Source organism: Pinus tabuliformis, chromosome 9, assembly GCF_031772625.1.
Source record: "Pinus tabuliformis cultivar Carrire ecotype Pingquan chromosome 9, CPIR1, whole genome shotgun sequence".
NCBI classification, from domain to species: domain Eukaryota; kingdom Viridiplantae; phylum Streptophyta; class Pinopsida; order Pinales; family Pinaceae; genus Pinus; species Pinus tabuliformis.
Genome location: NC_142307.1, coordinates 963,308,881 through 963,453,059, shown reverse-complemented (window position 1 = coordinate 963,453,059; position 144,179 = coordinate 963,308,881). Strand labels below are relative to the sequence as shown.

At 35.9% G+C, this 144,179-nt stretch overlaps 3 protein-coding genes across 3 annotated transcripts in view; all 3 read left to right on the top strand.

Annotated features, from left to right (window-relative positions):
- Positions 1 to 19,368: 19,368 nt before the first annotated feature.
- Positions 19,369 to 21,620, top strand: LOC149151933 (uncharacterized). The gene is made up of 4 exons (XM_089443320.1): positions 19,369 to 19,679; positions 20,070 to 20,571; positions 20,737 to 21,091; positions 21,214 to 21,620. The coding sequence occupies exons 1-4, from the start codon at positions 19,369 to 19,371 to the stop codon at positions 21,618 to 21,620; spliced, it is 1,575 nt and encodes a 524-aa protein (XP_089299446.1).
- Positions 21,621 to 61,794: 40,174 nt separating this feature from the next.
- LOC149151932 (putative proline transporter 2) lies at positions 61,795 to 141,823 on the top strand. The gene is made up of 7 exons (XM_089443319.1): positions 61,795 to 62,053; positions 62,291 to 62,515; positions 137,933 to 138,027; positions 139,239 to 139,428; positions 139,626 to 139,750; positions 140,014 to 140,229; positions 141,443 to 141,823. Exons 1-7 carry the CDS (start codon positions 61,975 to 61,977, stop codon positions 141,821 to 141,823), a joined length of 1,311 nt encoding a protein of 436 aa, XP_089299445.1. The 5' UTR covers positions 61,795 to 61,974.
- A 2,306-nt stretch (positions 141,824 to 144,129) lies between these two features.
- The window catches only part of LOC149151931 (putative proline transporter 2), a 20,466-nt gene continuing 20,416 nt past the window's right edge, over positions 144,130 to 144,179 (top strand). Inside the window, exon 1 of the mRNA XM_089443318.1 lies at positions 144,130 to 144,179. This exon is cut by the window's right edge and continues 25 nt beyond it. Coding sequence (XP_089299444.1) covers positions 144,130 to 144,179 — 50 coding nt within the window.

Here is a 144,179-nt window from a genome sequence, read left to right as displayed (position 1 = left end):
TGAATGATTTTTTATCATGGTAAAGTATCTATAGTTTATTTATTCAATTCCAAAGTATGTTAAAAGTACATGTTTTCGATTTCCTTAAAAAGTGGTGGTTCATAGGTAGTGTCATAATAATGAAACTAACAAAGGTACTAAGATTTGGAAAATATATAAAATTGAGTGCTCTTGTTGGCGCCTTAGGTGATTAAAACAAGAAGAAAGGGAAGGGTGTTGATTTGAGATTAGTTTTAAGAAATGGTCATGGAAGAATATCAAAGATCACCATTAAAAAAAAAAAAATAAAAAAAATCAATGAGAATAAAAAATAGTCATAATTTAAACTACCCACTATGGATATTAAACAAGTAGTGTATTGCATTAATACAAGCCATGGGCATAATAATTACTAGGTTCATTGTTTAAAGTTATATAAGTAAGAAAGAAGGACTTGGGGACAACATTAATGATTTCATAACCTACATCAAAGAATTAGGAAAGTAGAAAAGCATATTTTTCGTTAGTGAGTTCCATGGTGAATTTGACATCTAAGTGCAAAGCTCATCCAAAGCATAAGGATAAATAAGTGAAAATGTCAATTGTAAAAATTCACAAGAAGGTAAACATTGTTGAGCCGTTACTTGGGAAAGTTAGCATTGTAGGGTAGTTGATTTCAATATACAATATGCTACATAGTTTCTTGAATTGAAATTTGACTATTACAAAAAGGTGAAGATATTAACCAATAATGTGAGAAGAGAGTCTAAGGCAATGGAGAAGAAACTATGTAAGTTTTCTATTATGTATTTATTGGATGTGGCCCATTTTGGATGGATTATATCAATTTCTTGTTGTGTTATGGTTTTCCATAGTAAGTTACATGGAAGCTAGTTATAGCTCATTTGTACATATCTTCTCAATCTAAATGTTTTATATTGTGCTTCAAGTTTAGCACAACAGGGAGAGGATATCATAAAGGTGACAATGTCCTAAAATGTCATGACCAAATATATGTTTCATAAATATGGAACACATGGAGTAATGAGAAACGTGGTAATTTTAATCATTTAAGATCTAGAAGTGTGATTTACAACTCAAATTTTGGCTTGCAAATTCGTCAACAAGTGTAGGAAGAATGATATGCCATTTGTAGTGGTCCATGTAGTGAGATGGTTCACAAAGAGGATCAAGTTGTCTTAGGTGCTCTATCTTCAAGATAAATTTGTATAATAATGCTTGGATGCACATGAACATGGTTATTATTTTCACTACAATTGGATTCTATTACTTTTGATATGATATAATGGGAAGTGTCAAAGGGGAAACCCTTAGACAAAAAATTCAAAGAATCATTCCCATTACCCAAATTCAATATATGGTTGTTCATCAAAGACAACTGACTTTAGGAATATATAAATTTTGCTTTTCAACATTGCATACTAGGACAATACATGACACTGTTGAATACTTTCAAATTCTATATAATATCTATAGAAAAATGAGATGATTTTATTTATTTTGAGATTGAAATGCATAATATTTATGTGAAAGCTCATACATATATCCATAATAACTAGCATATGTATTACCATTTTGTATTTCTAGGAATGATATTAAAAGTGTAGTTACAAGATGGCATAAGAACTTATGGTTTCAACTTGACCTAGAAATTGAGATCACACAAGTGAAGGAAACCCACAACAAGAAAAGATATATAATGGAAGCACATGAACAAGTAATTCTAATAAAATGTTTAAGAGTCTCCCCATATAACAAAGAAAAAATTAATATAGAAAGAAGGAACATGAGGAAAAAGCTAGACAAGAGGAAGGGGATGCAACATGCACAATAAGACTTACCAAAAAAAAGGAAAAATACATATAACTTCCATTTCATCATAATCAAATAGAACATCTAATCATGGAAGAGGAACTAATGCACAAATCCAATCAATTTCAAGAACTAGGGAGATTGTACAAAAACCAAGCCAACCCAAGTTACTAGTAAAAGAATAGTTGTTACCAAAATATTTAGCATATATCCCATAGTTGTAGCAACAAGAAAAATATAACAAGATTTGATTTGGAAATCACAACAATAGAAAGAAACAATAGACACCTTGGGAAAATCTCATGCTCCTAAGAAGGTATATAATATTGTTGACAATTTACATTCACACATAGAGCTTCAACAAATGATTCATAAAGACATTTCCCAACAATCAGATAATTTTGTGTTCATCTTGCTAACCAAAGAAACAATAAAGGAATTAGTTTCTCCTCTTTGAGAATAGAGTGGCATTGAATTAGGGACGGGGTAGCATATTTTTCACCAAGCCCTAGTAGAAAGATCATTTATATCCTAAGGGTTCAATGGAGGATGTTTCAAATACATCCTATGGCCCTTATGACCCAAGAGGCCTCTACATTTCATGAAAGCTCACAATGAATCGTACATTCAGAACTTAATATTTATACTATTTCTTCTAAAGATATATTTATTTATGTATCTCAAACGTTGAAAGAATTAAATGATCAACATTAAGGACTTGGAAATTATTATCGAGAACTCAATTGAAGGCATGAAAGAATGGTAGTTCAACATAAATGACCTAGTGCTACATTTGATGATGTATACTTAGTGCTTCGTACTACCCCTATTGAGGTAGCTCCACCTACTTCTATGCAAAAAAATATTATTTAGCTATACAATGCATTCCAAGTGTTGTGAGGTAAAAGTTTGTAACTTTAAGGGAAGCTTAAGGAAGTTCCCAATCCATAGGGATTAAGTTAGAGACACATATTGAAAAGTTGCAAATGAGTTGATTCAAATGGGGAAGGATGGGGAGGATAGGATTTTGGGCATAGTTAACTCTAGTTTTTATCTTTGGATATATTTTTGGAACATTGTCCTTGAGCCATGTGCTAAGGATGATGATATCATAAAATTAGAAGGACAAATTTCAAATGAAAAATAATCCATTCTTGAGTTACCAGTAATTGTTTGTAAAGAGATCATGGTTAAGGTATTTTCTCTAACTAAGTGGATTGTCACAACATGCACTATGCAATAGAAAATTATCAATAAATTTGCACAATTTCAAGAGCATTTACTAAGGAAAGAAGTATTCATGGTTAGCATATGTACACAAAATTTTTACAGTTATTTGAACATGTGGACAAATAAAGGTAGATAAAGGGAAAGAAATTGTAGAGCCTTTTGCTAAATTTGAATAGGAGGTGGAAATAAGACACGATTGTAATGGCTAGATTATTTGGAAAGCAAGAGCCTCTAAATATGGAATAATCTTCAAAAACCTAAGGATATTGTAGCTCCAAAGGAGAAGTTGATTAAAGAACATAGAGATGCATATGACCAAGTATGTCAAAAAGATACAAACATTAATAATGAAGAGAAAATGAAAGAAGAAGAGTGCCTTTCATTATGGCCCAACAACTTGGAAGATCGAAAAAAAATTTTGTTGAACATTGCTAGAGAGCTCGAAAGAGAATCTCAAGAGAAGTTTTTCATTGTAAAAAACACTAAGCAATGCATATGTTCTTAGTTAAATGCAATTTTGGAGAGGGCCATGATAGGGGAGAACAAGGCATAAGGGTCTAAGAAATAAAGGATAACAACATTTGGACTTCCACCATTGATACCTAAATCACAATTTTGGGATATCACTATCAAGGAAATTTTTATTATTGAGTTATTCTTGGAAATAAATTTTTGAGCCCAACTCAATAGGAGTTGTGTAATGTGATCAAGGATTATTACAATTAAGTTTTGAAATATTTTACAAAAAAAATGAAAGCAAAAGTGCACTAAGAGTTCATTTAATGAATATATGATATAACATGTGTATTTTTTTGAAGTATTAGATATTACTCCAAAATTCACTAGATATTTGTTTTTTAAAACTCTTTTTTTTAATTGAAATTAAAAAATATTATATTAAAATATTTATTGCAAAGATAATAGCCAATATACACAAGGAAATGATATAAATTTCTAATTAAAAAAGAAGAAAAATCACATTTCCCATAAATATTTATATTATTTATTTTTTAATTATTTTTAAGATAGTAATATGATATAATAATAATAATAATAATAATAATAATAATAATTATTATTATTATTATTATTATTATTATTTTAATTCATAGGAACTTGACAGCTCATCTGACATAGGGTTACTAATAAACCTCTGGATGTGTACGACTTGTATTCCTCTCCTTAAAGTGAATCACAACAAAAAATTTAAATATTAAATATATTTTTTATTAATTTTAAATAAATATATGATTAATATTTTTTATTTTTAACTTAATTTAATCTAAATACTTTTTTTTTTTCCGAAGAAAAATCGTAACTTTTTATTAAAAAGATAATGAAAAGTTACATCTGCTGAAACAATGAAGCATGCTGAGATCTGCCACAAGGGCTCGGGTGCTTACGCATCCCACGCAGCGTTAGAAGACTAACGTGCAAAAAAGAAATAAAGAAAAAGAGAAAATGGAAGAGAGAAAGAAAAGAGGCAAAAAGCTGAAAAATCCGGCAAGTTCAAGTTTTTCGCCCCTTTTTCTTTTCGACCTTACGCCACTCTCCTTGGGTGGCTTCGGTCGAAACAACGACTAACTGCGTTTCTGCATTCTGAGAGCCATTTTCTTTGTCTGAATCTAAAGTATCTGAGAGATGGTGTCGCTTGGTGCCCCCTGTACTGTGGTCCACGCTTGTCATCTCTGCCTTGTTTTCTGATGTGGTTCCTTTCTGTTTCTCCACTTCTTGAGCTGCCTCGGTCTTCTCTGCAGGGATTTCTTCCTCCTCTGCTTCTGATTCTTCGTCCTCTGAAACTGATGGTGAGAATTTCCATCCTTTCCTCTGCTTCTTTTTGCTCTTGTCTTCTGGGCATGCGCTTTGTAAATGTCCTGTCTGCCTGCAGAGTCTGCACCTGAAGGCGGTATTTTCATAATCTAGCACTTGCAGCCAGTTTTGTTGTTTGTAGATCAGCCTTATATTGTCCGGCAACCCTTTACTTAAATCTACTTCCACACAGATGCGTGCGAAAGTGTAGATCCTTTCGCCAATCCTTTCCAGATCTGTTTTGATATATTTTCCGATGCTGTTCCCGATGCCTTCCAGAACTCGTTCATTCCAAAAATGCAGAGGTAGATTATATAGTCTAACCCAGACCGACATTTTGGTTACAGTCATTTTGTTTGGGTCAAAATCTGGAAACCATGGGGTCATGAACAGCCCCGATGTTCCCCAAAACCATGGTCCTGTATTGATGATTGTATCTCTGACTTCCTTGGATGTAAATTTAACTATGAAAAAACCCTTTGAGCAGAGATGAATATCACATTCCATGGTCCAGCTGGTGAAGATCCAATGGAATAGATCCAAGGGTTTTGGCCAAAAACTATTGAAACGGCAGATGAGGGCTTGCGTTTCATAGGACTTTACAAAATCGTCCAGCCCAGAAGAATCTAAGTTTAAAGTTGGGGTTTGCTCTGCCTGATCTACTATGTATGGCCTGGGTATATGGCCACCTTGATCTGGAGAAGACCCCGAATCTTTGCTGCTCTGTAAAATATTTTTGTAGGATAACCCTCCCTTGGGTTGATGCTGGGGTACAGTTTTTTTCCCCTTGTCTCTGCTTTGCTGTCCCTTAGGTGGAGCCCCTCCTCTCAATCTGAGATTTAAAGAAATGGTTGACCCTGGTCCAATCTCGTAGCTTCCCATCGATCTACAGTCCTGTAGAGACCGCCTTCCACTGACCAGATGTTGGATCTGGACTGGGTATCCCATTTCTGCCCATATTTGTTGTTTCAGTTGCAGGGAGGTGCTTCCTGCATGAATCCATACTAACCGAGTTTTCCCTTGTGGGGGTTTAATCAGAATCTGAAAACAAAAGTTTGTTACCTGCTCTGGCTGAGGGCCGTACTCCAGATCTGGCCCTGACCTAATGGAGTTGTTGCTCATTTGCTTGTCAAAATCTTCGACCCCTCTGTTGTAAGGCTGCGTCGGTGTGGTAAGAGCCCGGATCTGTGCTGCAAAGAGCATTGGAGCCTCAGAACACCGCGAGACCAGTGCCCTGCTCCCACCCCATACCTGATCTACGACTTTGCCATTTATGATCCGCCCTGGATTGGCAAATTGTATCCACGGGGTGCCACAATGGGGCATGTAGGCTGGCAAAAACCTCTTTCTGCCATAGTCTCGAGCATATTTGCCATACCAGTGCCAAAAGGTCTCGTACGTTGGCGTAACATGACGAGGCAGGGTAATGACCATTTGTTTTTGGGTATAAAACTCCTGCCATAAGATTCCTGGTGCCGCCGTGGAAGGATCTCTCTGCACCCGGAAGGAGGAGAGGCGTGGTTTGCTCTGGTTCGCTTCGTAATATTCTTTTTCATCCGCTGAATCGATCCAGAACCCAGAAATGGCACCGTGCTCATAGTATCCGTCGACCAGGCATCTAGCCGATCCAAAAACGATCAGCTCTTTTGGAACAGCGGCGGCGCTGTGAAGATTTTCTGAAACCCTAGATCCAACATACGCCTCCATCGCTCTCGTCTCAGCGTTCGATTTCAGGTTAGCCCCAATCCATTTAATCTAAATACTTAATTATATTGATCTTTCTTATTAACTAATTATAGCCCATGCCATCACAATATTTACATTATTGTAATGTAATAAAAAGTAAACCCTACGTTTCACACCTATTATATTATAAACCACATATAGTGAATCTCCATGGAAGAGTAAGATGATCCATGATGGAGGACTGATCCATAAAAACATTGATAGTCACATAAAGTGAGTAATTCTCAATGGAAGAACAAGATTATCCAATGTGAAGAATTGGTCCATAACACATTGATAGCCATTATATAGTAGGCTACATACCCATTATTGTTTAGGCCACATATGGTAAATCCTTGTAGTCTAGGCTAGGCTACATACCCATTGTAAATCCTTATGGTCTAAACCACATGGTAAATCCTTATAGTCCAGGCTAAGCTACATACCTAATATAGTTTAGGCCACATACCCATGGAAGAGCGAGATGATCCAAAGTGGAGGATTGATCCTTAAAACAGTGAGTTTGTACACTATTAGTTATGATACAAAGAAGCCTAAGTACATGTCAAATCATCCATACAAGCATAGAGTCCAATGACATCTTGCCTCAGAGTTAGTGATGCATTTTGTTCTCAGTGAGAAACAAGTGTTAGGTTTATTTTATTCGAGAAGTCTTTGCAATCCACTAGGGTTGATATGAATACATGCTTTAGATTACATTGACAGTTTCTGATTAAGTTATTATTACTTTTGATGTTACCTAGCCCAATCTTCCACGTAACCTTGGCTTTCCACCTATTCGGGCTTTATGACATGTTGTGTTTGGTTTGTTGTTTTGGCAGTTGTATGCAATATGGATAACAGATATTTTGTTTGGAAACTAGGAATAATTTAATGTGTTAATAAATTCCCACCTACAGTCCTCGGGTCTGGTTCCCTCCATTTGGTCTTTGCCCAAAATGATTTTGCTAACCGGTCATTTGTAATGTCTCTGTTCTGTTGTGTGGCTCTGCAAGGGTTTATTTGTCACAACATATGGTTTTCGTTTCAGTGCATATAGCAATCTTTGGTTTTTCTTCTGGGTATGGTTGTAAGTGAATGTTCACCTTCCAAACTTGTTTGCACAGTTGTTAGTGGTTTTTCCCTATGGAACGAGTCTGTCTTTGATCTAGAGGTGTTCTTGCTCGAATTCCTTTCACACTATGAGCTATTTGTCTCGTTTTGTCATCCTTCTGTTATTTGGTTTCAGAATCTGGTCTCTCAGCCAATGATTATCATTTTCTATTGTTGATATTGTCCTTTGTCTCTGCTATGGTGTGTAAATCGGTTAACTTCTGGTGCCAATGATCTCAGGTGACAGCATGATGGTCTTCCGCGGCCAAAAACCAGGTAACTAGTTCCTTCCTTGATTTGGTTTGACCTTCTTCTGGTACAGTCATTGACCAAGCCTGCTCCTTCTGTCTCAGGCTTCTTCAGTTTTTCGGTGGCTCTGTTCTGCAAGCTCCTTGGTCCGGTTGCACCCAGGTACGTTATATTTTCCTTCTGCTTCTATTTGACTTCGGTTCAGGTCTCACTGTACAGGTATGCTAACTAGAATTTTTTTGGTTCGTACAGGTCAAAGGTTCGACCTGTATACGTGGATTTCTCATGGTTCGGTCTCCAAATGTGGAAACCCTCTACTAGTAGGCTCTGCCTCTTTAAGTCCGTCAATTTGCAGTTAGGGTCTTTGAGTCTCTGTAGGGTTTGTCACTCGCTGTCTTGTAGTTGTGTTAAGTGTGAATCGCTTTCACAAATGAAGCTTAAGTCTGGCTTCAAATTTTTTTTTGGTTGGCTGTCTATTTGGGTTAAGGGTGTTCCCTATTATCAAACCCTAGGCTAGGGTTTTTCCGTTATGTTGACGCTGGCACTTGTTTTTGTTTATGAACGAATGTAATATCTATGTGGTTTAAAACAACAACAATATCTACACAATTTATTGATCTCTGTTTGCTTATGAAAATATAAAGATTCGTCCGAAATTACCTTTTCTATGGTTTTTTTTTTCTTCGGCACTTTGTTTTCGGTATTATCTTCCCAGTGGTCTCGTCGTGCTTTACTGTTCTAGCTGTGGATTCAATTCATCTGTTCTTCACTCTGGTTATGGACGTATGTATGAATTCAATATTGTTTGTTGTTCAGTGAGGACAAAAGAAAACATGACCTACAGTGGTCGTCCTCTGTCTGCTAGCATTGTATCAACAGTTAAATGAATGAAATATAATGGCACAGTATGTAGGCAATGACACAATTGGACAGTTAGAAAAAAATACGTTCTATCTCTTTTTATTTCTTGATCCTGGAAAAAGTGCTGAACCTTTTCCCTGTTTTACATTGCTACATTTATACATATTTTGTTTACAGTTAATTGAAACTGTAATTGCTTTCAGTTAAACAGAAATAATATAGTTGTGTAACTACTAGCTCTCGGTTCGGTTTACTTGACAAGATTTCATTTGGACATTTTTGTCTTTTCCTCTTTAAGTTGACAGAACAATTTCTAACCCGTTATTTATTAAGGTCAGACAACTAACAACCCTAACCGACCCATAACTTTTGACTAACACAGCAATTAAAAGAAATCAAAACAAAATCCTACCTCATGTCCTAATAAGTTAAACATAAAAGACAATCCAAATGCTAAATCAACTTTCCAACCTAGCAGAGACTTCACCCAGTCATGGTGCCCTAGTTGGATGCCCCTGCATCAGGCTCCTAGGGCAAAAGATAAATCATGGCTCCGGTCGATGAGCTTCTTTACTGAAGAACCTGTTTGTTCAATCTGCCTGGCATCAAGCCACAAACTGTCCTCAATAGGACGGTTCTTCCACTTGACCAGGTATTGAAGATACTCCTTCCATCGAGTTTTTTTAGCCACCTGAGTGTCGAGAATGCTCTTGATCTCGAGAGGTTGAACGTAAGGCATCTGCCTCTTCCAAGCTTCTCCTCCATCTTGGGTATTCCATGTAGGCCACGTGGTTCCATATTCTTCCTTCTCTTCTAGGTCAGCCATGTAGGGGAACAGATCTGCTACGTTAAAGATAGGTGAAATGCCTATTCCGGGTGGCAACTGTATCTCGTAGGCATTCGCCGAAAATTTCTGAAGGACTTTGTAGGGTCCTATCTTCTTATACTTCAATTTATTGTACGTACCCTTATGGAAGTGTTCTTTGCACAAATGCGTGAGGACTTCATCCCCCACGTTAAACTGTACTTCCCTTCTCTTTAAATCTGCTTGTTGTTTATACTTTGGGCTGCTATCCTGCAATTTAATTTTTACCTGTTCATTCAAATCTCTCATCGCGTTAGCGAAATATTCTCCATCTGTGCTTCACCTTTCCTGCAGTCCAAGATCCTGCAATTCATGCACTCCACGAGGATGCATGTTGTACATGATCTAAAATGGGCTGAAACCTGTGCTGCAGTTAGGCGAGTTGTTATAAGTGAGCTCTGCTTGTGCAAGCACCCGATCCCACATCCGTGAATTCTCTCCAACCAGGCTTCGTAGCAGGTTTCCTAGACTCCTGTTTACAAATTTTGTTTGTCTGTCCATTTGTAGGTGATAAGAAAAACTATAACTTAGCTGTGTGTCCATTTTCTTCCATAAATTACACCAAAAGTGTTCCGTGAACTTCACATCCCTTTACGAAAGGATAGATTTAGGCAATCCATGTAACCTGACAATCTCAGTGAAAAACAAGTGGGCCACGTGGGTGGCATCACTGGTTTTTCTACAAGGAATAAAATGCGCCATTTTTTAGAATCTGTCCACTACTACCATTGTCGAGTCGTAACCCCGTTGTGTCTTAGGTGGACCTAAGACAAAGTCCAAGCTAACTGAGTCCCACGATCTACTTGGAATAGGTAACAGTGTGTATAGTCCCGTGTTTTGACTGTGAACCTTTGCTGACTAGCACACCTTACATCTGGCCACAAATCACTGCACATCCCTTCGCATCTTTGGCCAAAAGTAGAAATGATTGAGCTGCTCGAGTGTCTTGTCCATGCCAAAATGTCCGGCCAAACCTCCACTATGCTTCTCTCGAATAATATTCTCCCTCATCGAGCAGTCAGGTATGCACAGTTGTCCTCCCTTAAACAACAACTTCTCCTGTAGATTGTAGTCCAACCAAGGACTGTTATCTCTCACTAAGGGATTCTGACATGCCTCATAGGCCTCCTTAAAATCTGTATCAGTCTGGTATAAGTCTTGTAAGTGCTCAAAACCCAGCACCTGCACAGTGCTTTCCTATAGAAGTAGAGCTTTCCTACTTAGCACATCCACCACCTTGTTATATGCTTCAATACAAAGTTGAAACTTTGCAAATATTACACCCATTTGGTGTGTTTGTGGTTTAGCTTGTGCTATTGCATTACATACTGTAGTGCAGAATTATCTGAAAACAGCACAAATTCATTTCCCAATAGATAATGCCTCTAGTGTTTTAATGCCTATATAACAGCATAGAACTCCTTATCATACAATGAATATTTCTGTCGACTTTCATTCAGCTTCTCGCTGAAAAATGCTACAGGCTTATCCTCCTCGCTGAGTACAGCTCCAATTGCTGTCCCGCTAGCATCACAGCGAACCTGAAAAAGCTTCTTGAAATCTGGAAATCTCAGGATCGGCCTCTCTGTGATCTTTCTCTTTAACAACTGGAAACTTCTCTCAGATGCCTCTATCCATCAAAAAGGTTGGCTAGCCTTTTTAATGGTGTCCAACATACGTGCACAAATTTTGCTAAAATTATTTATGAATTTCCTGTAAAAACTCGCTAATCCGTGAAAGCTACGTACCTCCAATAAATTTTTTGGAGATAGCCAATTCACTATCACTACCACCTTCTCTGGATCCATCTTCAGTTTGTTATCTACTATTACAAAACCTAAATAAATCAATTCCTTCTACAGAAAGGTACATTTCTTATAATTTATTAGCAGTTTATTCTGTTGTAATTTCTACAGCACTTTCCGTACGTGTTTAAGGTGTTCTTTGCGTGCCCTACTAAAAATAAGTATGTCATCCAAGTACAATATCACAAATTTCCCAATGTACTCCTTCGTCATCTCATTCATTAACCTCATGAATGTATTAGGCGCATTGCTCAGCCCAAATGGCATGACCAACCATTCATACAACCCCTCATTTGTCCCCCTCTCATATCCGAATCTGATGGTAGCCGCTCTTCAAGTCTATCTTAGAGAAATATGTTGCCCCGCTTAAACAATCCATCATATCATCCATCCATGGCAATGGAAACCTATACTGGATGGTGATTTTGTTGATGGCCCTTGAGTCGGTGCACATCTGCCACTCTCCTCCCTTCTTGGGGACGAGAATCATTGGAACTGCACAAGGGCTTAAGCTTTCCCTTATCAATCCCTTGTCCAACATTTCTTGCACCTGCTTCCTAATCTCTTCATTGTCTTTGGGGCTCATTCGGTATTCCGCTTTGTTCGGCAAACTGGCTCTAGGTATGAAGTCAATATGATGACTTATGCTCCTTTTGGGGGGTAATTTGTCTGGAAAATCATCCACAACTATGTCCGTAAATTCCTGCAACATTTTTTGGATTTCTGTAGGTAAATCTGATACCTCTGTATGCAACAATATTGTCCTTGCCTTCTTTACAACTGCATAACCTATCTCACTGTCCTCAACTTGTTTCAGAAACTGTTTTCCGCTAACCAACAACGTTCTTGGTTCACTTGTCTTTGTTGTCCCTTCTTCCTTGATGGGCATAAGCGTATGCTTGATTCCATCCTTAACAAATTTATAACAGTTCGTCAATCCATCGTGTACCACTTTCCTGTCATATTGCCAAGGCCTGCCAAGCAGTATGTGACATACATCCATTGGCATGATGTCACAAACAACTTTATCCTTATATCTGCCTATTTGAAACTCCACCTCGCACTGTTCATCCACCAACAACTGGTGGCCTTTTTGCAGCCATGAAACTCTGTAAGGGTTGGGATGCTTCAAGCGCTTCAACTCCAATTTTTCTACCATCTCTGTGGACACTAAATTATTAGTACTACCACTGTCAATAATTAACTTACAACACTTACCTCGTGACTTACAAATTGTTCTAAACAAAGCCTTCCGCTGCGTCTGTTCGGTAACCTCCTTGACTGGTTTTAACAACACCTTGTGCAGCACCAGAGCTTCCCCTGTCTCTGGAGAATTTTCTGCTTCTTGGGGAGGTGTCGCTGCTTCCTCTGGTTGTGCCACATATGCACCCCGCTATCCAGCTTGATCTGCTTCTGGACATTCAAATGATTGGTGTCCCCATTTATGACACCTGTAACACTGATAACCAGCCCCTCTACCTCGGCCATTTCCCCTACCTCGCTAGGATGACCTACCGCCTCTCACGCTATCACCTATGTCTGTTGATCTGGAGGCTTTGGAACTGCTACCTTCATCATTGCTACTAGCAGTCCAACCTCTACCATATGACTAGCCTTTTCCCCTGCTAGCTCCTCATCCTCTCCGAGCATTCTGCCTTCTAGTAATTTTCTCTTCTACTTTCATCGCACTCTGATATGCTTCCTCAGTGTTCTTTGGAGACAAAATACTAATTTCATCTAAAATATCTAACCTTAAACCATTAACATACCTGGATGTTCTTTCCGGAGTATCCTCTGTATATCCGGCTCTTAAGTTCACTTGATAGAACTCCTCCGTGTACTCCCTTACCGTCAATCCCTTTTGTTTCAGATTCTACACCTGCCCATGCAGTTCAATTTGATAGTCTTTCGAAAAAAATCTACCCTTTAACTTGGCCACCATCCTTGACCAGGTTTTAATCAATAACTTGTTCAATCTTTTCCTCTCGTTCTGGACACTATCCCACCACAGGGCTACCTGTCCCTTCAATTTTGTCATAGCGAACCTAACTCTGCGGTCTTCACTAACTTCCTTGCACTCGAAATACTTATCCATCTCACTGATCCAATCCAATAAAACCTCGATAGACAAACAGTCGTCATAGGTTGGGAGTTCTAGCTTGGGTTTGCTCCTTTCCACTAAAATAGATCGCAACAATCTCACTTCTGGGCTCTCACCTTCTGGTCTAGCTGCTGTTGCTTCAGTTTCCCCTTCGTTTTCATCGCCCATCTCTGGGTCTCTTCTTCTCCATGCCTCTACTACCTCCAAACAGGCAATAAGAATTCTGATCTCCTCTCTCAGTCCTTCCTCCGCTAACCTTCCCGCACCTCTGCCACAACCCCGCCTTCCTCTCTCCATTCATCCAACTAAAATAAACCAGCCCAGCCCACACTTCCATGTAGCCTAGGCTTTCCACCTATTCGGGCTTTATGACGTGGTGTGTTTGGTTTGTTGTTTTGGCTGTTGTATGCAATATGGATAACAAATATTTTTTTTGGAAACTGGGAATAATTTAATGCGTTAATAAATGCCCACCTACAGTCCTCGGGTCTAGTTCCCTCCATTTTGTCTTTGCCCAAAATGCTTTTTCTACCCGGTCATTCGCAATGTCTCTGTTCTAATGTGCGGCTCTGCAAGGGTTTATTTGTCACAACATATGGTTTTCGTTCCAGCGCATATAGAAATCTCTGGTTTTTCTTCTAGGTATGTCTGTAAGTGAACGTTCGCCTTCCAAACTTGTTTGCATGGTTGTCAATGGTTTTTCTCTGTGGAATGAGTCTGTCTTGGCTCTGAAGGTGTACTCGCTCGAATTCCTTTCACACAATGATTTATTTGTCTTGTTTTGTCATCCTTCTGCTATTTGGTTTCAGAATCTGGTCTCTCGACCAATGATTATCGTTTGTTGTTGTCGATATTGTCCTTTGTCTCTGCTACGGTGTGTAAATCGGTTAACTTCTGGTGCCAGTGATCTCAGGTGACAGCATGATGGTCTTCCGCTACCACAAACCAGGTAACTAGTTCCTTCCTTGATTTGGTTTGACCTTCTTCTGGTACAGTCACTAACCAAGCATGCTCCTTCTGTCTCAAGCTTCTTCAGTTTGTCGGTGGTTCTATTCTGCAATCTCCTTGGTCCGGTCCCACCCAGGTACGTTATATTTTCCTTCTGCTTCTATTTGGCTTCATTTCAGGTCTCAATATACAGGTATGCTAACTAGAATTCGTTTGGTTCATGCATGTCAATGGTTCGACCTGGATACACGGATTTCTCACGGTTCAGTCTCCAAATGTGGAAACCCTCTGCCGGTAGGCTCTGGCTCTTTAAGTCCATCAATTTGCAGTTAGGTTCTTTGAGTCTTTGTAGGGTTTGTCACTCGTCGTCTTGTAGTTGTGTTCAGTCTGAATCACTTTCACAAATGAAGCTTAAGTCTGGCTTCAATTTCTATTTTGGTTGGCTGTCCGTTTGGGTTAAGGGTGTTCCCTGTTATCAAACCCTAGGCTAGGGTTTGTCCATTCTGTGGACGCTGGCACTTATTTTTGTTTATGAATGAATGTAATATCTATGTGGTTTGAAACAACAGCAATATGAACACAATTTATTGATCTCTGTTTTCTTATGAAAATATAAAGATTCGTCCAAAATTACCTTTGCTATGGTTTGTTTTCTCTGGCACTCTGTTTTCGGTATTATCTTCCCGGTGGTCTCGATGTGCTTTATTGTTCTGGCTGTGGATTCGATTCATCTGTTCTTTCCTCTGGTTATGGACGTATGTATGAATTCAATATTGTTTGTTGTTCAGTGAGGACAAAAGAAAACACAACCTACAGTGGTCGTCCTCTGTCTGCTAGCATTGTATCAACAGTTCAATGAATGAAATATAATGGCACAGTATGTAGGCAATGACACAGATGGACAGTTAGAAAAAAAATACGTTCTATCTCTTTTTATTTCTTGATCCTGGAAAAAATGCTAAACCTTTTCCCTGTTTTACATTGCTACATTTATACATCTTTTGTTTACAGTTAATTGAAATTGTAATTGCTTTTAGTTAAACAAAAATAATATAGTCGTGTAACTACTAGCTCTCGGTTCGGTTTACTTGACAAGATTTCATTTGGACATTTTTGTCTTTTCCTCTTTAAGTTGACGAACAATTTCTAACCCGTTGTTTATTAAGGTCAGACAACTAACAACCCTAACCGACCCATAACTTTTGACTAACACAGCAATTAAAAGAAAAACAAAACAAAATCCTACCTCATGTCCTGATAAGTTAAACATAAAAGACAATCCAAATGCTAAATCAACTTTCCAATCTGGCAGAGACTTCACCCAGTCATGGTGCCCTAGCTGGATGCTCCTGCATCAACTTTTAAGTAATAAATAACAATGTGCTTTTTAATTAATTATCAAATATGTTATAAGTAAAATTTGAAAACGAATAAAAAAATGCTGCGAGAGCTTGACCTAGCCCTCTGCTACTGGTTCGCTTTCTTGTCTGAGGCCGCAGGCCGACCCGGCCCTTTGGCTGCTCTGAAGGGCAACGATTACTCTATCTGCGGGCTGCTAGGTGTCCCTCTGTGCGCCCTCGTGGCTGCTGCGCCCCTGCGCACAACACTGAGGCGCCCTCACCATGGATTCAACAGGGGGCTTCTCCAATCCGCCTCCAGAGGTGATAGCATTTAGAGCAATGATCGAAGCAGCCCCGAAGCGAGCGCCATCGGCGACTCAATAGAAGTTCATCAAGAAGATGGAAAAGATCCCTTCAGTGGCCCTTCCTGAAGAAGAGACATGCAAGGCAGCTCTGAACTTGGCAGAGAGAGGCCTCATTGGGCAGTTCACGGGCCTCTGGCCTTCTCCTAAATCAGTAGAAGATTGGACTCAAAGAAACTAGAATCCTCTAATCAAAGAGGGTGTCAAAAGCTACTTTGTAGGCAAAGGATTCTTTGTCTTTGTGTTTGAAAGCTCGGAAGACAAAAGTTTAATTTCTAGAAATGGCCCATATTTCATGGGACCGCAGGGATTGTATCTGAAAAAATGGTCCCCAGACTTTAACCCTTCCCAAGATGTCCCATCTGCTGTTCCGATTTGGGTGAGACTCCCCCATCTACCTCTCCATTGCTGGAACCAAAAATCCTTAGAGAACATCAGAAACGCGCTAGGTAAATATATAGAAAAAACTGCAAGAAAAGATCAGTATTCTTGTGCTCGCATATGTGTTGAAGTTGACCTAGAGGAGGGGTTACTGGAAGCAATCAAGCTCACTGTCACTGGATGGATGCATATCCAGGAACTGGACTACGAACAGTTACCTTTCAAATGTAGACATTGTCATGGGCACGGACACTTCGCCAAGCACTGCAAGAAAAGGGCTGAAGAGCAACCAGACAAACAAAATGGGGATCAATGGACTCTAGTTCAGAAAACAACTTTTCCAAAAAAAGGCTCCGGCAAAGGAAACACAACAGGGATCCCAAGCAGTTCTAAGCCCATTCAGGAAGATGAAGCAAACACAAAAGGGACAACAAGCACTCAGATCGACCCTGCAGCCCCAGAGCAGGAAAATCGGGTGCAGGAAGAAAGCACCCCACCAAGCAAAGAAGGAGAGAAAGCAGTTCAGGTCGAAGTCACCCAAGGCAGCCCATCCAATCCCTCATATGTAGAAGTCACAAGGAAAAAAGCAATAGAAAGCTCAGGTTCATCGGAGGACGAAACCTATGAGCACCCCTTCAAAAGAGTTGGAAGGAAATCCCGAAAAGAAATGAGAGAAGAAGAGGCTGAGAGACTCAAAACTCAAGGAAGTCAGGCCACAATAGAAATGTCCATCGGACGAAATACCAGACCGAGACCTTCCAAGGGAGGTCCAAATCCTCCTCTCAGTAAATAATGAAGTTTGTCTCTTGGAACTGCAGAGGACTGGGGAACCCCTCTAAACTAGAAGCAGTCAAGGATCTACTCAAAACAGAACCCTCAGATATCCTCATGCTCCAAGAGACCAAGATTGAAGGGCAAGCCCTTCTAGATATCAGTAAGTCAAAGTGGAATAAAAATGTAGGCAAGGCAATTAGCGCCAGGGGCACTTCCGGAGGACTGGCTACTCTTTGGTCAGATTGCACCTTCCAGCTTCAAAATTTTAAAGAAACCCAGCACTGGATCTTCACAGATCTCAAGCATAAAGCTAGTAAGTTGAACATTTCCCTCTTCAATATGTATGTTCCTGTAAACTACTCTGAGAAAAGAGAATGTTGGAATTCGCTTTCAATTTTTCTAGAGCAACACTCCCCAAGTAACATTATCTTAGCGGGAGACCTTAACATAGTTTTGAAACCAAAAGAGAAAAGGGGTGGATCCGGCACTAGAGACCCCATGCTAGCATTTGTGGAGGAGCTCTCCCAGAGTTGGGACCTTCTAGACTTCAACCCAATCCACGGGTGGTTCACTTGGTCAAATAATCGAGTTGGGTCGGATCACATCGCTGCTCGTCTGGACAGGTTCCTGGTCCAAAGCACCCTTATGATGAACAAAAAGATCATCATTACAAAAATTTTGCCTAAATTAACCTCAGACCACAAACCAATTCAGCTCCTACTGGAAGATGAAGAAGATCTGGGGCCCATTCCCTTTCGCTTCAGCCCGCTTTGGTTTGAGAAAGAGGGATTCATGGAAACTGTGAAAGCTGCCTGGGCTAAACCCTTCTCAGGCTCCTCCAACTATATATGGGAACAAAAGTTGAAGGCCACAAAACAAGCACTGAAGGAATGGATCAAAAAGCCAGATCCCACCCCAACCAATCAAAGAAAAGAGGCAGTCCAGATGTTGCACTCCTTGCAAATAAATATGGAAAATAAAGACATTACAGCAGAACTATTGGATAAGGAAGTAAAAGCTCAACGTTCCACATATCAATCCTTCCGAGCTGAAGAAGAACACTGGAGGCTAAAATCCAGAAGCCTTTGGTTAAAGGCAGGGGACCGGAACACCTCTTTTTTCCATCGACAATACAAAGCTAGGTTGTCCCGGAACTATATAGCTGAAATCAAAACCACGGAGGGCCAATTTTGCAAAGGATTCAACCAGGTTAAAGACGCTGCTGAAAATCATTTCAAGAACTTATTCAATGATGGAACCCAAGGTAGCGATGAGGAAACAGCCGATTTCCTCTCCAATATCCCTCTTCTTGTTAACCCTGAAGATAACATAGCTCTCTGCAGACCCATCTCAGAGGAGGAGATTATCAATGTAATCTGGTCCATGGAAGCCGACAAGGCCCCTGGGCCTGATGGATTCACAATCCATTTTTATAAAGCATGCTAGGAAGTTATCAAAGTTGATCTCCTTAAAATGATAAGAGGCTTCATGAAAAAAGCTAAGATAGGAGGAGGAACCAACTCCACCTATTTAGCTCTAATCCCTAAAGAAACCAACCCTGACTCCTTTGCAAGATTTAGGCCTATTTCGCTGTGTAATGCATCTTACAAAATTATAGCCAAACTCTTAGCTAACCGAATCAAGCCTCTGCTCAAAAGATTGATCTCCAGTTCTCAAGGCGGATTCGTGGAAGGCAGGTACATTTTGGACAACGTTATTCAAGTGCAGGAGACCATCCATACAAGCAAACAGCGAGGGGAGAAAGGTATGTTGATTAAACTTGATATGGCAAACGCATTCGATAGAGTTAATCGCTTGTTCCTTTGCAAAGTTTTGTTGTCTTTTGGCTTCTCTCAGCAATTTGTACAACTCATAAAAGCATGTATTGACTCCCCATGGATCGCTCCCCTTATCAATGGTCGCCCAACTAATTTCTTCCAAGCTCGGAGAGGCATCAGGCAGGGATGCCCCCTCTCTCCCTCTGTACATCCTCATGGCAGACTCCCTTAGCAGAAAACTTGCAGCTGAAAGAAATGGTGGCTCCCTCCTGGGTCTCAAACCTTCCTACGGTTCAGCCCCCTTGAATCATGCACTCTTTGCGAATGACTCCCTTCTCCTTGGTGGTGCTTCCTCCATAATAGCGAAAACCTTTGACAAAGTCCTGAGAAGTTATTGCAGGGTATCTGGCGCTCTTGTCAATAAAAGTAAAAGTGAAATCTTCAGCTGGAATACAGAACAACAGGAGATCAACAACATCGCGAAGATCTTAGGGTTCAAAGGGCATGCACAATGGGACAGGTTCAGGTATCTTGGACTACCTATATCCTTAGGCGTGAATAAGAGGTCCCTCTAGATTGATATCATCAGTAAAATCAAAGCTTTGGGAGTTCACTGGTTAACAAAAGGTGGAAAAACCATTCTAATCAAATCTCAGCTGTCAGCCCTTCCTATTTATCAAGCAGCTTTCCTCTTGGCTCCCAAAAATGTTATGGAACAGATCTCTTCACTCCTCAAGGACTTCTTATGGCAAGGAGGGAAAGGCAACAAAAAATAAATGTATCTAGTAAATTGGGACTTGGTCAAGAGGTCGATCACTGAGGGCAGATTGCAAATACATGACCCTTCCCTAGTTAATATATTGTTGGGAGGCAAGCTTCTGTGGAAAATGATCCATGACCCTTCTCATCCTGTCAGCATCACTCTTCGGTCCAAATACGCAGACAACGCCGCCCTCAGGAAAATGCATTTAGACAGCACAGTTTCATGCACGCAAGTTTGGAGGCTCTGTTGCAAAAGTAGCAATTTTTTCAAGAATCACTTGTACAGAATCCCAGGAAATGGCAAGCGCATGCATCTGTGGAAAGACCGCATAATGGGGTGCGATCCTTTAGCTGAAAACAAAGAAATCGCAGAGCTCAGGGACTGGTTAGAAAGAACAGGCATAAACAGCGTTTATGACTTGTCAATTTGGGACAGTCGCGGTGAGTGGGCAGGCTGGGATCTCCACGGAGTCCCTGCGCATTTAACCGACCAACAGAATCAGCTTGAGGATCTGCTCGAAGAAGCCACGCCGGTCAACAGAAACATGAGAGACAGTTGGGGCTGGGGCCGGACAGGTATTTACACTTCAGCTGAGGGCTATAGAGCGCTTCAAGAATTGAAGAACAGTAATCATCCGCCTACATTTTGGAAACAGGTCTAGGAGCTGCTAGCTCTTCCAAAAATAATTTTTTTCTTCTGGACTTTGGCGCACAAAAAACTTTTAACAAGAGACAACCTCGTAAAGAGGAAGATCGAAGGGCCTCATAGATGCGTGCTATGGAGAAGTAATCCTGAAACTGCCCAACACCTTTTTTTGGAGTGCCCCTTCGTCAAAGAGGTGTGGGGTCTCATTCTGCAGGATTTTCAGATCTCTATACCTTCTCAGACCTCTGTCCCGAACCTATTTGCTACATGGAGTGCCTGCTACCCTCAGCGTATCCCTCCCAAGTCCTTTTGGCGCAAGGTATGGATAGCGATTCCAAAATTTGTTTGCTGGCAGCTTTGGCTGGCACGTAACCAGCAGATCTTCAAAGACATACAACATTCTCCGGTTCAAGTTGCAGTAAAAGCAAAGTCTCTACTCTTGGAAACGGCCCAACAACAGTACTACAAAGATGATCCTCTGCTCACTCCGGAAGAAAAGAGGTGGCTGGCCCTAGAGCCACATCCCGAAAGTATCTCCTACCCCCCCAGAAAGCTAAACCGGACTGGCGAAAAAGAGAACCAGATGACATCTTTCAGAAATGGTGGAGGGCCCAAAAATTAACTACCATATTCTTTGATGGGGCATCCAAAGGGAACCCCGGAGTTGCAGGTGCTGGTGGGGTCATCTATTCCACGGATGGGACTGAAAGAGATTCATTTGCATGGGGCCTTGGCCTGAAAACTAACAATCAAGCTGAGATCCTTGGGCTGCTCAAAGCTTGTCTTATTGCTAGAGAGAAAGGTGTTAAAGATCTCCAAGTCTTCGGAGACTCAGAAATTATAATAAAAAATTTAATCAAGGGTGAACTCTTCAACAACGTTGGTCTCAACAAAATTATGGGCAGATTGAAGAGAGTATTACAAGACTTCAACTCATGCAAGCTCTACCATATTCTCAGAAACTCCAACAGTGAAGCGGATCGGATGGCGAACATTGGATGCACTCTCATGAAAGGGAGTTTAACTGTAAATGGGGAAAGCTTCTTCCAAAAATTGTGAAATTGTAATATCTCAAAGGCTGCAAAAAAGGAAAACAGCCATGTAATAGGGGTCGCTACGACAAAGACCCACTATCCTTTTGCAATAAATAAAAATCACAACCGTTACAGTTAAAAAATAAAAATTAAAAAAAAAATTAAAAAAAAATGAAAACGGATAGGGAAGCTAATAGTTTCTCAATTATTTAAATTAATTCTAATTGACACACATGTATGTGAGAAAGAGATTGAGATATAATAATCCTCTAATAATTATAGAACTATCTAAATTCCATAGACCTATGTATATTTGTGTGTCTAGGGATTTAAATAATGTACTTATTGATATTAAATTAACCAAATGCCCAATAATATGCATAACACTTAATTGTGCTAAACCCCAAACAATATGTGCATTAATATTTCACAAGCTAGAACAATCCATTACTGGGATGAATCTTAGTTTGACTATAGGTCTTCTTAAATTAAAACTTTTTATTAATAGATTTAAATAAACCAACAACTAGTTGTACTCAACCCAAATGATATATATATATATATATATATATATATATATATATATATATATATATATATATATATATATATATATTTCACAAGTTAGAATATTTATTTGTCAATATGAATCTTGGTTTAAATATGAGACTTTTTAAAATAAAATTTACATATTATATAAATTTTTCATTTGGAATGAACTTTTAAGCTAAATTTTCGCACTGAAATTTTTGGAGGAAACTTTTTAGACTTTAATTTTGAAAGTAAATCTTTTGGGTTATTTTTTGGAGAAATTTTTTGGACTTAATTTTTAAAGTAAATTTTTTGGGCTAAATTTTTAAGTGATATTTTTTAGCTTAATTTTTAAATTCTTTTAGACTGAATTTTTTGAGGCTTTTTAGCTTAATTTTAAAGTCTTTTAGGCTGAATTTTGAAATTGAGATTTTTTAGCTTAACTTTTAAAGAAGTTTTTTGGGCTTAATTTTTAAAATAAGCCTTTTGGGCTAAATTTTTTAAGTGACTTTTTGCGTTAAACTTTTAAAGTGAGTTCTCTTAAAAGTAAACATTTTTGGTTGAAATTTTAAAGTGAGCTTTTTTGAAAGTAATCCTTTTGTGCTGAATTTTTAAAGTGAGCTTTTTGGTCTAAATTTTGAGCAGGATTTTGAAATTGGATTTTTTGGGTTAGATTTTAAAAATCTACATAGATTGAATTATCATTGGAAATCAAAGAAATTGCAAGATAAAATATGATCGAACAAAAGACATTGAAGTTCGTAGATAATACGAGAGAAACTATTACAAAAGAAAGAAGGAACACAAAAATATTGAAAGGGAAAATCAATCTCGACTAAAAGTTGAAGCATGTAAATATTATAAATGATGTTTAAAATTTAGCTAGTGTATTGTGAAATTTATTTTTTATTTGATGAACTAATTTGAAAAATATTTTGCAATGTAAACAAAGAGAGATATCCCTCATAGAATTGATGATGAGATTGAAAATGTTGAAAGGCAAAGTGAAAAATATAATTAACCAATGATTGATGATGTTGAAAGAAATTCAAATGAAGAATTTGAATCACCATCAAGTATGTATATATATATGTCATGTGTATTATTGAAATTATATATATTTATTAATTTCAATTTCACTCAAACTCTATTTTTTATTTTTATTATTTAATGAATATTTATACCCATTTACATTTAATTTTCATATGTAAAGATGAAATCAATATCTATGGTAAGATGTTAGAAAATGTTGACACTAACATATATGGAGATAAAAAAGTTGACCATATTATATGATATCGTGTTAAGGTCATTATTAAGAGGTTCTTCAAAGATGACAGTGTGACATTTCAAGCTCAAATTTTGAGAGGTCTCTTAACATCAAAGAAATTGAAAGATGCTACAACTCTATTGGGTATTCAAAAATCAACGAAAGATAAAAATGTGAAGGAAAATTTGATTCCAAATATAAATAGTGCTCTATAAAAAATTAGTAGATCTAGAAAGAAAAATGATGTAGCTTCATGTAGAGAAATACAAATGGTAGTGGTTTCATCAAGTACTAAAGAAAATTGTTTGGTAAAATCTATGACAAAAATATTAGGGACCTCATGAAAAACATTGCACAAACATAGAAAATTTCAATTACAAATAGATGTAAATGATGAGTTCGCTTGTTGGACAATTATTTGTAGGCAACCATACAAAGATAAACTTTAAGAAGATCTTAAAAAATAATATATGAATATTGGATGAAAAATTCACGTGTTTCACCAAAAGAAAGGGATGTGATGTGGCGAAGAATAGCATAGAATTAGTATGAAGAACATGCAAAACATATCTTGGACACCACTCAGATAGATTTGTTCAATAATTTCATAGAAGAGAGACGTGGAATTAATGTCTCAATCAGTGCTTTTTTACAACAAGAACCATGGTATGTTAAACCTATCACTGTACGTGACACTTGTTGTTGTCGTTATCATGTGGAATTTCAATTATATTATGACACCTTCCTTAATTTTGGTAAAACATATTGGAAAAATTCACTTCTTCCACTATCCATGGAAATTCTATTTGAAAGAGAAAGTGATGAATTATCTTACCAAAAGAAATGTGTTGATGGTAAAAAATGTGATCATTGTAGAAATTTGACTTTATTTCACAAAAAATATTCTATCGATATAAATGATCAATCATTGTCTAACCTAAAAGTAAAATAGAAGATATATGGATATATCCATACATCAATTAGTTCAAATAATAGTACAAGTGCTAAAACGATTAAATTACAAGAAGAAGAAATTCCCGTGATAGAGTTTTTGAAGAAATTTGAGACAGAAATTTATAAGTACACCAACCATTCACATAGAGATCAATGGCAGGACTTGCAATTCAAAAAATCCCGTGAAGTGTTTCCACCGAGGACCATTTTTGTCAATAGTTGATTTTGCAGAGAATTACACGTTTGTTGCACAAAATGAAATAGATAGTGAATATTATTATTCTGACCAAGTATTTATGCTTGTCCATATTCTATATAGACATTCTAAAAAAATGTTGATGATATAGAAAGTGTTAGCGCTTGAAATTTCACCTAGGCTGAGATAGACAAATCTCAAGGCTACATCAAACCATTCAGCCTCGTAGCTAGCCCTACGAGGCAGGAGAAGGCTCTCTCCGATCAAACTTGGTTGATCTTTCAATAGGATGAGCTGACCCAATTAGGAACACTGATATTAGGCTAGTAAACTGATAAGGAGGGTTGATTTAAAGTTTTTTGGGGTTTTTGGTGGCAATTGGAGGGAGTGCAATTCAGGGTGCGGGGATTGAGCTCAGTTTTTGCAGGTGGGTCTTTGGGGCAAGGTAGGAGTTTGTGCTGATGCCTTTAGCTGAGATGGATGATCAAGGAGGAAAGAAGATAAGCTAAAGAGGGCAAACAATGACTTTGAATCCTCTTTAGACAGTGAAAAACATAAACATTAAACAAATTTGAAAGCTGAGCATGACATGCATGAATTCAAACTTTATCACTTCATTTGTTTAATTAGCAGCAGTAAAGAAAGGGATGGAACACATAAACACACTTACAATTACAATAAGAGAACACACCATCAACACAAGAGTCCACAAGAATCCCAATGATGTCTGCAAAACCCTGGTCTTCCTTTTCCTCAAATTGCAGAGATACAAGTAAAATATACAATAGGAGCTTCTCCCTCAAGAGTCCAACCTTCCAACCATGAAAATGAGCAAGAGAAGGCATAATATAGATGATCTAACTCCTTTCCCCGCCTCTAGGGGTCGATCTCAGCTTCCTAGGAGCTGTTTCAACTAATTCTAAACTGAGCACTAGATAATAGGCAGTCAAAACAACTTGCCTCTAAAACTTAGGAAACCTATCCATGCATTAAATATTTACCATTTACATCAAAGAATCTTCTAGAAGTGATCAAGGAGAGTAAAAGTATCTAAGTGCCATGAAAATTACACAAAAATCCATCATTTACATGCCTCAAAAGTCAACCAAGATGAAAACAGTGTTTTGCTGGCCGAACTGGTCAAAACAGGCAAATTTCCCTGACAGGTCGCGCACATCACTCTGACAGGTCGTGCACATTCACAGCTCTGTTTGAGGGCCTTCCCGGTGTCCAAATCAGGTGAAAGATAGCTCGTTGGAAAGGTCTGCGAGTCTACTTTCCAACCCCACTGGAATTTTTGAATTTGGAGTTGATTTGACCCCTCAAAAGTCATTTCTCCCAAGACAGCTTTATGCAACTCAAAATAGGGGCAGAAAATCAAAATTTGCATGTATTTTGACCTTTTGGAGGCCCAAATCTCCATAAAATCTGAAACCCATCCATAGCCAAGTGTATTTTTGCATGAAAATTCCAAAAATGCAAAGTTTTCCCCGTTCTGAGTTGCCCCCATGTAGGGTCGCGCGCGGGGTGAGACCCGTCAAATGGCCAAAACCTGTAAAATTCCCAAAAATGCCAAAAATTCTTCAAAACTCTCAAAATTTCTTGGCTTTGCTGCTAGGAGGAGGCTAATGAGTATCATGGTGAGTGAGATAAGCCTTGGCCAAGATACGGAGTGGATCGGGCCTCTTTCTCCTTTTTTGTGCCTTGGCCAACGGCCTTGGATCCAGCGATTGTAATTTTGATATTTCTCTAAAACCATGACACCTGTGCAAAAAGTGAAGGAGTTTTTTCTTCTTTGGCATGTTGTGGACAAAAACCTCTCTCATTTTTCCAAAATTCATCTTTTATTTCTCTGGAACATCATTTGAGTGCGACTTGTCCCGATGTGTGAAACAAGGAATTTTGTCGAAATGGAGCGAAACGAAGGGGATAGGGGGCTTCTAAATTCTTGGGTAAATTTTTGGGAGTGGGTAGGGATGTTAGGAAGCAGGGGAAAGTGGAATCTCAGAGATTGAGTGAGGGGAAGGGGTCCAAAAGGGCAAAACATAGGCCCAACCTAGAAAATTGCCAGGTTGTAGCTAGAAACTAGGGTTTGTGCAAAAATGAGGAATTTGGCGGATCTAAGGGATGGGAAGTGTTTGATAAGGTACCTTAAGGATAGGGAAAGGTGTATGAACATCAGGAAACAAGTTTTGCCGGTGATTTGACCATCCAAGAGAAATTGCCTTCAAAACCCTAGGAGAGGGAAATGACCTTGCCTAGGCACAACTGAAGCATGAACAAGGTGTAAAATGACTCATTAGACACTGACATGATAATGAAAACCCTATGAATGATGATAGACTCAGCTGAATGATGACATGGATTGACATTTGGGCAAACCCTAGACCTAATGCCTAGTGACCAAATTTTGCTTGAAGACTCACTGAAATGACAAAATTTGACCTTGACACTCTGAGAACACTTTGTAAGAGCATATTTGATCACTGTAGGAAGGCTGAAAAGACTGACACTAACAGAAAGCACTAGTGAGAATCGACATGTTATTAAAGAATATCATTTTTATATCAGCGATGATTGTACACACGATACACATTTTGTACAACATTGTTTTGATAAGATTTATGACTCATTGAAAAGTCATCGAATAAAATTCAATGAACATTAGATATGGTTAGATGGATGCATAGGTCAATTCAAATCTTCACGGTCATTCTTTTGGTTGTGTCGTCTTCATAAGAAAACCCACATTAAACATCGTTGGAATTTCTTTGAGATTGGAGAACGTGATTGTGCAGGGGCATGTATAAAATGAGCACTTCGAAGATATCAAATGGACCACTCTACAAACAGACTTGTCTCAGCTAAACAAGTTGTTCAATAGTGCGACGTTGCACTAAGCCATCAGACTAACCCATCAAGGGAGGTATGAAGGTATGTACATATATATAAATTAACTTGTATATAGTTTTAATATATGATGTTTTTTATTAATTTTCTAATTTTAAACATTTATAAATTATATAGTTTAAATAGTATGAGGATGGTTATCTTCAACATATATAAATTGTATTTTAAATAACATATTTAAATTCTTGTTTGAATTTACTATATATTCTTTTGGCATATTGGAGTCGAAGATGTAGACAGATCAATTACATATGAAGCTGAAACCGTAAAAGGGACTCAAAAATTGTATTCAATTAAAACAAAGGATTACCAAAATGCATTTGCATTTGAAAAAGAAAATATTCGTGTTTTTGTCATGTTTGCAGAGAGGGCACACAATCCAATGATGTTTGTGAAAACAATATGTATGTAAAACCTTGGCAACATACAAAACTAAATAAAAAGGGGAAAATGTCGGTTGCAAGCTTCGAAAAGATGGAATCAGAGAAGACTATAGCATCATCTAAAGGTGATCGAGTTTTTAATCTTGTTAGAGAAGGTAACATTTCAATTGATTTCAATATATATATATATATATATATATATATATATATATATATATATCTTTTGAAATCAATTGAAATGTTATATATATGCTTTAAGTTTTGAAAATCAAGGCGTATAAGTATTTAGAGATAATAGTTATAATATAGAGATCTAGAAATAGATAATAAAATCAAGTCCATATTGATATTTAGTTAATTTCATGTTAATTATGATCTGAATTTACACTTTTTTTATTGTGCAAGAGATGTTTTTGTTATAGTTGTACCCATTAACAACATATAAAATATCAAGCATTATTTGATGTGGTGCACTGAATGAAAAATGAAGTTATTAGAAGAATATGATGATAAAGATTTTATATACGAAAGAGCGTTTATTATATTGAAATATTATTTTTTCTAAGAAACTCACCAAACTGAGAGTAATGTTTACTTTCAAGACTATCAACCTGATCTCATAAGTTGTCAATATAGTCACTTGGTGTGTGCAACATGCATAAAGAAAACAATTGAAAGTTAAAAAATGGAGAATGTCAAAATTTGACCGTGATCGGATCATTGAAGATGGCATTCCATTAGAATTTTTTTAATTGAACTGCCCAACAATTTCTTCTACTTGGATTCATCTTTGAGAACTTAGAGTTCAAGTACATTGTTAGCATTTCTTTTTGTGCACTCTTAAGTTGTACATTCTTAAGAATGTGATGATGTGAAAGTGATACTCACTGGGTCTTGTATTGAGTTACAAAGTTATATGTATATATATATATATATATATATATATATATATATATATATATATATATATATATATATATATATAGATATATATCTATATATATATATATATATATATATATATATATATATATATATATATATATATATATACTGCTTGTTATGTAGACTTGTATTGAGGATTTACTTCTTTGTTAATTTGTGATGTATATTGCGTTGTTATTGCTCTGTTAATTTGTGATTGTGGTTGGTTGAGTAGAGCATTGTTACTACTCTAGTAATTTTTTATTGTGGTTAGTTAAGCCATTTACTTAAAACCATTTACTAACATTATAAGAATGATTGAATGCAAAATGTACCAATTAAATGCAAATTTACTTTCATTTCTGCATATTCATGAACTTAAATTATATGTAAAACATTTAAAAGCATCAAACCATGCATGCGAGTGGTGCTCCCGGATGGCTCCGCTAGGGTTTGATCCAGGAACCCTAGGCCTAGGGCCTAGCTGAAGCAGATGGCGCAGAGAAGTCAGCGAGGGTACAGGCTATGGGCTAGCTGGCAGCTCCATCAAGGACGGACATGGCAGGTTTCGGTAGCTAGTGACAGCTGGGATCGGGTTGGAAAGCGGGTTAATCGACAGCGACAAACGGAGTTTTCTTTTTCCTGCAGGAGCTTTTTCGGGTTTCTGAACACGGCGGTTTGGTTACGGTTTCTTTCTCTCGTGAAGGCTTTCAACCTGTGGTTTCATCCTGAAACGGCACTCGGAGGCGGTTTTGTGCAGTTTCCCCTTCGGGCTTTGAGCGTAAGTCGGTTACAGTTTTTTACGGGGCGCTTTTAACCATGGTAATTACTAGTGATTCGGTTGACCTGGACCCGGCCCCTGAAGATATACTTACTGTTTGGGGCAAGGAAGTCACGGAGAAGAATATTAGTGAAATTGTCGGGCATTCGAACAGTTTCTCTGGTGCGTTTTTTCCGGGAGGAGTCTCGTGGCGTCATAATCCGGTTAAGGGGCTCTTGGAAGAGAGTTTGGAACTCTCGAGCAGCTGTGGGGGAGGAGGAAGGCTTCCGGAGTCTTTAAGCCCTCACCATCATCTCGGCCCGCCGAAGGACAAGTTTGGCCCTCCTCCGGTTGGTAAGTCTTTCTCTCCTGCAAAAAACTTTGTTTCATCGGGCGGTCTCGAGGACATAATCAATTTACCCCAAATTCATGGAGTATGGAGATCGGTGGGTGGCGTACAGGGTGTGGGGAAAGTTTCGGGAGAACAGTTTTCTCAGGAGAAGGTAAAAAGAAAGTTGCTTTCGAACGATCGGCTGCCGGGTCTCTTTGAAAGGGAAGAGGGTAATGCGGGTCTCTACAATACTTTGCCTGCGGGGGTCCTCTCAAACCCTCCGCAGCTCGAGAAATCTTTGCATGATGGACATTCAGCTCTAGGAGAGGCGGGCAGCCCTGTGGAGGGTCTGGTTGAATCCTCACTGGCCAATGAAAACCAAAACCCTAAGGGCGTTGGGAAAACCCTTGTGCGGGAGGAAGGCGGCCTACCTTCGTCTGTTGCGGGAAAGGTTCCGGAGCCGGCAACAGAGAAAGTAGAGGAAAAAAGAAAGAAGGCGAAAGCGTGGAAAAAGAAGCGGGTTTCAAATCTGGTTCTGGGCATGGATGTCCAGGTCGAAGAAGCATTGGAGGTTGCTGAATGCACTCTTGTTGGCAGAGCAAGAGGGAGGTACGTATCTGGTAAATTTTTAAGGCAGTGGGCTGAGAGTCAATGGCTGGAGACACCAGCAAAGTCCTTTAGAACTGATACGCTGCTTAAAGGATGGTTTAGGGTGAAATTCGACTCTAAGGAAGCCATGGAATGGGTTGAAGCTCGGAATTGGGCTTTCGGAAGCAGACCGGTTTTTTTCAAACGATGGACCCCCATGTTTGATGCAGCGAAGGAGAAAGTTGATGAAATTCCTGTTTGGGTTCGGGCCCCAAATCTTCCGCCGTACCTATGGGTGGACTCAGTCTTCAAATCGATAGGGAACCATTTAGGTACTTTCCTGGATGTGGATAGATCTTATCTGCATACCTTTGAAAGAGGGGTTGCAAGGATTCTGGTTAGGCTCAATCCATCTGAAGGACTTGTGGAATCGTTTCCTCTGCAATACAAGGAATATGTCTATGAACAAATGCTAGACTATGAACTCTTTCCCTTCAGATGTCATGTTTGCCATGAATACGGGCATTTAGCGAGGGACTGCCCATTGGGGAAAAGAAGAAGGGGGTTTCAGCAGAAGGTGGAGGATTGGGAGGACTTGTCGGGATCACCCAAATCTCAAAAGAAAGAGGAAGTCCCTGAGGAGGACCACCAGAACGGAGCCCCTTCCTCCCAAGTGGTCGAGGATGCGCAGCAGAAGGAGGAGAGCCCCGAACACCGATCGGATGATCAGTCAGGTCGAGAGGCCCCTGCGGCAGAGATGGCTGGTCCTTTGGAGGATCCAGCTCCCGGTATGCAGTCCTCTTCTTTTATGTTCCCTGTAAATTCTGTTTCGTGTAATGATGATAATGTGGCAATCTCTTCCAAGTTGCAAAATTCAGAGGAACTCTCTCATAACATAGAGTCTTTGTCGGAAGCCATCCCGTCTTTAAATCTGAACAGTGAGGTGTTTCCAAAGAATAACCTGGGAAAGGGTTGTCCTTCTGCCACCCGACACTATAACTTAAGGTCCCTCCATAAGCCCTCTGCACTCATCAATGATTTTCAGGAATCTGTGGGCGGTCTAAGTCCTGAGTCTTCTAGGGGTCCTTCTAAGAAAGGTAGAGGTAGGAAATCTTTATTATCAAAGACTCAAGTTAAGGCAAAGTTTGATGTGGCTGATGGGAAGCAAATGACGATTCCTGGGGCGCTTAGAGCAGCGAAAACCCCTGAGGCGGTTTTTAAATGATCTGTCTGTCCTGGAACTGTAGGGGTTTAGCTAGTAAGCCCAAAAAACTAGCGCTAAAAGATCTCATTACTCGTCATCATCCGGATGTTGTCTTTCTTCAGGAAACCTTGGGCAAGGGAACCGATGTCGAATCTTCATTGTGTTCTCTTTTACCGGGGTGGTCTTTTACTGCACTCGACGCTGCTGGTCACTCTGGAGGCCTTGCTATAGGTTTCAAGGTCGGGAGATTAAAGATTCAAAACAGTTGGGGTTCGGATCATGTTTTGGGTGTGGAGGCTCTCTCGACTGAGTTTGACCAGCCTCTGCTGCTTATTAACATATATGGTCCTTGCCAGGGCAGAGTTTCTTTTTGGAATAATTTTCTGTCAAAAGAGATCCTATGGAATAAGAATTTGATTATTGGGGGTGATTTAAATTTCTCCTTGGGGATGGCGGAAGCTTGGGGACCCTCCGCGAGGGAAGATCCTTTATCTGATTTCTTCTCAAAGGCCCTCCAGAGTGCAAAGTTGATTGATGTCAATATTATAAAGGCAAAGCCGACCTGGAGGAACAGAAGAACGGGCGAAGATAGGGTAGCTAAGAGATTGGATCGTTTCCTCATTAATGAAACGCTGGCGACTTTTATTCCTTTGTTCCGACAATGGGTGGGGGATGGGGGAAACTCGGATCATTTCCCAATTTTCCTTGAACTCTCTAAGCCCCCTGCAAAGCCGGCTACTCCTTTCAAATTTAATGCTTCTTGGCTACAGGAGGAGTCTTATCAACAACTTTTCAAAAGCACCTGGAGACATTTGGGTCCAAATTCTCAGGTCAACAAAGGAGGTCATTTTATGGAGAATCTGAAAAGGCTTAAGAGAGCAACCATTGATTGGGCTTCTGAGAGAAGAAGGAAACAGAATGAGGAGCTGGTAAAGATTGAGGAGGCTCTTGGGATTCTTGAAGACCCTGACTCAGATGCCTATGCGTCCCAGGATTCAAAAGAGAAAATATTGTCTTTAGAGAGGGGCAGAGCAAAGATTTTGTTGGAGAAAGAAGAGGAGTGGAGATTGAAAAGTAGGGCCATTTGGTTAAAAGCAGGGGATGAAAATACTAAGTTTTTTCACAATTATGCTAAAGGACGGAAAATTGCAAACACCATCTGGAAGATGAGAGACCCCGAAGGAAGGGAGGTGTCCTCTTTTGAAGCAATCTCTTCTTTGGGGAAGAATCATTTTCAAGCCCTCTTTTCTAATCCTGGGGGGATCTCTTTGGCTGAAATTATTAGAACAGCTCAAGCTTTTCCAAGGTTTGTGGATGAAGAAGATGCAGAGTTACTCTTTAGAGAAGTGGACAAGGAGGAAGTTGAGCGTGTTATTAAGGCAATGCCTAAGGATAAAAGCCCGGGCCCGGATGGCTGGACGATAGAACTTTTCACTCATTTTTTTGATATTATTGGTGATGAGCTTACTGAGGTGGTGGAGGAGTCCAGAAAGAAAGGTGAAATCTTCAGTTCTTTCAATGCTACTTTCATAGCACTTATTCCAAAAAATGAGAATCCTGCTTCTTTTGAAGATTTCAGGCCTATCTCCCTATGCAATACAATTTATAAGATAATTGCGAAGATTATTGCGGTGCGCCTGAAGCCCTTTCTATCTGAGTGTATCTCAAGTGAGCAGTTCGGGTTCCTGGATGGTCGGCAAATTCACGAAGCAATTGGAGTAGCACAGGAAACCATCCACAGTATCAGACAAGCAAAGAAGAAAGGGGTTGTTTTAAAAATTGATCTGTCCAAGGCCTATGATAGGATTGACTGGTCCTACCTAAGATTATTACTGACTCACCTGGGGTTCAAAGTAGAGTTCATAAATTGGATTATGGGGTGTATTACAAATGTCAATTTTGCGGTGCTGATTAATGGGGCGGCCTCTCAATTTTTCAAAAGCCAGCGAGGTCTGAGACAAGGGTGTCCGCTGTCTCCACTTCTCTTCCTCCTGGCAGCAGAGGGGCTGAGCAGACTGATCTTAAAAGCAAAACAGTCAGGCTTGTTTACAGGTTTGGAGGTTGCTGTAAATTTGTTCATTTCTCATCTACTTTTTGTTGATGATATTTTGTTATTCTTAAATGGGAATCTAGACGAAGTCAAAGTTCTTAAAGATATCATTGACCTGTTTCTGAAAGCCACAGGACTTCAAGTGAATCACAGGAAATCTCATTACATTTTGGAGGGTTTCACTAGGCAAGAGGCAAATGTAATTACATCCATCATGCCTTTTGAAACCTGCCCGATGGATGAGCCTTTCAAATACCTAGGGTTTTGGCTAAAACCGTCCTCTTATCGCAAACAAGATTGGTACTGGTTAGTGGCAAAGATTGAGCAGAGGATTTCGCACTGGAGTTACAAGTGGCTCTCAAGAGCTGGCAGACTGACCTTGGTCAATTCAGTCCTTCAAGCCATTCCTGTTTTTTGGGCAGCACTGACCTGGATTCCCAGAGGGATTATTCATAAAATCAGGCAGATTTGTAGCAGATTCTTGTGGTCAGGTTCAAAGGAAAATGCTGTGCTTCCCTGGGTCGCTTGGGACAAGATCGCTAGACCGAAGGAGTGGGGAGGTTGGGGAGTCAAACAGCTAGTGGATTTCTGCCAATCTTTGGCGGCAAAATCAGGTTGGCGAATAGTAGTGGCAGAAAATCTCTGGACCAGGGTTGTCAAAAGGAAATATATTGATCCAACCCCATTGGAAGATTGGATAAGAAGCCCAAACAAAAAAGGGAGAAATTGCTCGGTCATTTGGAAGGCAACCATGGATGCTTTTAAAATCATAGAACAAGGACTAGCTTGGCAGGTGGGGAATGGTGAATGTGTGCGAATTGGTAAGGACCCTTGGGTAGGGTGTAATGAACATTTTGCTCTTTCTCCTGGTTTGCTTGAGCAACTTGACGCAAAAGGAATCAAACAGCTTCATCAGATTGCAAACCCGGGTCTGTCTTCCATTTGGGGGCAGGGATGGAAGTCAGCTGAAGATTTGGATTTGGATCTTCGTTGGCGAGAAGAATGGAATGATTTCATTCAAGAACTTAAACGTTCGAATGTCAGATTAAAGGACTCTCATGATTCTCTGGTCTGGGCTCATGCAGAAACAGGTCTTTACTCCCCAAAGGCTGGATACGATTTTTTGATGAGCAGAAAAGGGTGGGAGGCCCCGGTTTGGTGGGCAAAGCCCCTCTTCAAATTAAAATGTCCCAAAAAAGCCAGAATTTTTCTCTGGTGTGCGCTAAAAAACAAAATCCCCACTTGGGATATTCTTCAAGCTCGTTTCCAATTGGGGCCGAGTAGATGTCCTCTTTGTAAAGAAGCCTCTGAAACGATCCATCACCTCTTTGTAAGTTGTCCTTTCTCCATGACAGTTTGGGAGGAAACTTATAAACTCCTGAAATTCTCAGGGAAGTGGGAAGGGGCAAACTTATCTGCTGCATGGGAATACTGGTGGTCTCACTACCCTGAAAAAAATTTGAGAAATCTCCCGCCTATTGTCTGTTGGGGTATTTGGATCTCCCGAAATGGCTGCATCTTCAATGGGAAGGTCTCCCCTGCTCCCGTCATTGCCCTTCAAGCCTCAGCTATTTTTGCTAGTCTTCCTGAACCTGAGGGTCCTCCTTCTTCAAACAGGCGGGCGGATTTTACTATCAGAGAGGGCATCCCCTATGCCTTTTTTGACGGAGCCGCCCAAAATAATGTTACGGGAGCTGGAATCATAATTCATCTCTCTCCTTCGCATTCCTTAAAAGCCTCTGTTGGACTTGGGTCGGGTACAAACAACTTTGCAGAATTATCTGCCTTAAAATTACTCCTTTGCTGGCTCATTCATAGAAACATCCTCACTGTTCAGATTTTTGGTGACTCGGCAAATGTGATTCATTGGGTCAATGAGAAATTTATTTGCAGGAATTATATGCTATTGCCTCTGCTGGATGAAGTAAAAAGTTTAAAGACTCATTTTAATAGCTTCACCATTGCTCATATTTACAGGGAAAATAATGAAGAGGCCGACCGGTATTCTAAAACAGGTCTGCAGCAAGCTTTGGGAGTTTGGAGGATAACGGAGCAGTCTCAGGACCTGATCCGTGTGTCGGATCTCCCTCCTTTTTCTTAGTCTTTTTGTCTTTCTTTCATCATCGTGCAGTTCTCATATGTATGCTCCTGAGATAGGAATGACTGTGTTTTAATACTTTCTTTATGTAAAAACTTAAAATGTTGTTTGTTTTGGGCTGTTTTCCTGTTTAAAAAGGAGGCCCAGGACCTGATGGGGACAGTTTCAAAACCATATTTTTTGATACGGCCGCTTCAGGCTGGCAATCAGGAGAGCACAAAATGTCTTTTGGTCTAAAAAGACATGGCTAACTCTGGTAACTCAGTAGAGATTAATTTCTCTGTGGATCTTGAAAACACTGCTGAATGTTCACGCATTCTTTTTTTGTAGCTTTTTTATTGCTCTATTAATAGAAAAGCGCGGTATTTTTTCCTCGGAAAAAAATCAAACCATGCATGCATCATGCAAATTGTGGGCATTCAAACTTATGTAATTTATGTAAACATAATATTTTATAATGCAATTTTATCTAGTTTATGTAAATGTGCATTCAAACAACTTTATATTAAAAGTTAACTATCAACCGACATCCATAGTAGCCTTTCTATACATGAATGCAATTTATGTACTTACCATATTTTATAATACAATTTTAAGTTATCATTGTTTCAAACATCTACATTGAATTATAAGATTCATTCAAATGTAAAATGTAGACCTCACATTTTGTAATTTGCAATTTTAATATATTCATTTTAAATAAGTCAAGACAAAACAACTTTAAAAAAAACTTAAAAATCATCTACTAACATTATAGGAATTATTGAATGTAAAATGTACCAACTAAATGAAAATTTAGTTTCGCTGCTACATATTCATGAACTTAAATATGTAAAACCAAGTTTTAAGCATCAAACCATACATCATGTAAAATTTACATAAACTCCAAAATTAGCATGTATTAAATCATAATAAAGAGTTCAAGATTTAAAATATGTCCAAAATTTACATCATTATAAAGTAAATATATAATAAAAAGTTGTCAAATAATAAGATGCATCAATTCATAATAAAGAGTTTTACTTTAAATATGTCCAAGATTTATATCATGGTAAAAGTAAATATGTTATGAAACCAGCTCAAGAAAAGATAGAAAAGATAAATCAACGCCTTAGAATTCAGCCTCTTCGAGGGGGCAACCTCCTTTACATTACATAAATGAACAATTCTTGGATGATACAAATGACAAAACCTCCTTTCTATATATAGGAGTCTAAGGAGTCACAATATAATCCAGCCGACCTAACAATAATAATATAAAGCCACAAAAATAACAATAGAGGGATTCTATGGGGCACAGAAATAACAATATGGGGGTAATAGGGGCACAACAATATAAATAAGGGGTATAACTACAATAGTAATGGGGTAATCACTAGTATTATAGGGACCCAACATGCCCCTCTCCTTCAAAAAAGTGTTGTCCTCAACGCTTGAGTAGTTCTGGATACTTCTGCATAAAATTCTCATCCTCCCATGTGGAATCTTCAAGGGATAAGTTCTTCCACTTGATAAGATACTCTGAAATTGATCGATTTCGTAGCTGTCGAGTTCTTGTTTCTGTGACTGCTTCTGGTTCCAATATAATTTTTCCTTCCTCGTCAAGTTCTGGCAATATTGTTTGAACTGGGAGCTTGTCGCCTATAACCTTCTTTAAACATGAAACATGGAAAACTGGGTGCAATCGAGAAGCTGCAGGAAGCTCCAATTTGTATGCCATAGTACCAATCTTTTGCAACACCTTGTACGGACCATAATACTTTGGTGATAATTTATTATCCTTCTTAGCTTGCTTTAGGGACATTTGCTTATATGGTTGTAGCCGTAGGAATACCCAATCACCTACATCAAAACTTCTTTCACTGCGATGTTGATCTGCCTGTTGTTTCATTCTATTTTGTGCCAACACGAGGTTATCCTTTAAGAGTTGGAGGACTTGTTGTTGATGTTCGATGTGATGTTCCACTGCCTGAACCTTAGAATTTTCTCTTAAATATGATGTGATGGATGGTGGTTGATACCCATAAAGTGCCATAAATGGGGTCATTTTTGTTGCTGTATGGAAGGAAGTGTTATACCACCATTCAGCCAGAGGCAACCATTTGACCCATTGTGTCTGTTTATCAGATACAAAGCAACGAAGATATCCTTCCAAACATTTGTTTACTATCTCAGTTTGCCCATCAGATTGAGGATGATAAGATGAGCTATGAGCTAACTGAGTACCAAGACAAGAAAATAATTCTGTCCAAAAATTTCCAGTGAAAATGGGATCTCTGTCACTTACAATAATCTTTGGGTTTCCATGTAGCTTTTGAATTGTTTCCATAAATGCAGTAGAAACTGTACTGGCTTTAAATGGATGTGATAATGCACAAAAGTGTGCATACTTGGTAAGTCTGTCAACTACCACCATGATGACACTCTTTCCCTCAGACTTGGGTAAACCTGTGATAAAATCCATTGAAACCTCCTCCCAACGTTGGCTTGGAATGGATAAAGGTTGTAATAGACCCGGTGTCTTAATTGTTTCAACTTTATTTTGTTGGCAAACCAAACATTCCGCCACAAACTTTTGAATATCTGATTTAAGGCCATCCCAAAAAAATTCCTTCTTAACCCTGTGGTAAGTTTTTAAAAATCCTGAGTGCCCTCCTAAGGGAGAAGTGTGCAATTCCATAAGAATCTTTTGTTTTAGCTGGGAATTCTTACAGAGGTATAAGCGATCTTTGTACCATAACGAATCATTTTTCCAGCTAAATGTATCAGACGTACTGGAATCTTGTTGTAGCTTTCGAATAAGTGCCCACACTTCTTCGTCATTCTTCCATTCCTCCCTTGCTTCGTTTATCCAATCTGGTTGGATAATAGAAATGGCGCACAACAATGCTTCCACATCCTCATCCTTTCTTGAGAGTGCATCTGCCACCACATTTTGCTTCCCTTTTTTGTAGATGATTTCAAAGTCATAACCCAACATCTTTGTGACCCACTTTTGTTGCTCTTCAGAGGATAATCTTTGTTCTAAAAAGTATTTAAGGCTATCATGATCCGTTTTTACCTTGAAGTGTCTTCCCATTAGGTAGGGTCGCCATTTCTTAAGTGCATGGAGTATTGCCAACATTTCCTTCTCATAAATAGCTTTGCTTAAAAACTTTCCCTTGATTGGACGACTTTCAAAAGCAATGGGTCTTTCATCTTGCATTAGAACAGCACCAATTCCATTTCCTGAAGCATCACATTCCACAATAAAGGTTTTTGTGAAGTCCGGTGTAGCTAAGACCGGTGCTTGGCACATTGCCTCTTTAAGATGTTCAAAGGCCTTTGTTGCTTCCGGAGTCCATGAAAATGCATCTTTCTTCAATAATGTTGTTAGAGGTGCTGCTATTCTCCCATAATTCTTAACAAACTTGCGATAATACCCTGTCAACCCAAGAAATCCTCGCAGATGCTTTATGGATGTGGGGATTTTCCATTCCTTAATGGCTTTAATTTTGCTAGGGTCTACCTTAACTCCTTCATGAGATACAATATGACCCAAATATTCCACCTCCTGGACTCCAAAGAAACATTTGGATCTTTTTGCATATAATTGTTTCTCCTCCAATAGTTGTAGCACCCTGTCAACATGTTCAACATGATCCTTCCAAGACTTGCTGTAGATTAGTATATCATCAAAAAATACTAACACAAATTTTCTAAGGAATGGTTTGAAAATTGAATTCATCAAACCTTGAAATGTTGAAGGTGCATTGGTAAGGCCAAAAGGCATGACCAAAAATTCATAATGACCCTCATGAGTTCTAAATGTCGTTTTCGGAATGTCTTCAATCTTCATTCTGATTTGATGATATCCCGAACGAAGATCCAACTTGGTGAAGTAAATTGATCCATGCAATTCATCCAGTAATTCATCAATGACAGGAATGGGGAACTTATCTTTAATAGTGAGCTTGTTGAGCTCCCTATAATCCGGACACATGCGCCATGATCCATCCTTCTTGTGCACCAATACTACTGGAGCAGAGAAAGAACTTTGACTCGGTTGAATTATACCAGCCTCTAGCATTTCTGCAACCATACGTTCAATTTCACTTTTTTGGACATAGGGATATCTGTACGGCCTGATGTTTGGAGGAACACTTCCTGGAATCAGATGAATAGCATGATCATGATCACGCATAGGTGGGAGACCTTTGGGAGTCTCAAATACCTTGGAATGATTGTCCAAGACTTTTTGGAGATCTGGAGAAATAGATGATTCCAATGTGGAAACATCTAGCGAACATAATTGTGCAATTACACCTCTTTGCTCCTTTTTTAGAAGCTTTGTCATACCATTAGAGCTGATTATCTTTCCTGGTTTCCCTGCAATACCCCTTAATTCAACTTCCTTTCCTTCCGTAGAAAATTTGATGAAAAGTTCTTGAAAATTAAAAGCTATTGTACCCAAGGATTGTAGCCATTGGACTCCTAGTACAACATCAGCACCTCCCATTGGAATGGAAAGCATTGGGCTAGTCAATACATATTCTCCCATGGATAGCTTGATATTATGGCACTTTCCAGAGCAATTTATTGTTCCTCCATTTGCAATCATCACTTGACACTCTGGTGCTGGATATAGGAAGCAATTCAATTCTTTTGCTACCCTACAATGAATAAAATTGTGGGTGCTTCCTGAATCAATCAACACTATTACCTTTTTCTTCTTGATTTGTCCTTCTATCTTGATGGTTTGAGGAGTGGTAATTCCCGCCAATGCATTACAAGATATGGTCGGATTTATTTGTTCTTCATCTAGGCTTTGTTCCTGGAGTATATCTTCTTCTTTTGACCTTTCTTGCTCCTTTTCTTCTTCCTCTTCACAATCTATGTAGAATAATTTCTTCTCAGCACACTTATGACCTTTAGTGTATTTGCTATCACAACTGTAACAAAGCCCTTTTGCTCTTTTTTCTTCCAATTGTTGTGGTGTCAACCTTATAGGTTGTGGAAGACTAGGGGCAACAACACTTCCGTCTTTATAGTTGTGAGTGGTATGCTTCCTGGTTGCCATAATTTTGCTTTCCATTTTTCTTGCTAACCTGAATGCCTTCTCTAATGAATCAGGTTCCCAAAGGCGAACATCATGTTGGATATTATCCTTTAAAGACCCTATGAACACATCAATCCTATGCTCCTCTGGAATATCTTTTACCCTTATGTTCAATTTTTGGAACTCCTCAATGTGCTCCATTATTGAACCCTTTTGTTTGAGACTTATCAATTGGCTAAAAAAAGTGTTGCTTTTTGTATCTCCATAATGTGCTATCAATTCTTCCGTAAAAATTGCCCAAGTGATAAATTGTTTACGAGAGCAAAGCCATTGATACCATACAAACTGATTTGGTTCCAAATATACAGTTGCCATACGTACCTTTTGTGTGTTTTGCACATTATTGAGATCGAAGAATTGCTCCATCTGTAATATCCATGTGGCGGGATCCTTGCCATCAAACTTCCTCATATCGATTTTTGGAATATGGTGGGTCTTCGATCCAACATTAGAGTCTATGGAATCATGATTAACATTACTTTTGTTCACATCATGAGTTTCCTTTACAACCTTTTCACCATTAGTAAGTATTTCTTGTAGAAAATTTGTCAAATCTCTCTTCAAATCTGCCATGTCTGTCTTCAAATCTGCCATGTCCCTCTTCAAATCTGTCTTCGAATCATCCATATTAGCTTCCATGCCCTTTATCTTAGATTCCATGCCATTTATCTTAGATTCCACGCCATTTATCTTAGCTTCTGTTAGCTTTTGTGAGCGTGACATTTGTTGCACTTGTTCTTGTAATTTTGATATATCATGTAGCATTTCTTCCTCTTCTTCATGAGTCATGCTAGAGCTTTCAGGTTCCTTACTAGGTGTTTGCATTTTCTTTCCTCGGGGCATCAGTTACCGATAATAATGCTTTACTATGCCCTTTGAATTCCGTTAAACCAAGCTTACACAAAAATTTAAAAAAAAACTACACACCTTTTTTCACTTTATAGAAGCCTGATATTGAATCTGATGTATCTCTGTAATTTCGAATCATCCAGTTCTGAAATTGCGACCTGTAGTAGCCTTCTGTGTCCTCTTTCCAATGCCACAAGTCTGACCCAAATTGGATTCTCCAAGGAAGAGTTATGTGAAATCTCCCACAGTGACTTGCTTTTAGACTAGTTCAGTAGAGCGAACTTGTACGACGTGCCACGAGTCACTGTTTCAACCTTTGGATCTGAAACACACACACAAGAAACTAAAGTCCGTCCTCTTTCTGTACCTTCTTACGAAATTTCAATCCGATCCCTAGAGAGAAAGTTATGACGATTTTCCCCAGGTCACCTGTTTTGAATGTAATTCAGGAGTCTGCAAAAAGACCAACTTCCTCAGATCATATCTCCGCAAATATCATGCGAAAAGCTCTGAAATTCGGACCCAAGGTTCAGCGCGATTTCTTCTCAAATGGGTTTTTTTTTGCGACTTCTGAAACGTCACAGAAAAAAAAGTTATAGCGAAAATGCCACGATGACCTGTTTGGAGCAGCGAAACCCTAGAATCCAAAGCTCTGATACCAAATGTTATGAAACCAGCTCAAGAAAAGATAGAAAAGATAGATCAACGCCTTAGAATTCAGCCTCTTCGAGGGGGCAACCTCCTTTACATTACATAAATGAACAATTCTTGGATGATACAAATGACAAAACCTCCTTTCTATATATAGGAGTCTAAGGAGTCACAATATAATCCAGCCGACCTAACAATAATAATATAAAGCCACAAAAATAACAATAGAGGGATTCTATGGGGCACAAAAATAACAATATGGGGGTAATAGGGGCACAACAATATAAATAAGGGGTATAACTACAATAGTAATGGGGTAATCACTAGTATTATAGGGACCCAACAAAATATAATATAAAAAGATTGTCAAATAAAACATTGTATCAAAGAGAATCTCACTAAAATATATGATATATCAACATCCTCGTGCTCTCATCAGTGTCATTGGTGCCCTGCACAACATGTGTAATTTCATATACAAAATATTATGTACTTTAAAATTAAATTTTAATGTTTTAAAATTAAATGGGAATGTAAGAGCATGAAAACAAAAATATAAAAAGTTTCAAATTCCATGCAATACCTCATGGTGTTCCCCCTCCATTGTGTCCTTTTGGTGTTCACCATGCATTGCGCCCTCCTGGATGCCCTGTACAATACATGTACATGTATAAGTTAAAAAAATTTAATTGCACATGAAAATTATGCATAAACTCACAATATTAAAAAAAATAAAAATTAAAAAAAAAAAGATTACACGACTTTTTCAAATTGTTTAGATGATCCTATCCCCATTTTTGACTCCATCACTAAAGTCCTAGGAGAATGGAAATCATCTCCCCAAACCTAAAATTCCAAAATTTTAAAACTATAAGATAAATATATCTCATTTTTAAATGAAACTTGCACTTTAATTTATAACAAAACATAAGTGAAATATTCAATACTTGTGGTACATCTCCTAATAGGGAGGAAGAAGGTGGCGCTATGTCCAAAACATTGGTCAGAATCAGAATCTGTTAACATTTAATTATATATACATAATTATTTCTTTTAAAAATATGTCCTCACAATATACCGATATAATAAAAGTAAAATAATAATTGTATCAATATGAACTCTTCAAAAAAACTAACATGTTTCAAAATATCTTCATTGGAGGGACTGTGAAATTATCAAAATTTTCATTCAACAAACGATTTAACTACAAATGGTGAACATATGATACATTTGTGTTAGATTATATCTAAAAGAAATAATAAAATGTATGTGAATCGACATTAACACATACATTACAAATTACATTAAAATATCCACCCTAACGATTAACATATACCGATCCCACACCCTATTTTTCATGAAAAATTAGGTCTTGCCAACCACTACGATAAGCCTTTGCATATGTTGTAAGTTCCTCAATATTCATATTATCTATCTCCTCATCTGTTTTATATGCAAAATTAGCACATGCATTAGCTCATGCTCTTTGTCGATTTAGACTGGTATCAATTATGATCAATGCACTCTATGTTGTCTATAATGACATCCCTTCATTCTTAACTAATTTGAGAAGTAGCATCCATCTTTGACCACAAATTTACCAGGAAAGGAAGTTAACGTACCAAAAGTGGTTCAAGGTGAAGCAATTCAGTATCACATAATATGCCCTTACGATCATATAACTGACCTTTACCAGTACCATAATATTCAGATCGAAGGTCAACATAATCGGTTTCATAACCAAAAAAAATATGCATAAAATAATTTTGAAAAATAACATGGAACCTCATCATTCCATGGCAGCTTTCTATATGTTGCAAGGACCCTATCATATAAATGGTTGGCTATATCAGGGTGCTTGAAATATTGTGCCTTGAGCATCTTTCTTTTTGGCCCTTTTTTGAAATTAAACATAGATTTTGCAGTTTCTTTTGTAACCCTTTTATTAACCTCGGCCCATTTATCGGGACCCATCATTGCTTCTTTCTATGCCTTGTCATAGCTATAAATGAATCTGTGGTTGGCCCAAGCTTCTCGTAAATATCAAGTAATGATCTCAGAGAGTGTGTAACTATTTCTAAGTTTTCTCTACTCTTTGCAAGGAGCTCCAAACTCCCAAGATCTTTCCTCAATTTAGAATAATGATTTTTGCACCTTTCTAATGTGCATTGATGGACCCCGGATGTGGGTGTATGACGGCAAGAAAGGCAGGCACGTGGTCAGGCCCATGGGCACCTGTCCGAACGTGCCTGTCACGAGGAGTTGTACAAAGATAGCAAGCTGGGCTCGCACAGGGCTCTTAATGAGAAACATTAACTCTTCCACCAGCTTCCCGGGTTATTGTGCCAAGGTGAACCATATCTGTTGCTTGCTCGCTGCTTCAATGTTCATTTCCGCTGTTACAGTCTCAAAGCCTCTCCCTCAGCGAGGCAGTGTTAAACTCCTTTCCTGGCTCTGTAGCACAACCTTGGGGCGGTGCCATGCAGCGTGAAAGGCAACGGATGTTAAGTCGGCGAGGAGGCTCAAGGGGACGCGCCATCTCGCAGCAGACCACCTCTCCGACGCGTTCCTTCATGGAGATGATTGATTCTGGGCGCAGTAGTCCTCCGGCCACAAGATCTGGTCGTGGCAGAAGTCGAGGGCGCGGGAGCAGGAACAATTGTGAGCATGAGGCTCACCCCACAGTACGATTTCGAATCCCCTGCACTCTCGCTCACGCAACCTTTATCGTTTCAGTCACAATTGAGCAATGCGAAGATTCCAGAGACCAGGATGACGCTCCTCCGGAAACGCCGGCCGTCCAAAGAATGGCAACTCCAACGGACAGTCAGCAACCGATTTTATGCAGCTCCGCACTGGCGAACCAAACTGTTTCTGCAGGTCCTAGCGAACCAGTGCCGAGAGAACCAACAGGCGTGGCGGCTCAGCATTCTGATTCGGAGGACTCGCTACAATATGGCTGCCGAGTAGTTGAGGAACCTTATACCACTGATGATGACTGATCACCTCCGGCTCTCTGCTAAAGGCAGTTTTGGTCGCAGGCATACTACTCTGTTCAGTTTCTTAACTCAAGCCCGTAACAGGTTTCCGTATTGTATCTTGTTCTGTTCTAAGTCGGATGCAAAGTTGTCTCTAATTAGTTTTTGGGTACTTACTGTCTCTGTTCAGCTATGTAAATGTGTCGGGTCCTATAAGAGGCCACAGCAAAACTGGAGGTCCTCTGAGAACTATCAATGGAAAACTTGTGCAAATCGCCAACTTCTTGGCAAGACTCTCAAGGCCAAGGCCTTGCTGTAATTTTTGATCTTTTTGTATAATAATAGAAGCAGTCAAATTCAGAGAAAAAAAAAAAAAAATGTGCATTGATGGAGCTTTGTCTCCCAGGGAAGTTCATCTAGAATATCAAATGGATAAATGGTAGTTGGTGTCTAGCATTCTTCTTGAATTGTCCAACTTCGCTTACATCTACTTGGACCAACATTTTCACCCTCTCGATCAATATGTATAAAATTACATAAATATAAAAACATGTGAAAAAATGTATTCATACATGTATACAAGATAGACATGTGTATGAATATGTACATACAATTCATTTACATGTACAAATTTGTTTTAACATAAAAATAAATAAATAAATAAATAAAATAAAATAAAAATTATATAATTTACCAATATGATGTTGACCACCCTGAGATTGATGACCACCGAGAAAATGTTGAGCACCCTGATATTGATGACCACCGAGAGAATGTTGACCACCAGAGATTGATGACCACTCAAAGAATGTTAACCACCATCGCGCAACGACATTGTGAACGAAGCATCAATAAAAAAAAAATAGAAAATCAATTCAATATTTGTGTGTACATACATATGATTCTACTTATTTATCATTTATGTAAATGCACACACACACACATATACCACGATGTGAACGATGAACCTCCCATGATTCATTTGATCCTATATTTGATCCATGACCTTGACCTCCCACTCTAGTAGATGCATGAGACTTTATTGATGTTTGTCTCATAGAATCATGTGGCAAATGCTCATCCATGATATGGATATCTATAGATATATAGATGCATGATATTTAAAAATTTACCTCGTGCATTTACAATTATTTTTAAAATTGTTATTTAAAAAGATCAATAATTTAGAAAAAAAAAAAGGATCAAGAATTCAAAAAATTGTTGTAACCCTTGAAGTTACCTCACGCATTTAAAAATCTTGAAATTTCTATTTAAAAAGATTAAGAATTCAAAAAATTGATCATATAACCCTTGAAGTTACCTCATGCATTTAATTAATGTAACCCTTGAAATTACATCATGCATTTTAAGATCTTAAAATTTTTATTTAAAAATATTGAAAGAATCAAGTTCATCAAGTTCTAAAACATGTCAATTTCATCAAGTTGTGCTTACGTAGTGGGGGCACACTTAGTATAGAATTGAAAAAAACACTAGTCATTAAAAATGACACATTGATAACTAAAAAATACACACATATCACAAATATCTTACAATGGCCATCAATAAATATTGATGGAGAAATTTTTAACACTAATTCATCTTTCACACACAAATCTTGAATTGGCATTGCCCCATATTATAGATCACTAGACGTCCTATTAACATTTGCACAATGTCTTATGCTAAATGAGAGAAATTCACTTACAATAATTTTTGCTTTTCCATGCAATTGTTTTAACCTCTCTTTTTTAACTCGATACACGTCTCTCATCTGGTTGCACACAAATTCGGAATTGGTGTAGACTGCAATTCCATTGGATCCATACTCCCTATCTTTTCCTAAGCCTTTTATCAATGCAATATTATATGCTTAATTGTTTGTTATTCTTCCAGGTACATTCGTTTTCCTTTGGAGGACTTTGTCTATCACATATTACATATCACATAAGTAATCGTTGCTTGCCTTGGATTGGGATAACAAGAAACTTCTATGCATAATGTCCATTTTTCAGCCATGTTTAATGGGTTTTCTGATCCCTGAAAAAAACAAATTCAATAAAATAAATTTAATATATTTATACAGGTATTGTTAGGTTGTGAAAAAGATTACTATTTAGAAAAATCTGTCGAAAGGGTAGGTAGGCAAAAAAGGTTGTTTCTACTTGGTTGAATGGTTAGAGAATTGCAAGAAGAAAACAACTAAAGATCTCTAATTCAACTCAACTACAAATCTATAATTCATTCAACTTAGCTTCAACTCAACTGAAGGTTGAAAGTATTCACTAATTTACTTTTGTGTTCATTCCACAAATACAAATCTTTCTCATTTAACTTAGCTTCAAATTATCCGGGTTTGAAATTATTTCTTAATTTATTCTTATTTTCATTCTTCGAAATTTAACACTTATTCATGTCTTGTTATAAAATTAAAATGATAAATGATAAACCAATTTTATTCTAAAATGATGCCATGTTTATTTATGCCTAAATGGGTCTATTTATATATGCTTCTTTCAAAAGATAGTTAACAAAGGAAAATAAAATAAAATGAAACATATAGATGCAATTTTAATCTAGTAAATTTAATATCTATGTTGTCTTCTTAAAACTAAAACACTAACATTAAAATTAAAACACAAAAAAATAGATGACAAAGAAATGACAACACTCCAATTAGCTTTAATCTCATACACCCAACAAAATAGAAATGAAAAAGATATGTCTCAAAAAGAAACTACTGTTTGAAAAGAGAAAGTACAAGAACCTTCAATTAACTGTATTTTGCCTCATCTTAGGAAGATGATAAGAACAATGTTCCAAGCAAATAGAGAAGCAATGTCAAATACACATAATGAAAAAGGAAACATAAATGAACATATAACATCATAATGAAGAAAAGTATGTTACCAAGAAGCATCAAAGTTGCTCTACAAGATAAATCAATGTAGAAAAAGTCAACCCAATAACATTAAAATTAAAACACCAAAAATAGATTACAAAGCAATGCAACACTCTAATTAGCTTCAATCTCATGCACCCAGCAAAATAGAAATGAAAAAGATGCATCTCATAAAGAAACTACTACTTGAAAAGCGCAAGTACAAGAACCTTCAATGCGCAAGTACAAGAACCTTCAATTAAGTGTATTATGTCTAATCGTAGAAAGCTAATAAGACCCCTGTTCCAAGAGAATATGGAAGCTTGAAGTGAATTACACATAATGAAAAATGAACACATAATCAAAGATGAAATGAAATTATGCTACCAAGAAGTATCAAGGTTGTTCTACGAGATAAATCAAGGTAGAACAAGTCAACCCAATAATATTAAAATAAATAGATGACATATCAATGCCAACACTCTAATTAGCAACCCAATACCATTAAAATTAAAACACCAAAAATAGATGACAAAGCAATGCCAACACTTTAATTAGCTTCAATCTCATGCACCCAAAAAAATAGAAATTAAAAAGATGTATCTCAAAAGGAAACTATTACTTGAAATGAGCAAGTACAAGAATCTTCAATTAAGTGTATTATGCTTCATCTTAGGAAGATGATAAGCCTTGTGTTCCAAGCAAATAGGGAAGCAAAGTGAAATACACATAATGAAAAAGAAAATATAAATGAACATATAACAACAAAATCAAGGAAAGTATGTTACCAAGAAGCATCAAGGTTGTTCTACAAGATAAATCAAAGTAGAACAAGTCAATCCAATTAACATTAAAATTAAAACACCAAAAATGGATGACAAAGAAATGCAATTAGAAACCAAATAACATTAAAATTAAAACACAAAAAATAGATGACAAAGCAATGCCAACACTCTAATTAGCTTCAATCTCATGCACCCAGTAAAATAGAAATGAAAAAAATGTATCTTAAAAAGAAACTACTACTTGAACAGAGAAAGTACAAGAACCTTCAATTAAGTGTATTCTACCTCATCTTAGGAAAATGATAAGACCCATGTTCCAAGTAAAATGGGAAGAAAAGTGAAATACACATAATGAAACAGAATACATAAATTAATATATAACAACAAAAGTAGAGAAAGTCCAAGAAACAGCAAGGTTGCTCTACAAGATATATAAAGGTAGAACAAGTCAACCCAATTAACAATAAAATTAAAACACCGAAAATGGATAACGAAGCAATACCCACACTCTAATTAGCAACCCAATAACATTAGAAATAAATCACAAAAAATATATGAAAAATAAATTCCAACACTCTAATTAGCTTCAATCTCATGCACTCTACAAAATAGAAATGAAAAAGATGTATCTCAAAAAGAAACTACTACTTGAAAATAGAAAGTACAAGAACATCCAATTAAGTGTATTATGCCTCATCTTAGGAGGCTAACAAGACCATGTTCCAAGGAAATAAGGAAGCAAAGTGAATTAAACATAATGAAAAAAGGAAACATAAATGAACATATAACAACTAAGACAAGGAAAGTATGTTACCAAGAAGCATCAAGGTTGAACTGTACGACATAAATCAAGATAGAACAAGTCAACCTAATAACATTAAAATTAAAACACCAAAAATAGATGACAAAGCAATGTAAACACTCTAATTAGAAACCCAATAACATTAAAATTAAAACACCAAAAATAAATGACAAAGCAATGTCAACACTCTAATTAGCAACCCAATAACATTAAAATTAAAACACAAAAAATAAATTACAAAGCAATGCCAACACTCTAATTAGCTTCAATCTCATGCAGCAAACAAAATAGAAATGAAAAACATGCATCTCAAAAAGAAACTACTACTTGAAGAGATAGAGTACGAGAACCATCAATTAAATGTATTCTGCCTCATCTTAGGAAGCTAATAAGACCCATGTTCCAAGCAAATAGGGAAGTAAAGTGAATTACACATAATGAAAAGAGAAACATAACATATAACAACAAAAGCAAGAAAATAATGTTACCAAGAAGCATCAAGGTCGTTCTACGAGATAAATCAAGGTAGAAAAAGTCAACCTAATAACATTAAAACTAAAACACCAAAAATGGATGACAAAGCAATGTGAGCACTCAAATTAGAAACCCAATAATATTAAAATCAAAACACAAAAAATAGATGACAAAGCAATGCCAATGCTCTAACTAGCTTCAATATCATGCACCTAACAAAATAAAAATTTAAGATATGTATCTAAAAAAACTACTACTTGAAAAGAGCAAATACAAGAATCTTCAATTAAGTGTATTATGTCTCATCTTAGGAAGCTAATAAGACACATGTTCCAAGAAAATAGGGAAGCAATGTGAATTACACATAATAAAAAATGAAACGTAAATGAACATATAACAACACAAGCATGGAAAATATATTACCAAGAAGTATCAAGGTTGTTCAATGGCCATGATATTATGTTCTTTTTCATTGATGTCCTCTTCGTTGATCAAATTTTTCATTTTGTCGATTAAAATGTTATGTACTGAGAAGATAGGGATATAATACTATAATTAATGATAGGTGCATCATTTCTAGTTCTTTGGCACTGCATCATATGCCCATATTCTCATCATCGAACTTTTTTATCGAGTAGGGGCTCCTAATAATCATAGGGCTTCTCTTCAAATAATTTTGGATCATTTGGATTGAACCATATTTCTATGAGATAAATAAATTCAAAACAAGTCAACACAATAAAATTAAAATTAAAAAACCAAAAATAGATGACAAAGCAATTCCAACATTCTAATTAGCTTTAATCTCATGCACCCAACAAAATAGAAATGAAAAAGATGTATCTCAAAAAGAAACTACTATTTGAAAAGAGCAAGTACAAGAACCTTCAATTAAGTTTATTTTTTCTCATCTTAAAAAGATGATAAGACCCCCGTTCCAAGCAAATAGAGAAACAAAGTCAAATATGCATAATGAAAAAAGAAACATAAATGAATATATAACAACAGAAGAAAGAAAAGTATGTTACCAAGAAGCATCAAGGTTGGTCTACAAGATAAATCAAAATAGAACAAGTCAACCCAATAACATTAAAATTAAAACACTAAAAACAGATTACAAAGCAATACCAACACTCTAATTAGCTTCAATATCATGCACCCAACAAATAGAAATGAAAAAGATGCATCTCAAAAAGAAACTACTACTTGAAAAGAGCAAGTACAAGAACATTCAATTAAGTGTATTATGTCTAGTATTAGGGAGCTAATAAGACCCATGTTCTAAGAAAATAGGGAAGCTTGAAGTGAATTATACATAATGAAAAAGGAAACATAAATGAACACATAATAACAAAAGAAATGAAAGTATATTACCAAGAACCATCAAAGTTGTTCTACGAGATAAATCAAGGTATAACAAGTCAACCCAATAATATTAAAATTAAAACACAAAAAATAGATAACAAATCAATGCCAACACTCTAATTAGCAACCCAGTAACATTAGAATTAGAACACCAAAAATAAATGATAAAGCAATGACAACACTTTAATTAGCTTCAATCTTATGCACCCAAAAAAATAGAAATGAAAAAGATGTATATAAAAAATAAACTACTACTTGAAAAGAGCAAGTACAAGAACCTTCAATTAAGTGTATTAGGCCTCATCTTCGGAAGATGATAAGACCGATGTTCCAAACAAATAGGGAAGCAAAGTGAAATACATATAATGAAAAAGAAAACATAAATGAACATATAACAACAGAAGCAAGGAAAGTATGTTACCAAGAAGCATCAAGGTTGTTCTACAAGATAAATCAAGGTGAACAAGTCAACCCAATTAGTATTAAAATTAAGAAACCAAAAATGGATGACAAAGCAATGCCAACACTTTAATTAGCAACCAAATAACATTAAAATTAAAACAAAAAAATAAATAAATAAAATAAAATAGATGACAAAGCAATGCCAACACTCTAATTAGCTTCAGTCTGCATCCAACAAAATAGAAATGAAAAAGATGTATCTCAAAAAGAAACTACTACTTGAAAAGAGAAAGTACAAGAATCTTCAATTAAGTGTATTATGCCTCATCTTAGAAAGTTGTTAAGACCCATGTTCAAAGTAAATAGGGAAGAAAAGTGAAATACACATAATGAAAAATGAAACATAAATGAATATATAACAACAGAGCAGGGAAAGTATGTTATCAAGAAGCATCAAGGTTGTTCTATAAGATATGTCAAGGTAGAACAAGTCAGCCCAATTAACAATAAAATTAAAACACCAAAAATGGATAACAAAGCAATGCCAATGCTCTAATTAGCAACCCAATAACATTAAAATTAAATCACAAAAAATAGATGACAAATAAATTCCAACACTCTAATTAGCTTCAATCTCATGCACCCTACAAAATATAAATGAAAAAGATGTATCTAAAAAAGAAACTACTACTTGAAAATAGAAAGTACAAGAACATCCAATTAAGTGTATTATGCCTCAACTTACAAGGCTAATAAGACCATGTTCCAAACAAATAGAGAAGCAAAGTGAATTAAACATAATGAAAAAAGAAACATAAATGAACGTATAACAACTAAGGCAACGAATACCAAGAAGCATCAAGGTTGAACTCTACGACATAAATCAAGGTATAACAATTCAACCCAATAATATTAAAATTAAAACACCAAAAATAGATGACATAGCAATGTCAAGACTCTAATTAGCAACCCAATAACATTAGTCAACCTAATAATATTAAAATTAAAACACCAAAAATAGATGACAAAGCAATGTCAATACTATAATTAGCAACTCAATAGCATTAAAATTAAAACGCCAAAAATAAATTACAAAGCAATGGCAACACTCTAATTAGCTTCAATCTCATGCGGCCAACAAAACAGAAATGAAAAAGATGCATCTCAAAAAGAAACTACTCTTTAAAAAGGGCAAGTACAAGAACCTTCAATTAAGTGTATTTTCCCTCATCTTACAAAGCTAATAAAACCTATGTTCCAAGAAAATAGGGAAGCAAATTGAATTACACATATCGAAAAAGGAAACATAACATATAACAATAGAAGCAAGGAAAGAATGTTACCAAGAAGTATCAGGGTTGTTCTACGAGATAAATCAAGGTAGAAGAAGTCAACCCAATAACATTAAAACTAAAACACCAAAAATGGATGACAAAGCAATGTCATCACTCTAATTAAAAACCCAATAATATTAAAATTAAAACACAAAAAAATAGATGACAAAGCAATGCCAATGCTCTAACTAGTTTTAATCTCATGCACCCAACAAAATAGAAATTTAAAAGATGTATCTAAAAAAAAAACTATTACTTGAAAAGAGCAAGGACAAGAATCTTCAATTAAGTGTATTATGTCTCATCTTAGGAAGCTAATAAGACACATGTTCCAAAAAAATAGGGAAGCAATGTGAATTACACATAATGAAAAAGGAAACATAAATGAACATATAACAACACAAGCATGGAAAATATGTTACCAAGAAGCATCAAGGTTGTTCAATGGTCATGATATCATCTTCTTTTTCATCTGTGTCCTCTTCGTTGATTAAATTTTTCATTTTGTCGATTAAAATTATGTTTTAAGAATGGTGATATGATACTAAAATTAATGATAGGTGCATCATTTCTAGTTCTTTGGCATTGCATCATATGCCCATATTCTTAGCATAGAATTATTTGATCTAGTAGAGGCTCCTAATAATAGTAGGGCATTCTTCGGATCGTTTTGGAGCATTTGGATTGGACCATAGTTCTATGAGATAAATCAAGGTAGAACAAGTCAACCCAATAAAATTAAAATTAAAACACCAAAAATAGATGACAAAGAAATGCCAACACTATAATTAGCAACCCAATAAAATTTAATTAAAACACCAGAAATAGATGACAAAACAATGTCAACAATCTAATTAGTTTCAATCTCATGCACCCAACAAAATAGAAATGAAAAAGATTTATCTCAAAAAGAAATTACTACTTGAAAAGAGCAAGTACAAGAATCTTCAATTAAGTGTATTCAACCTCATCTTAGAAAGCTAATAGAGCCCATGTTCCAAGAAAATAGGGAAGCTTGAAGTGAATTACACATAATGAAAAAGAAAACATAAATGAACATATAACAAAAAAAGCAAGGAAGTATGTTACCAAGAAGCATCAATGTTGTTCTAGGATATAAATCAATGTAAAACAAGTCAACCCAATAACATTAAAATTAAAACACCAAAAATAGATGACAAAGAAATGCTAGCACTCTACTTAGCAACCCAATAAAATTAAAATTAAAACACCGAAACTAGATGAGAAAGCAATGTCAACACTCTAATTAGTTTCAATCACATGCACCCAATAAAATAGAAATGAAAAAGATGTGTCTCAAAAAGAAACTACTACTTGAAAAGAGCAAGTACAAGAACCTTCAACTAAGTGTATTATGTATCATCTTAGAAAGCTAATAAGACCCATGTTCCATGAAAATAGAGAAGCTTGAAGTGAATTACACATAATGAAATAGGAAACGTAAATGAAAATATAACAACAAAAGCAAGGAAAGTATGTTACCAAGAAGCATCAAGGTTGTTCTACGAGATAAATCAATGTAGAACAAGTCAACCCAATAACATTAAAATTAAAACACCAAAAATAGATTACAAAACAATGCCAACACTCTAATTAGCTTCAATCTCATGCACCCAACAATAGGTGCAGCAATTTTTAATCACAATTTGGTAAAAAAATAATTTAAACAGGGTTTAAATACTTGATTTAGATATGCAAGAAATTTATGAGTTACAATTCCATTTATTCATTTATCAGTTTCAATTTCATTTTTCAATTTTAATTTCATTTAGTGAGATCAATTACGAGTTTGATTCTTGAGACTAATAACTAGGTACCACTTTTGGCCAGGTTCTCTTTTCCTCTTGCTCAACATGGCACTTTATGGTGGTTTATACAAGTCTTTACTGGGTTACCAACCCAAATTCAAGTTGTGCCTCAACCGAGGGACAAAATAGAGGTTTAATTTTTTCTTATCACGGCTCCTTTGCCATAGTCAGATTGTTTCAAGGTGTATTGAGTTTTGGTCTAAATATGAAATTTGAGCCCTCAGATCTAAGATTTTCTTGACTATTATGAAATATGTTTTTGTTATGTAAAATCTTGTTCCAAGACAATGTATTTCATAATGTAAATTATTGCTTCATGAACAACGTTAAACCTTCTATTAGTACACTTATGGGTTTTGTGTTTGGACAATTTTCTGTTAGTACACTTATGGGTTTTGTGTTTGGACAATTTTTGAGACCAATGTTTACGACTCCTCCAAATAATTGGGAATACTCTAAAAGATAAGCATAATGACAAATGGTATGGATTGCGATTCTACACAATAAGAAAAAAGTTGGGAGAAGTTGCAGCAACATCCCTTCATGTAACTCTTTTCTACTCTAATTCATTGTTGGAAAGAGGGGAAGCAATAGAATTTGATTCATGTTGGAATTCAAATCGCTTCCAGTTTTGTTTGGAAAATTTTAAATATGTAAGCAATCTTTGCTTCTATAATAACCTATTGAAAATGCCTCCAACATGGAAGATATATGCTTTTAAGGCTTGTCACATGTTCATGTGTTTTATTACTCAATGCAGTTAACCAGTAATTCATGTATTTTATTACTCAATGTAATTAACGAGTAATGTGATTTAAAAGATAAGATAACCAGTAATGGGGTTTAAAGGATAAGATGGTTGTTAAGGATTTTGGAGAGTGACCAAATTATTGCACTGCAAGTAGCTCTAATGTGTCGTAGGTATCCTATGTTGAACTGATTGATAACTACTAAAGTTGTTTTAGGAAAGGGTGATATTCAAGACATACACAACCATCATAAATTGTTGTGAACGCGAGCAGTGGTATGGGGGCCTATAGAAATGCCAACAAGTTAATTAGAAAAATAGAGAACAATCTAGTTTTATTTACTGGTTACATGTTATTTAGCTGAGAGACTTACCTGGTCAAGACGAGGAGGTTGAGAAAACTACCAGCGATGAGTGAAACCAACCAATTCCTCTGGTGCCAAGCTGCAAAAAAACTAAAAATGTCATTAAAAATTCCAATAAAACCTGTAAATAAAAAAATTTAATTACAAAAAAATTGAATTTCGAATGTAGCTCACAGCACTCAGTAGGGCTTCGGCTCAAATCAACAAACTTCACAGCGTTCAAAAACACAATGAAAAATTAACAAACCTTAGAGCGCTTGACAACACAATGAAAAATCAACAGACCTCACAGCACTCGAAAACACAACAAAAATCAACAGAGCTGAAAACTTCATAGTAGGGTCTGGCCTGTCATATATATAAAACATTTTTTTGCCTGAATAAATAATTCAGTAGAACAAATAGTTCGACCGAATTAGTTATTTGGCCGAATTATTGATTCGATTGAATTATTTTTTGCCCTTTTTTCAACTCTAACAAAAATTTGGTTTAATGGCCAGCGTTAGTCTAAATGGAAAAAAGTTTGGCTGAATGCTAATAAAATAGTTTGAACGAATAAATTTATAAAATTCGGCCAAAAAAAAAGTTGTTCGGCAGAAAAATTGAGAATGTGAAATTTTCAAAGGCATTTCTCACAAAAGTATAACTCAGCTTCACGTTTTCACCCGTATATTTATATACATATATTTAGTCTTTAGAGTTAATTCAATTGGTAGAGGTTTTATTGCTAAAAGCACCTTCCTATTGGGAAGTCATGGGCCAATTCTTTTCGGCCCTCCTGAGCTTAGATTAAGCCAATACTAATAACATAAACCATAGAGTGATATTCTCCTTTATGAATATTATAAGGAGAGGTGAGTGAGATATTAACCTTTTTATGTCCTTAACAACTAAATATCTAGAATTGAAATTATACAATTTATTAAAAGATTACATAATTCTTAGTGTGTGTGTGTGTGTGTGTGTGTGTATATATATATATATATATATATATATATATATATATATATATTCTATGTGGTACACTAAGGGATCACTACCAAACAACAAATCCACCGAAGGGATCACTACTACATAGATCACTTCGTATGGGCTCAATCACACAACTTGATCCCAATAATGTGGAGAGAATTGAACTCGTGACCTTTCAATAACAAAGGTGATTTGAAAGGTGCTTCAACAAGACCAATAGAACTAACCGTAGGGGCTAGTGCACTTTTATATTATAAAGATTCAAAATACCTATTATAACACTTTCTGGTGCATTTTCATATATATATTCTATGTGATTCAGTAAGGGATCACTACTAAGTAGATCCACCCACTACACGGGGAATTTCACTACTAAGCATATCCACCCAGTACATGAGGTATTTCAGTTCACGTCAGCTAAGCGACAGAGCTTGACCCCAAGAGTGTAGAGAGAATTGAACTCTTGGCCTTTCAACAGCAAAGGTTCTTTAACAAGACCAATAGATCTAACTCTAGGGACTAGTGCACTTTTATATTATAAAGATTCCAAATACATATTCTAACACTTTGTGGTGCATTTGCATAGTACAAGTGCGTTGAGGTGTAAGTTTTTATTCTATTTGGTAACACTTTTACCTAAATATAAATTAGAATTTAAAGATTATTATAATGGCCTCTATAGGTACTTTCAAGTCCAATATGGAATAGATGATGTAATATCATGTCATGTCGTGTAAACATTTTGACTAGTAAAATTACATAAAAATATAAATAAATATAAAAATAAAATAAAATGAAATATAAAAATAATAATTATAATTAATAACTAAAATAGTCTAGATCTATCTTAAAATACAAAAATAATAATTACAATTACAAATAATTATAATTAATAATTAAAGTAGTCTAAATCTATCTTAATTTTAGATCTACAAATGTCGAGATAGATCAAATCTCTTTTCACTGTAAAAGAAATTAACATCTCAAAAAATTAAGAAATTAAAATAAATATAAACTAGTTTATACTTCAAATAAACAAATAAAAAAAAATTATAATTATAATAAACCATTAAAATCTAATTAATATTTTTGCATATTAGAATGTATATCATTAAATTTAAATATGTAAATAAAAAACACTGCGGAGAATAAATACAGTGAAAAGCAATAATTTCAACACACGCCAGTCTTTTCAAGTACTGTTTTGCTAATTTGCTAACCATGACCCAATTCACATTGCCCGTGGAGGTAAACAATATTTTCTAAGATTTGTAAATCTCAACCTTATCCTAGGAAGTTATGTCCAATTACATAAGCATTAAAAGACGTGCATCTTTCCAAAATTGGATACCAAACACATGCAAGTTATTCAGAGATATTTTATTTTTCCAATATCAAACACATGAAACTAAGTTATTCCCATTGCCTTTAAAGTTGGTACCTGATTTTGGACAAATTAACTTTATGCTAATCACTGATTCCAAGTTGTTCACTTTACAGAAATAATGCAGGTCGGCTAGGTTGTTTATGTTTCCAACCTGCCATAATTTCTATACGGGTGAGAACAAATTCTCAGTACCAACTTTAAATATCGACCACATGTCACTTAATATATATAAGCACATTTTCTTAAAGAGCTCTGTTATTCTATTCTCTCCTGGCCCAGTGCCTTAAAGAGCGATTCCAAATAGATAATGTGCTACTCATATAAAAAAACCAGGCTCCTTCAGACTGAAGGAAAGCATGAGGATTCCCTCGTACCAGTGGGCCAGAACTTTGGTAATAACTGTTAGTCAAAATATGCTATAAATTCAGTAAAACATTACAGAGATAACTTCCATCCATCTACTTACTCTCTTGGGATAATTGAGTTCCTTTGGAAGAGACCAAAATTCTACATGTTTTTTTTGGGGTTGTGGCCTTGAGTTCATTTGCAAATATACCAAATTGATAGAAGGAGACTTGTCTCATTAGAAAATCACAATCACATTTATGGTTATTTTCAGTATCAATCACAATCCCATTTATGGTTATTTTCAGTTTCAATCAAGATGATACAGTAGACCTGATGAAAATGTAGTCTTTGACTAAATTTAACAAACAAAAAAATCATACTTGTAAAGTACACTCCTCATCAAATTATTTGAGTGAAAGAATCAATAATGCAGTATCACATCAACACCTATGTTCTTCCTCTGGCCATCATTGAAAAGTAAAGCATGATAATTGCTGTTTCCAGTGGATTAAGGTCAGAGATAACCATAGTGACTTATTTGAAATTAATTATATTTAAACTTGGCTAAACATCACATGCATGATTTGAATGGTTGTATTCATTTTTAAAAGTTTCTTAAATGAAAAAAAAAGCAAGCATGATAATTTAAGAAAAAAGTAGGGAATAATAATTTAGCAGGGAAACAAATGGTATAAATTTAATCTTTCCGTGAAAGTTTAAATATTTTAATGAAGGCAAATTGCTTGAAATATTTTTATTTTGTTATTTATTTTTTCAAAAATGAAATAAAAAATTTGTTCATTAAAAATGAAAATAATTTTTTAAATTTAATAAAAATAATATTTATATTTAATTATTTATTAAATTTTTATTTTTTATTTATTTTAATTAATTTTTTTATAAATAAAAAACATTTTTATAATTTTTAAATATTTAAAATAAAATAAAATAAACATATCATGAATATTAACAAATAATAATTTGATTCACTTCAAAGTGTTTAATAAATGGTTGGAAATGGATAATTTTTATCATTAAAAACAATTATTGTTTATTATTTAAAATTTTTATTATATAATTATTTTATTTATATATAAAATAAATAATTTTTAATATAAAATTTTAAATATATAGTAATAAAATATTTTTTATATTTAAATATTTTTTTAAAATTTGAAATCTATTTTATTTTAAAATTTCATTGTTAATATCAATTTATTCATCATATTGGACATTTTAATAATATACTCAGAAAAATTCAGACCATAATGAATAATTTATTCATTAAATTTCATTTTTAATAAATATATTTATGATTTTTAATATTTAAGTTTACAATTTATCTTTCTAATAAATATATTTACATCTAATTATGAGATGAATTTTAATATTTAAGTTTTCCATTTATCCTTTTGATAAATATATTTACATCTAAATTTTTAATATTTAAGTTTTCAATTTATCCTTATATTTGTATAAGGAGAATAAGTTTAGGGTTTAGTCTAATGAAATGAGTTTTTAGAATTTTGTGTCAAAATTATAAAGATATGATTTTTGGTAAGATTATAATGTTATGTTATTTAAAGTGCATTTAAGAATGTGAAAATAGATTTGATGTTTTAGAAAACTCATAAAACATTTAGATTACTTTATTATTAAATTATTGACGATGCACACTTTCAATGTTTTACAAGGTTTTTTTAGAATGCTAAATCTATTTTTACATTTAAAAATGAAATTTAAAAAACTTGACAATCATATCAAGAATTATAATCAAAATTTAATAAAATAAGTCAAAAAATCTTCTTATTAAAATACATTACTAAGAAGCTATTTCTAGGTCTTTTCTATATAGATTTTTTGGCAATTTTATAGAATAACCAACCTAGATCCATCTTAATTCCACATTGATCAAACCCCAAGATGGATCAAATCTCTCAAGGTGCATACCTCTTTTTTTAATGCAAAACTTGAGGAAAAGTTTGTACCACTTGATATATATATATATATATATATATATATATATATATATATATATATATTCTTATTTTTATTTTATTGAGCCAAGAGATCTAGTAAAATATGGTAGAAATATTGTTATGTGATGCCCAGTAAATATTTTGACTTGATCAAAATAAAATAATCTTATTTTAAACTAAAAATAACTTCAAATTAAAATAATAAAAACAAGAATTCTACATCATTATTATTAGTATTTGTTGGGTACTTAAAGTAAACTCGCCTTATCAAGTTACTAGTGGTTTTTGATGGTTTTTGAGTTCAAGAACTCATGGTATTGATCCATGATATTTATGTGGAATATAGCATAGTTAAAGGGGAGAATTAAACAAGGATAAATCTAAAGTATTTTTTGAGTATTCAAATATGATGCCTATGTATAATATTGTGTTTTGAAAAGTCATATATATATTCAATAAAAAAAACATGAAATTTACTATTAGAATTAATAACTTTTTGGTGAATATCATTCATTTAATCATATATATATATATAAAAATTAAGTTAAATTTTTTTCCTAATAAATTAATCTTAACTTCCTATATATCAAACATCAATAAGAATTAAAATTTAATGTTAAGGGTATTTTTATTAGGGTTAAGAAGAATTTTTTTGGTGCATCTCTTTTTTCTCTTCCTTGCTGAACTCCCTAACAACACCTTTGGAAAACTAAATAACCCAGGGCACAATTAGGGGTTCTACATAACTTTTTTTAGGTGGGCACCCCCACTTTCCTTTATTGTGGAGACCGGCTATCCAAGAACACTTGCACCTACTTATAGCTGGAGAGGGAAGGGGAGAAACAGAGAGAAGTGAGAGGAGAAGGCCTGTGATGATTGCCCGGATTCCACGGAGAAACCAGCTGATATCTGTTGTTGCAGAAATTAGCAAAAATGGACGAGAAGCAGCTTTCTCTTTATATGGAAACTCCCACTCCTGAGGCATCCAAGACAGCTCATGCCACCGGCGGTGGTAAATATATTCACTTTCTATAAACAGTTTTGTTACATTATTGAATGGTATTGAGTTTGTAAAACACTGGTTTTTTATTTTCAAGTCCATTCTAAACACCAAAATTTTAGAGATTGAAATGGGTGATAAGACTTATTTTCATGGCTTGTATATCTTATATAAGTAAAACCTCTAAAAATTTAAAAAAATTGCAATTAAATTTCACTGAATTGAACAGTTTTGAACTTGTTGTTGCAGATCCATGGTACCAAGTAGGTTTCATTCTGGTAACTTCAATGGGCAGTGCCTATGTGTTGGCATATTCATATGTTGTAATGGTTCCCCTGGGATGGTTAGGAGGCATCGTGGGGTTGGTAGTATCGGCCATTATATCCCTCTATGCAAATCACATGCTTGCTCGCCTTCATGAAACTGGAGGAGTCCGACATATTCGATACCGAGACCTCGCTGGTCATGTTTATGGTATGTAAACAAAAACTCTGCATTTTTTTACATTCCAGCTAGTCTTAGCGATTTTATTTTATTTTTTAAGAATGTTTTTATTTCTATTATTAGATTACCAGATTAAGATTTAAATATTGATATAAAATAAAATAAAAATACTTTGAGTTGAATCTTTTGAAATATCGATATAAAATAAAATAAAAATACTTTGAGTTGAATCTTTTATAGATTGGAATTAGTCTTAACGTTAGATGAACGAACTACTAATTACAATGCTTTTACTTCTTGAAATACAAAAATTGTTGGAAAAATAAAACGATACTTTGAGTGAAATTCTTTACCCATAAATTTCAGTTTGATCAGAGGGGTGTACAAAGAATGCCTCACTTGGATGCAGCCTGCAAATAAGTTTCCAATACTCTTAGCAGGCCATTAGGTGAGAGACTGAAATCATAAAATTTCTAAATTGACAGACCTTCTATCTAATCAAACCAACAGCATGAAAAACCGGCATCTAAAGTTGTTTGGGAGATTGAAAAATGCATGCAAAATTTTGTTCTAATCAAACCAACAGCATGAAAAACCGGCATCTAAAGTTGTTTGGGAGATTGAAAAATGCATGCAAAATTTTGTTCTAATCAAACCAACAGCATGAAAAACCGGCATCTAAAGTTGTTTGGGAGATTGAAAAATGCATGCAAAATTTTGTCCCTATAGGTAGTACTTTGGAGACCATGCTACCTGGGCTGGGTTAAGTGAGGTTATGAACATTTAACTCATCTATCAAAATCGGTATTAATATAATTGGTATTAAATATTTTAATTAAGATATTTCAAATTATTTATCAAAATTGGTATTAAATAATTAAGATGTCAATATTAATATGTGGTATGTTTAATATTTGATGATCACTGTGAAGTAACAAGTTAGTTTGTTTATAGTTTGTGTGGGTCTAATGGTTAAGAGCATATATTTCTTCTTTTAATTTGTTTATAGTTTGTGTGGGTCTAATGGTTAAGAACATGTATTTCTTCTTAAAAGATCAGATATTCAAAACTAGTCGGGTAGAGTATGTATATTTTTGTAGATTTCTTAGTCAAATTATTGCAAGGAAGTGAGTCCCTTGTCTCACAAACAAAAAAATCACATACACCAATCTAATGTCTAACTTAACCCTAACCTTAAAATAATAATAATAAAACTTTAAAATTTCAAAAATAACCCAAAAAAATAAAATTTTAATAGTTCATGAACAGTTCTTATATTCTATATTGTCAATAATTCACTAACTTTATTTCAGGGTTTATATTGTATGTGATGTAACCCAGTAGCAAGCTATTTTAAATCTCGAGTAGCAGCCATCCTTATCATGATTCTGCATTCAATGCACCCAACAGGCATGAAGCAGAGTGAATAGTTGACTTGATATCAAAATCTGTACAGCACACTACCCAACTACCTTACGTGTTCAATAATTTAGTCGTTCACTGATTTGACAGAATCTATTATAATAAAAGAATTTTTCATTTTAACATCTTCATTTTCTTTTACATCCTACGCAATACAATATTTCAATTTCAGCAATCCAAGTTTATAATTTTAAAATTCAAGCTAATAATTTCCAGCAATCCAATTTTAAAATTTTAAAATTCAACCTAATAATAATTTCAGCAATCCAATTTTAAAATTGGAAAATTTATTATATGAAGAGTTCGGAAAATTGGAAAATTTATTATATGAAGAGTTCGGAAAATTGATTATAGGAAGAGTTTGGATTTAGCATGGAGTAGTAGGATGGAATTTGATTAACAAATTGTTTGTTATTGATTTATTCGTTAAATATAGTTAATAAATTTGAAAAACCTCAAATTTTTTTGTTTTTTTCAGAAAGAAAAAGCATCATTGTATTATATTGAGATTATATAAAAGTTCCAAATAGTACATAGTTCCGCACTTTGAAGCAAAAGGATCTTGTTCTTGAAAACAAAAACTGTAGGTGGAGTTCCTTTGTGTTGAAAGAAAAACACCTGAGCTGTTCCAAAAACCAAAACATTAAAGCATATGCCCAACATATGTGCATCACATGCATGAACATTGGTGGAATAAGATCTGGATTTCGAGACTGTTGGACATCCATATAACATGTCCTAAGTGTTAAAACAAAAAGATGAAAAATAGATAAAACTTACAACAATCGAAAGATAATCAAGATCCAGGGATAGAGAAGTCCTAGATAAAACATGAGTTTTCTCCACATATAACCTTCATGGACCAAGCACCGGATTCAAGGAGCAAACCCTCCTTTGACAGGCTTTCCGCTTCCTGACCCCAATAAAACAAAATCTTGTCCATCCAACCTGTGAGGTGTGGACACTTAATGTGGCAGGTTCCCTTGACATGATCGATCATTGTTTTGGAGTCACCAAAGATTGAAATAGCCTGTATATCAAAAAAGATGCAGAAAGCAAGGAGACCTGCTAGAGCCCTTGCCTAAGCAATACTATTTGTGCCCTTCCCTCCATTCCATGATATAAAATATTGCAGCTTCTCATCCATTATAATGTGAACCCTGCATCCACAAGTGTTTTGCTGCTCAGCACCATCAAAAAACGCTCTCGGAAACCTGTGAAATTAAATTCTTTCTCTTTATTGTTGCCTCTTTTCATTCTGGGCTGCTTTTTTGGCACAGAGTCATATATAGAAATAATATGTTGCAGAATAGACTTGAGGGGGATCTTTGATTCTTTGAAGATTTTACTATTCCTCCACCTCCAATCACACCAGAGAACAATAATAATGATCGACCTCCATGAATCTCTTTGCCCACTCCACCATTCAAAGGCTGCATGAATTGAATCGAAAACAACATGAGGGAAACCATATAGCATTGCCAATTCGTGCCAAATTTGTATGGTAAATTTGCATTGGAAGAACATGTGATAATTTGATTCCTCATGTGCTTCGCACATTGAGCATTTCTTTTTCTTAGATTTTCCCATGTCAAATTTCTATTGTGGTACACCATCCATGAGAAATATATTGATTTTGGAGAACATCCTGTCTTCGAGAAGAGCAGAGCATAAATTGTATAAAATTGTATGGCCTTTAATCCTATCAAATCTGTATAAATATCTTTTACTCGAATGGGCAGACTTGCTTTTGGCACTGACCATGTAAGATGGTCTCCTGACCTAGAACTATGATCTCCTGATCAAGAAACTATGAAAAATGATAACAAATCTAAAATCCAAAAACCCCAAAATTCTTTTGTTACAACTATGATCAAGAAACTATGAAAACTGATAGCAAATCTAAAAACCAAAAACCCCAAAATTCCTTTTGTACAATTATGATCAAGAAACTATGAAAACTGATATAAAATCTAAAAACCATCAAATTTAACCAATAGATTTATTTTGAAATTCCAACCAAGGTGGGCCGATCAAGTTTTGTGGTTCTGGGCAATCTCAAATCATTGATTCTGTAAAGGTAGCTTATGTTAGATTAAGCCGTCCACATGTGTGGAATGTGCCTTATCACATACTTAATGGTCATCAATATTCATGCTGCTGGCTAGTAGTTGTACACATTGTACACATGCTATTTTTACATATTTTTTCAATTTTATATTTTTTAAATTACTTTTTTGTAAATTAAAAAATAAAACCCATAAAAATGATCTATTCAATACTTTACACCAATAACAAAATGAAATTTTTGAGTTTAATTACAAACCATTTGTGTTTATGGTACATAGTAATTAATATATAATGTTATTTTTCAAATTATTTATATTTATTGTAGATCGTAATTAGTGATATAATACATAGTAATTAATAATAGAGTAGACAAAAGTCAATTCTTGTCATCATTACACAATAAGAGGGGAGACATTTCACCCAATCATATTTGAGATATATAGAAATAAATTTTATTTAAAAATAATAAATTTAATTTCATAATGTTAAACTTTGGATAGATTTAAAATTTTTTTAGTTAAAGCAAAACCAATAATAAGTTTATGCATATAAATAAATAACTTTACTTTTAGTAAGTCTTTTTCATCTTTTTTTTTTCCTGGTTTTGATTTTAATTTGATAATAAGAACTTAGATATTGTTTCCTACTGACTTTGAGTTTATAAATATTGTAATAATAATTAACTTTATTTTTAATAAATATTTTTTTAATTAAACTTTGATTTAATTTGATAAAAAAAAAATATTAGAATATAAATTTAAGTAATATAATCGGAGTTGTCTTTAATGCGATTTTTTGGAAGTTTTTCTGGCGGATTTTTGCAGTCTAATTTATCTAAAATCTGGTAGGAATTCATTGAAACCACAAATTGACGAGTAAACCCTGCACAATAGAAGCTCCTTAAAGGTTTTCATGGTGATAATTCCATATATACAATCAAAACACTAGTTTAAATAACACAAATCAAAATTTCACATCAAAATTTTCACGAGGTTCTAGCACCGACACTCCAAAAAATCGCAATATAAACAACTCCAATATAATTTATAAGATTTTAACTATTAAACCTAACTATATAATAAAAAACACATTTAAATAATAAAAATCATAATCTTTTCAATTATTATACTACTAATTTATAATAATAATAATAATAATAAAATCAAATTTCATAACCAAATTAAAAAATATATTTAAATAATAAAAATCACAATCTTCTTTAAAAAAAATGTATACCACTAAATTAAACCAAGTTTAATTTTGTCAACAAAAGTAAAGTCTCGGGACGATTCTTATTCGTAATTTTTATTATTAGTTTTTAGTCACGATTCTGATGGTCTTCTATCACTTTTTGTTTGGATTCTTATTCGTAATTTTTATTATTAGTTTTTAGTCACGATTCTGATGGTCTTCTATCACTTTTTGTTTGGATTCTTGTCTGGTTTTACTGTTTCTGTGATGACACTTCAAAACTTTTGATAAACATGTATTTATAATATAAAAAGAAATTGGATTAGGGTGTTTTTAATTAATCTCAATAAATTTGACAATTTTATAAAATATTTTATTATTAAAAAAATTAATTGGTTTTCTAGAACATTATGAACAAAGAGTATTCAATATGCTTCTATATTGGATTTTATGATTTCATATAATTAAAAGGATTATTGGGAAGAAAAGCCTTTGATATATTTTTGATATATCTTTTATATGTAGATTAAGGGTAAAAAGAATAAGTCTTATAAGGAAAATTATACTTAATTAAACTATTTTATTGTGTTTATGAGATATTTAATTTCTAATCTAAACAATATATTAAAATGAATCATTTTTATTTGTGTTATATTAAAAATCATGGTTGTTAATATTATTAATTATTTGAAAGTAGAATTTGTTTTTATGTAAATAAGTTATTTTTGAAAACAAAAGAAAGTGACAAAGGAACTTGTGAATAGACATGTAGCCTATTGGTAAATAAAGAGTGGTAGATCCTTGATATCTGTGAAGGAGCGTAAATAAAGAATCCATGACTTAGAAGAACAATGCATGATTAATTACATTGAATCAATTTCGATTTTGTAAAGTTAATAGTTGTATTGAAAATATCTAAGTTTCAGAGATTTACAAATGTATTGAGTTTAGTTATAGTTGTTTTAATAGAAATGCAGCGACTTTAAAAGAAGTATTGAAAATATTATTCTCTCTTTGTTGTGTCAAATATATTTGAAATCGATCAATTTTGTTTAAGTGTTATTGTATATATTTTTCCTAATTTTTTAGTTATTGAAAATTTTTATGAATATTTAAAAATTTACAGCTTTTTTCTTTAATCAAACTTTTCTTTCATCTTAATTTCCAAATAAGCTCTCCCTTCAAGAGTTCAAGTGGTTTCTTTGGGCTAATTTCAATATTGGGGCTTGATTACTTAATTGGTCCCTTTCTCATTATTCAAGTGGATGTCATGGCCAATTTCATGACAATTTTGCAATAGTAAATGGATTCCATTTCCTTCCACTTCCCATCTCCTTCATTAGCATTCTTATTGTAAGCATTTTTTGAATAGAAAGATTTGTAGATGAAAACAAGAAACTTAGGACAATGATTTTGTAATCCCGACTCTTGCATTTTTTAACTAATATAATGGTTGTTTCATATATGAATTTTACAGTCCCCGGCATTGGAGCTACCATTTGATTAATGAATTATTGGATTTATAGTGAAATTAGAATATAGGTTATTTCCACTAATCAATAATAAATTCAAGAAATTTATGTTGGTTTACCTATATCATTTATTGTCTTATATAATGTTAAATGAGTTAATGGATCAATGCTTGTATTTCCCATAGGTATTCTATCTCATGAATATGTTCTAGGAAAGTAGTTCCATGCCACCCATATTTTTTCTTTCTAAGATATTTTCCTACCTTAATGAAATTTTGGTGCCCATAGTTCAAAAGATCATTCCTATGGTTTAATTTTGTCACAACCCCTTGTTGGTTGCCCCCCTTTTGAATTTCATCCAAATTAGAATTCAACATCCTATTCACATTTGGGTGAATAGTAGAGATTGACTTCATGCATAACTTTTCTATGTTATAAATCAATTAGTGTCTTCATTTGTTAACTAGGTTATCCTTCATTAAAAAAACATAAACACTTTCCTTAGGAAATATTGAAGTTAATCTCCTTATATCCCAAGAACAAGATTGAAGGCCTACAATGGTGTAGGAAGGTGCATTTTGCACATTATGCCCTATATCTTGGCACCTCTATGAGAGACAGTGGACAATGTGGGGATAGCATAGGAACAGACAATGAGGGACCCATTCTAGTATATGACATTTTTGTTCTCTAGTCAAAGAGAGAATGAACTACTAGGTGATATTGACACATAACATCTTTCAATGGGTCTATTTGTTGAATCAATTACCACCTATCATAGACAAATATATAGTTCTTACTCTGTAGGGAAATATTGGTAAGTGATCCTTTCTCTATAAATCTAAAGACTCTTCCAAGAAGCCAACCCATAATGTACAGATCTGGGAAGTGTTCATTGCAATAATCTAGTTCCATATTCATTGTCACAAGATCCAATTCTAAAGGATGTCCAGTCACTCAAATATAAAGTTTTGAACAAATACGGTAATGAAGACAAAGGAATTAAGCCTCTAGGCCATGGGGGCTTCACTGGGGGAGCAATACCATATCACGTGGGTTCATATTGGGGGATATATATTGAGGAAAAAATGGCATAATATATTGGGGGATATATAGGGGGTAAAGGGTTTTTATATGGGTAGGTATTAAAAATGGAGTTCAAAGTTAATGAAAAAATATAAAGGGGTATAAAAAACGTTAATGAAAAAATGGATACCTACAATATGTAGTGGAAGTAGGGGTATTTTAAATTGGGAAGGAGTATTGGGTTCGTATTGAAAGGGGGTTAAATAATGTGATTTTTAGGGGCATTTTCCAATATGTAGTCAAATTAAGGGTATTGTTTAATATTCCACGAATTCACGTGATAGGATGAAGGTTCATTGAGTGAAGCCCCCGTGCTCTAGGCCCACATATAGGTAAGAAATTAAACTATATTATTCATTGTCTACTTCCATAAAAGGGTGTATTGATATTCTTATGCTAATTCACATTCCATAGTAATATATGACAGATAAAACTTTGGGCGTGTGGCCTTTCTTATCCCACCTTAATAAATTTATTAGGAGGACCCATCTTTTTTGAACAATCTCGGAAATTAATTATCATGTTATATCATAAAGCCCCACTTGGGAAGAAGATTACTCCAAGTTGTATCCAGATAAGAAGATAGAAACCACAACACATCAGTGTAAATATCCTAGTAACCATTGTAACTTCTACAATATTGATGGTCACATAGAGGAGAAGTGATGGAAATTACATCCATATCTCAACCCAAAGAATTTAAAGAAACATGGAAGAAGAAAAATATTATAGCTACATATTTGAGAAATAAGGTAGAAAGCAACTTGGACATGAATGGAAATATTGTCTACACATTAGTACAGAAGGAGATGAAGCTAAGTAGCCTTAAACAATAGGGAGAGAATGAGATGAACAAACTCTTCCATATAAATATATAGGTCAAGAAGACAAAATTTAATGCTCTATTTGACTCAATATCACTGGAAAAAATCATTGCAATAGATGGTCGACAAACTAATATTGGAGGTTTGAGATCATCTTAGCGAATATCCATTGGGATGGGTCAAAAAGCTTGTAGAAATCAAGGTAACAAAGTAGTGTAAGATATTTTTTTGTGTAAGTGATAATTTCATTAAAACAATAGAATTGGATGTATTTCCACTTGATGTATGTCGAGTGGTGTTTGGGAGTGGTGCAATTTTCATGTGGAGAGCCAACTTGTATCACCTCATCAAGGAAGGAAAGTCCTTCATCATCAATGCACACAAAGGAAAGTATAAAATTTCATTGGTATGTGCCAACCAAGCTAAAAAATGATTAGTTCTAGCAAGAAGTGTGTTTTATTATTTCTAAGAGAAAAATAGTCTATAGAAAAGTCAATGAGAGTAAAGGAATCCCTAGAGGAGTGCACTAAGGAATAGACAAAACAATTGGAAGAACTGCTACAACCATATAGTGAAGTGTTCCAAGAGCCTAAAGGGCTACTTCTTAGGAGGAAAGTGGATCATGTGATCCAACTATTACAAGAGTCTCCATTACAAAACATTAGGTTGTATAGATAGTTTGTTTTAGAAGCAAATGACATGAAGAAGTAGTTGTAGAAACTGTTAGAGAAGGGTCTTATTTGAACAAGTACCTCACCATGTGGGTCACCCATCATAATTGTCCCTAAGAAGGATGAGACTCAATGAATGTGCATCAATTATAGGGTGTTGAACAAAATTATATTAAAGAATAAATACCCCTATCCAAGATTTATGATTTATTACATTATTTTTAGCAATTGAAATACTTCATTAAGTTGGATTTAAAATTTGGTTATCACCAAGGTCGAGTCGAAGAAGAAGATACTTGAAAAAATTCCTCCAAAACTAGACAAGGATTGTATGAGTGGTTAGTCTTGCATTCTGGTCTAATGAATGTGCCAACTACATTCATGAGATTAATGAATGACATATTGTGCCCTTTTCTAGATTTATTTTTTATTATTTATTTGGACGATATACTAGTATACAATGCTACCTAGGAGGAGTACATCTCACACTTGATGTACATGTTAGAGACATTGAAGAAGCGCCAAATATTAGCAAATCTCAAGAAATGTGATTTTGCATAACAACCTTCAATGTATTTAGGATATGTTATTGGTGTAGGGGAGGTCGAGATAGATCATGTAAATATGGAGGCCATCATGAAAGTGGTTGGTTCCAACTAATGTTTTGAGGTTAGAAGTTTCGTTGGGGTAGCACAATACTTGAGGAAATTCGTAGCCTCATTTTCAATAGTTCTTACACCACACCACACCATATCACTGAGTGGTAAGATTTTCGAGTGGGGAAAGTGTCACTAGAAGGCCTCTAAAGAGGTGAAGAAGAAAATTAGTCAAGCATTGGTTGTATCACCAAACTTCTAGAATCCCTTTGAAATAATACAAATTCAAGTGGGTATGTTGTGAGAGTAGAATTTATGTAGGGAGGAAGGCCTATATGCTACCATTCTAAAGTGTTTCATAGGGTGGTTCCCAACTACCCTGCCTATGAAAAGTAGTTATATGACCTAGTACCAGTTTTTAAGAAGTGGAAACACTATTTGATGGGATATGGGACAACCATCCTCATATATCAACATTCATTACAGTAATTGCAAGCCAAGGTAAGTTACAATAGACCACAAATTATAAGTGGATGTAGTTTTTATGGTTCTTTCATTTAGTGATGAAGTACTAGAAGGCAAGCACAAGTAGGTTGGCCGACATGCTTTAAAGGCCACCCACATAAATAATTATAGCTTTGGGAACTTTTATGCACATGGAACCTTTCACCCATGATCCATATAGAGAGGCATATGCAAAGGTTGAGTAGTTTGGGGAGGTGTATCAATAGTTATAGGGCAAGAGTCATGTAGACAATGGTGGTAGCATAGTTGACTAACATCTCCAGAATGGGTTACTTGATAGGGTGGACAAGTTATATGTTCCTAAAGGTGAGTGATTATAGCTAATCATAGAGGCTCACATCTCCAAGGTTGTAGGAAATTTTGGTGTAGGGAAGATAATTGACAATTTGCAGAGGTATCTGTACTAGCCTAGAAATGTGAAAGAATATGTAGCTAGGCTCATAAAGGGATGTATTACTTATTATACCAACAACTTAAATTATATAAAATAGGGTTTATACCATCCCTTACATGTACCCATTCGTCCTTGGGAAAGCATCTCTAAGGACTTTGTGTAAGGTTTACCACCAATTGGGAAGGGGCATGATTCACCTACATAGTAATTAACAAGTTAAGCAATATGTGTGCTCTCATGCCTTGTAAGAACACCATCTATGGGAGAGAAGAAGAAAAATTGTTCTTTGGACATATCTATGTGCACTTTGGGATATCACGGAACATTATTCTAGACAAGGGCGCTAGATTTATTAGTGCATTTTAGACTACATTGTGGGAAAAGATGGACATAAAGTTGAAGAGGTCCAAAAACATTCCATCCATAGATAGATGGGAAAAAAAGAGTAATCAATAGGAATTTAGTGTAGTTTATGACGTGTTACAATTAGAAGCATCCAAAGACCTAGGAAAACATTTGGTATACATACAACACTCTTATGACATAATGGTATACACTTTTATTGGTAAGTCCTCATTTGAAACTTGCTTTAGATATTGCCACCTTTACCATTGGACATTCCATATGGATAACAAGGAGTGTGGAAGTATCTCATAGGGTATTTTTTAAGGGTAGAGAAATTTGTTGAGAATATTAGGTATCCCTTTGCAAGTACATGAGGCACTAAAGAAGCCATAAGAAAAGCACAAGGATAGGCATGATAAAAGAAGAATAAAAAGGTTAATTAATATTATGGGGGTTCGAATTTGGAAAGTTTAGTCTACAAAACAAGTAGATGAGTAGTGGTGCGGATCACAAAATATATATTCATTGCAGGAGGCAAGCTCCATTCCTGTGGAGTTGAGGAGCTAAGCTCATGGCGAGGAATGAAGGGGGCACAAACCCCTCCTTCAAAATAGTTTTTTCAAGAGATTGAATTGGGGGTTCAGAGGTTGTAGACTCAATCTTGGAACAATAATGATTAGCCCCAGGCTTAAGTGTTGGGGGACCCTCTAGCAACAAACCACCAATGGGTGCAGTCTAGTAGAAAAAATTACAAAGAAAATGATTTCCAAAGGTTGTCAAAGATCCAAAATATGAGGTGAAATCCACCAAAATAGAAAGTTACATCCATTATATGAAATATCAAGCATTTATTTACAAATTCATTATATTTTTTCCATTATAACAGGCTCTCATCAATTGGATCCAACAAAAATGGCATCCAAAAGGCCAAGTGGATTTGGAAGAAGGAACCAAAGGATTTTTTATAGTTATTTTCTCGAATTTGGAGGATCAATCAAAGGTTTTTGAAGGAGGGTCGCATTTCATCAATAACTTAGGGGTCTTCATGTTGAAAATTGTAACTAGATTCAGTCTTCACAATGACCTAACTGTAATCATGACACTGTATATTATTTATAAAGAAAGATAAATTATATTTTATTTTGGAGTATGGGTTTCATACTAAAGTTTGAGTCAAAAGCATGTTCTTCATGCTTTCAAATTTTCTAGGTCTTTCCGGGATAAAAAAATAATGTTGGTCATGTGTCATAGTCCCATTTGGACTCATTGTAATAAAGAAAGATATTTATTTTATCAAGAAAAATCCATTTTGTATCCCATTGAGACAAAGTTGGCCCAAGAGCATATCAAGTTGCCTAAGAGAGGGTTATTTGATCCCTCAAGAAGGCTATCAATACAAGGAACTCGACCTCATTTGATACACTCACTCATCTCAAGTTCGATATGCAATAGCGAAGAAGAGAAAGAGTAGCTGGGAGGACGAATAACAAGAGCAAAAGATGAAATATTTGGAAGGTTATATTTTCTTGTCGATAGGTGTGAAGCTTCCAAGGTTTGTGAAGCTATGAAATTGTAGGAGGCAAAAATTGTAGGGACAAAATTTTGAGAAGCAGTTGAAGGGCCAAATTTTTGGGACAAAGTTACAATAGGTCGAAATTTAGAAGCTGCCTTGGAGAAGATATTATTGGGGGTTGACTTGGTGCTTGGTAGGGTTGTTCGATTTGTTCTTTGGGTCTTGGAAGTCCCTTTCTAAGCAAAATCTAAAGAAAAGGAGAAGCGTTTTTCTAGATTTTCCTATTGGAGAGGTTTTCCCCTAGCTTGGATTCTATATCTTGTTTGCTTTGTCTTTTTGTGATCTTCATTGTTTTGGTAATTGCTTGATGAACAAAGATATAATAAATTAATAAAAGACCAACACATATCACAAGTACTTATTAATTTAAGGAAAATCATCTATAATACACAAGTCTCAAGATTTTCCAACATGGTATCAGAGCTATGGTGCAAGAAGGAGACTGAAGATCACATCTTAGTTGGCACCATGGAAAGGGTTATAAGAAAGGGTTTCAATTTTCTTGAAATCTTGCTACATCTATCAAGGATTGTATATTGAAGATCATCTCCAAGCTTGCAAAGGAAGTAGTAGATGGAAGTTTGTTCTCTGCTTTATTCGACACTTTCAAGGATGAGAATGTAGGGGTTATTGACAGTGGTGGCTCCAGACATATGATGAGATAATGCAACAACTTTAAACCCTATCTAAAGGAAACTCCTCACATTCAATCGAAATTGGAGATAAGAAAATTCATCCAGTGAAAGGCATTGGATATACTTCGTTGGAGCTTGAGTCTGGTGGAAGAATTCACCTCAAAAATATTTTATATGTTTCATATTTGAAGAAAAACTAACTTTCTATTTCTTGTCTAGAGAATAAGGGTGATAGGGTTTTTTTTTTATGGCAAGGTTTTTGTTTGGGGTAAGGGCTCTAGTATTAATGATTCTAAGGTAACTGATATTTGTGAGGAGACATTATATAGACGTTTTACATCCCTATCTCATGCCCTAGTCCACTTGCATGTGAGTCCTTCTGAACTATGGCATAGAAGGCATGGAAACCTTCATTATAATATTTTTCCATCTCTAAGTCAAATGGTCAATTGCATCCCCGAATTGAAGGAAGAACATGAAGGGATTGTTGATGGCCAAAAATGACCTTTATCAACATCATTGGAGACCACCTGGTCAGTGCCCCAAATCAAACCCTTTTTCATTTGGCATGGTGTTTCCAGCTGGTTATGGGCCCAGTTACTCATTCTCCAAAGACTATCCTGAGTTCAATCTAACCTAATCTTACTTATCCTATGTCAAGACAATATTAAACGTTAATGTATTAGTATTTATCCTCTATGTTATGTTAAGTTAGTGTCAATCCTATGATACTATGTTATCTAGGTATTAATATTATTCTAATATTAATGTTATGTTAGATATTAATGTGTTAATATAAGTCTCCTAAATAAGCTTATGTTAATTGTTACCTAATACTATATTGATCTAATCTACAATATAATTCTAACTAACACTATCCTAATACTATAATAAAAATACTATAATATACTATAATACAATTATTATACTATACTATGATTTAATATAATTGTATTGAAATTTAAATAAATGTTATTACATATATGTTTCTAATTCCCTAATATTAGTCCTAACACTAACTAGTAATCAATCCATTTATCAATGCAAGTGTCAATTCAAGTATAGGAGATAAACAACCAATGTGACCCAATGTGAATAGTGAGAGGATGTGACAATGACAGGTGCCACATCACATTTACACGACTAGTGTCATCATGAATGTGGCAGGTAAGAAACAATATAGCCAAGAAAATGACAATCACAATGACCATAAAGGAAGATAGGCCAAAACATAATAAAATCCTGAAGAATCAAAAGCTCCAAAGCCCAACAATAAAGATCAGAAAATTCATTAGTCACCAAAACTCCAAGAAAGAAAGGAGTTTTCCAACATGTAAGAAGGAGGGACCCCATTACTTTTCCCAAAAAAAAACAATTATTTGGGGGGTTGTGGCCACAACAATGGTGACTCATGGGGAAGAAGTAGTTATCTCTAGTTTTAAAGGAAATGGGTTTAATTTACCAAAAGGTTGAAGTGATAGATTCTGTGAAATCTCCAAACATTAAAAAATTTCCCATGGATACCACATCAATAAATCAAGCAAAATAAATTCTTAAAACAATAAGTACTTGAAACAAGCTAAGTCTAAAACCATGAATCCAAATTTGAGGAAAATAATTAATTTTAAATTTACCTCATGTGAATGAAAAAAGAGGTACAAATAGGAAGTTTTGAGGAAAGTATGCACCCATTAATATAGTCTCCCTTACCTGACATCGCTTCACTTCCAGTGAGTGTCCATAGCCCCAACGAAGTTGTCTTAGTACTACACAAGCATAGCCCTACTACCAGCGAGCCTGTTCAATACCCCAATGGGTTTACTTGTGCTTCCCACACATATGTGCTTTCAACCTTCTTTTACATTAATGATAAAAAAATTTAACAAATGATAACCCACTATAAACAAGATGATAACTGAATGAATGGTAAAGACTCATTCCTATTCATTAAAATACCATAATTGCTTTATTAAACTAAACTAAGCTTAATCTATTCCTAATCTAATTCTACATAGGAAAAACGACTAGGTATAGAAATATTTTCAATGCAACCAAGCAAGCTCTTTATTATCTGCACAAATATACATTACATACATTAGTAAAAGTATCCAAACCAATGCTAAAATATGTACAAAAATCATAAAGTCGGCATACATATTAATTCCTAAGAACAAAGATAAAAGACATCGATAATTAGAAAAAATCCTATTGTAAGAATCTTCAAATTGTAAAATATGGAAAGTATTAACATCAATTATTTCTAGGAATTTATAAAAACCATATTTTACATTAAAAATTAATGATATAAAATTTTAACGAATGATAACCCAATAAAATTAATATTTCTATACCAATTATTTCTAGGAATTTACAAAAACCATGCTTTCAACCTTCTTTGTCATTAATGATATAAAATTTTAACGAATGATAACCCACTATAAGCAAGATGATAATTGAATGAATGGTAAAGACTCATTCCTATTCATTAAAATACCATAATTGCTTTATTAAACTAAACTAAGCTTAATCTATTCCTAATCTAATTCTACACAGGAAAAACGACTAGGTATAGAAATATTTTCAATGCCACCAAGAAAGCTCTTTATTATCTGCACAAATATACATTACATACATTAGTAAAAGTATCCAAACCAATGCTAAAATATGTAAAAAAATCATAAAGTTGGCATACATATTAATTCCTAGAAACAAAGATAAAAGACATTGATAATTAGAAAAAATCCTATTGTAAGAATCTTCAAATTGTAAAATATGGAAAGTATTAACATCAATTATTTCTAGGAATTTACAAAAACCATGTTTTACATTGTGAGATATTGATTATAATAATTAAGAGAAAAATAAGGAAGATCCTTAAACGGACATATTATATGTACATAAGAATTAAGGCATTTGGTAAACCCATGATTATTTACAAAGGTAAAAGGGCCATCAGATGATTGTATCAACCAATTTATAACACAACAAGTTTCAAACTTAAGATTATCATGATTAATATTGAAAACATGTAATAAAGGTTAATGATCCCAATCATAATGAAAGGAAGTAGGTTTTTTCTTAGAAAATGAATAAGGAAAATATGTTATCATTGAAACAAATGATCTATATTCATAAATATCGGGATAATTGTTAAAGATCGCACCATGTTCCCATGGTTTATTAGAATCATGATAGTATTGATGTCATGAAAAGGATGAGTCAAAGTTCCTAAACTAGTATCAACAAGTAATTGATCATTTATGGATACCACTTGAGTTTCATCATATATTTCATTCCTAAGAACTGAACTAGTAAATATTCCAAGAGGTTAACTCATACTAGGATTATGTTGCAAATAATGATAACTAGAAAATAAATCATCATATTGAATTTCTCTTGATTATTCATTAAATGATTTCTGGTTTAATAATGTGTCATATGTTGTCAAAATAGAACCTAGCTCATTTTTAGAAGAATAAGTATCATCATGATTATTCATTAAATCTTGATGCTCCCTATAATTTAATTCTATTAAACTTGAATCATTATCACAAACATAAGGTGGTAAAGTAGAAGCACTTTCAAATGTAATATTTTCTCTTGATGTTGATGATTGAGGAAGATTATTATTTTCATTTGAGGGTTCAATAGGACTAATTGTAGGATCAAGATTTGTTGATGGAGATTCATCTTTATGTTCAGTGGTGATTATTTCATTATGTACTTGAATAATGGAGGTAACTTTTTCTATCAAAAATTTCTTAGGGGGTAAGTCATCATGAAAAAATATGTAGCATAATGACTATAAATATATCACAAAATTCACTAACAGTTTCATCTTCAGAGATTGTCAAATTATCAAATTCTAAGCACAATTTCTCATAACTATAATTGTGATGTCCCAAAAAAAATACATGCTTGAAGTGGTTCCAGGAGTGAATTTGTTATGAAACCAACTCACAAAAAGATAGAAAGGAGAGATCAACGCCTTAGAATTCAGCCTCTTCGAGGGGGCAACCTCCTTTACATTATACAAATGAACAATTCTTGGATGATTCAAATGACAAAACCTCCTTTCTATATATAGGAGTCTATGGAGTCACAATATAACCCATCCGACCTAACAATAATAATATAAAGCAACAAAAATAACAATAGAGGGATTCTATGCGGCACAGTAATAAAAATATGGGGACAATAAGGGCTCAACAATATTAATAAGGGATACAACTACAATAGTAATGGGGTAATCACTAATATTATAGGGACCTAACATGCCCGTCTCCTTCAAAAAAAGTGTTTTCCTCAACGCTTGAGTAGTTCTGGATGCTTCTGTATAAAATTCTCATCCTCCCATGTGGAATATTCAGCAGATAAGTTCTTCCACTTAATGAGATACTCCGAAATTGATCGATTTCGTAGATGTCGAGTTCTTGTTTCTGTGACTACTTCTGGTTCCAATATAATTTTTCCTTCCTCGGCAAGTTCTGGCAATATTGTTTGAACTGGGAGCTTGTCACCTATAACCTTCTTTAAACATGAAACATGGAAAACTGGGTGCACTTGAGACGCTGCAGGAAGCTCCAATTTGTATGCCATAGTACCAATCTTTTGCAACACCTTGTACAGACCATAATGCTTTGGTGATAATTTATTATCCTTCTTAGCTTGCTTGAGGGACATTTGTTTATATGGTTGTAGCCGTAGGAATACCCAATCACCTACATCAAAACTTCCTTTGCTGCGATGTTGATCTACCTATTGTTTCATTCTATTCTGTGCCAACACGAGGTTATTCTTTAAGAGTTGGAGGACTTGTTGTTGATGTTCGATGTGATGTTCCACTGCTTGAACCTTAGAATTTTCTCTTAAATATGATGTGATGGATGGTGGCTGATATCCATAAAGTGCCATAAATGTGGTCATTTTTGTTGCTGTATGGAAGGAAGTGTTATACCACCATTCAGCTAGGGCAACCATTTGACCCATTGTGTCTGTTTATTAGAGACAAAGCAACAAAGATATCCTTCCAGACATTTGTTTACTATCTCAGTTTCCCATCAGATTGAGGATGATAAGATGAGCTATGAGCTAACTGAGTACCAAGACAAGAAAATAATTCTGTCCAAAAATTTCCAGTGAAAATGGGATCTCTATCACTTACAATAATCTTTGGGTTTCCATGTAGCTTTTGAAGTGTTTCCATAAATGCAGTAGAAATTGTACTGGATTTAAATGGATGTGATAATGCACAAAAGTGTGCATACTTGGTAAGTCTATCAACTACCACCATGATGACACTCTTTCCCTCAGACTTGGGTAAACCTGTGATAAAATCCATTGAAACCTCCTCCCAACGTTGGCTTGGAATGGATAAAGGTTGTAATAGACCCGGGGTCTTAATTGTTTCAACTTTATTTTGTTCGCAAACCAAACATTCTACCACAAAGTTTTGAATATCTGATTTAAGGCCATCCCAAAAAAATTCCTTCTTAACCCTGTGGTAAGTTTTTAAAATCTTGAGTGCCCTCCTAAGGGAGAAGTGTGCAATTCCATAAGAATTTTTTGTTTGAGTTGTGAATTCTTACAGAGGTATAAGCGATCTTTGTACCATAACGAATCATTTTGCCAGCTAAATGTATCAGATGTACTGGAATCTTGTTGTAACTTTCGAATAAGTTTCCATACTTCTTCATCACTCTTCCATTCCTCCCTTGCTTCGTTTATCCAATCTGGTTGGATGATAGAAATGGTGCACAACAGTGCTTCCACGTCCTCATCCTTTCTTGAGAGTGCATCTGCCACCACATTTTGCTTCCCTTTTTTGTAGATGATTTCAAAGTCATAACCCAACATCTTTGTGACCCACTTTTGTTGCTCTTCAGAGGATAATCTTTGTTCTAAAAAGTATTTAAGGCTATCATGATCCGTTTTTACCTTGAAGTGTCTTCCCATTAGGTAGGGTCGCCATTTCTTAAGTGCATGTAGTATTGCAAACATTTCCTTCTCATAAATAGCTTTGTGTAAAAACTTTCCCTTGATTGGACGCCTTTCAAAAGAAATGGGTCTTTCATCTTGCATTAAAACAACACCAATTCCATTTCTTGAAGCATCACATTCCACAATAAAGGTTTTTGTTAAGTTTGGTGTAGCTAAGACCGGTGCTTGGCACATTGCCTCTTTAAAATTTTGAAGGCCTTTGTTGCTTTTGGAGTCCATGAAAATGCATCTTTCTTCAATAATGTTGTTAGTGGTGCTGCTATTCTCCCATAATTCTTAAAAAAATTGCGATAATACCCTATCAACTCGAGAAATCCTCGCAGATGCTTTATGGATGTGGGGATTTTTCATTCCTTAATGGCTTTAATTTTGCTAGGGTCTACCTTAACTCCTTCATGAGATACAATATGACCCAGATATTCCACCTCTTGTACTCCAAAGAAACATTTGGGTCTTTTTGCATATAATTGTTTCTCCTCCAATAGTTGTAGCACCATGTCAACATGTTCAACATGATCCTTCCAAGACTTGTTGTAGATTAGTATATCATCAAAAAATACTAACACAAATTTTCTAAGGAAGGGTTTGAAAATGGAATTCATCAAACCTTGAAATGTAGAAGGTGCATTGGTAAGGCCAAAAGGCATGACCAAAAATTCATAATGACCCTCATGAGTTTTAAATGTTGTTTTCAGAATGTCTTCAGTCTTCATTCTGATTTGATGATATCCTGAACGAAGATCCAACTTGGTGAAGTAAATTGATCCATGCAATTCATCCAGTAATTCATCAATGACAGGAATGGGAAACTTATCTTTAATAGTGAGCTTGTTGAGCTCCCTATAATCCGGACACATGCGCCATGATCCATCCTTCTTGTGCACCAATACTACTGGAGCAGAGAAATAACTTTGACTAGGTTGAATTATACCAGCCTATAGCATTTCTACAACCATACGTTTAATTTCACTCTTTTGGGCGTAGGGATATCTGTACAGCCTAATGTTTGGAGGAACACTTCTTGGAATCAGATGAATAGCACGATCATGATCATGAATAGGTGGGAGACCTTTGGGAGTCTCAAATACCTTGGAAAGATTGTCCAAGACTTTTTGGAGATCTAGAGAAATAGATGATTCTGATGTGGAAACATCTAGTGAACACAATTGAGCAATTACACCTCTTTGTTCCTTTTTTAGAAGCTTTGTCATACCGTTAGAGCTGATTATCTTTCTCAATTTCCCTGCAATACCCCTTAATTCAACTTCCTTCCCTTCGGCAGAAAATTTCATGAAAGTTCTTGAAAATTAAAAGCTATTCTACCCAAGGATTGTAACCATTGGACTCCTAGTACAACATCAGCACCTCCCATTGGACTCCTAATACAACATCAGGACCTCCCATTGGAATGGAAAGCATTGGGCTAGTCAATACATATTCGCCCATGGATAGCTAGATATTATGGCACTTTCCAGAGAAATTTATCATTCCTCCATTTGCAATCATCACTTGACACTCTGGTGCTGGATATAGGAAGCAATTCAATTCTTTTGCTACCTTACAATGAATAAAATTATGGGTACTTCCTTAATCAATCAACACTATTACCTTTTTCTTCTTGATTTGTCCTTCTATCTTGATGGTTTGAGGAGTGGTAATTCCAGCCAATGCATTACAAGATATGCTCGGATTCATTTCTTCTTTATCTAGGCTTTGTTCCTGGAGTATATCCTCTTCCTTTGACCTTTCTTTCTCCTTTTCTTCTTCTTCTTCACAATCTATGTAGAATAATTTCTTCTCAGCACACTTATGGCCTTTAGTGTATTTGCTATCACAACTGTAACAAAGCCCTTTTGCTCTTTTTTCTTCCAATTGTTGTGGTGTCAACCTTATAGGTTGTGGAAGGTTAGGGGTAACAACACTTCCATCTTTATAGTTGTGACTGGTATGCTTCCTGGTTGCCATAATTTTGCTTTCCATTTTTCTTGCTAACTTGAATGCCTTCTCTAATGAATTAGGTTCCCAAAGGCGAACATCATGTTGGATATTATCCTTTAAAGTCCCTATGAACACATCAATCCTATGCTCCTCTGGAATATTTTTTACCCTTATGTTCAATTTTTGGAACTCCTCAATATGCTCCATTATTGAACCCTTTTGTTTGAGACTTATCAATTGGCTAAAAAAAGTGTTGCTTTTTGTATCCTCATAATGTGTTGTCAATTCTTCCGTAAAAATTGCCCAAGTGATAATTTGTTTACGAGAGCAAAGCCATTGATACCATACAAAATGATTTGGTTCCAAATATAAAGTTGCAATACGTACCTTTTGTGTGTTTTTCACATTATTGAGATCAAAAAATTGCTCCATCTGTAATATCCATGTTGCGGGATCCTTGCCATCAAACTTCCTCATATCGATTTTTGGAATATGGTGGGTCATCGATCCAAAATTAGAGTCTATGGAATCATGATTAACATTTTTTTTGTTCTCATCATGAGTTTCCTTTACTACCCTTTCACCATTAGTGACCATTTCTCGTAGCAACTTATTCATATTTATCTTCAATTCTTCCATCTTATCATCCATGCCATCCATTTTAGCGTCTATGCCATTCATCTTAGCTTCCATGCCATCCATCTTAGCTTCTACACCTTTCTTTAAACAATCCATCTTAGCTTCTACACCTTTCTTTAAACCATCCATCTTAGCTTCTACATCTTTCATCTTAGATTCTGTTGCTTTTTGTGCAGGTGACACTTGTTGCACTTGGTCTCGTAATTTTGATATATCATGTTGCATTTATTCCTCTTCTTCATGAGTCATGCTAGAGCTTTCCGGTTGCTTACTAGGTGTTTGCATTTTCTTTCCTTGGGGCATCAATTATCGATAATAATGCTTTACTATGCCCTTTGAATTCCTTCAAACTAATTTTTCAAACCAAGCTTAAGCAAAAATTTAAAAAAAACTACACACCTTTTTTCACTTTGTAGGAGCCTGATATTGAATTTGATGTATCTCTATAATTTTGAATCATCCAGTTCTGAAATTATGATCTATAGTAGCCCTCTGAGTGCTCTTTCCAATGCCACCAGTCTGATCCAAATTGGATTCTCCAAGAAAGAGTTATGCACGATCTCCCAAGATGACCTGATTATAGACCTTTCCAGAAGAGCGAACTTGTATGAAGTGCCACGTGTCACTATTTCAACCTATGGCACTAAAAAATATATACATGAAACTACAGTCCATCGTCTTTTTGTACCTTCTTACAAAATTTCAATCCGATGCTCAGAGAGAAAGTTATGACAATTTTCCCCAGGTCACCTGTTTGGAATGTAATTCAAGAGTCTGCAAAAAGACCAACTTCCTCAGATCATATCTCCGCAAATATAGTGTGAAAAGCTCTGAAATTTGGACCCGAGGTTCAGTGCAATTTCGTCTCAAATGGGTTTTTTTTTTCCTTCTGAAATGTCGCAGAAAAAAAGTTATAGAAAAAATGCCACAATGACCTATTTGGAGCATCGAAACCCTAGAATCAAAAGCTCTGATACCAAATGTTATGAAACCAGCTCACAAAAAGATAGAAAAGAGAGATCAATGCCTTAGAATTCAGCCTCTTCGAGGGGGAAACCTCCTTTACATTATACAAATGAACAATTCTTGGATGATTCAAATGACAAAACCTCCTTTCTATATATAGGAGTCTATGGAGTCACAATATAACCCAGCCAACCTAACAATAATAATATAAAGCCACAGAAATAACAATAGAGGGATTCTATGGGGCACAGTAATAAAAATATGGGGACAATAGGGGCTCAACAATATTAATGAGGGATACAACTACAATAGTAATGGGGTAATCACTAGTATTATAGGGACCTAACATAATTGACTTGGTAGCATCTTTTACCACTAATGTATCTTTCCTTGAAGCATGATAGTAAATAACCTACAAATTTCATTGTCATTAGTGATGTTAAAACATCTAAATTTATGTATAAATTGATCAACATGCTCTAAAGCAAAAATGTAACTCTCACCATCGTATTGCAATTCAGATAAGGATTCAAGTTGTCTCTTGAGTATGTCTCTGGTAGGGTTTCGTGAGCTAAAAACATGATCTAAAGTAGGAATACATATAGGAGCCATAGTTAGTTAAAAACTTTAAAACCAAAACTCCACACAGATAATATAGTTGTGGCCCTCTTTATAGCACCAAAAATAATGATGGCTAAAACTGACCTTCATCAACATCATGGGAGACCACCTGGTCAGGGCCCTAAATCATACCCTTTTTTGTTTGGGATGGTAGTTCCGACTAGTTATGGCCCAATTAGCCACTATCTGAATACTAGCTTGAGGTCAATCTAACCTAATATTACTTATCCTATGTTAAGACAATATTAAATGTTAATGTATTAGTATTTATCCTCTATGTTATGTTAAGTTAGTGTCAATCCTATGATACTATGTTATCTAGGTATTAATATTATTCTAATATTAATGTTATGTTAGCTATTAATGTGTTAATATATGTCTCCTAAATAAAATTATGTTAATCGTTGCCTAATATTATATTGATCTAATCTACAATAAAATTATAACTAACACTATCCTAATACTATAATAAAAATACTATATTATAATATAATACAATTATTATACTATGCCATGGTTTAATATAATCATATTGAAATTTAAATAAATGTTATTATGTATATGTTTCTAATTCATTAATATCAGTCCTAACACTGACTAATAATTGATCCCTTTATCAATGCAGGTGTCAAGCCAAGTATAGGAGATAAACAACCAATGCGACACAATGTGAATAGTGAGGGGATGTGACAATGAAAGGTGCCACATTTCCTTTACATGACCAGTGTCACCGTGAATGTAGTGGGTAGGAAATAATCCAGCCATAAAAATGATAATCACAGTGATCATAAAGGAAGATAGGCCAAAACATAATAAATTCCGGAATCATCAAAAGCTCCAAAGCCCAATAGTAAATATCAGAAAAGTCGTTAGTCACCAAAATTCCACAAAAGAAAGTATTTTTCCAACATGGAAGAAGGAGGATCCCCATTATTTTTCCAAGAAAAAAATATGGGTGGGGGTGTTAGGTCTAGAACATGGACCTATAAGGGATGTGTTCTAGGCAATAATTTAAAGAAACCATTTGCAAGAAGTGATACTAGATCTACGGAAGTGTTAGATCTCATACATTCAGATGTATGTGGACCTATGACAATTAAGTCTCTTGGTGGAAATCAATATTATGTAACCTCTATTGATGATTTCTTAAGGAAGACTTGGTTATACCTTCTCAAGAACAAGTACGAGGTATTCGAAAAGTTTCAGGAGTTCAATAATGAAGTGGAGAATCTAACCGAGAGAAAGATCAAGACTATGAGGTTAGACAATGGTGGAGAATACACCTCCAAAGAGCTGATAGCTTTCTGCAAGGAAGCTAGGATCAATAGGAAGCTTATCGCTTGTTATAATCCCGAATAGAATGGTGTGGATGAAAGGAAGAATAAAACTATTGAATAATGTGTTAGGGCCATGCTACATGATTAAGATCTCCCTTAATTCCTATGGGGAGTGGCATGTATGACAATTGTTTACTTGAAGAACCTAAGTCCTCACAAAATTCTCAACAACATGACTTTGGAAGAAGCATTTACAGGAATTAACCCAAGTGTGGATCATCTTCGAATATTTGGGTGTCTTATGTATATTCATGTACCCAAGGAAAAGAGAAATAATTTGGATCCTACCAGTCTAAAGGGAATCTTTGTTGGGTATAGTGCTTTATCAAAGGCATATATAATCTATATTAATAAGGATCATCAAATTTAAGTAATCAGGGATGCCATCGTTGATGAAAGTATAGTTCACAAGAAATCAAATGATGTTCTGGTTGACTCTGATGAAGAAGAGATACATGTCTTTAATGATATCTCAAGGGAAAATAATGGTCAATATCAGACATCTACTCAAGAAGATTTTGAAGGTCCTAGTGAGCGTATAGAACAAGTAACCATTACATAAAATTGAAAGAGGCCAAATTGGTTGAGAACTACTCTACAAGAAGTAGAAGGAAATATGACATTGGGGACCTCTAGGGAAAGTAAAAGACCAAAATGGTATTCCAGGTATGATTCATATATGACAAAGCTCATTGAAGTGGAACTTTCCTCCTATGAATATGCAAGTAAACATCAAGAGTAGAGGAATGTTATGCAAGAAAAATAGTAGTCCATAATGAAGAATGATGTCTGGGAAATTGTCCCTAGGCCAAGTGACAAATCTATAGTCACTTCAAAGTGGATTTACAAGATAAAGCACATTGCAAATGGGAGCATTAATAAATACAAAGCAAGGTTTGTAGAAATAGGCTTCTCACAGAAAGAAAGGATTGATTACAAGGAAACATTTTCTCCCATAGCTAGATACGCAACAATAAGATCGCTTGTTTTGTTGACTGCTACTATGGGATGGAATATCCATCAAATGGATGTTAAGACAACTTTCCTAAATGGGACCATTGATGAGGAGGTTTACATTAAGCAGTCTCAAGGATTTTAAATAAATCAAAGGGAGACACAAGTCTGTAGGTTGAATGAAACTCTAAATTGCTTAAAGCAAGCACCTAAAGCTTGGTATGCAAGAATGGATGTATACCTATTGAGACTTGGTTTTACCAAGAATACTCTAGATCCTAACCTATATATCAGGGTGGTTTAGGGTGAAGTAGTTATCATACTATTATATGTGGATGATCTACTAGTCATAGGTGTAGAGCACTAGATTCAGGAATGCAAGAAGCAGTTATAAGTTGAGTTTGATATGAAAGATCTTGGGATTATGCATTATTACATGGAACTAGAAGTATGGAAAAATCCATGTGAGATATATCTTGGACAAGGTAAATATGTGATCAAGATACTTTAGAAGTTTGACATGATGGACAACAAGCCTATGATGACTCCCATGATTTGAATTTAAAGAAGTTGTGGAGTTTAGAATCTAGTCCTGTGGATCCTACTTGTTACAAACTGTTGATTGGGTCCTTGATGTATCTAGTAAATACAAGACCAAACATTTGTTTTGTAGTAAATGTCCTTATTTAGTTTCAGATGGACCCAGTCAACTGTTTGTAGTAGTTTTAGTTGATTGGGTCCTTGATGTATCTGGTAAATACAAGACCGAACATTTGTTGTGTAGTAAATGTCCTTAGTCAGTTTCAAATGGCGCCAAAAAATGATCATTGGATTGCTGCTAAGCATATCCTAATATACTTGCGTGGAACCACACATCACTGCCTTTGGTATACTAGTAAAGAAATCCAACTCATGGGATATACAGATTCATATTGGGGTGGAATTGAGACAAATGGAAGAAGCACAACAGGTGGGTGCTTCAATCTAGGGTATTCCATGGTCTCATGGATGAGAAGAAAGTAGGATACAATTTATTTGAGTAGTGCTGCTAAATATGTTGCTGCAAGCAAAGTCTGTTAGGAAGTAATTTGGTTCAGGAAGTTGTTATCAAACTTGTTTGAATGACAACTTAGACCTACATGAATACATCATGAAAATAAAAGTTGCATAAGATTAATGGAAGACCCAGTGTTTCATGCTAGGACAAAACATATAAATAATAAGTACCACTATGTCACAAGCTTGGTACAAGATGGGGTCATGGAGTTTCACTATCTACCTACAGATAGATAGTCTAATCGGACCAAGAAGTTGATTGGTTGAGTGAGTCACTCTCGGCATGAAGAGATGCTAGATTGGGCCTTGCTTAGGGGGATAAGGGGTAGGGACAAATTCAAAACAAGCTAGGGATATAGATCTACCAAGTGGTCTGAATTAGTTAGGGGAGTGAGTTCATACTTCCCTCACACACTTTCACATATCTAGTCTAGGTGGTAGCTAGCTAAAGGATACAAAAGGGATTTCCCTTTATAAGACAAGAAACCTAAACTTTCTTGAGGAGAAGGAGGTAGATGATTAACCTAAGTATCAAGGAGAAGGAGATGGATAATTGACCAGAGAGAGTGGCTTCATAAAGCAAGATTATTCATTTATGTTTCTCTTTGATTGTTCTCATTTCAGGCTCCTTCTCAATTGTCGAATAATGTGAACGTGAGAGTGTAGCCAAATATATATGGGCTTAGTTTCTCCTTTACAATCGCACGATAGAACTTTGAAAAGCCATCTAGGAGGGAATCTTTAGTTCAAGGATTTATTTTGTTCAATGGTTCCACACTCTTCATACCCTTCCTCCTTCCTATTCGTTCATGGAGCCATGCGAGCAATTAAAGTCACAACACTTGTCATTCATTTCACCACATCAATTGTAACACCCTCCTCCCACATTTACCCAAGTTAACCAGTCTGCTAGGGTAAACATGTGATGAGAGGCTACTATGAACTTATTCAAATCCCCATGTACAATTAAGAAAGTGGAACTGATAAAACACAACCAATCTGACCTTCTACACATGTTACAGAACCTCTAGGATCCAACCAACTTGTGCAGGTGACCAACCCTTGAGGCAATTTAACATTTTACTAACCTAGAGCCTCAGTCACTCCCATGACATGGGAATGCATGCAAATGGGACCCTCCATTCACTCCCATAGAAAGGACATTCCAGCGACTGGTGACAGTTTCAACTAAATCTAAGCCTGGCGACCTGAGATTCTGTGCCACTTTTTCAAGGCTAGGACTCAGGCAACTTCTCAGAACTCCATGAAACTTTCATAAATGAAAAATAACATTGGGACAATGATACTAATGCAAATACTTGAATAAAGACTTGATTGGACCCCTACTATTCATGACAAGAATTTCGTCAAACATGTCACAAATATTTATTCTACATGTCATAACAATAGATCTAGGCATAGGGGTCTCATACTTTATTGTTTTGAGGCTTTTGTGATTTGTACTTTGTGTGTAGTTTTCTTTTGGAGTTCTCACATCCATAATTATTTGAATCGACGTTTCAAGCCATCCACCATGGCTCATCATCAGGATAGATCAATAAGTGTGTAAGACAGATCTCATCAGAATGAATAAATAGAGTTCTAAGATGGAATGGGAATGAGAATGATAGTAGCCGACCCTATGTTGATTAATGATTATTTATTGATGATGCTTAGTAATTGATACAAATTAATAATTCTATTTTAATATTTGGTTGGAATGATTTTAATATTTTCAGATTAAGCATAAAAATGATTTTAATTAATTTTAATCTTTTTGAAATCATAAAATAATTTAATTATTACAAGTTTTTATTTTTATTTTAATTGATTTTAATGTATCCTTAATTTTAATTTAGAACTGTTTTTACTTTATTTGAGATTCGTAAAGAAGCATTGTTGCCTTCTCACAATAGCTGCATTATCATCTATTAGGTCATATGTTCATTGTTCATTCATTTACTAATCAAAACATGATGAGATCCATACATCATCACTGTCAAAAAACATACTCATGACCATCATATAAACAATAGAAATATTAAGGATACAACAACCATAAAATCCATATATAAACCAATACATTTGCACATGAAATACCAAGGAGAAAGAACTCTTATTAATGAATGCATAAGCCAACCAGGTATGGGACTTCCACGAACCACCTGACCATAGATTGGTTGAACCAAATATTTCTTTCAGTCAATCACCCTCGTACCATATTCCAAGCATGAATGTGGGGCTCATAACCAAAATCAATCAAGGCTTCCCGAGGCTACACCACCTCACCCTCATCAATATAACCAGGCTTTACAACAATCCCAACCAAATCACTAGGCCCTAAACAAGCATGGATGCCACCGGATTTCTCCATTTACATTGCGAGGAATTTTTTTGTCTCCTCATCTCTAGAATTTACCGTTCCTCCCACCATACAATGGTCAAGGATCCCTAGGCGTAATCAAGACTCCACCCTCCAAGGTTTACCATATATCCTGTCATTCACTGACTAAGGATTCCTAGTCCTGATCAAGGGCACCCACCTCTAGGATTTACCATATACCCTGCCATTCATCGGTCGAGGATTCCTAGTGTTAGCACTCAAAATGAACCTTAAGGTTGAGAAGAGGCAATCCCAAGGTAACCACAGACCAAGCTTTCGATCTGGAATCTAGCCCTGCCAGACCAGAGAGGGCTCTCTCTTTGCCAAAAAAATGTGGCTGCAATAAGTGAATCTTAGGCTAGCTATGAAGAACGATTTGGTTGAAATTTGTGGGTTGAAAACATCAAGAGAAGGGACCATTGGGCTATGGAATCAAGGCTAGTTTCTGCCGGCAAAGTTGGGGAAAAGTAAGCGTAATGTTCAGCTAGATTAAAGATATAATGAGAGAAGAAAAGAGGGAAAAGACCACTGCCCTGCAAGCATCAATCAGGGGATGGATCTACAGTGGAAACTTTAGGAGAAATAGAAGCACAGAATTACTCAACAGAGCATCTAATAGAGGATGGATTCTGAAAAGATAACCACTACATTAAACAACATAATCATTGTGAAAGGAGCATCATGCGTGGATAGATTCCTAACACTTCCCTTAGAGAATGTTGTAACGAAATTAGCAGAAAAAACAAAACATGGAAATGAATTTACAAGAAAATCATGTTGCACATTAAACACCGTGATGGATCCCAAATCTAAAGGAAAAAAACTGCTCCATTAAAAATAATATTCAGAAAAAGCTTTACACAGTCCAAATCAGCTTTCCTCTGCTGAAAAATTTGAACCCTTTACACTCTAAAATTCATAAAATATATACAATTAGCTCATCCTTGTACTAAGGGAGTTCAGCTCAACCATCTCCCTAAAGATAGACACAGTTACATTAAATTTGGACCGAATTTCTGAAAATAGGGGTCAAATATGAACTCGTATCTCTTGAACCATAACACCTGTTACAAAACTGAAAGAGGTTTTTGTAGATAAGGTCATTTTTGAGACAAAACTTGCTCAAATTTTGGAAATTTGTTTCCAGTTTCTCGGAATCTATGTCACAAAATAATCTATAAAACAGGAAATCATTAAATATTTAAATCTGTAAAAATAGGTTGAAAAGATCTAGTCCAATATTCCAATTCACGACACGTGTGAATAAACTGAAAGAGGTTTTTTCTATACGGCTTGTGGTTGACAAAAACCTCCTTGGGTTTCTCAAAATTACCTTTCATCTATTGTAAAATAGTGCCGCACTACAATGACTAAAACAGTAAAACAAATGAAAAATTTGTTTTGTTTTAATGTAGGCTTCAAATATCACTGCATATCTCCAACATAGTAACATCTGTGCATAAACTGAAGGAATTTTTTGTTATTTGGTATGTGATTGACAAAAACCTCTTTCACTTTTGTAAAATTCATGTCCATTACTTCATAAACTGATTTTGTAGCAAACTTGTCCCTGTGTGTAGCAAATGACCTCAAAACATGCATAACCAAGAATCAATCATTCATTTTGATCATATCTTCTGATCCAGAAACCGGTTACGGGAGTGTGATATACTGTTGGAATTTTTTTTCTAAGCTGCTTTTGATAGACATACTTACTATATGATTTGCATTGAATCTCATGTGCAAAACATCTCTGAAAACCAGACATAGTAAGAGCCCATTTTGATCCCTGGTGACAGGCTACAAAGACTGGAACTAACATTAGCCTTATTGGGGATGGTAGCTCCTTGGAGGTGTCAAGAACACCGTAGACCAAGTGCCTCATCCATTGGGCAATACGGTCACAAATAGCTGTAAACCCAAAAAACTCATACCAATCCAAAAACATATACATACTGCAATATGTACATAAACAAATACCAAAAACTAAAATGTTTCCTTGGGTAGCTTTTTTTATTTACAAATCTACCCTACTCTGATGAAAAATTGATAGATCAAGTAATTTTGTAATGCCAGACCAACTAATCAAGCAGCTATGGAAACGATGATGCTAGGGAGTGCTTGAACCAGGACACAATTAGAAATGCTGGCAGCCATACATGCACAAAATGAGTCTGGTTGTGTAAAAGACAATCTGGTTTGTCATTCAAACTGAAAAGATACTCCATATATGCAACAACAAGATCATAGAAACCAGACCATGTATGCTGCCCTAACTCCTCAACATATGCTTCCAGCTACAAACTGTCAATGCAAACATCCACGGGCAACCCTATTGTTTCTTGTTTTGAAGGAGGGAGAGTTTTCAAGAACTTTTTGGGATCTCGAAATTCATATGACTTAATTTGAACATCTATATACTCAATCTCCTTCTCAAATTTTTCAACCACTAACTCAAAGAAACTAGTTTTACCATTAAGAGGAAACTTCAGAGATCTCAAACATTGAAGCACGGTAATGAAAAATACCTCATCTATTTCAATATCCACTAATTGATCTCTAACTTCTTTTAAAACTTCACAAAACACAGGGTTTGCCACATACCCTACCATCTTATTTTAGTACATGAACGGATCAGTGAGCATTGGAATCTCTGGATTGAGTTGGAGTCGCCAGGTGAATGTTTCAGCCTTCATATGTGTCTGATCATTGTCCACCATCAATAACCAGATCTGCAACTTGAATGATCTTTCCCAAAGAAGATTTGTCACCTCATCCCTAGCAACAGTGCCAATATGTTGGCACTCAGAATGAACCTCAAGGCTGAGAAGAGGCAATCCCGAGGTAACCACAGACCAAGATTTCGATCTGGCATCTAGCCCTGCCAGAACAGAGAGGGCTCTCTCTTTGCCAACAAAATGTGGCTGCAATAAGTGAATCTTAGGCTAGCTATGAAGAACGATTTGGTTGAAATTTGTGGGTTGAAAACAGCAAGAGAAGGGACCATTGGGCTATGGAATCAAGGCTAGTTTCTACCAGCAAACTTGGGGCAAAGTAAGTGCAATGTTCAACTACATTAAAGATATAATGAGAGAAGAAAAGAGGAAAAATATTGCTGCCCTACAGGCATCAATCAGGGGATGGATCTACAGTGGCAACTTTAAGAGAAAGAGAAGCACCAGATTACTCAACAGAGCATCTAATAGAGGATGGATTCTGAAAAGATAACCACTACATTAAAAAACATAATCATTGTGAAAGGATCATCATGCATGGATGGATTCCTAACACTTCCCTTAGAGAATGCTGTAAAAATATTAGCAGAAAAAACAAAGCATGGAAATGAATTTACAAGAAAAACATGTTGCACATTAAACACAATGATGGATCCCAAATCTAAAGGGCATAAACTACTCCATTAAAAATAATATTCAGAAAGAGCTCTACACAGCCCAAAGCAACTTTCCTTTGCTGAAAAATTAGAACCCTTTACACTCTAAAATTCATAAAATATATGCAATTAGCTCATCCATGTACTAAGGGAGTTGAGCTCAACCATCTCCCTAAAGATAGAAACAATTACATTAAATTTGAACCAAATTTCTGAAAATAGGGGTCAAAGATGAACTCGTATCTTTTGAACCATAACACCTGTTACAAAACTGAAAATGTTTTTTGTATATAAGGTCATGTTTGAGAAAAACCTCTCTCGAATTTTGGAAATTCGTTTCCAGTTGCTCATAATCTGTGCCACAAAATAATCTCTAAAACAGGAAATCATTATTTAATATTTAAATCTGTAAACATAGGTTGTAAAGATCTAGTCCAATATTCCAATTCACGATACCTGTGAATAAACTGAAAGAGGTTTTTGTTATATGGCTCATGGTTGACAAAAACCTCCTTGGGTTTCTCAAAATTACTTTTGATCTATTATAAAATGGTGCCACACTACAATGACTAAAATAGTAAAACAAATACAATTTGTTTTGTTTTAATGTAGGCTCCAAATATCACTGCATATCTCCCACATAGTAACACTGTGCGTAAACTGAAGGAGTTTCTTGTTATTTGGTATGTGATTGACAAAAACCTCTTTCACTTTTGTAAAATTCATGTCCATTACTTCAGAAATGGATTTTGTAGTAAACGTATCCCTGTGTGCAGCAAATGACCTCAAAACATGCATAACCAAGAATCAATCATTCATTTCGATCATATCTTCTTATCCAGGAGCCGGTTTTGGGAGTATGATATACCGTTGGAAAGATTTTTTCGAGTTGCTTCTGATGAACATGCTTAGGATATGATTTTCACTGAAGATTAGGTGCAAAACATCTCTGAAAACTAGACATAGTAAGAACCCATTTTGATCCCTAGTGACAAGTTGCGAAGACTGGAACTAACACCTAGGCCCACAAAGATAACACAAAATTTGGCTTTACCGCAACCCACAGTTAGGTTCAAGGGTTACTAATTCAAGGCTTTAACGTAATCCATAGTTTGATTTAGGGATCACTAGGACATGTGTTCTTTCTTTCAAAGACCACGTCACTCAGTTTTGAATCCATCTGACAATCCAACTCAACCAAAACATGAGAACCCCATCACACCATGGCTATCCAGAAGTGGCAAGACTAGGTTGAAAAACATTTTCACACCTAGAAAAACCCATGCCCATGACATCAAGATAACCAAGAACACACATGCATAACTATGCATTCCAAAACTAGCAAGGAAACCATACATGCAACTTGATACCTGCAAAGAATCCTGATGTAGTCGCTTGATCCTACTCTTCCTTGCTTGATCTTTGCTTCCAATTTTCCTTATTTACTTTTCTTGGTCCAAAGTTGAAGTTCTCCAAGAAAAATCGAAGTGTCCAAGACTGTGAGAGAGAGAATAGAGAGAGTGCTCCAAAATTGAACTAACAAAAGGTTACAAACTGATCCTCAGAAGCCTTTTTATTAATGAGGCCTCTATTTGCTTCAATTTTCCATTATTTTCCTTAAATTTCCTCCTCACATGCAACCTATGACCTTTCACCTTCCTTTTCTCCTAATTTCCATCATTTTTATGAATAAAATGCCAATTAATGCCTCATGCCTTTCCAAAGCCTTTGCAATGGCCTTCGACAATTTCCTTAGCCATAATAAACCAAATGAACATCCACACTAGGATGTTTTTCCCAACATTCAACTTGGAATAGTGTCCCATAACTATGGTTATTATTTTTCCTTTATTAGATTTTATTTACTTGGAATTTTCAACAGCGTTGTTACATCAATAGACTTGTTGCATCTATAAATTGCTAGGCTTCCCCGCCTTAGCGAGAGGTAACGAGCCTTTCTCATGTCGTTCTTGAAAATAATTGCCATGTGATTGGGGAGCTCAACAAAGGCTGGAATCACCCTCCTAAAGATGTTTCTTTTACCACAAAATTATTGGATGGTCTTTTTGTGCCTATGATCCAGGTGGCTTCAGAAAAGGCTGAGAAGTTGAAGGTGGCTCCAGAAAGGCTTGAAAATCAAAGTGCCTATGATACAACCTCGTATTTGAGTGTCGTCTATTCCATTATGATTCCAATGGCATAGACGACACTCAAATACGAGGTTGTATGACCAATTTATGGCTCTTTAAAATTTGATAAGACAAGGAAAAAGTGGGGTCCACAGTGTGCCACATGGCATCCCAGTCAAAAGTTGGAACCCACCATGTTCATGGCAACCCACCAAACCATTGACATATGGCACCCCATCATTAGCCTGCTAACCCTGCATAAAAGACAAAACAAATATATTAAATATAAATATAAAGTGTTTATTAAAATAAACCATAAAAAAATTAAAAATTAAAAAAATTAAAATTAAATTAACCATATAAACAAAATCAAAATCAAAGTATGAAATTTTGAAAATGGTTAAACCATATGCAAACCAACGAATATTAAATAAAGTTGTGGCTTAATATATGACATATGGAAAATGGTTATGCAAACCAACGAATAATAAAATTCAAAATAGTCAAATGAGGTTGTGTTATTCAAGAATGGTTATATTAGAAGACATGGAGTTAACGAACATTTTGGAGACTGCTTTTCGTGCAACCATAAATTGTTACCATTTTACGTAAAGAACATAACACTCTATGTGTTAATAAAAACCATCACCACTCCAAGTTTGAATGCATGGTTACAACAAAAAAAAATATTAACTAACATATAATTTGCTCAGGTAAATGGTTAGAAACTAATTCCAACCTCCACCAATGGCCCACAAGGGTGCTTATTATTTACTTTGCCGATGCAAACACTTATAAACCCATTCATTCCATGTGACCTGGGTGGAAGTGGATTGGAGCGAACCAACGGAGGAGCGTTGAGTGGAACCATGATTTGCAGAGCAAAGTGGAACCATGCCGGCATGTTTTTCAAGATGACATTTTTGTAGGAATATTCTTTGATGCAGAAAAGATTCTCTTAGAGGGTCAGAGATGCCAATGACATAATTTGACAAGTGGATAGTCATTTTTGCAAGTTTTTTCACCAGGAGTCCAACCGTGCAGTCAGAATATCCATCTGAGCAATAGAAATGTAGGTGTCTAGCAGCAAGTGATCTTTGGAGAATCTTGTAAAATCTTAAATACTCCCTTGGACGCTAATTTTTTTACTAAGGAAGAATGTTGTCAACTTTATAGTCATTTTTCATAGAATTCCGCAGGGAGCACAGTGGTGTGCTCAGAATATCCATCTAAGCAGTGGATTTTTTGGGCATATTCAGGAATGATCTTTGGGGGATCTTCATGACTCTTGAGGGTCCAGAATTTGGAGGTATCAGAGAGAGGAAAATTTGATAGTCATTTGACACGATTTCGCACTACAAGTTCAACGGTGCAGTCCATTTCAACAGATGAGTTTTGCATTTTTCAACCATCCCCAAAAGTGGAGGTATATGATGTACTTATGTCATGTTTTTCTTTTGATTGTTGAGATGATGTTTTTGTTGATGAGATCCCTAATTACTATTATGTTGAGGGATACTTGTATGCCACATTTTGTAATATTTTATTAGCTTGTCATGCTGAAGGAAGACCCATTTGAGTGAGAGTTCCTATAGGGAGAATGTCTCGTGAAGAGACATGCCACCCTTGTTGAGGGAATTTTCTCAGATGAGTGAGAGTTTCTCATAATGTCTCATGGAGAGACATGCCACTCTGGTTGAGGGTATTCATCCTTGTAATGACAAAGAACATACCATGTACATCATCATCATTTGCAGCATTAATGGAGCGACCTCCTCACTCTTGACACCAGGGCCCGAAGACGTAACCCACACTGGGTGAACTCCGTTATCAATGATTTTTTGTTCTTGATTTGATGGTCATCGTTATGTTTCATCTTCTTTATAGTATACACATGTGGCTTTTCATGCTCTTTCATATACAATTCTGCTAACATCACAGAAGTAAAAGGTCTTGGTTAATTCCTGTAGCTGAAGAGATCTTGATCATCCTACGAAAGGGAATGGTGTTTATAGCCTTAACCCTTTCCATATTGATTTATACTCCTTGGGAAGAAACAATGGAGCCCAACAACTTTCCTTCCATAATCCCATAGAATGACTTCTTTGGATTGATATATATGCCAAAGTTTTTATATCTTGAAAAGGCTTTCCATAAATTCCCCAATTGGTCTGCTTCCTTTAAAGGAAAATGGTCATATCATTAAATTATATCACATTGTAATGGTCCTTGATGTATGCAAAAGAATATTCCATGGCTCGGATGTATGGAGCAAGATGACGCCAGCATATGACACCATCCCCACGGAGGTCTAGCCCAAAGGTACCCCGAAGAAAATTAAGGATTTCTTAATAGAATAACTAGGATGATGTAAGACGAAATTTAAAAGGTGTACAAGTTTGAATATTGATTGGGTGCCACGTGTCCCCACCGGTGCATTGGAGGTATTGAGTGTGGGTCCATTGGCTTACTTTTAAATGGCAGTGGGGGTTGTGCAAAGGGCGGTTTTTCCTAGACTACCAATCAGAGATCAATGGTGGTGATGCATTGTGCACCCCCTCCACCCCCACTCCAAAACAAAAACAAAAAAATCCACAAACAACTAGAGGGGGGATGCACAAACCATGAAAAAAAACTAATTAGCCAATCAACGTGGAAACAAAAGAAGAGCCAAGACTTATATAAATTTTTATAAAGGAAATTAGGTGGAAAAACAAGGTTAACGAACCCTTTATCTCTCCTCTAACAGGAGGACAAGTGGCAACATACAATTGGTCCAGATGAAAAAGTGATGATGTCAGCATAGGCCAATCAGAGGTGGACACAAGGCATGCATATTTGGATTTTTTGGTCATCCAAAGGGCCTATTTTTGAGTTACACATGTCACCAATCATAGGCTGACATGTAGCACAGATGACGTCAAAATGACATCATCCTGCTGGTTGGAGCACGATAGGTTGTTAAGAGTGCATAGAGAGGAAGTTTTGGTCAAGAGGGAACCAAGACACATCGAAATTAATAGGTTGGTAGGTGGCATCCAATTAAATGAAGGCTGAGAGGACGCCGCAAGATAACTAAGCCCACAAGGTCTAGCTCAAAGGATTTTTAAAGTACACAAAGCAAAAGCATCGAGAGATAAGAGGCATCGGGACATGGAGGACAATAACAACCAATCAAAGAGCAGGTGGATGATCCCCACAGGACACGTTGACCCAAAAAATAGAACCCGGTGGATATATAAAGAAGCACAAGTTTAAAAAGCATCGGAATAGAGGGGCTATGAACTAATCCCTGACCTGTGGTTGTTTCCTATAGAAACAAGACCAAGGGCACGGAGCATAAAACAAAGAAATTTGGCCCCCGACATGTAAAAGCGGCCTAGCCCCTAAAGGCCTAGACAGTGGTCACAGAGACCTAGTCCTATGGCAGAAAAACAAGTAAATGGCCTGAGAAAAGGTGTTAAATGCTAAATCTGGTAGAACTATAAGTTTGGCAGTGCTTTTGGCAATTAAGCCAAAGTTAACAACAAACAAAAATAGAAAAACTTTTGCTAAAACCTATAAAAGACTAGATAAGATAAAATCGGTGAAATAACTTAGTTTAAGTGGAAGAAAAGGATGATAAGGGTCAGAGAACATGGTGAACATAGTCAGAGGACTAAAATGAACTAGGAATGGGAAAAAAAGGATTCATGCAACAATACAAGAAAAGCAAAAAGGCCAAAAATATCAAGTCAAATTCTTTATAAGAAAGCTTGAGAAAACTGGTTGAGAGAGATGAACAAAGAAGCGATGTGAGTTTTTTGGGCGAGTTGTGGTGAAGTTGCTAGTGTTTTCTCAGTGATCAAATATTACTGAAGGTGTTGGTGATTGATGGAATCGTTTTTACTTTGAAATCAAAGAAGGCATTCATTGTTTCTAGTGTGAAAATGGATGAAAAATGAACCAGTGAGTGTCAAGCAAGTTGTAGCTTGCAAAATCAAGGGTTGGTGCTCATTCTAGTGGCTGCTAGTAAAAATTAGGGGTTGTAGCTCCATTCAGTTGTAGCTAAAAACCAGGGAGTTGTAGCTTCCTATTGGTTGTATCTAGAGAATTGTAACAACAAGTTTTAGCTTTCCCTATGAATGAATTTAAAAAAAAAAAAAAAAAAAAAAATGAAAATTTATTTATTCTTTGTGTGTTCCATTTTTATTACTAAGATTATATATTTTCATGATTATTTAAACTAATTGTGAAAGCACTCTATGGTGTCCTAGTGTTCTAACACAAGTAAAAGAAAGTTTTTCAAGTGGTTAAAATTCCTACAATACTAGTTCACCCCCCTCAGTATTGTCCTTATCATAACAATCTACCTTAGTCTTGTGAATAAACAACTAGTCCATGCCCAAAATCATATTATATGATCCCAAAGGAAGCACATTTAGGTGTGTTGATGTAGACATACCATTCAGCTCAAATGCACAAGCTCTCACCCAATGATGAAACTCTTTTCTTTGTCCCTATAACCAACTGCACCAACCAAGACTCTGCATGCACTTCTTTATTCAAGCCACACTTATCAACCAAGTTAGGATTAAAATAACTATAATTAGATCTAGGATCAATCAAAATGGAAACAATTCAATCAAAAATCTTACCTTCCATCTCAAGAATGGATGCCTAATGGTCCGTCTACCTATTATCAAGTTCTACATAGATCCAAGGAATACTCTGAATAACATCCCCAACTACCTGTGCTTCCTTAGCACTATAAATTTGAGGTCCACCACCCTGATAGTATGGAAAATCTCTCATGTGATGCTGTCTACCACAAGTCTAACACTACAAAGACTTCCTTCCATCACCATTTTCCTGCTCCTTAGACTAAAATCCATGTCATATGTCAAGTGCATTGAACTTATTATAAGATGCCACATTCTCCTTACCACATGCATCATGAGGTATTCCTCGCTTCTTAACCCACTTTCAATTAGTCTTCTAATTACCTTTCCAATCCCACTTAGGCTCATACTTATGCTTAGAATGCTCATAACAACGCTTCAATTTCCCGATGACTTCCTCTAATGATGCAGGCTCATCATACTCAATTTGATCCCTAAATTCTAATGGCAGTCCACTAATGAACCTGTGGACTTTTGTCTTCTCATTGTTAATATATGGCACATACCTTAATAGCTCCAGAAACTTAGTCATATACTCTCCATTTTTCGTAGATCCCATCTTCATCTCATAGAACTCCTTGGCATTTCCTTGATAATACCTCTCAGATAAGTGCTTCTTTTGAAAGAGTCTTTTAAAATCATGCGAAATTAACTCCTTTGTCTTGATTCCTCTTACACACTTCACATATTCCCACCAAATGTCTTATCTTCCCTTCAGACAGAAAATAGTTATCCTAGCTTTCATGTTCTTTGTATAATCATGCAATTTTAAGAACTTCTTCATCCCAAGAATCCATGCTTTTGCATATTCTTTCTTCACATGCCCATCAAAAGTAGGAGGCTTGGCTTTCTTGAACACATATGGAAAGTAATGCTCCTCACTCCTCCTATAAGGATGATGGCAGTGATGACTGTGATGTCTCTCTAAACCAGAACTAGAATAAAACCCATAATCACTACCTCTCCTATCAAGTGTATCCAACCATCTGTCGCCTTTCACTGTGTCATCCCTATCCAACCTATATCTTGATCAAGACTTGCTGCCATATGCCCCATTTGTCCTTTCCTCATGTCCATAAATGATCCTCAGTTGTCCCTACTTCTACAAATCTTATAAGCTATGAAGAATCACTACATTGACCTATGCTTGATATTCCTGATCTCTTGCAAGTCCTTCTTGAGACTCAATTAGCCTGTTATTATCTGCCTTGCAACTTTTGATTTTTTTCCTTCAAACTTCTCAGTGTATCTGCTAAATCAGGAGGATACTCATCTCCTTGTTGCTCAAATAATCGATGAGGAGATTCATGTGAACTATAGTTCACCATTATTCTTGTCTTCTATAACCTTCTTCTTCCTGCAAACATACCATGTTAGATAAACCAAACATATACATAATCGAAATCATACATCAATGCATCTCACAGGAGGCTATCTCATCATGCATATAACTAGCATGCAAGCATAACAACATCATCTACCCTGAGGTCCAATGCTACAACCTCGCTCTGATACCACCATGTGGTATCAAATATCATCTTAAGAGAATACAACCCACTCTAATACCACCCTGTAACTACCCCTCCCACATTTACCTAAATTCATAAGCTCTCCATGGAAAACATGAGACGAGTGTCACTATGACATGACCTGACCTTCAAGTTCTAGTTAAGGAAGTGAGGCCTACAAGCTGAAAACTTACTGACATCCTACAGGGACTATAAATCACTCAGGAGTTTAACAACCATCTCAAGTGATTAGTGCCTGACCTAGAACCCTTGTTCACTTACCTAACACCCAAACCACACGCACAACAAGGCAAGAGTGTGGTTATGAAACCCCAGCCGATCACACAACAAGGATTCCATGCAATTATGACCAAAATCCTCCCGTACAGTGCCAATGGTCCCGAGATCTGAGCTACCTTTCTAGGCTAGGCTCTAGACCACTTCCCGAAACTCCTTGCAACTTTCTAGAATCATAAAAGAGATGGTGATAATGATATCCATTCAAACTCAAGCAAGAACTTGACCTAGACATGCCTAATCCACATTAGAAATTTCAAGAATATGGTAAAATTGTGAGCTACAGTTCATGATTGCATATCTAGTCATAAACTTCTAATTTTCATCTAAGAATCACCACGAAGGCTCCAAGCCCTCGATGGCTAGTTTTAATAACACTTGTTAGCCCACACATTCATCAACCATTCAATAATTGATAGAAACATGTGAAGATCCATATATAGTGTTGTAGCTCCTAGAGGCAGCCTCTCGGTTGAAGAGAGACGAGTGCCTAGGACACCTTGATGAGTGATTTAAGGATCTACTGATATTTTTTATTACCCTCGGTATTTAACATATTTGAGATGAAATTGATTCATAACCTTCCTTAAGAGGAGAAATACAAAGTCGAATGCAAAATATTACTCACATGTGCATTAATATTTGACTCTAGTGGCCAACATTACATGAACAAGTATTTTTAACAGTCATTTGTAGTATATCAGATAGAAGAATTGAGGAGGAAAGAAAAACAATACACAGGGCTTAAAATAAGAATCCATTGCATCGAAGTTCAGCATGAAGTGGATGAGAAAAAAAATTAAATGAAGTGCTAAGATACATGGAGCGCATTTTTAAGGATAACCATTCACATCATTTATAGGCATCTTTAATCAACATTATACCTCGATGAATCATTAAATCCATGAAAACATATCCAACAGCTACTATTACATGTAATCTAAGAAGAAGAGTGAGAACATATGGAACAAACACAAGAAATAATACATACTACACATTCATATGAGTCAAAATCACCCAAAAAAATTCATTAATCTTCCATAGAACGTGCATTTCATTGACAATTTGCAGAGATTCTCTCTTGGAAAACCAAAATTCCAAACCCTTGGTTTTGTATCATAAAACTATTTTTGTAGGGCCTTAGAGGGAGAACCCTTTACAAAATATTCTTTCTTGATTTGGCAGTGAATCATCATAACAAAATATCAGCATGCTTTAATGGCACAAATGTACTAGTCAGATCCTAACTAACTAGTATTGAGTCTTGGAAAACATAATATTTACATGAAACAGAAAATATAAAAATTTCATGATTTGACAGAATCAACAATATATTTAACTATGATAGGCAGGTTCTGGAGACAATGTCGTTGGGTCAATGATCTAGAGCACAGGAGGATTGACGAATTCTTCACACCTTTTCCACAGTGTCGGAGCTGGTAGAGGAGCATGAAAGAATCACTGATATGAAACCTTGTGATTTGTGAGCCCTGTATAGTTCAACCAAGGGCAGAACAGGGTCTTCACCGATCCTAACAGCTAAAATTCATTTATGATATAATTAACCATTGTTTTACCTTTAAGGGTGGTAGTCTTCTCATGGGAGGAATTCAACTTGTTATTGGCCTCCACTAACATTTGATTGTATTGTGCCCATGGGACCAACATTCCCACAAGATCCCACAATATAGGAAACCCTGCTCTGACTCTCTCATCAAACTCAACATTTAAGGCAACCACATCCTTCAGCAATATGTCTAGCAATTCTTCAGCTTTTGCTCTGGCCTCTTCTTTCTAGGCTACTTTGGAGATCTCCATGATAGAAAATACTCTATCCACCACATCTATGGGCCTCAACTCATTGAATGGTCTTTAATTTACAATCTGAATGAACTTATTGGAAATCTGGGAGTTCTTTTCACCCTCTTCCTTGGCGGTTAGGATGAATAACTCGTAGTCCTTGATTGCAATATTTTGTTCATCCATTAGAGTTACGTACACCCAATTGTTTTTCATCTCATCTATAATTTCATCCCATACTAGTTTATTAGCTTTCACGAGAAATATATTTCCTTTCAGAAGGCCTTTGAGCTTAACAATCTCCTAGTTGGTTGCCTAAAGGTTTTTTCTGATCAGATATGCATTAGTCTTGGATATCTCAAGCTGATTTTATTTTTGTGACAGGGCTCATTGGGATGTGTCTAAATTCTTTTGCACCTTCTTGAGCTCTCCTTCTAAGAGCTGGAGCTTGGTTAGGGTCCTTTTGAGTTGTTCTGTGGGATTTTGAGGGTTATCAGGCATGAGTGTCTATTCTTAGTTGAAGTTCAACCATCTGCTTCTTAACATCCACCACCTCATTATTTTTGTCTATCAGCTCCTTTTACTAGGATTGCTTTCTCCTTCACCTGTGCAAGTTCCTTAGACTGCACATGCTTGCTGGCTGGCATCTTCAGTTTGTGTCTCAACTGCTAAACCTCTTCTTTCCCTTTTCTTTGTAATGACCCCATGAGGATTATAATCCCAAACATATCCCAAGTCAAAATTCATTTGTTTTAGCAATTCCTCAGCTATAAAGAAGGTATGTTTAGAGTTAACAATAAAAGGCCCTATATGTTTTCCCAACTTGAAAATATATCCCTTCTTGGCAAGGACAAAATTGACCTAACCCACATTAGGCCTTTCTCTAATGAACTCGAGGGTGAATATCCTCATAGGTATGAACATAGGAAAGTGGTATGGAGGAATCTCACACTATAGACCTGAATCTCTGTGTAATCCTCAAACAGGTACCAAACTCCCACCCTGGTGTCCTTGCTCAGTTGAAGGATTGCTTTCTGCTGAGGGAGAATTATTAGAGGGGACACATTATAAATAATTTTATTGTAAATGGTGATGTAGGAGGAAATGAACTGTGAATAACCATCATTCTCTGGTTTCCTCCTAAGAACAGTGTCCTTGTCAAAAACAGACTTCCTATGTTTGCCTGGGGCCACCAGATTAATTCCCAAGGATTCAAACTCCTCCACATGGGTGTACAAAAATAGGTAAAACAACAGAGAATAGTACTTGAAGTATGAAGTGGTGCAAAAATTGCATAACTAGAATTTTATGGGCTCAACCAAGTAAGTAGGTATGTCAAATAGATGACCTGGCTACATCATCTCCCTGAGAAACCCTAAGCATGATTTTTTGGCCATATTGGCATTGTCATCTCCAAACAGGTGAGCAATCACAAACAAGATAGGATGTATAGACTTAGAAAATATAGTTACTAGGAAACTATTAGCAATGGGCAAGGACTGTAAGCTAGGGGCTAACACCATTTGCAAAAAATATTATTGTTCAATTGCTGGGAGGGTAGTATAGTTGTAAACCAGGGTGGTTTCTATGAAATGTTGGGGTTCAGGGGAGCTTGGGTAAATTGGAGCCTTTTGGATTAGCTCTGGGGTCACCTCTAGGATTTTGGCTCTAGTGGGGGAAACAAAACAATTATTCTCCTCTATATAAGTTTCATTTAACCAAGACAGGAACTTGGGGAAGTTATGTACAAAAGAGGTGATATGATAGTACAACCCCGATTCAACTACACAAAATGGGTCCTCTTCTTGGACATGGTGACCATACAAGTTGAACCGGAGATGCGACAAGTGGAAAGAACAAAGAGGGTCTGAAATTTGAGCCTCAGTGTCCATGAGAGGTTCAACATTAGATGAGGATTTGGCTACCCAGGTTTTAGGGGTCTTGGGGACCGCCTTCTTCATATTTTAATGAGTATTCAAATAATTTGCAGGTGGAGGGGACAAATCAGTTACCTAATATTCCTAGCGACAACTAAAAATGATGATAGAGGGGATTCAAGGACCACTTGAGTAACAGAATAATGTTAGAGAGCAGAAGAATGGCTAGAGGAGCTTGTACTGGGAAAGCGAGACAAAGATTTAAAAAATTGGAGTGGGAAGGGTTTTTATAGGCAAAGAGGGGTCAACGGTTGTCTGACATGGGATGACGTCACGATGGGACACGTGGCAAAAGGGGATTAGGTGGTGACATATGACAGGTGGACAAGAATAGGGGTGGATAGGTTATCGTTTACCTTTTAAATTCATCGCTCGCTTGATACGGGCACTGACAGACTAATAATCGTGGTGTATGGCCCCCACCATCCTCCAGTGGGTAAAGGAACAGGAGGTTCGATCCAATGGCTAAGCCCAAGAATCAATCTGGGACGTCGGATCAATGGAGCCACCCTTTTGATTTTTCAACACTATGGGGTAGCGCTTGTCTATTGCCCACAAAGGTTACCGCCCCCCGAAATGCTTTCAAGGGCTGTTTAGGTAGAGATAGATGACGATCCACCCTTAAACATGCTCAAACTTTAAATGAAAAGGCGTACCCATGATAATTTACTCTTTTAGCCCTCTTATCTCAATTCCCCCATAGGACCGATGTCGTGACTAGTGGTTTGGGCGCTTGGGTTCTTAAGCCTTTGGGCTCTTGTTGAGGGCCTAACTCCCTTTGTTCTTTGACCCTTGGCTTTTTGAATTCTCATGACCCAGTGCCACATAACATCGAAGCCCCTTCATTGGAGTCTTTTCAAAAACCTAATTACAATAGGGGTCTGAAATTTTGGACCTCCGATATTCTACATAACACCTAGGTGCTCTGCCTTTTCTATGCCCCTGGTCCCTTGAGTCCTCATGACCAAGTTCTAACAACATCGAATCCCCTCCATTGAAACGGAAATTTTTAGAAAACATTTTAAATAGAGGATTATGAAATCTCTTTCCTCCGATGTTTAACCTTCCGATATTGGGCCCTGATATAACTTCCTTGCATTCTTCCAATATCAGTTTCTGATGTGGTCACCTCCCAAATTTTGGCACTTTCCTTTTCATTTCGGCTCTTCCTTTTCATTTTGGCCCTTCTCTCAATTTTGGCTCCCAAAATTTCGGGTCTCCCATATGATATCGGCCCCCGATATGTTGAGCCTTCTCTGAAATGGTCATTTGATATGATGCCCCTCTCTTTTGATTTCCCTTTGAATGACCTAGACCACACCTCTTCATTGTTGTATCATGGATGGAAAAAAGGACCATTCGACAGAAATAGAATACATCATATAACCAGAATAGAAACTGTGGAAAATCCACCATAAGATCGCCATAATAACTAGTACAAGTGCTCATAGATCACAATAAGAAAATGTTGGACAATTGGCATTGTCTCGATGGTGGCAGCAAGTGTGTTGGCATTAATGTCAATCAAAGTAGCATTGAGGTTGGTGGAAGAAGATGTTGGCATAAGCCCAGGGGTACTCCCATGGTTTCTACAGTGTTCTATAGAGAATCATCATAATAGAAGGCTTAATGAAGAAGACATAAAAAGATGACTATGGTGGTTATTAGTATCAAGATTGGAGGAGATTCTGCCTCAGGATACTAGCTTAGATGTATCTGGAAATTAATCAGATAATGCTCTGAAAGAGATTTCTATTGGTATGTTGAAGTTCGGAAAAGACCTTCTGGATTAGGAGTTATAGGAAATTGAAATTTGCAGATAGAAAATTTCATTCCTTAGTACTTAGGCAAATTTTGAGCCAAGTTCGAACCTAGTCGAAAGTCAGGCCTATTCGAAGGTTGGGACCACGTAGCAAAGTTGGTAGGAGAACAACCCGACCCCCTTGACCCCAAACCTGTGTGGGACCATATCTAAGTCAGAGGTCGAGCATTGCAACAAGTTCAATAGGAGAACAAAGTCCCGACTCCCGACCTCCTGACCAATGTGGGACTCAATGCAAGTAAACAATTAGAAAAATGTGATTGCCTCTATGATGAGTTGGAAGCAACATAGAAAATGAAGTCAACATGGTGTGGCAGTACAAAAGTCACGTGGTAGGAAGATTCGTATTTTTTGGGTGGCATAATGGGCCAAATTTATGGGACACGTGTCACCATATAGAAGGTGCCACGTGGCCCAAATGATGTCAACATGACATAAACTGATGATGTGGTAAAGCCTTGAAGTTTGAGCCAAGGGGTAGTTTTATAACTCTTTTCCCATGTATTTGATTGAATCAATCAAATGGGCCCAGAGTAGTAGAAAAGGGCTTTAGTCAAGCCTAGAAGAAATTCGGGGTTAAGGAAAATGTAGGTGCGCAAGCAAACAGAGTGGACCGACTCACAAATCCCCAACCAACATTGAAATGTGTGCCTAGGAGTCAGGTTTGTGGTGTTTTGTTTTTCAATGTTAAAGAATTATTCGGCCTCTAGGACTAGTTGTGAATCTAGAGGCAAACACATGCATAAGAAGTGCAGTGGTTCGACCCACGACCTTTCGACCTACTGGCCAACGGTGAAAGGCATACCCAAGTGTTAGTTTTGCATGGATTTCATGTGTTATTGGTGAGTTCACTAACTATGACAGAGCACCATAGCTATTTCCAGTATTAATGGCGACTGCAGAGAATAGAGCCACAAGGCAGCAAGGACCATGATTTGTACTGGGCCTGACTCAATGAAACAAGTCATCCCTAATCTATACTACAAATTATGAATAATTCAATTGAAAAGATGGTTGGGTGTAGAAGAGCTTATTTATGAGTTGACAACTCGTGGGCATTATGTGTCATATTTTGAACATATGCCAACTAGGCTATTCACCATAAGTTGGGTATGTAGACATGGATGAGTTGGCATCTTTGGAGAGAAGTTATTGAGATTTGATAGGTATGTCATATTTTTCCATAGCCATGGTTGGATTAGCAGAACCCCATGATAGCCAAGTAAATGTGCACAAAAGAGTTAGTCACTAGAACAATCGAAACTACAAAAACTCTTAACTCGAAGAACAGACGGGACCACAGTTGCACAAGGTGAAATAATGGAGGATGTCATGAGCTAAGACAAGCCATCCCTGATCTTGCTCGTGTGCTACGAGGAATTGAAAGAAGATCGAAGCCTCACGGACAAGAGATTTGTTCATAGAAAGAACAAGAGCCTTGTTGGAGCGTGCAAGTTGATTGACGATTTATGTCTCAGCATGGGAACACTCAGGTACCCATCCTCATGTTTAATGCAACAATAATAGGTGATAGAACAAATCCCATTCTTAGTGGTTAATGAAGTTGCAGTTCCTATGTATCAGACGCAACAACAGGAAGGAGTGTCAAGTGCAGGAGTACATTCGGGTAGCATGAATGAAAAATGATGGCTGACAAATAAAACATCGAGCATTGTGTTGCAATGAAACAAAATCCAAGATTGTAGTTGAGCAATGTGGGGAAATGCAGCATAATTGAGTGAGTTGTTTGGAGAGTTCTATGAGTGAGTGCACTGCTAAGGGGAGGAAAAGTTGCATTTGCTAAAGAAGAGGGCCAAGAGAAGAAATATTTGTGTGAGGGCTACTAAGAAGAGGTTGAGTGAGCATGTGTTGCAAAGAAGAGGCTGAGAATGTATATGCAGAGGAAAGAGGCCAAAAGTGCCAAAGCAGAAGAAGAAGGCTAAGATTTGAGTGTGTGTTTTTGAGAGCAGAGGAATGAGTACATTGTGTTGCTGCAATGTGAGCAGAGGACAGAGTGCAGCATGGGATGAGTAGAGGAAAGGTTGTTGAGGAGAAAAAAGTTGATACCAGACATAGTAGGTTCCATTTACAAAGAACAATAGTTCCTTATTGAGTGTGGGTTGGAGCCTGCATACAGGAAGTTGGTGCTTCCATCTCTAGTGGGTATCTGAAGAAATCTTCGGGGTTGGTGCCTCTTGTGAGTTGGTGCTTGCATAAATCCAAGGAGTTGCAAGTTGTTGCTTGCAACAAATCCATGAAGTTGGTGCTTCACATGGTGCTTTTGGTAAGTTGATCAGGTGTCTACAAAATGAGGGAGTTGGTGCTTCCTACTAGTGGGTGTTAACAAGAAAACAAAGGGAGTTGGTGCTTCCTATGAGTGGTTTCTTGCAAATAGATTTATGTAATAGAGTAGGTGCTCTTATTTTTACATCAATAAAAAAACAAGATTTAATGGTTTTTATCCTGGAAGGGTTTTGATCAGGTGCTCAAAATTAGGCTCAAAACTCAAAGTGTTAGAATCTTGATAAACTTAGCTTCAAATTGAAGAGCTCGTCATTCTAAATCCAATGATGTGAACGATACTCAAATCTGAGCTCATATGTAGAAGTTAGAGCAAGTCAAAGTTCAGGTTTGACTTGCTCACATGGCAGGATTGGATGACATGGCAGGTTCCATCAGCGAATCGGGAGGTGCCAAGTGGCAGACCATCATTGGTCCCCGCATTTCACAAATCGGATATCAGCAAAGGGAGGTGTTACATAATCATCCCTCAATAGGTATCAGGTTGTGATGTGAGTGCACATCTTGCAAGACACTACAGAATTGGCCTCGACACGTTTGGGTTACAATGTGATATCGCAATCACAAATCACAACACGTTGCAAAGTCCCGCATATACAGGACCTTGGTACTCTGTCGATTGCTAAAGGATCCTGGATGTGATACAATTCTAATCTCCAGTTAAGAGTTTCGTCGAGTCGGCTGAATTGCAATCGCATATCGCCCACCTAGTTCACAGTCCATAAGACCATAGGACTCCGCCAATTGCGATTTGTGATGGACAGTCGATGCCGATGGATTATGGCCCGCTGCGCGGAAAAATTCTCACTCTGTTAGCGGATTTTTGGAGCGAAATTGTGGGTTCATGTCGGATGTGGAGCAATTCGTGGAACGAATAATGGGAAAACAAGGGGAAGACATAACGTCTTCAGTTTTTCACCAAATTGGATGCAAAAGGAGGTTAGATAGCCATTTTTGGACATTTTGGACTCTTGGGAGTAGTTTTCAGAAGCATTTGAGCATTGTAAACACATATTTGTACACTTTTGAGCATAATAGAGAGGTCCAAGCCATTGGAAGCTAGACCAAGGAGACGTAGCCCAGGAGGGGTGAACTACTTTATCATGTGCTTGCTATAATGTGTTTTTGATGATGTTTTGTACATGTTTATGTTGTTGTTTAGTTTTTGATTTATGTTAAATTGCTCATAAAATTAACATAAAAACTCTTCATTTCACTTGAAAAAATTCATGAATCCTTAAGTACAATGAAAGCATTTTGTTTTTAATCTGAGGAAGATCTTAGCACTGCAAACTAATATTCTAAATCAGATCAATTTGGTATCAGAGCACTAGGTTTGCTTTGTGAAAGAAGGATTTAATTGTTTACAATTTTATGTCATTCTTACAAGGTTAAAACTCAAAAGAGGTGAAGGAAAGCTGGTTGGAAGCCCTGAAGTTGGGTCAAGGGGAAGAAGAGAAAGGTTGCCACAATCTCCAACACCAGTTCAGCCTCAAGTTGCAGTTGAGACTCTAGAGATCATGTCTCATGAAGGAGAACCTACAAACATGACAAAAGATGAGAAGACCTTTAGAAAGGTTTTATTTGATATGACAAAGATGGTGAAGGTCCTCTATGAAGAGAGGAATAGTAGGTTGCAAGGAGAAAGTTCCAAACCTCGCAAAGGAGAAAGCTCTTCAGGAGGAGGTAATGGGAAAGGAGACAAACATCCACCCTCTCCACCATCTTCTTCATCTTCTTCTTCACAAGCATCTTCACACTCTTCCATTAATGCAACTCTTACCCATACTCATCATCATTCTTCAAAAGGAACTGGTAAATCACCTTTTTTTAAACTTGATGTTAAATTCGAGTTTCCCATGTATAATGGTGAAGTGAATGCAAAGAAGCTTGATAATTGGATTCGTCAATTGGAGGTATATTGCAGGATTCAAAACCTTCAAGAGGATGACATAAAGATTCAGTTAGCTTCCTTGAGAATGGAGGGTGCAGCACTAGTATGGTGGGAATCAAAGACTAAAGATGAGATTAAAAACAATGGTAAGATCTCTATTTCTTGGAATGATTTCATTGCTGCAATCAAAATACAATTCTACCCTCTAGCTTATATTCAGAATTCCATCATGAATTGGCAGAACTTTAGAGAGCTTAAATGTCAAAATGTGCAAGATTACACCCAAGAATTTAGAAAAAGGTCTTTGATGTTATGTGTAGATTTGCAATCACAGGACACATTGTTGAAGTACATAGGGGGTTTACAAAGTTACCTTAGGCATACTATCTTAATGTTTAATCCCAGTAATCTAGATGGTGTGTGTGTAAGCCACTCATCTTGAGGCAAGAGGGAAAAACACCCCAAGAGAAGGTGGTAAAAATCTGTTTAAGGGTAAAAATAAAGAAAAGGGTTTCAAAGGAAAGAAAAATGCATCCATTAGAAAAGAAGGAGAGAAAACAATCTGCAAACATTGTTCCAGAGAGGGTCACGATGAAGCTCACTATTGGAAGCTTCATCCAGAAGTGAAACCAAAGAAATTCAACAACAAAAGAAAAGAAAAGACAACCGCAACCACTCAAGAGGATTTGGGATCTGAATCGGGTGATGAAACGAAAATCACATCCATGGGGTTTCAAGGAAATGATTCCATTTCCAGCACTAGTTCTTCAGGCTCGCAAAATGAAAATCCAAATGAAAAGAGGAGAATAGAATTGTTTCACATAAGGGTGATCTCAAAACATAATAAGATTGATACGTTGTTTGATAACGGCTCTCAAGCCAATATTATCTCATAAAACATTGTCAAGAGTTTAAATCTAGAAACTGTTCCACATCATAAACCGTATCCACTTGAATGGGTATGTGATAATGCGCAATTGCAAGTTACGAGTGTAAACTGAAATTCACAATCACTGCAAATTCATAGATGAAGTGGAGCTTGACGTTGTGTCATTAGATATTCATGGCATTGTTTTGGACAGCCCATACCTTTATGACAGAAAAGCTATTTTCCATCAACATGAAAACAAATATCACATATTCAAAAATGAAGTACAATATATCGTGAGAACTCACAGCAAAAAAACAAATCTTTCGATTGTTAATGCAGGGCAAATGAAAAGACTGGTGAATTCGAGAAAGAATCTTGTACTTCTCATGATCAAACCTGAGAATGATATTGATTATGAAGAATTTGATGGTTGTAATTCAAATTTGAAAACTGATTTGGTTGACGTTGTTAACCAATCTGATGAAATGTTTCAGGAATCAAAGGGATTACTTCCCAAGAGGGGAATCCAACCCGAGTTACAGTTGAAGAAAAAGTGTCTTCTTCCTAACATTGGCATGTATAAGATGTCAGTGATGGAAAGCACAAAAATTAAGACACAAATCCAGGGATTGTTGAATAAAAGGATCATTCGGCCTACTCCTTTACTGTGTGGTGCACCTCTTGTTTTGGTGCTCGAGAAGAATGGTAATCATTTCCTTGAATGGGATTCAAGAAGTGCTTTCATCAAAGTAGAGTTGTTGAAGGAGATATATGGAAGACGATATTCAAAACCAAACAAAGTTTGTTTGAATGGCTTGTTATGATTTTTGGTCTTTTCCATGCTCCTACTACTTTTATGCATATGAAGAAAGATGTGTTGAAGCCATTTCTAGAAAAGATAGTCTATTTGGATGACATTTTCATTTTCAGAAAAATTCATTATGAACATGTCATGTGTGAGAAAAAAATACTTGATGTCGTATGTCAAGAACATTTTTTCCTGAAGATGTCAAAGTATATGTTGGATAAAACTTCTTTGATGTACTTGACTTGTGAAATTGGTTCTTCCAAGTATGTTCAGGTTCCCAAAGGCTTTTTGGCAGTTTGCATGGGACGTGGAGAAGGTAAGCTGAAGCTAGACCTCTCCAAGATTGACGTCGTAACATTTTGTGGTGGTATTGACTCCATTCCTGCAGACACAGGTGAAGGAATCATACATCCTCGTGAAGCTGCAGATGCCTTTGCTCTGCTCATAATTTATGCAGGTAGGCTCAAGATAGTCATTTGGATAAGAGATTTTTTGGGAGCAACCCAATATTGGAGGATACTTTCTTTTCCAGACTTGAGATAGTCATTTAAGTTTCAGGTTGTTGTATGTGACTATGCCATGGGCACAGCCTTTTTGTAATGTGGTAATCCCATCTCTTTTCATTCAGAATTTTTCAATGATAAAGTGTTTAAGTTGCAATGACAAAGGAACTTCCATTGGATGGGTTTTCTTCTACTATTCCACTCGATGAAAAGGTATAAGAAAGGTATAAGCGACAAGTTTGTTGATGTACTTTCTAGGCCTATAGTTTGTATAACTACTTTCCTCAAGCATCATTTTGTTTTACATGAAAGTTATGTTCAGAAAAAATACATACTTTCAAGATGTATATTCAAGCTTGAGTAAAATGAATTAAGTGAAGGAATTTGTTTACCATTTGCATCATAATGTATTGTATCATCTTGGTAAGAAGGATGTTGCTACTGAGAGTAACATGGACAAGGCCAAAGAGTTCATTGAAAGACTCCAAATTGCACATCAAACAGTGCAAGAACAACTTGAAAAGGTTGAAGGCAAGTACACAGAAAGGCACGACAAGAATTGTGGAGATCACAAGTTCCAATTCAGTGATCAATGGATCGAGATTGGAAAGGTGAGGGAACTGTACCCTCACCCGCTATTCAATTGAAAGTGATATTTTGGGGTCCAAAAGACTTCTAGTGGGGAGGACTGACTAGGTGTTAAAAATTAGGCTCAAAAATAAAAGTCATAATCTTGATAAACTTAGCTTTAGATTGAAGAACTCATCATTCTGAATCCAACAGTGTGAACGGTACTCAAATCCGAGCTCATATGCAGAAGTTAGAACAAGTCAAAGTTCAAGTTTGACTTGCTCACATGGCAGGATTGGATGATGTGGTTGGTTCCATCAGCGAATCGGGAGGCGCCAAGTGGCAAGCCACCATTTGTCCCTTCATTTCACAAATCACACATCGACGAAGGGAGGTATTTCAAAATTGGCCCCCGATAGGTACCCAGTTGTGATCCGATCGCACATCTCACACACCACTACAGAATCAGCCCCGACAGGTTTGGGTTGTGATGGGATATCATAATCGCAAATCGTAACATAGTGCAAAGTCCTGCATATACAGGACCCTGGTACTCCGCCAATTGCAAAAGGATCTTAAACTCAATACAATTATAAGCTCCAATTAAGAGTTTCATCGGGTCTGCCGAATCGCAATCGCATATCATAGTCCATAAGACCACAAGACTCCGCCACATGGTAAGATTCTCGCTCGGTTAGTAGATTTTTAAAGTGAAATTGTGGGTTCCTGTTGGATGTGGAGCAATTTGTGCAGCGAATAGTGGGAAAACAAGGGGAAGTCATAACTTCTTCATTTTTTCACCAAATTGGATGCAAAAAGAGGCTAGATGGCCATTTTTGGACATTTTGGACTCTTGGGAGTAGTTTTCAGAAGAATTTGAGCATTGTAAACACATATTTTTACACTTTTGAGCATAATAGAGAGGCCCAAGCCATTAGAAGTTGGACCAAGGAGATGTAGCCCAGGAGAGGTGAACTCCTTTATCATATGCTTGTTGTAATGTGTTTTTGATGATGTTCTGTACATGTTTATGCTGTTGTTCAATTTTTTATTTATGTTAAATTTCTCATAAAATTAACATAAAAACTCTTAATTTCACTTGCAAAAATTCATGAATCCTTAAGCACAATGAAAGCATTTTGTTTATAATTTGATGAAGATCTTAGCACTGCAAACTAATATTCTAAATCAGATCAGGTTTCCACGTTAAACCTAGGTGTTCAAGTGTATGTTGCTCATGGTGTATGTTTATGTGTTGATTACATATTTTTGCCACATGATATGTTGCTAATGTTATATGGATGGTTTCCAGGTTTGAATGAAAAAAATAGACATAAAAATTTAAATTAGCTGTAATACTAAAGACTTCTAGTGGGGAGGAGTGACTAGGTGCTCAAAATTAGGAAAAGAAAAGACAACTTCAACCACTCAAGAGGATTTTGGATCCGAATTGGGTGATGAAATGAAAATCACAGCAATGGGGTTTCAAGGAAAGGATTCCATTGCCAGCACTAGTTCTTTAGGCTTGCAAAATGAAAATCCAAATGAAAAGAGGAGAATATAATTATTTCACATAAGGGTGATCTCAAAACATAACAAGATTGATACATTGTTGGATAACGACTCTCAATCCAATCTTATCTCAGAAAACATTGTCAAGGGTTTAAATCTGGAAACTGTTCCACATCATATACCGTATCCACTTGAATGGGTATGTGATAATGCGCAATTGCACGTTACGAGAAAGTGTAAACTGAAGTTCCCAATCACTGCAAAATTCATAGATGAAGTGGAGCTTGACATTGTGCCATTAGATATCTGTGGCATTGTTTTGGACAACCCATACCTTTATGACAGAAAAGCTATTTTCCATCGACATGAAAACAAATATCACATATTCAAAAATGGAGTAGAATATATTGTGAGAGCTCATAGCAACAAAAAAAAACTTTCAATTGTTAATGCAGGGAAAATGAAAACACTGGTGAATTTGAGCAAGACTCTTGTGCTTCTCGTGATCAAACCCGAGAATGATATTGATTATGAAGCATTTGATGGTTGTAATTCGAATTTGAAAACTGATTTGGTTGACGTTGTTAACCAATCCGATGAAATGTTTCAGGAATCAAAGGGATTACTTCCTAAGAGGGGAATCCAACCTGAGTTACAGTTGAAGCAAAAGTGTCTTCTTCCTAACATTGGCATGTACAGGATGTTAGTGATGGAAAGCGCAAAAATTAAGACGCAAATACAGGGATTGTTGAATAAAAGGATCATTCGGCCTACTCCTTTACTATGTGATGCACCTCTTGTTTTGGCGCCTGAGAAGAATGGTAAGCATTTCTTTGAATGGGATTCAAGAAGTGGTTTTCATCAAAGTAGAGTTGTTGAAGGAGATATATGGAAGACGACATTCAAAACCAGACAAGGTTTGTTTGAATGGCTTCTTATGATTTTCGGTCTTTTCCATGCTCCTACTACTTTTATGCAAATGAAGAAAGATGTGTTGAAGCCATTTCTAGACAGGATAGTCTATTTGGATGACAATTTCATTTTCAGAAATTTCATTATGAACATGTCATGTGTGAGAAAAAAATACTTGATGTCATATGTCAAGAACATTTGTTTCTGAAGATGTCAAAGTATATGTTGGATAAAACTTCTTTGATGTACTTGACCTGTGAAATTGGTTCTTCCAAGCGTGTTCAGGTTCCCAAAGGATTTTTGGCAGTCTACATGGGACATGGAGAAGGTGAGCTGAATTTAGACATCTCCAAGATTGAAGCCGTAACAATTTGTGGTGGTATTGACTCAATTCTCGCAGACACAGGTGAAGGAAACATACATCCCCATGAAGCCATAGATGCCTTTTCTCTACTCGTAATTTACGTAGGCAGGCTCAAGATAGTCATTTGGATAAGAGATTTTTGGGGAGTAGCCCAATGTTGGAGGATAAATTTTGTTAATTTTTCTTCTATTGCAGTTCATTTGCATTCGTTGGCAGTTGTGCAAAAGGTCTTCTAGTGGGCAGGAAAACAACGAGAGTCATTGGATGCTTTAAAACAAAATATCAGTATAACTCCAGTACTTGCTTTTCTATACTTGAGAGAGTCATTTGCGTTTCAGGTCGTTGTATGTGACTATGCCATGGGCGCAGTCTTTTTGCAATGTGGTAAGCCCTTCTCTTTTCATTCAGAAATTTTCAATGATAAAGTGTTTAAGTTGCAGCGACAAAGGAACTTCCATTGGATGAGTTTTCTTCTACTATTCCACTCGGTCAAAAGGTATAAGAAAGGTATAAGAGACAAGTTTGTTGATGTACTTCCTAGGAATATAGTTTGTATAACTACTTTCCTCAAGCATCATTTTGTTTTACATGAAAGTTATGTTCAGAAAAATACATACTTTCAAGATGTCTATTCCAGCTTGAGTAAAAGGAATCATGTGAAGGAATTTGTTTACCATTTGCATCATAATGTATTGTATCATCTTGGTAAGAAGGATGTTGCTCTTGATAGTAACGTGGACAAGGCCAAAGAGTTCATTGAACGACTCCAAATTGTACATCAAACAATGCAAGAACAACTTGAAAAGGTTAAAGGCAAGTACACAGAAAGGCACGACAAGAATTGTGGAGATCACAAGTTCCAATTTAGTGATAAATGGATTGAGATTGGAAAGGTAAGGGACCTCACCCGTTAGTCAATTGAAAGTGATATTTTGGGGTCAAAAAGATTTCTAGTGGGGAGGAGTGACCAGGTGCTCAAAATTAAGCTCAAAAATAAAAGTCATAATCTTGATAAAATTAGCTTCAAATCGAAGAGCTCATCATTCTAAATCCAACAGTGTGAACAGTACTCAAATATGAGCTCATATGCAGAAGTTAGAGCAAGTCAAAGTTCAGGTTTGACTTGCTCACATGGCAAGATTGGATGTTGTGGCAAGTTCCATCAGCGAATCGGGAGGCACCAAGTGGCAGGCCGCCATTTGTCCCTACATTTCACAAATCGTACATCAACGAAGGGAGGTATTTCAGAATCAACCCCCGGCGAGTACCCAGTTGTTATGTGATCGCACATCTCGCACGACACTACAGAATCAACCTTGACAGGTTTGGGTTGTGATGTGATATCACAATCTCAAATCGCAACATGGTGCAAAGTCCTGCATATACAGGACCCTGGTACTCCGCCGATTGCAAAAGGATATCAGATGTGATACAATTATAAGCTCCAGTTAAGAGTTTCGTCGGGTCTACTGAATCGCAATCGCATATCACCCGCCTGGTTCACAATCCATAAGACCGCAGGACTCCGCTGATTGTGATTTGCGATGGACAGTCGGTGCCAATGGATTATGGCCTGCCGCGTGACAAGATTCTCGTTCGGTTAGCGATTTTTGGAGCGAAATTGTGGGTTCTTGCTGGATGTGGAGCAATTTGTGGAGCGAATAGTGGGAAAACAATGGGAAGTCATAACTTCTTCCGTTTTTCACCAAATTGGATGCAAAAAGAGGGTAGATAGCCATTTTTGGACATTATGGACTCTTGGGAGCAGTTTTCAGAAGCATTTGAGAATTGTAAACATATTATTTTTACACTTTTGAGCATAATAGAGAGGCCCAAGCCATTGGAAGCTGGACCAAGAAAACATAGCCTGGGAGAGGTGAACTCCTTTATCATGTGCTTGTTGTAATGTGTTTTTGATGATGTTCAGTACATGTTTATGTTGTTGTTCAATTCCTGATTTATGTTAAATTTCTTATAAAATTAACATAAAAACTCTTCATTTCACTTGCAAAAATTCATGAATCCTTAAGCACAATGAAAGCATTTTGTTTATAATCTGAGGAAGATCTTAGCACTGCAAACTAATATTCTAAATTAGATTAGGTTTCCACGTTAAACCTCGATGTTCAAGTGTATGTTGTTCATTGTGTACGTTTATGTGTTGATTTCATATTGTTGCCACATGATATGTTGCTAATGTTATATGGATGGTTTCTAGGTTTGGATGAAAAAAAAAGGCATAAAAGTTTAAATTAGTTGTAACATTGATGGTTTTCTTCTACTATTCCACTCGGTCAAAATGTATAAGAAAGGTATAAGCGACAAGTTTGTTGATGTACTTTCTAGGCCTATAATTTGTATAACTACTTTCCTCAAGCATCATTTTGTTTTATGTGAAAGTTATGTTCAGAAAAATACATACTTTCAAGATGTATATTCAAGCTTGAGTAAAAGGAATCAAGTGGAGAAATTTGTTTACCATTTGCATCATAATGTATTGTATCATCTTGGTAAGAAGGATGTTGCTACTGAGAGTAACATGGACAAGGCCAAAGAGTTCATTGAACGACTCCAAATTGTACATCAAACAGTGCAAGAACAGCTTGAAAAGGTTAAAGGCAAGTACACAGAAAGGTACGACAAGAATTGTGGAGATCACAAGTTCCAATTTAATGATCAATGGATCGAGATTGGAAAGGTGAGGGAACTGTACCCTCACCTGCTAGTCAATTGAAAGTGATATTTTGGGGTCCAAAAGACTTCTAGTGGGGAGGAGTGAGTAGGTGCTCAAAATTAGGCTCAAAAATAAAAGTCATAATCTTGATAAACTTAGCTTCAGACTGAAGAGCTCATCATTCTGAATCCAACTGTGTGAACGGTACTCAAATCCGAGCTCATATGCAAAAGTTAGAGCAAGTCAAAGTTTAGGTTTGACTTGTTCACATGGCAGGATTGGATGATGTGGCAGGTAATCTTGGTAAACTTAGCTCCAGACTGAGGAGCTCATCATTCTGAATCCAACAGTGTGAACAGTACTCAAATCCGAGCTCGTATGCAAAAGTTATAGCAAGTCAAAGTTCAGGTTTGACTTGTTCACATGGTAGGATTGGATGATGTGGCAGGTTTCATCAGTGAATCGGGAGGTGCCAAGTGGCAGGCTACCATTTGTCCCTACATTTCGCAAATCGCACATTAGCGAAGGGAAGTATTTCAAAATTGGCCCCCGACAGGTACTCGGTTGTGATGCGATTGCACAGCTCGCACGACACTCTAGAATCGGCCCCGGCAGGTTTGGGTTCCGATGCAATATCACAATTGAAAAATGCAACATGGTGCAAAGTCCCGCATATAGAAGACCCCGGTACTCCACTGATTGCAAAAGGATCTCAGACGCGATACAATTATAAGCTCCAATTAAGAGTTTTGTCGAGTCTGCCGAATCGCAATCACATATTGCCCACCTGGTTCACAGTCCATAAGACCGTAGGACTCTGCTAATTGTGATTTGCGATGGACAGTCTATGCCAATGGATTATGGCCCACCGCGCGGCAAGATTCTCGCTCGGTTAGCGGAGATATGGAGAGAAATTGTGGTTTCCTGTCGGATGTGGAGCAATTTGTGGAGCGAATAGTGGGAAAACAAGGGGAAGTCATAACTTCTTCAATTTTTCACCAAATTGGATGCAAAAAGAGGCTAGATAGCCATTTTTGGACATTTTGGACTCTTGGAAGCAATTTTTAGAAGCATCTGAGGATTGTAAATACATATTTTTACACTTTTGAGCATAATAGAAAGGCCCAATCCATTGGAAGTTGGACCAAGGAGACGTAGTCCAGGAGGGGTGAACTCCTTTATCATGTGCTTGCTGTAATGTGTTTTTGATGATGTTTTGTACATGTTTATGATGTTGTTCAATTTCTGATTTATGTTAAATTTCTCATAAAATTAACATAAAAACTCTTCGTTTCATTTGCAAAAATTCGTGAATCCTTAAGCACAATGAAAGCATTTTGTTTATAATCTGAGGAAGATCTTAGCACTACAAACCAATATTCTAAATCAGATTAGGTTTCCACGTTAAACCTCGGTGTTCAAGTGTGTGTTACTCATGGTGTATGTTTATGTGTTGATTTCATATTGTTGTCACATGATATGTTGCTAATGTTATATGGATGGTTTCTAGGTTTGAATGAAAAAACAAAATAGGCATAAATTTTTAAATTAGCTGTAATACTGATTCATGGCACCCCCCCCCCCCACCCCCTTTCACAGTATTAACATTGTTTCCAACAATTGGTATCAAATCCAAGTTCCTTCAGGAACATCTTAACCGCTCAAAGGTAGATCAAAGGGAAATAATGGCTAATCAAGGTTGGCTAACAACAGAAGGTGTTCCATTTTAAATGGATCAAATAATGAACTCTGGAGGATCAAAATGAAAGCCTATTTAATGGCTTTAGATGTTGATGTTTGGTGCTCCATAGTGAATGGAGAAAAGAATGGGCTTAATGTAAAATCCAAGGAGTTTATCATTAAAGGGTGATCAAAGCCAGATGTCGATAAATTGAGGCATTATGAGTCAGCAAAGGAAATGTTGGACAAACAGAAATCTCTATATGAAGGAGAAATCTACACAGCTCAAGAGGATGTCGAAGAACCTTGCTGCTCAAGAAGTGAACCTGAATTTGTGATGGTTTCTAATAATGAGAAGAAGAGAAGGAAGAAGAATAAGAAGGAATCTCAAAGGAAAGATGCCCAAAAGATTGAAGATACTTCTTCTAGTGAGCAAGGTGTTGCTCACCACTCTCGAGCTGATGATGGAGAATCATGAGGTAAGTTACTGCTTAGTGACAAATGTACTAAGATAGGTCATTTATATTCTAGATGTTCATATGTAGTTTCTAAAGAAAAATATGCAAGTTCATCTAGTTATAGTAATGAAGATAGACCTACTCTAGTAGCAATAGAAACTGAGGGATCCTCTAAAGAAGAAGAGAATATATCCTATGAAGAGAATAAAAGTACCCTTGGTAGTGATGAAGATGGAATACTCCTCAGACCTAGGGAAGGTTCCATGGACATAGAGAGGAATTTAGATCTCCGTGGTAACTCGGCTAGCACCTCTGATAACGAAAAAAGGATCTGAATGAAAGGACCTACTTTAAAAAGAAGTTGATCTTTGCTCTAAAGGAGGTCAAGGACTTAACATAGACAAATCTCAAGCAAGAGGAGCAACTGAAAAATTTTGAGCTTAAGATTGACAAGTTGAGCAAAAAAATAGTCAATCTTAATGCTCAACAAGAAGAGGCTAGCAGGCTGAATGACATGTTTGACCAATCAACTGAATGAAAGAGAAGCTCACAGTGAGAGACTACAAGCTAAAGTAGTCTCATTGAGATAAGAAATAGAAAGGTAAAATAAAGAGTTGTCTCAATATCAGAAGCTTGAGGAAAGTAGAAAGGCCTTGGACAAGATGATTGATAAGAAAATATCGCCTCTAATCAGGGTTGGCTTGGGTTTGAAAGAAGAACGAAGCTCCAAGAAGGAAAAGGCTAAAAGGTCAACCACCCACGTAGAGGCAGTAAAAGTTTCCAACAACAACAAGGGAAAAGAAATTGTTGGACAACATATGATAGGAAAGCATCAACAACAAGAGAAGATAAGGCAACAACAGAATGTTAAAAAGCAACAATGAAGAGAGCAATAAAAGAGAGCTAGGAAGCTGCGAGCAATGTCATAGGGTTCGCCAAATTTAAACCTTGAGGCTCAAAATTCAGTGAATCTAAATTTTTTCTTCAAATTCGACTTAAATTTGATATAGTTGAGCTAAATATACTTTTCATAAATTTACTTTATTTTATGTTATAGGTCCGAAATGTTTTGGTTTTAGTGTTTTAGTTATGTATATTCAAATATTTCACACTAAAGAAAACAAAAATGGGCATAGTTATCACTGTAATCAAAACATGCGGAGACACATGTTGTATGAGGGTGATCATACCTAAAAGAAAAAAACAATTATATGTAAAGTGTGTGCCAAGAGAAAATCAATAGTGCTGCACTGGCACAATGTTATGGTTTTTTAATTAAATCGCACTAAAAAAGTCGTATAGTTTACTTTATACATACTCTTTGATATATGTTTAAAAAAATAATATATTAATATTATATTTAATTATATATATTTTTAATATGGATATGGTTAAGATAGTTTTATAATAATTTAAACAATATATTGTTTTATATTAAGAATATAATATATTAATACTATAATGACTTATATTTTAAGTTTAATTAAATTTAATTTATATATATTAAAAAAAGCTTAAATATAATATAACATTTAAATTTAATATATATTATATATATATATATATATATATATATATATATATATATATATTCAAATTTAATGACGAACATTACGCGAATTTTAATAGAAAATTTGAATTCGAATCGAACTTAATTGTTGTTAAACTCGAATTCAAACCCGAACTATGTGACATGGGCTGCGAGGAAGCAGGCCAGGCAATAATTCTAACAGCGATGGTTGGAACAAGAAGAACCAACAGAGGTCCTTTCTCCCTCAAGGAAAAAGCATCTCTAGGTATCAAAGGTTCTTTTATGGCTATTGTTTTTCTTGCAACAATTTTGGTCATAAAGCCATGGATTGTATATGGCTTGCAAGAAAACCAAGTTTGTTGAGCAACAACAAGAGCAAGCTTGTTAGTAGTAGTAGTGGCTTTAACAATAATGATGTCAGTTATAGAAATTATTTTTCCCCATTCTTAAGTGATGAAGAATGATACAATTGTGGTAATATTGGGCACAAGGCAACAAGCTACATATATGGGAAGACAAAGTTCGCTTCTCAGATGATGCATCAAAATGAAGCAAGTTGTCCATTGAGGATGAAAAGCAATAGAAGAGAAAAGGAAGCCGAGATTGTCTTCAATGCTCTGTGCCAAAGGGACATGCTGAAAAGAGGAGGAAATAACTAAGGAGTTGATATTTCTCTAGAGAAAAAAAAAAAAAAAAAGGGATAACCCTCATATTTCATTTTTTAAGGCCTCTACAAATGCTAGTTGTAATGAGCGCAAGCCTCAAGTGATGAATGGTAGTGATAACTCAATAAATTATGCCTCAAAGACAAAAAAGAGAGGCAATGATGAGAAGATTTGGGTGAAGAAAGAGAAGGTGAAGGAGAAGTATTCTCTAGCCCTACGCAACCAAGAGAAAACCCAAACAAGGGCGAGGAAGAAGCCAGAAGGCAATGCTTCTGTTAGGACTCATCTAATAAATGTATAGAGGAAAAAGGAGGAAATTCTACTCAGGGGAAGTAGATCCTTTATTTCTCTTCGGTGAAGGAAGAGGATGGCCTCCAGGGAGGCCGAATAAGTTAGACACGGAAGCTAGAAGGAATAGACAAAAAATTGCATCTGGTTGTTGAAGGTATGGTCGAGTCCCCATGTTGACTAAAATAATGTATTTTTTTTATTTCAAGTGTATCAACATTGAAAGTAAGAGGAGAGTGTAGCAAACATGGTTTCAAGGGGAGTACACAACAAAATTGTATGTTGTGAAAAGAAGATGAGTTGCAGCAGAAGTGTGGAATGAAAAGAAGCCCTCAGACAAGTCAGGTCGACAGGATCAATCCCCATGCATAAGTAAGGGAGAAGATCTAGGAAATCAAAGAGAATTGGCTCAAGGGGAGTTTCTTTAGTAGAAGTAGCAGGCAATGATCATTTCAGCATTAGGAAGAAAGATTGTTTAGGGATGAAAGGGCTGAATCTTGGATGAAATACCCTTATTTCATTTAAGTTGTGACTTTGATTTTTCCTAGCAATATTGTGTTCATGAAACACAATAAGTACAAGATTTGAATTCCCCTTAGCTTTCAATTGGTATCACTATGTCAGTTTGTGGTCTGGGTTTGTATGGAGCATCATTTTCTACAAACAGGGATGTCTTTCGGAAAGGAAGTATTAGAGTTTGCCTCGTACAATATCCAATTTGTATCATCCTTTTTGGTGCAATTGGTATTATTTAAGTAGAAATCCATATTTGGAGTAGCTTGATCTCAGGAGGAGCAGAGTTGGTTAATATAGATGCTCAAGAGAAGTGAGCATAGAGGATGAAGCAACAACAACAGTGAACAACAAGCTCAATGCATCACTAGTGATTGGTATTTGCAGCAACAACAATAACATGAGAAATTTTAATTGGTGTAAATTTCGTTTTAATTGGTAGAAAAGATGCATTGGCAGAAACAATGCTTAGCTAGCAACCATAAGGTGTCCATACCTAGAGGAGAGAGTATATGTTCAGGGGAAGCATATCACATATATATATTTCCTACAGTAGCAACAAAAATGTCAAAGAGATACAAAGAAGTAGAATGCACATCAGTAGCTAAACTATTTTTCATTAATAGTCAGTGATTGCATGGGGGAGAAAAAAAACAGCTTGTATCCCTTTACCATTGATGTCAAAGGGGGAGAGAATCATATTAGAGAAGTTGTGATGGCCCATGCAGAGAAGAGAAAGCCATTGGTGTCTCATTCTAGGAGAAGTGTGGAAGAAACATGAGAATTGACCATTAATGTGGAGAAGTGATGAGGTGTTGCCATCAATGCCAAAGGGGTAGATTGTTGGACAATTTGCATTGTCTAGATGGTGGTAACAAGTGTGTTGGCATTGATGTAACCCAGAGTAGCATTGAGGTTGGTGGCAACAAATGTTGGCATAAGCTCAGGGGAGTCTCATGGTTGCTCAGGGGAGAAGCCATAAAAAGACGACTATCGTGGTTATTAGTCCCAAGATGGGAATGAGATTCTGCCTCAGGAAACCAACTCAAATGTATTAGAAATGACTCCATCAGATACCTCTCTGAAAGAGCTTTCCATTGGTATGTTGAAGTCCAGAAAAGGCATTATGGACCAGGAGTTACAGGAAGTTGAAGTTTGTAGATAAAAAAGTTCATTCCTCGGGACTTAGGCATATTTTGAACCAAGGTCAAACCTAGTCGGAAGTCGAGCCTAGTTAGAGGTTGGGGCTGTGTAGCAGAGTTGGCAAGAGAAAAGCCCGACCCCATCGACCCTCGACCTGTGTGGGACCATCTCTAAGTTGGAGGTCGAGTCATGCAACAAACTCAAGAGGAGAACAAAGTCTTGACTCCCAACCTCCCGACCAATGTGGGGTCCGGTACAGGAAAACAATTGGCATAATGTGATTGCCTATATGATGAGTTTTCAACAACATGGAAAATGACGTCAACATGGCGTGGTAGTACAGAGGACACGTGGTAGGAAAATTAGGATTTTTTGGGTGGCCTAATGGGCCAAATTTAGGGGGCACATGTCACAATACAGAAGGTTCCACGTGGCCTAGATGATGTCAGCATGACATAAGCTGATGATGTGGTAGATCCTTGAAGTTTGAGCCAAGGGGTTGTTTTGTAAATATTTTCCTATTTATTTGATTGAATCAATAAAATAGGCTCAAAGTAATGGAAAAGGGATTTAGTTGGGCCTACAGGAAAGTCAAGGTTGAGGCAAATGCAGGTGCACAAGCAAACATAGTGGGCTGACTCATGAGCCCCCGACTAGCATTGAAAGGTGTTCCTAGGAGTCAGGTTTGCGATGTTTTTTTTTCAATGTTAAGGAATTCTTTGGCCTCCAGGACTAGTCGTGAAGCCAGAGGAAAACACAGATGCATAAAAGGTGAAGCAAGTTGACCCATGACCTTTCGACCTCTTTACCAACAGTGAAATATGTGCCTAGGAGTTAGTTTTGCATGTTTTTCCTGTGTTATTGGTGAGTTCACTAACTATGGAAGAGCACCATAACTATTGCCAGTATTAATGGCTACTACAAAGAACATAGCCACAAGGAAGTGAGGACCACGACTTGTAGAGCTAACTTACTAGGCCTGGCTCAAATGAAACAAGTCATCCCTGATCTTTCCTACAAGTTATGAAGAATTCAATTGAAAATATGGTTGGGTGCAGAAGAGCTTATTAATGAGTCGACAACTCGTTGGCATTGTGTGTCATATTTAACAGATATGCCAACTAGACTATTCACCATAAGTTGGGTATCCATGCATGGATGAGTCAAAAACTTTTAAGAGAAGTTCTCCATATTTGGCAATTATGCCATATTTTTCCATAGGCATGGATGGATTAGAAGAACCCCATGGTAGCCAAGTAAATGCGCACAAAAGAGTTGGTCGTTGGAATAATGACAACTGCAAAAACTCTTGTCTCGACGAACAAATAGGACCACAATTACACAAGATGAAATAATGGAGTTTGTCATCAGCTGAGACAAACCATCCCTGATCTTGTCTACATGCTACAAGGAATTGAATGAAGATCAGAGCCTCGGGGACAAGAGATTTATTCATAGAAAGAACAAGATCCTTGTTAGAGTGTGAAGGTTGACTAAGGATTTATGTCTCGACATGTGAACTCTCAAGCGACCATCCTCATGTTTAATTGAACAACAATGGGTGAGAGAAAAAAACCATTCTCAGTGGTTAATGAAGTTTCAGTGCCTATGTATCAAATGCAACAACATGAAGGAGTGCCAAGTGCAGGAGTACACTTGGGCAACGTGAATGGAAAAATGATGGCTGACAGAGACAACATCAAACATTGTGTTTAATTGAAACAAAACCCATAATTGCAGTTAAGCAATATGGAGGAATGCAACATAATTGAGTGAGTTGTGTGGAGAGCTCTGTGAGTGAGTGCACTGTTGAGGAGAGTCCAAGTGTGCCTACACTAAAGAATAGTGCCAAGAGTAGAAAGCTTTGTGTGAGAGTTGTTGATAAGAGGTTGAGTGAGCTTATGTAGCAAAGAAGAGGCTGAGAGTCCCTATGTAGAGGAAAGAGGCCGAAAGTGCCAGAACAGAAGAAGAAGGATCAGAGTTGAGTGTATGTTGTTGAGAGCAGAGGAATGAGTACAATTTGTTGTTGCAGAGTGAGCAGAGAACAGAGTGCAGCATGGTATGAGTAGAGGAAAGGTTGTTGAGGAGAAAAAAGTTGATATCAAGAAGAGTAGTTTCCATCTATAGAGAACATTAGTTCCTTATTGAGTGTGGGTTGGAGCCTACATTCCATCTCTAATGGGTATCTGAAGAAATCTTGGGGGTTGGTGGCTCCTCCAAATTGGTGCTTTCATAAATCCAAGATGATGCAAATTGGTGGTTGCAACAAATCTGTGAAGTTGGTGCTTCACATGGTCTTTCTAGTAAGTTGATCAGGTGTCTACAAAGGGAGGGAGTTGATGCTTCCCACTAATGGGTGCTAGCAAGAAAACAAAGGGGTTTGGTGCTTCTTGTGAGTAGTGGCTCACAACAGATTGATGTAATAGAGTAGGTTCTCTTATTTTTACATCAATAAAAAAAATAAAAAAACAGGATTTGGTGGTTTTTCTCCCGGAAGGATTTCCATGTTAAACCTAGGTGTTCATGTGTATGATTCTCATGGTGTATGTTTATGCGTTTATTTCATATTGCTGCCACATGATATGTTGCTAATGGTATATGGATGGTTTCCAAGTTTGAATGAAAAAAAAAACATTAAATTTTAAATTAGTCATAATACTAATTCACCCCCCTCTCATTATTAACATTGTTTCCAATAGAAAAGAGCTCTTATTAACACATTAACGTGCCAACCAAGTTAGGGACTTCCATGTACCACCCGACCATAGATTAGGCTGAACCAAATCTCACTTTCAGCCAATCACCCTGACACCATATTCCAAGCATGAATATGGGATCTCATGGAATAAACCAAGACAAGACTAACTAGGGCTTCCAAAGGCAAAACAACCTCAACCCTCAACCACAATGATTCCACCTCTACGGTCCAGAAATCACTAACTTCAACCAGATCGGTCTCTATCCAAGTTGTCCAGGAATTCAGGAACTAGTAATTCAACCCACATCCTTCCAGGGCTCCAGAGCGTTTGTTGTAACCACGGGTCTAGGAACTAGTAAATCAACCCACCAAGGGTTCCAGAGAGATTGCCCCAACCCACGACTCCAGGAACCAGTAACTCAACCCAAATTGTTCTAGGGCTTCCAGAGCATTTGTTCCAAGCCACAAACATAGGGAACCTGAACACCAATCAGAAAAATAAGTGGGAAACCCACAACACCGTTGCCATCCAGGAAATGGCAAGGCAAGGTTGAAACCACTATCAATCTAGGGAAATATCCATGCCAATGACAACACATAACCAAGGAATCACACGCATATACCATGTATCCAAAAATTAGTAAGGAAATCACACATGCAACCTGTTACTTGCAAAGTATCCCTATTGTAGTTACTAATCCAAATGTTCCCTTGCACTTCCCTTGTTTTTCATTCCCTTCTTTCCCCAAATCCAAGTGAATACTAGAGTGCTCCAAACATGCTCCAAAAATTCTCTAAGTGTGCAGGAGTATGAGAGAATGAGAGAGCCAAAAACTGAACTGACAAAAGCTAAACTAATAAAGTTGTGAACTGATCCTCTGAAGCCTTTTTTATCATTGAGGCCTTTATTTTTTAATTTTTCTTCATTTTCCCTCTAATTTCCCTTGCATGCAAATCTATCTCTTCAGCTTCCTTTTCTCCTAATTTCCTTTATTTTCATAATTAAAATTGCAATTATTGCCTCTTTACCTTTTCCAATGCCTTTGCCAATTTCCATAGCCATTATTAAGAACAAGTGATTCCCAATATAATGTTTTGTCCAACATTCATCTTGGAATACATGTCCCATGACCTTAGTCTTATTTTAACTAGGGGCTATCACAAAAAGCATGAGAGAAATCTTGGCATGATAGGTGCATAAAGCAGAAGAAGTTCCGACTAGGAGATTTGTTTTTTCTCAATGACAATAAATTCCTGAAGCATCTTGTGAAATCTCAGATGCATTGGTTGGGTCCTTACATGACTAGATGTGTGATAGAGGCAAGAGTTGTCTAGTTAGAGAAACTCAAAGGGTAACTTATAGAGGGTTTCATTAGTAAAAGTTGACTAAAACTCTACAAGAGCATCTGACCTACCACACAATGAGGATTTCCACATAGTATGGGTTAAAAAATATCATCTAGGGGGAGTATTTTGTTTAGACTACTTAGGCAACAAATCGTGCACAACGCACAGAAGGGAGCACATGCGCCAAGATGATAGACAACTATCAAGAACATATAAAATAGGAAGAAGAAAATGGAAGAAGCACTGAGAAAAGTCACATTTAGTCTTGTCATATTGAAAGCATGGTTGCGATACGAATGAAAGCCCACTTAATTAATGATTGAATGAGTGAGCTATAATGACAAGGATATATTCAAAGCAATGGATCTGACAAGAACAATTGCAGCCCAAGTACACAAACTAAGGTAGTATACACTGGGAGAATTAAATGTGACTATAGATGGAATTAGGTTTGATATATTTTAAATTATGATGTAGCATGGAAACAACTTATAAAGTTTAGAAAGGTAGTTAAGCAACTTCATTTTGTGTAATATAAATGGAGAGTAGAGAGTGATGTAAGAAAGCTAGAATGATCGAGAATAAGAGTTGCAAAGTTAGAAATCATTGGAAAGTTAAAATGGAAACTTCCAGGAAAAAAAACATGAAAGAAGAAAGCCATAACTAAGACATCATGAGCATTCATAGACCTTGCATTGTTTGTGGAAAGTCTAGTAAAGATACCAATGCAAGGAAGTTTTCATAAGTATATCTATCACTAAGGAAGTCGAGCACAACAATAATTCTTAGAGTTCATGGGGCTGTTGCACCTTACCAACAGAGGAGAATCGTTACCGAAAAGAAGTGCAAAAATGGTTGAAGTTGCAATGATTACAACATTCAGAAGGAGTTGACCCTGCACGTGCTAAGAATTTTCATGCAGATCTTTGTGGAAAAGTTAGGCACAATGATTTGGGGCTAAGAAGGAAAGAGATTATACTTGTAGCCATGAGGGCAGGTACCAGAAGGAAGAAAATCCAAAGAAGTAGAAGTTGTGCACGGAATTTTGAGGTAACACAAAGACATATTTATGGTGACAATGAGTGAAGCAAGATGGGATAGCATAAGGAGTGAGTGGCTCGAAACGAGCCACACGTGAATATTGGGGGCTTGTTGGGGAAAAACTTTGAGAAAATATTTTGGGACCTACGCAGAAGGATAACATGTAGGAAAGTTAGCTAAGGGTCAACACACAGAATGTGGGAAAGAGGGAAAGTAGTTAGGTTAAGGTTATGGGTTTTTTCCTATGGTAATATTTACTTCCCATAGTAAAAATAGGTTGTTTTCCGGCCTTGTGCCCTAATGTAAATATATAAATAGATAAAGTCGCAATGTAATAGATATACTTAGAAATATATACGTGTATGTTTTGATCATGTAGTTTGAGGTTGTGTAAGGGTTTTGTGCTATAATAGTTGATCTATTAGGTTGGTGAGCCACAATAGTTGGAATGTAATTAATGCAGTTTTCATTGTAATAATAAATGAACTATTTTGGGTTGATTTATGTGGCTATGCATAATGTGTTGAACTATCTATGGTTATATTTTATAGTTTTGTTGAATGCATTGAAGTTAATGTGTAGAATAGGGGTATATCTAAATTTTCTATTTAGAATAACCAAGACACTAGATAAGGACTAATGAAAAGTGTAGAATCTACATCTCCTTAATCACTGCAAAACTTTCCAGGTTCCTACAACCCCTCATAGATGCCTCAAGTGAGACTTCGCTTGCTCACAGGTGATGTTGAAAGGGTTGGTGTTTGATGGGTTTTGTTGGCTAATTCACTCTAAACTTAGATTTTCCATCTGCGTGCCAACACATTTCTACCTCACATTATAAGATTAGTGATCAATTAATCCAATGAACTTGGTGCTAAATATTGCATTGTAGGAATCAATGAAGAACCCAAAAAAGTTTATTTCCTTTCAATTATATGATTGAATTTGAAACTAATATAAGTAAAGTTGAAGCAAGATATGCAGATCTAAAAAGGGCCTTGCATATGGAAGAAATTTTCATGAAGAAACCCTAGATGTGTAGAGATCTATGAATGAGTGCCACCACATAAAGAGAAAGGTGCCCATAGGAAAAGTGTGAGTGGAAAGGAAGTTAGCACTAGAACAGAGGAACCTATGAATAAAGACATGACCCCATTGGTAAATAATGATTTCTAAATATATGATTTGCAACAATTAAATATTTGAAAATACCTATACAATAAGAGATTGTGTCCATAATGTTCCAACTTATAGTGTGAATTCATGGAAATTGAATTAAGAATTTTATAATGAAGATTTAGATGTGAGATCTATTGTAAATCAAAATAACCGCATATATTTATCTCCCATTGTAGAGTGTTGATTGAATTACTAGAAATTTTTGGCATATTTATTTTGAAATAGTGTAGAAGAAAAACATAAATATGTGCTAGTAATTGGTTGATTATATGCCACTATATATGGCTTTTGATAATAAAGTGATATACTCAATTTTTTATTCCTTCTAAACTATTGGGCATGATGCCTGGGAATATAACCTTATTACTTATAATGCTTGAAAACCTACCAGTGCCATCAAATATCTATAGGTTGTAAAAGGTATTTTTGTCATAATGATGGCCACTAACGATTAGCATTCCATATCATAATAGAGTGTGGTGGGATATAACATATCCTATGAGTATGGAGAACAATATGTATTTTACATATGATAACTACATTGAAAAGTGTACTATCAAATTTTGAGTTGGTATAAGGGGAATCAAAGTGTTCAAAAAACCATGTCTTGAGAATAGTGTTTAGTGGAACCATAACATAAAAAGACACATCCTTGTATTTGAAAATTTGAGTCAAATTGATTACTTGACTTTGTTTGCATATGAAGACATATAATGCATGATTTAAAATGCATGTTTATACACATTGAATAACCTTTGGTTCTTGTACAATTAATGGTTGTGATAAAAACTATATTGGCTTAAGAGAATCACAAACATTTTGAGCCTAGCTAATTCAATAAAGGTATAGTTATTTTGTTAGAATTAATTACCTTAACAAATGATTCGTTAAATGTGAAAGTGAACAATGAACCAAGATGTCAAACATGTAAATGAGGACACCGAACATGTACGTGAATCCAAAGAAATAAGTAAGAATAAGCTTTTGGTAATTTGTATTATTATCTTTTGCTACTATTTTGTGGCCCAACATGGAAATACTATGTATTGTAAAAACATTCCCGGATAAGCTTGATAAAGTGTGTTGTAGCTAGAAGGAAATGTAGCTACAATTTTTGTTCCCTCCAATTGTTCCTTGATGAAATACTAATTCATTATTGTTTCTCTATAAGTTGTCATTTCTAGGTGCAGAAAGTGTAGGATTAACTAGGATGCCTCTTATATCTAGATTATTTTTCTAGATAGTTGGCGAGCACCATGGTTGGGTACCTAGGTGTCTCACTAGATGAAAATATGTTCATAAGATGGCTAAATGTTCACTCTTTATAGTTAGGTTGATGTTAACCATAGAGTATAATAGCTTCCTAATCAAACTATGTGATACTAGTGTTCAACCTAGCCCAAATGTAGCATTGACCCCTAACTGTGATGTTGCTTGAGATGACAGTTCTATAAATGAAATTTAGGGGAGGATCATAGACACTTTGGTTCTAACATGGAAGTGAGTTAAATGGGTGAATAACTATTGGATGGTTATCATTACAATTAAAGAATAATGAAGTTGTGTTTTTCTCATTGGAGAAGCTAAAGATTGATCATAGACTTAACTATGATTTGGAATGGTGAGATTGTAGCAGGAAGGAAAAATATGTTCTTTTGGATACAATAAAAAGGTTTTAGAGCTTAGCTCAAAGGATGTTAGTGACAAGTCTTATGGCAATATTGGGAATTTGTTGGTGATGGAAAAACAAGGTAAAGTTTGCATGCTGTGATCAATAAAAGTAGTGACCATATAAAAATTCTTAAAGCACACCTTGTATTTGTAGCACACATAATGGTATATATAGATTCTTTGTATTTTCCTTTGAAAATTTGAGCATGTATCTCGCCTAGAGTTTTTACTTTGGAGAAGTATTGTAGTGGTACTTAAGAGATACTATAAAAGCTTGTACTTGGTGCCTTCATGAGATAGAGAAAGTTAACAATATGTACCTATGTATGTGACAAGTAGAGGTCATATCAATGTAAGAACTAAATAGGAACACATTCCCCTTTACCATGTGTCCATGATGATTTGGATAACTTGTTTGGTGATTTTTTAACACTCGGAAGAGTGGGTTGTATGTCAATTAAATGATTTATGAGTGGGCTATGCCAATTATAGACTTTGGAGGTTCCTGAGGCATATGAAGCAAACATTTCATGTACATTCAAGGGGAGTTCACCAAGAAGTTGAATGAAATATATACCTAAAGGAGATGTTATTAAATCAATTGTTGTAATGGTTGGGTACCCATGTATTCTAGTGGATGGTTGATACTTTATATGGAATTTAATAGTTTGATGATATTTACACGATTGAGGTACATAATGCAATGTTAGGTTGACACTAATATAGAATTCACTAATGAAGAGTGTCTTTAGTGTATAGGGGAGAATCTATTCCATCAAATTAGTAAAAGATGTTCGTGATTACCTACCATGGGTTGAGGCATGTAGCCATTAAGGGGGAGTGTCAAAATGAGTAACTCATACTTTTTTTATGTGTGATACTTTATCATTCCAAAGGTTGCCATTGTTATACCTACCATAGGTTGAGACATGTAGCCATTAAGGGGTAGTGTCACAATGAGTAACTCATACTTTTTTTATGTGTGATACTTTATCATACCAAACATTACCATTATTGTTCTTATTGATCATTGTAAGGTAGGCTTTTTTTTATGTGAATAATTTTCTTGTAAGTCTTAAGAGGTTAGATTTAGTTGGATGCGATCATTTCTCTCCCAGGCCTATTTAGCATGTTGTTGAGATATTCTCTCAAAAAAAATTATGTGAGAAGAAATTGTATCTATGTTAACACAATGTTTGATGTATTTAAATGTACAATTAATTTGTTAAATAAAATATTGAACATAACTTTGATATGTGAAAATCATATACATTCTCCTATTTATCTACAAAGTTTAATACCCATAAAAATGTTTGTAGAAATGTTCCTTTTATTATAAAACATTACAAGTAATTAAAGTTAATCCATAAAAAGTTAAATAATTAGTTTTAATAATGCTGAAATTACAATTTTAAATTATATTTATTTTTATATTTACTATATATTTAAGATTTATAGTTATAAATGATACAAAACAATTTTATTCAAAATATATTTTATCAATGCAATTATTTATATGTAAGAAAATTTAAATCATTATGTTTAACAAATTTAAAGAATGGAAATTATTATTTTTTAATAAAAAGTTATAATATTAAAAAAAATAATAATAAAAAATTAAAATATAAATTAATTTAAAAAATCATTTTTATATAATTTTCCATATGAAAAAAAAAAACAAAAACAAAAACAAAAAATAAAAAGACTTAAATTTAAAAAACTTTCACGCCTTTTTTATATGTTTTCTAATTTGTTATATAAATTGTTGATGAATCCTCCACAAATATCATTTTAAAATGAAATCGCAATATTTTGATGATAATTAAGATTTAATATTTTATTAAGCTGCATTAAAAAAATTGTACTAGTTTATAAATTATTTTATGTAATTGATATTTTTATAATGATGATGATTATGATGAATAATTAATGATATTAATTAAGATTTTTTAATATTTTATTTATGTTATAAAAAGAAGAAGGGAAATAAGGGTTACTAAATTATTATAGTGTTATTGTTGGAAGTGTGATGAATGTTTTGGAAATGAGAACATATGTGAGTATTTCAAGAGAAGATGTTTTTCATCTTCAAACTTTTTAATATCATAAAGTTAATAGATTCTTTCATCCCAAAGTTTTTAGGGATGGACCAACACCAAGTTTTACTTCGAAGCTCATGAGAGTTAGTTCTTAACTTTGCAATATTCATTTTCTTCTTAGCATTAGTCAGGACAAAAAAATAATTCTGATTAATAAAAATAAAATTAATCACCTCTTTATAATACTTTATCTTTCTTTTCTCCTCTAACTTGCTCCTTATCATATCAAATACCTCAATATAATTAACTCCAATTAAAAAATAATTTACATAATAAATTTATTTTTTCTTAACCTGTTTAAGACTTATTATCAACTTGTCCTTTAAATTATTGTTTAGGAATGAATTTATGTTTTCCTCGCATGTTTAAAACTTATTATTAACTTGTCCTTTAAATGGTAGAGAATTTGACATTCAAGATTTCTTTATATATGTATTAACCTTTTTTCATATACATGTGTCATCCGGTATGACTTGTTGCAGGTAAAAAAATGTATCGCATCACATGGACTTTACAATATTCTAGTCTTTTCATGGTTAACATAGGATTTATAATCCTGGCTGGACAAGCTGTAAAGGTAAATATGTGTTCCTCCCCATTCTCATTTTCCATTCGTCTTTTGCCTTTTTTCAATCTTTTTTTTAAATATATTAGAATGAGAGTTATTAAAAGTTTTTCTAGTCAGTTTTTTTGGTAACCCCTGAACAATTAAAGTGCCCTAAAAATTTTTCAGAGTGTTGAATCCATATATACAGTGAAAAAATTAGTTTAAATAACACAAATCAAAATTTCAACACAATATTTTCCACCAAATTCCAACACCTGAAAATCCAAAAAATCACAATAAAAACACTATTTTTAAATATTAAAATATATATATATATATATATATATATATATATATATATATATATATATATAATGTTTTTTATAAAAAATATTTTCACATTTTACATACAATTATATAGGTTTTTACCTAAATGAATGGTTTAATCTCAACTATAAGATATTATAACAAAGTTAGTAATGTTATTAGTGAAAAGATAATAATTTTTCTAAACTACACTAAATAAATCCCATTAATATATATATAATAAAATAAAATATATTGATAGTATTAAAATATTTAATTTATTAAATTTAAGTAAAAATTAGAAATATATATATATATATATATATATATATATATATATATATATATATATATAATTAATTATAATTATAATTTTTTTACATCAATTTTATTTAAAATTGAGAAAATCATAATTTGAAGTTATTCAATTAATATAATTTGAGTGTTTTATTTTTTTTTTTCAAAATGCTAAATCTTATAAATTTGAGGTTTATGTGATCTATATTTTCTATAGTGGTATCTTTTGTATTTTAATTTTTTTTTTAAATGCTAAATCTTATAAATTTAAGGTTTATGTTATCTATATTTTGTATGGTGATATCTTCCGGAGTCATCACATTCATGTTTTTTGGAATCGACCTTTCAAACCAACCACTGTGGATCCTCATCAGGATCTGTGTATGAGACCCCTTGTTTGTGTTTATGGGATAAGGGGCACACTAAATCTATGAAAACATACATACACTATCTCTCTGATTTTAAACCTGTAACCTTTTGAAAAAACACATACTCTTAATCATTAAACTTACTCAAAATATATATGCAAACAAACTAAACCAAAAAAATTATATATTTCATATACTATGCTGCAAAAGAGATCATAGAAAAGTTGAAAATATCCTATTTAATGGTTATTCGACCCTTTTTTGGTGCAGACTATATACGTTTTGTACAGCAATGAAGGCACTTTGAAGTTGCCCTATTGCATTACAATTACAGGGATGGTTTGCAGCATATTTGCATTTGGCATTCCACATTTATCGGCTTTGAGACTATGGCTTGGTGTTGGAACATCCCTGAGTCTAATCTATATTATCATTACACTAAAGTTATCTATCAAACAGGGTATTTTTCCTTATCATTTTCCTTCCTCTTATCAGAGTTTTGTTCTCATGTGAAATTCATTACATATTTATGACTGCTAGGTATAGACAGGTTAGATGTTTATAGCTCTGTGATTGATAATATTGTAGAGATGGGTAATAACATAAAATCAAAGAAAATTTTTGATTATATGTTGGTAATTTGGTTCGGATATGTAGGTATGAATAGCCCAGAGAGAGACTATCAGATTCATGGTTCAACTCGAAGTAAAATTTTTAACTGTATTGGTGCTGCTGCCAACCTTTGCTTCCTGTACAACACAGGAATACTTCCAGAAATACAGGTATGCTGAGAGAATATCATATAAAGATTAACTAAGTGCAAAACCAGTATATTTTTTATTTTTTTTAAATAGTTTTAATCATATTCTCATGACGGAGAAAGGTTGTTTTAGGTATATTCTCAAAGTATTTTTATGTCAATTGCAGATTCTTTGTATTCAAAGAGTATGAAATAAAGTCATAATATTCAATGAGCATTAGCAAAGTCAGGTATTGACTTGGCTCATGTGGCTAACACTATTTTCCTGCTACAATTTTTTGGCAGGCAACAGTGAAACGTCCCTATGCAAGGAACATGCAGAGAGCATTATACATGCAATTCACAGCCGGGATTGTGATATTATACTCTGTTACCTTCGCAGGATACTGGGCATTTGGTTCAGCAACAACTTCATATCTTCTCAATGCTGTACATGGGCCTAAGTGGGTTGTCACTGTGGCAAATGTTGCTGTTTTTTTCCAAACTGTGATATCACTACACGTATATACTCAACAAACCCTCATTAACCCTAATTCTAATCATTTTTTCAGAAAAAGAAAAAAGAGTACAAGTACATAGTTCTTTGTCCTTTCTTCTCATCTTGACTATTAAAAAAAAATGATCATTACATCAGCTCATCTTGACTCTTACAAGTAAACATATGAATCAAAATAAAAAATGCTACAGATATAATTCGTGATATTGTAACTGCTAATACAGTCATTACTAATCCTATCGTTTATACAGTTCTTCCATCAAAATGCTAATGCTAAAAACAAGTAAATTGTAATCGCTAGGAAGAAAGTACCGTCCAGTTGTCATGCTGGTATATTGCAAAGTGGATGACTCCAGGTGTTGCTGTTATTCCTCTTTTGGAAAGCATGTCAGCAATGTTGTTCTGCTCCTTGAAGATGTCCTCATAGGAGATGTGTAAAAAGGAGTATTTTAATATGCTGGTGAGCTTTATCCAATAAGACAGCAGTTGAGACTGAAAGCCATTGAGCCCTCTGATCCAATCTATGCCGCCTTTGGAATCTCCGAATACATGTAAATCATCCGTGAAGGGGACACCCCAAAGAGCAATGAGCTCTGCCTTGTTGTTCGAACCTTACCACTTTCCCACCAAAAATGATAATAGCAGCCAGGCTCTGTGACAATGAGGTCACCACATCCACATTGACTATTAGCACATGCTCCATCAAAGAATCCAACCTGGAGCTTTTGCCACACATCCAGTTTAATAATCTTACTCGGTTTGATTACATGTTTCTTAGAACCTATCTCAGAGAAGTATGCCCCAATCCCCCAAACTGTATGCCTTATATCTCCCCTTTTTTTTCCCAAAAATCCTCCTGTTCCTACGGCCCCAAATGCCCCAAATATTATAGAAGGGTAAGGAACATAACTCATATTGAGTGGCAAACCAGTGTTTAAAGCATGCATCCAGTAAAAGTTGGATCCAGTTTCCACCAATCTGTAAAGTTTGAAGAACAGAGTGCCATATTTCGGCAGCAATAAGACCACTCAAAAGGAGATGAGTCACATCCTCCGAATGGAGCATACAAAGAGATCCTAACCCTCATATGAACAAAATGCAAACCCTCATTAACCCTAACCCTAATTCTAATTCTGTATACGCAAAATGCAAAACTTCAATTTTGTGTACGCAAATTTCAATTTGAGAATGCATTCTCACTCAACTTCATGCTTACAGATATATGCAAGCCCGATGTACGAATTCTTGGACACAATGTTCGGGAAAAGTGACCAAAGCATTTATTCTGTGCACAACTGGACGGTTAGGTTGGTGGCCCGAGGGAGTTACCTAGCATTAAGCACATTTGTTGCAGCACTGCTTCCATTTATAGGGGATTTTTCAAATCTGACTAGTTCAATCAGCACGATTCCTTTGACATTTGTAGTGGCAAACCATATGTATATTAAAGTGAAGGGAAAGGAATTGAGTGCATTGCAAAGATCTTGGCATTGGGCGAATATATGGGTTTTTTCCTTGCTCGCTGTAATGACATCCGTGGCTGCTGTGCGCCTCATCATCTTGAACTTCAAAACATACCATGTCTTTGCTGATTACTGATCATTTCTGTAATTTTGTATGCAGTGATCATGATTCCACAGGACAGTCATTGAAAACTTATAGTCAGCTATGTAGACAAATATGCAAAAATTGTATTGAGTTTGTAATTTATAGAATTGTGATTTGCCTTCCTGCGTTTAAAAGAACAGCACGTCGCCATGGTCGATCACTGGTCCAATAATTCTTCGGAAGCATGGCTTACCATGTTTGAAACTTTTTATTTTTGAAACTCTTGAGAATTGTAAGTTTCAGCTTAAGATTTTATAAATTCATTTATATATTTAGAAATGTTCGAGTGTGGTCTAACTAATCCAAACCTGTGCACATTTTGGCCATTTAGAGGTTTGGATTTGTGGGCCTTAACTAATCCATGTTTTTTAAGGTATTTTTGGTGATATGTAGTTGCAATTGCTTTTTTGTGTTTTATTGTATTATCTTAATTATTATTATTTTTATTTTTAAATAATTGATTATGGTTAAATATGGTCAAGTTTATTTGATTGCATGCTTTCAAGAGATAAAATTATGATGAGGACTGCTTCTATGTCTGTGTTTTTAGTTTCATGTATTAGTCAGACTATATGTAGTATGTGACTTATCTGATATTAATACATATCTTGCTTTTTTCGTACTAAAAAAAAAAAAAAAAAAAAAAAAAAAAAAAAAAGAAAGTTTATTTGATGACTATTTACTATGGGTGATTATAGTTGATGAGGGCTAACAATAGTTGACCATGGTTGTGGTTGATGAGGACGAACATTGGTTGTTGAGGGTTGTCGGTGTTTGACTATGGTTGATATGCTTCAATATGATTGACCATGGATGATCATATATGACCTTGGTAATCATGGTTAACCATTTTTTAGCTAGTTTGACCATGCCTAAACATGGTTGACTATGGTTGAACTTGTTGTCCATGTTTGGCCATATTGAACCTCGAAGAGCATGTTTGATGATGCAGGAGCATGAGGCTTGAAGGCAAAAGGCTTCGAACTTATTCCAAAAATCCAAAAAAAATTACAAGCAAAGGAGTGGGATCCTTTCGCTGTCAATTAACAAGCTTTCTAGATAGGATTTGAGCTAGGATTTAGGGATTGAGTGGTTTTGTAATTAATTCATGCACTTTTGATTGAGTTGAGATTCTCAAGGAGAATATCGACCACATTAGATATTGTTAAGAATAGGCTAAATCGATCCAGTGTTTTAAAGATCTAATAGTTAGGATGGAATAGTATTTATGTAAGTTATGAATGATTGTAAAAGGATTTTGATTGATTCAGCTTGTTTGGCCATATATGATTAAGTTGCATAAAACATAACTCTATGGATTTTTGTGTGAAATTGGTCAATCCTGGAGGTGTTGCATCCCTCCGTAGTATCTTTGTGTATCATTGGTTTTCCATAATTTAGAGTTCTGTGTGATCGCATTTAATCTCTTTTTGTCGTGTATTAACAACTGCGGTGTTTGAAAGTGTACGGATTCCTTAATCAGGCTGAAGTGCCGCACTCATTATTAACCGTTGATTTCATTTTCAATGCATTACGCCACAATCAACAGTGGGGGTTGGCCTGGTTTTGACCCTTGTGGTAATATGAAGTCCCACAAGCTGTAGATGTGTTGGCCTTTGTCATCGGGCATTAATCTCAAGTCCAGACCCGAACTTTTATAAACTGAGGTTAATAAGTCTATCGGCTCTGGTAGGCGGTATCGTCGCATAGATCTCCATGCGATATCACAGTGAATGTTGGATCACTGTTGATGTTGACCGTTGGATCGTTGGTTAATATCGCATAGCAAGGTTTAAGAGTGAATGACCCTGGTCGGCGGAGTTGCGAAACGCGACATGTGATACGAAGAGCGCCGATAAATATTGCATTGCATCGTTAATAAGTAAAGGAACCCTGCCCGGTGAACTTGCGATTGTGATATGCGATATTTAGAGGATTTGTAAGGCACTTGTCGATTGCAGTTAAATTTAGCGGTTCTACTAATTTAGCAGAATAGATAACTTTGGAGGTAGATCATTGAGACTCCACAGGAAATCCAAGAAGAAATTCCGCATGAACTTGAAAAATTTGTTTCCGTATTTGAACGTTTGTCTCTTACACCTGCACCCCGGCAACCATTTGTGGTATCAAAGCAGCCTACTGACATTGAATAGGATCTCAAGGATCAGAAAAAGAAATCCAACATGGCTTTCAGAGTTGGAGGAAGAGGTGGTGGTCGAAGAAGAGGACGACGAATTGCAAATGTTGAAGTGTTGGAAGCTATGCAACAGATGCAAGCTAGATTGGAAGCAGTGGAAATGGGAAGAGATGCAGATGTTGGGGATGTCAGTGAACTGGAAACTGGAGC

Bases quoted from the DNA above. Each gene is read 5' to 3' on its own strand.
- LOC149151933 (XM_089443320.1), top strand. From the start codon at position 19,369: ATGGCAGACTCCCTTAGCAGAAAACTTGCAGCTGAAAGAAATGGTGGC. The intron at 19,680-20,069 runs GTATCTTGGACT...TCATCCTGTCAG, and splicing joins GCACAATGGGACAGGTTCAG to CATCACTCTTCGGTCCAAAT. The intron at 20,572-20,736 runs GTCTAGGAGCTG...CTTTTTTTGGAG, and splicing joins CGCCTACATTTTGGAAACAG to TGCCCCTTCGTCAAAGAGGT.
- LOC149151932 (XM_089443319.1), top strand. From the start codon at position 61,975: ATGGACGAGAAGCAGCTTTCTCTTTATATGGAAACTCCCACTCCTGAG. The intron at 62,516-137,932 runs GTATGTAAACAA...GACTTGTTGCAG, and splicing joins CCTCGCTGGTCATGTTTATG to GTAAAAAAATGTATCGCATC. The intron at 139,751-140,013 runs GTATGCTGAGAG...ATTTTTTGGCAG, and splicing joins GAATACTTCCAGAAATACAG to GCAACAGTGAAACGTCCCTA.